This window comes from Leuciscus leuciscus (genome assembly GCF_965113295.1).
Source record: "Leuciscus leuciscus genome assembly, chromosome: 14".
NCBI lineage: Eukaryota > Metazoa > Chordata > Actinopteri > Cypriniformes > Leuciscidae > Leuciscus > Leuciscus leuciscus.
Window position 1 is genome coordinate 6,370,279 of NC_138738.1, and position 144,179 is coordinate 6,514,457.

Here is a 144,179-nt window from a genome sequence, read left to right on the forward strand (position 1 = left end):
ATTGCAGTGATGCAAAATCTATTTTACAGTGATTTTATTTATCACTGTAAAAAATCCAACTTACGTTTTGTATGACAAATTCAGTTTTTAAAGTTTATTCAACTATTTAACATGAAAAAAGTTGAGAAAACTCAAACACGTAAGTTGAGAAAACTCAAAAATGTCCTGCAGCTGGTTGCCTTAAACTTTTGAGTTTTCTCAACTTTTTTTTTTTTACAGTGCATAGTCAGCCATGATTAACTTATTTCACATGCAAAAGTGAACCCGGTGTAAAATAAAACATATTTTTATTAGACTACTGATATGACTCTTCATCTCATTAGAGCGAACTGTCTATTTCTTTCTTTATTATAATAAGGAAAAAATAAACTTTATAAATGGGATGATTCTGCACTATAACAAATGCTTGGGAACCCAATCAGTGTGCATCTGCGTTTAAAGTAAGTGCATTTGCAGTCACCCAGCTGCCCGATAGCAAACCGGGATGCGAATGTGTGATGATTAGAGCGTGGATCTTATCTTATGCACAGGGGCACGATTCTGCTTTTGTTCCGCGCCAGACCCCCTTCTCACCCACCTGGGCTAGGCTGGACCTCCTGCTGCTTGGACGACCGCCACGTGTTAGCCTTCACTGGTTTGGAACCGCTGCGGCATCTCTGGTTTAAACTGAGGAAGCGAGGGTGGGGATATACTTTCTTTCATATCTCAAAGCACTGAGACAGAATTACGCACCAAGCCAGCACACACACTAAAGCCACATCTCCACATGATCAAACAGATGACTGATTGCAGGCCTCGGGGGAAAGAGAGAAAGGGGGGATGAAGAATGAAATGGGTGGTGGTTTTCCAAAGAGCCTCTGCACCTCAATGACATCAAATCTGTGTGTAGAGTGTGTGACAAAGAAGGCAGCGAGACAAAAAAATGGTTTTGATTAGAGAGCTGTTTGTGGTTTTGGGTGCATGGGTGTGTTAGATTGGAACCTGCCGCCATTATAGACAGCAATGTGAAGGGAAAATCCAGAAAGTCAGCAGAAAAAGGAGAGAGAGAGAGAGAGAGAGAGAGAGAGAGAGATTATGTTCATAAATGTGTGTGGAAACCAAACGGATCCTGTGGGGGGCGACGTAACCACGTCTTGGGAATATCATTTAACATTTCTCTTCTTCTTTAATGAATGGTTAAAGCTAAAGGTGTAATTTGGCACCATTAGTGATGCCAAACAAAATTCCTAAAATGATGATTGTTTTTAAACAGGTTTCCCAAACAGTCCGTCTCCCATTGGTTGGACAAACAGATGGTCCTGCCGCAAAATCCGTTCTATTGGTTGAGTCAATGTTGCATTTTTAGGCTGGTCTGTGTGTTTTAACTAAAAGAACAATGTTTTTGAAAGCACCAGAGACACTTCTCAGGGGTTTAAATTTGGTTTGGCATAGTATTGGGATAGAAGAACGTATCCTAATGTATTTTATTACCTGTAACTATTAAGATTTGTTTTGCCTAAGCAGTGAAATAACAATAAACTGTGTATTCATGCCATCTCTCATTACTTGCAAAACCAGTGGTGATCCTTATGAAACATGAACTGTACTGACCGTTACCTTTAATTCTGAAATTCAGCTATTATTTCCTCAAATAAACTTGAAATGTGAAGAACTGAGTTTGTGCAGCTTGCCTGGCAATTAGACACTGGATTTTATCATCACAGCAAACCACAAGTGGTGAAACGCAGCAACATGGTCTGGCGCTCCTCAGGGTTATGTCCGCAGTCCAACTCTGTTCTCACTCATCACTTCTTAACTGCAACAAACACATTACTAAATGAATGATTGAATGACACAACAGTCACAAACAGTTATGAGGCGGCAGCCAAAAATGACATCACAGATGGCTTAACAAAAATGCATATTCAGAATATGGATTTAATTCTTAGTTCTTGCGGCAGATCATATGTGAAAATATTTCAGCTTTTGTAGGTTACAGATTTAAATTACCTAACCTAGTCCACTAAAACACTCTAATCCACCCCATGCACTTCCAAATCCGAACATATAAGTGAACTCTTGAACTTGTTCTCAGGAACATAACACAGAATCCAAATCACGCAACTCATAAACACTTCAGCATGCATTGGCTGCAGCATTGAAACCCAAAGTGCCAGTTTCAAGGGGCATGTTAAACACCATAAGATTTATACACATATTTTACTACTTATAAACCTCACATGCATTAAATAAATGTAATATCTTATAATAGTAGATATATCATTTAAGAGCTGATATTTTATCTAGGGTCATATATAGCATGTCATATATTAACAGATTTATTTTGTTGGATTATACTTCCACTGTGTTATCTCTGCTGTATTGCATTTCAAAACTATAGTGGCTGGCAGAGTCAAGATAGAGTTGCAACATACTGTACACAAAACGGCATATATAAAAAACGTTTCTTCTTGGATGGCACAGTGCCATTGCTTTTTAACACCTACTATACCCATAATATATGTGTGTATGAGGTAAACTGAGAAAAGATTTAAAATGACAGAGTTTATGCAGGAAACCATTGCATCTGTCAAAATTAAATATATAAACATGTGTGTGGGTTTCATTAACACATTTATGTTTAATTTAATGTTGTGGGCAGGTTTCTCAACTTGCTGGCTTTGACTGTGCCCTTTTGCACCTTACCCTGCTCCCCAGAGGGTTAATGCTGGGAGGTTACAAGTTCCCTCCTCTTTTCTCTCTCTCTCTCTCTCTCTCTCCCTCTCAGATTCTCTCTCCGCTCTCTCAACTGAGTAACCCAAAGACAGACTCTTACAAGCACCACACAGGTTTAACATCACCAAAGAGAGCACAGAATCAACAAGGGGACGTATTTTCAAGCACTATCAAGAAAGGAGATATTGCAAACTCAGTCAAGGAGTCCTACCATGAATGGAAAACTTCATGTTTGAAGATGAAACGTATCAAAAGTGGATTAAATTAATCTGCATATCTGGTAATATCTTATCTGAAACGCTCTCATTGACGTGTGACTATACAGGAGAGGAGCATTTCCAGATTTTTGTCCTTTATTTTTAAGTGATTTGGAGCGTATAAGTACCTGATCATGGCTGGGGTGAGAATTATTCACCTGTTGAAGACAATTTGGATGGTATTTCTCATGCAAGGTTAGTTCATTTGTTGTCTTATACTCTCTTTTTCTCTGTCCTTTGATTTGAAGCAAATGGTTTTACCTATTTCAGGACACTATTCAAAATGCCAAAAGGTGCATGATGACACTTCTGATATATGAACTTTTGAATTGTATGCACTCAATATTTTCATCCATCTCTTTTGGTTCCCATAGAACCAAAAATGTTTTTTACATTGTCATGCCACTAAAAAACTTTTTCAAGTAATACAAAGAGCTTTTTATTCTCTAGTTCTTTAGAAAACAATCTGTTGCTTTAAAGCAGTGGTTCTCAATCCTGGTCCATTTTGAATGTCTCCCTTATCTGACACACCCAATTCAGGTATTGGAGCCTCTACTAATGAGCTGATGATATAAATCAGTTAAATAAGTGAGACATCCAAAATGCGCAGCGCTGCAGGACTTCAGGACTGAATGACTGTTGTAAAGAAACCAAATATGATTATCGCAGCCTACAACGCGACGGCATTAATCTAATTAATATTAAAATAACACCACAGAGCAATTTATAGCCAAAACGATTCTGTAACAAAAGTGTTCTTTGCTGAACCTGAAGAACCTTCTTTTTTTTCTTTTTTTGTTGTTATCATAGTACAGCCTATATTTACCATTAATCACAGATCCAAGCAAGCAAAACAGTCATTATAAATCAGAAACATATACCTATGATGAAATAATATGGCACATCTAAATTAATGAATGTTATTATGGTATTAATGTTAGTGCAAATAAATAATAATGCAAATTATGAGAATCTTAAGTATAAGCTTAAAGCTTAAGAATGACTTCTTGTTAATGTGTGAAAGTATGAGAGGTGCCAAGCAAAACACCTTCATTATCGAGACCAACAAGTCTGAGCATTTTCTTACTGTATCAAGAAAGTTTTTTACAGTGTGTTTTTTCCCCCCTCTGGATTTCACAAGTGTAATTAGGATCTAAAGGATGACAAAGAGCTCTCAAGATAAGGTTCGGTTAAAGTTTTGGGGTTTAATTAACCTTAATAAAACCCATGATGAAACTAAACTTGAATTGGCAAACTTAATATACTCATGGAAGAAAAACAAAAGAAGGTTTTTGGGGCTTTTTTAAAAACTCTCTAGTGGTTTAACTTGCCAAGTCTACTGTGTTTATAAAATGCTACTCATGCTTACTGAACTAATGCTGCATTGGTCATTCTTTGCTGTTGATATCATTGCTGATGTTGATAGGACATTTGTGCAAAAGTCTAGAAAATGCTTCTATTTTGCATGCAAAAGTGTTCATTACAAATTATTTCATCAGAATAAGAGTTTCAGCAAAAGGTTAAATTGTAAAATGCTGAATTTCAGACTTTTAAAGGCCACATTCTTAAAAAAAAGTTCTTTGCGGCACCTTCCATTCATCGTTGTGGTCTAGAAGGTTCTTTGGAGATGGAAAAAGTTATTGATGTTACATTTATAGGTTCTTCAGATCATTCTGGTTTCTGGCTTCTTCAAAGCACTGTGATGGTTTTTGAATAAAACTTGTTTCAGGAAATTTAAAAGCTTCTCCAATGGCATAAGGTTATACTTTTCATTTTTAAGAGTGCACAAGTAACAGAAATTTGGCTTGTTTCTCCGGGAAAATGAGTCAGTCAGGTGGAGTTTTAAGAGGTCTTAATATAAATGGCAAAGAGTTTGGCACGGCTCTTTTCACCTGTCAGTCTGCTCCACGGGCCCCGGACCCCCTGTTTTTGATCCAGACTCTTTTAAAGTTAGCAGGGGTGTAGAGGAGGCCATTGTTTCCCGTGAAAGCAGATCACAGCGATGGAACTAATGCCACCATTAAAATAATGATTAGAGTAACAGGCCAACGCCATTAACGACCCCTTCTGTTCGTATGCCATTTAGGAGCTGTTTTTCTTCTACGCTTTCATTCCTTTCAGTCAGGGATGGTTAGGGTGATGAAGAAAGCAATAGGCTTCTGTTCTCACTATCAGGCCGCCTATACAGAACAACAGAGAGAGAGAGAGAGAGAGTGAAAGACTGGCGCAATTACACCCGCCCCCCAGTAACTCATGGCAGTTACCCATGACCTCGGAGCTCAGCATGTGTTCATTTATGTGCCTGTACTTACTTGGCCTTTTTTCATCAAACAGCTGAATTAGATCTGCGGAAATGATTAATATCATGCCCATATGCTTGAATATTCTTCTAAAACAGACACTAAATACAATTCGGTGTATTGTAGTTGGCTGTGACACTGTCTGCTTTGATTTAAAGGGGGACATTATGTAACACAAGGTGATTTTACAAAAACGTATGCCTCAATATTGATAAAGCACGAAGATTTTCCAGTGTTACACGGAATCAACACCATAAATCTTTCAGCTGCTCTGCATCCATTCCACCTTTTTTTTAAATTTTTTTTTTTATATGTCTGCTTTGAAATGCATGAGTAATATTCATAAGCAGAAGACATGAGAGAAAGCCTGTCAGCCATTTAAAAGGAGGCCCAGTACTTGTCAGAGAGAGAAAACCATCAATCAGCTGTAGGAGTGAAAGATCAGACCAGTTACTAACTGACTGTCACGTTAACCGATGTGGAATGTGCTCGGCAGTGGCTTGGATTATATGGTCGATAAAATGCAAAAATATTACATAATATAACCCCATTTGTATATGATATTCAATACCATTCAAAAGCTTGGGGTCATTAAGATTTAGAAAAAATATATTTTTTTATTCCGCAGCGATGCTTTAAATTGCTAAAAAAATAAAAGACAGAGACTGGTGCTGAAAATCCAGCTTTTACATCACAGGAATAAATTGCATTTAAAAAATATATTTAAATAGGACGCAATTATTGTAAATTGTAATAATACTTTTTGTAATTTTACTTGCATTACAAATACATGAAGCCTTTGTGTGCATAAGAGACGTCTTTCAAAAACATTTAAAAATCACGCCAACCCCAAACATTTTAACAGTAGTGTATAAAATCACCTTTATATATTGATAGTTAAAATACATGTCAAAGTGAGTCTTTGCATATATTATTGAAAACGTTTCTTTTTTTTCTTTGAATTAGGATGGGATGTGGCATGACATACTGAAGTCAGTGTAACATAATCCCACTTGTGTTCAGTTAACTACAGCGAAAGTTGTGTTAGGCAGATCAAGTTCAGAATTTAACTCCATTTGTGCCATAGATTAAGTTTAGAATTTAGTATGGTTAGCTGCATTTGTGTCATAATGTGCCTTTAATGCTCAATCACCCTAACTAATAACTAAAACTAGTTGTTTTTGGTTAGGTTAGCAATATGTTAACTAGATCCAAATACTTAAAATACCAAATACCAGTTAGTCACTATCACAGTGATGTTGAGTTAACCTTCGGGTTACTAAGTTTGGTGGAGAACCTTTCTCATAATCCCTTATCTAAATAAAAACAACAGCTGGATTAGGCAGGTTTAATGTTCATGAAAAGACAACAGCGCTGCAGAATTACAAGGAAGTTGAATGATGAGAAGGATTCTGAGTGGGAAAACATGTACACCCACCCACTATAGATGACCTCTGAACTGCTCTGTACACAAATCTTATTCACACTCACATGCACACATCAATAGACACACATATATCCCCCTACCCTTTTCATAAACATATGCACATGAACATAAGCGTGCACACACCTTTGTTGCCCCTAGCACACATATGCATGCACACACATGCAGACTTTACTTTCAATATGAAACTTTACCTTTCTGTAACTGTACAGCATCAGACAAAAATAGTGTGACAGAGGGAGAGAGAGAGAGAGAGGAAGAGAGGAATCTGAGCTCTATCCAAAGTAAATGAGGTGTAAATGGGAGTTTTTTCATCAGGGAGCAGTTATCAAAGCAGGGGTGGCTGGGAGAAAGAGGCGGCGGGCGGCACAAAGGCATTTCATGCATACTAGTACAGTGATGATGGTATCAGATGGTGATACTCTGGTACTCTATGATATATGCAATGGTTCTGAATCGTTACCATATTCATATTGTATACAGTACGATACAAACGTATAAGATCATTTGAACCTGGAAATAAATGAATTTTGAGGATTTTAACAAATGCAAATTAAAGGCCTAGGAATTGTAGTAGATGACAAGAATGGAATTGTAGATGACAATGAAGATCTTCTCGTTAATGTGTGTTCAATGTGCTGTACTGTTTTAAGTCTGTCACTTAGCTCTAGTCTATCTATAGTATAGCTATAGACTTTTTTTGTCCTCTGGAATCACGTGTTTTTTTTGTTTTAAATGTTTTATTGAACTAATGATAACAACTGAAATTGTGTCTCTCGCCTCCCCTGTTTCATGCACAGCATCTTAAATAGGCGACGGCAAATGGCAGGAGGAATAGTGCTAGAGAGGAAGGGTTATTTTATTTTTGGCCACTCTTCAGTAATGACGCATTGGGGTGAGTGAGAGAGAAGCTGCCCAAATTGAAATGACAAATAAAAACAAATACATGAAACCAGTCAGAGGTACTTTTGCTAGCCTCGCTTCTTCTATAAATCAATGTCTCCAGTGTGTGTATGTCCGGGGGTGTTGAATGGTTGGAATATTAGGACAGGTAGTTTACTTTGGCTCACACTAAAGGGAATTGCCTGTGAGCAAAGAGACCACACACATTCTACCACAGCCCCCTCTGCTGGGCAAAATGATGAACTGCCGCTTTGTCTGGGACTGGCTTCTGTGCCATTCACTTGGAGATAGAAAGATAAGAGAGATAAGAGACTGAGAGAGAGTGTGTGTGTGAGATTAAGAGATTAAGATTAAGAGGTTAAAAGATAGGATCTTCTCACACTGAGTCTACACTGAGAGCGCGCTCCCATTTTGATAAAAACAGTATTGCGCAGACAGACAACCAATCATAAACTAAACTGCCTCATTAATATTCATGAGCGTTGAACATGATCTGAGAGAGCAGCAGTTAAAGGGTTACTTGTTCAGACAAAAATGAAAATTCTGTCATTACTTACTCAAACCCATAAGACATTAGTTCATCTTTGGAACACAAATGAAGATATTTCAATTAAATCTGAGAGCTTTCTGTCCCTCCATTGACAGCCTACGCAACTACCACTTTTAAGTCCCAGAAAGACAAAGACATAATTAAAGTAATCCATGTGACTCAAGTGGTTTAACCCCATTTTTATGAACAATGAGTGCTTTGTTTGCGCAATGAATGCTTTGAATGCAATTCTTGCATTAACAACAAGTATGTGTCATGGTGCTCTCATGAACAGGCATGCGTCCTATTGTGAACGCGTGTTGGAGATTCATTTTTTGCCTATTCTAGAAACTTAAAATATGACTACCCGTCCAATAGTAAAGTATTACAATTTGAAATATGCTTTAAAATAGCTTTGGAAATGACCCTGGATAAACAATTTCAAGTGTGAAAAGTCCAGAAGCGATCTAAACTTTCTGTTTGTGATGCCCAAGTGATCTTAATACAGACAGAACCTCAACTTGATTATAGGCTGTTGAACCATCTAAAGAACAGGCGACTGAGAGCACGTTAACTCTAACATTATATCACATTATTGTGTTCATGAGTTAACAAGTCTTCTTTCACATCGGAAAAACCCCCTCAAAACAGCAGAGCCTGGATCCCTCCCAAACAGCATAAGGAAATAATTCCCTCCTTTAGGGAGCAAACAGCCTGACATTCTCAATAAATGCTCTGTAATTATGCAATCAGAGAAATTTTAGGGCCACGGTTAACAAATGGGAATAAAAGCTTTTCTGTTTTGTGCTTTTCAGAGAGCAGACTTTAGCCTATTTGATTAGAAGTTCCATCTGATGGATTAATAAACTAGTATACAAATCTCAAATTTCATATTTTACCTCAACCCCCCATTATTATTGATAATAATAATAAAAAATGTTTCTTAAGCAGCAAATCAGCATATTAGAATAATTTCTGAAGGATCATGTGACACTGAAGACTGGAGTAATGATGCTGAAAACTCAGCTTTGACATCACAGGAATAAATTACATTTGAGTTATTTTAAATTGCAGCAATTAACTCTAATATGATTATTTATAATCAAATAAATGCAGCCTTGGTGAGCATATATTACCGTCTCAAGTGTTTGAACTGTAGTGTTTATTACAATTATAATAATTAATTTAAATTTTAAAGTTTTAAAAGTCTTATACATGGTATTTTTTTTGCAGAGATTTTTAGAATTACAGAATATTCATGTGTAAAACCTCTCATCCCTAATTCATCACAGTATTCCCCCCTAGTTTTTTGGGAAAATGTGCTTAATTTTCATAGAAAAAAAATGTCACAATGCAATAATCTTAATTTGTTCTAAAAACAGGATTCATTTTATGTTGATTTTGGGGTTAAATGTGAATTGGACCTGTAATACTTATTGGACATTTGGCACACAGGAGTAAATGAGGTCCCAAATAAACTGTTTCTCTCCTCCCAGCCTTTCCTCTTTGGATGAAGTTTGATATAACAGCGCACATTTTTGAGTCTGTGTACAGGGAAGCACTTCTCAGCAAGCAACTTCCCAAAGCTCTGCCTCTGCTAATCAGGTTTACTACACCATTTATCTACAGTGTTCTTACTCAAGGACAGCTCTGTGGCGAGGCCTATGGCAAGGAGATTTACAGATCAAACAAAGATGCCCAGTGCCATGTTGACAAATCTCACTCCTCATGAGCTCGAACCATGTTTGCCTTTCTGTCTGTTTAAAAAAATTGTCAAAAATTGTTGTTTGCATTGGCCAGCGTCACATATCCCTTCCCGTTCCCTTGAAGATGGTGTCTGATTGAAGTGACAAGCCAAACCTCTGGCCTCCTGCCCTTCACCACAAATCCTGGTCAGAGCAGGATTGGGATCTATATATGGCTCTAATAGACCTCATCACCGTTTCATTACACGGAAAATTACAGAAATGCAAAATCCTTCAACCACTTCCAGTTCAGCAGAATCCTGTTTATAGGCCGTAAAAGACCATGAAGTGAAAATGCTCCTCTTGGAGATTTTATTTTATTTATTTTTTTATTGCTGGAGGTACCAAAGCTTTTTGAAGTGTCTGAGGTTTTTTTTTACAGGCTTAATTTATTCGGAAATGTGGCTACAGAGTCAAGAAAAGAGATCAGCACATTATTGCAAACTTAGACCTTCTGGAACGATTTCAGTGAAGCCCTTTGGATTTAATACATTGGCAGCTCTTACATGCAATAACAATCCACATAATCTGTTAATTAGGACTAACTTAAAACTTATGACCCAGCAAACATTTTAAAACAATATCTTTTTTATTAAAAAAAACAAATATAGAAACCTTTTAGGATTTAAGAATTTATATATACTTTGCTTTTTGCATGACGGCTAATTCACAACTTCAATAATGATAAGAAAACAAAGAGTTAGCAGGTTGTCAAAACTCGACACTGGCAGATATAACAATGCAATGTGATATTTTCCGTGTCTCCTCAGTTTTGTGTGTGATGGGCAGTAAGTTGTGGGAAGTGCCCACCGCCCCCCTCGTACCCCATGCCAACCTCAGCACGAGACTGTTTTGGGAGCCAGAGTGCCAGGTTCAGCTACGCCATCTACAGAATGAAGCGAGAGTCACAGCCACCATACCACCCAAACTGGAGGGCCACTGGGTGTCAAGCAGGTGAGAGGCCCTTAGAAAGACTTTTCTACTTTTAAAATCAACATGAGTTCAAATTTTACCCAAATTATGTTCTTAATACAGAATCCTGGCATTATTGTGAATGATTCATTAGTGCATGGATATTATCACTGCTGAGAAGTTGAGTAAAGCCAAGCAACTTGTTCAGTAAAATATATAGGTATAGGTATGGCTATACCTTGATATGTTCAATATGTTCCAAATTTAACAAATTGTACACTACCGCACAAAAGTTTGGGGTTGGTAAAATTTCTTAAAAAAGTGTTGATAAAAAAGAAAAGATAAAGTTTTGGTAAAAAAGTTTGATTATTTAATACAAAAAATACAGTAAAAACTGTATTATTGTGAAATATCATTCGATTTTAAAAATAAATGTTTTCTATTTTAATATATTTTAAAATGTAATTTATTCCTGTGATGCAAAGCTGAATTTTCAGCATCATAACTCCAGTCTTCAGTGTCACATGATCCTTCAGAAATCATTCTAATATGATGACTTTCTGCTCAAAAACTTTATTATTATCAATGTTGTTGCACAGCTTATTTTCGTGCAATTTGTGATACATTTCTTTAATTCTTTGATGAATAGAAAGGTTAAATAAACAGCATTAATTTGAAGTAGACATTTTTGTAACAAGGTGAAAGTCTTTACTGTCACTTTTGATGAATAAAAGTATTAATTAAAAAACAAAATCTTACTAACTCTGACTTTTGAATGGCAGTGTAGCACTTTAAGGGGACAATATAATGTATAAATGTGAAACTATCAGATGATTTTGAATGTTGCAATAATCTGGCAAAACAAAGAGTTTTAAATTCTACAATAAATTCCTGAAAATCAAGTCCCATCCAACATTTTGTCTCATTAAATATCCGGTTTCACGTGGAAATGCATCAGATTATGGGAGTAAAATGGTTTGCAATTGCCATATTGACTAACTTCCTGACTATATTTGTTATTTTCTTCTCAGATGTGAAGTGCGACCCGGTCCAGAATTCCTCACTCGATCCTACTCGTTTTACCAAAGCCCCACACGTCTCTTCAGGGCGCTCCAGCACTACTACTCTGACAGTGATTGCCACATCCCAACCTACTCTCTTGTGATCAGGGGTAAACTGCGGCTACGCCAGGCCTCATGGATCACCCGTGGAGCCACAGAAGCAGAGCACAATCTCCATAAAGTAGGGATGGTCATTCACAGCCAGAAAGCCATCCATCATCTCGCGACCCGCCTGCCCTCGTCCTGCCTGGGGCTCAAAGCTAGAGGACACCTGGTTCCTCATCGCTTCTATGAACTCTTTAATGCCAAAGCAGAGAAAGACTGCCTGGGTGCTCTTGGGTTGTCCATGATGGAACTGGAGTTGCTGCGGGTGGAGACCCATCACCATCCTCACAGCCGGCCGGCTCAGGAGCTGTTCCTAGGGGACGTGCACACAGACTGGAACGAAAGGGTGCACCATAGACCGACTGGTTACCAGGAGCCTCTACAGAATGCTATGGTGAGAGTTAAAGAGAAACTGAAAATCCTGTCAACATTTACTCACCCTCATTATGTTCCAAACCCATAAGACTTTGGTTAATCTTTGAAAAACGGGATATTTTTAATAGGAGTGTAACAGTACACAGACGTCACGGTTTGGTACGTACCTCGGTTTAGGGATCATGTCTTCTTCTGCTCTTTTTCCTGTTGTGGCGGTTAGCAAACAGCGTTGTGTTGCATTACTGTGCGCGCCCCCTTCTGGATTGGAGTGTGGATTGCCTGTTACTGACTGTATTCGTCGTCTGACTATATGCACCGAACCGTGACATCCGTACCTTGACGGTTCGGGATAATACATGCACTATTTCAACCCTAATGTTTAATGAAACCTGAGAGGTTTCTGTCCCTCCATTGAATATCCAAGTATTCAAAACTGAAAAGAACCAAAAAGGTTATAAAAGTGGTGTAAAATGAATCCTTGTAAATCGAGCGGTCTTCTAATTTTTGGGTAAACTATCACTTTAAGACTAGAGTATTTTTGCTCAAACTGCTTAGGTCTGCGAAAATGTTTCAAATGACGTTCATATTCAAACTTATAGAATATCATGTTGTGCCACCAGACTAAGGTAAGAGTGCATGTTAAATATATATAACAGGACTGCATATATTCGCTTAGCACTACAGTCAATGTAAAGCAAGCAAAAATAAGGTTAGAAACAATCAAGAATGCAAGGATGCAAATGCTTACATATTTAGTTCATATCCAGTACAAATGTTTAGGGGTTGGTAAGATTTTTTGATGTCTTAAAGAAGTCTCACTAAGGCAGCATTTACTTGACCAAAATACAGCAAAAACAGTAATACTGTACAATATTATTACAATTTAAACTGTTTTCTATTTTTAAATATTTTAGAATCATTACACCAGTCTTCAGTGTCACATGATCCTTCAGAAATCATACTCATATGCAAATTTTCTGATCAAGAAACCTTTTATTATCAATGTTGAAAACGGTTGTGCTGCTTAAGATTTTTGATGAAACCGTTCTACATTTTCTCCTTGATGAATATAAAGTTCAGAAGAGCAGCATTTATTTAGAATAGATAGAAATCGACATTATAAATTACATTATAATTGTTTTTACTCTCACTTTTGATCAATTTAATGCATTCTTGCTCAATAAATGTATTAATTCCTTAAAAAAAAAAATCTCACTGACACCAAACTTTTGAATCCTGTAATAATATAGATATTATAAAATTAACAAAAATCCTTGTTTTCTCTCTCAGCACCACATCCACCCCTGCCCAGTGTGCGCCCTGGTATACCGAGCCTCTGAACAGCATCCACCCATTCTTCCCCCATCCCCCTCCATCCCTCTGGATCTAAACGGAAATTGGGTGAGCCAACGCTGCGAGTCCCGTCCATCCGTCCTCTTCCTTACCCGCCTTTTTGTTTTCAACGAGGAGCAACGCACTTGGGAGGGGACCTACCAACATTACTCTGACCCAATGTGCCACCAACCCATCTTTACATTGTTGGCATCAGGTCATTATGCTAAAGTAGGACAGTCCGTTAAAGTGCGTGGGGCCACTGAGCTCGTCTTCAAGGTGACACGGGCAAAAGCGATTGTGTTTGACCGTGCGTTGTTGCGGGAATTGAATTCAACACAAAATGGAAGATGTGGACAGGTGGGCAGGTGGGAGGTGGGTGTCGAGCAGGACATAACCTGGACGGACGGTTGCGAAGCATTGGGGATACGACTTCCGCACAAAGAGTATGAGCTGTTTAAGATGGGGGTAAATCATAAAGGGCGCCCCCTGTTGTTCAGTGGGGAACGGCCCACCGATGGATCCAGCCCGGATCGACCTGCAAAAAGGCCAACATCCTTTCAGACACCAATGGTGCAATGCAGCACAAGGGTCAGGGTGGAGCCACGCTACAGTTCCTACAGTGATCGTTCAACGGGACCCAAGACCACAAGCTCTGCTAATGCACTGCACTCTTCATTGATTCTGCTGACCGTTCTAAATGCATGGTGCTGGAATATTCATCTTTTCTAAAATGCGACGTGCCATTCACGTTGACTGTTCAAATTCGGACCCATTTATAATGGGCATAGCACAATCTAATAGACTGAAGGAGGATCGGTCAGTTCGGTGCTATAGCGAAATACTAGCTGCAAATGCTCTGAAATATGACTTTTTTATCTAAAGAGATTTTCATAAAGCAAAAATGTACATAGAAACCGTTTAATCATATAGTATATCAACATTAATTTTAATATCTGTTATTTGGGGTGTTGTTTCATATTTTGATAAGAACTACGGATAAACGAATATCTATTAAAAGTAGAAAATGCATTTACCAACATTCCAGCAAGTTAACAAAGATGAACAGTTAAAGGCGAAGTACTTTAAATACTAACCAGTGTACAACCAATGGTGCGATTTTGGAGGACTACCTGTGTGACCGACCAATAGGAGGTGGGGGTGTTTGGGGAACCAGTTTCAAAACAATCATTATTCTGTTTGGTGCAGAAATGACACACCTCAGCTTTAAGACATGGGAGATATAGATGGATATCCAGATCCAATGAAGAAAGAAGATTTCCCAAAATCTGGTAATATGTTTGAATTGAAGTGCGTATTTGGACTAAATTTGGCATTAACTACCCTGTATTATTTCAACATTAGGGCCTTGTGTTGACAAGGCGACGTAGCTCATTTTTGCCATCTTATACATTTTATTTAGAGTTAATCTTCCAATAATGGTGAGGGTGAACATATTTATTGCCACCATTAAAGTAATTTTGATAAGAAACACAATTTTGTTTTATTCTGAACATTGATTTTCTGTTATTTATGTTTACACACATAGTACAAACGTATAATGTGTGACTGTATGCACGTTTAGGGAGCTCTTGCACAATGGTTCAATTCACATCCAATGTTGAATACATGTGCAATGCATTTGAACTGACCTGTCATATGGCTTCCACATTATGCTCACGCTCGCCAATATCTGAAGCGTAAGTTCTCAGAACTCTGCGTACAAATCTTTCCCTCTGTTTATTTGGAAGAACAGGAAGTGTTCTACTCATTCAGTCTTAGCGTAGCAGAGCGTGCGATTTTCTGTTTTTACAGAGTGGAGTGATTCCTTGTTCTGGAGGCAATCTTCAAAAAATCTGAAATTAAACTGTCAAACATTAAAGTGCATGCATGATATTGATTGTTATAGTTTTGACACGACCCTTACAAAAATGCACCATAGTAGCCATTGTTTCCAAAATACCATAGAACCATATAAAGCAATAAATAAATATTATATCTTAAAAAAAGAGATCCTGTATTTATTTATTGGTTTATATGGTTTTACATATAGCTGTAGTTACAATGCTTTTTATTGGCAACCAGTTACCATTATACAATTTTATAATAGAATCCTGAGGTAAGTGCATAAGTATTAATGCATCAGTTTTCCTGGAACAACATTCCTGGAACAACATTCCAATCAACCAATCAGATTTAAGGGACAAGCTTACTGTTTATGTCAAGTTTAGGCTGATATACAACCCGGGTTAGATGCTTCAACATCAGTTTTATTCAACTATAGTTTCCCTCAGATTTTATGGATAAGTTATGGGTAGGGTTAAGTTTTGGGCAAAATTTTCGGACTGGAATTTTGTTCCAGGATCAACAATATATGTCGATATAGGAACATGTCTTACTTGGCAAAAATCACAGTGACCATACACAGTCAATTACTAAATAATCAAAGATTCTAGACACTCAGCTCATGTTCAAATATTATACACAGAAAAATCCCATCTGTTCTTCATTTAGAAACTGATTTTTAGCAATAATGAGAACCTTTCAAGAGCATGTGCTGACTTGATGATATGATATGCTTCTGTAAAAGCCACGGTATTTACAATGATTTGTGAAGAACTACACTACCCATGATCCTGAACAGACCACTAGTCAGAGAAGTCACTGTTACCATGGAAACAGCAAATACCAAGAAATTACAGCAAAAGAACTCCAACTTTCACCCAAGGTCTTTCTACAGTCTCAAACTACTTATCGTTCACTATGTATCCAAATATTTTAAAACACTATATAATTTATATATATTGTACAGTGTTTTTAGTGCTTTATAAACCATATTTCTTCATGGGTTACAAACTTTTTAATTTTTTTTCAATATCCAAATTTTTGGGTCACATTAAAATGTTGCAATTCTTATCAAATTGGTGGTTTGGTTTATAGACTGTAACTCTATTAAAAAAGATTTCAAAATCCCTATGGAAAATGCAGAATACAGAACCAAATTAAGGCACTAAAAATGTTTTGCAGTCACGGTTGCGCCCCGTGAAAAAAAAAAATCTGCTTGTATGCAACAGTGACAATCTTATTAATCAAAGATGTTCTCAACATGTGCACTTGCCAGATAACAGCCAAACCCAGAGTTCAAACCTAGCAGACATGAAGGATTTGGGATAATCCTTAATTTTGCGACGTTCATCTTTGCAAAGCCTTAAAGGGATAGTTCACCCCAAAATGAAAATTCTTTCATTAATTACTCACCCTCATGTTGTTCCAAACCTGTAAGACATTTCTGTCCCTCCATTGACAGCAACACAACTACCACTGTGACGCTTCAAAAAGTTCATAAAGGGATCGTAAAACTAATCCACATGAATTGAGTGGTTTAGTCCACATTTTCTGAATAGACTTGATCGCTTTACAGTATATTATGAACAGATTGAATTTAGGCTTTTATTCACACACTGTAAACATTGATCAGCGAACATAAACAGAAACTAACTGAACCAGCGTAACAAATGAGAATGAACCTCATTGGTTCTTGCTGAAGCTCAAACGTGCTGCGTAACACGAGAATGAACCTCATTGGTTCTTGCTGAAGCTCAAACGTGCTGCGTAACACGAGAATGAACCTCATTGGTTCTTGCTGAAGCTCAAACGTGCTGCGTAACACGAGAATGAACCTCATTGGTTCTTGCTGAAGCTCAAACGTGCTGCGTAACACGAGAATGAACCTCATTGGTTCTTGCTGAAGCTCAAACGTGCTGCGTAACACGAGAATGAACCTCATTGGTTCTTGCTGAAGCTCAAACGTGCTGCGAAACACGAGAATGAACCTCATTGGTTCTTGCTGAAGCTCAAACGTGCTGCGTAACACGAGAATGAACCTCATTGGTTCTTGCTGAAGCTCAAACGTGCTGCGAAACACGAGAATGAACCTCATTGGTTCTTGCTGAAGCTCAAACGTGCTGCGAAACACGAGAATGAACCTCATTGGTTCTTGCTGAAGTTCAAACGTGCTGCGTAACACGAGAATGAACCTCATTGGTTCTTGCTGAAGCTCAAACGTGCTGCGAAACACGAGAATGAACCTCATTGGTTCTTGCTGAAGCTCAAACGTGCTGCGTAACACGAGAATGAACCTCATTGGTTCTCGCACGTCAAGCGAACATGCTTGAGCTTCCATTTACCACATCTGATGTGTGAGTTGATGAATGTTTATATGTGAATAAAAGCCTAAATTCAATCTCTTCATCATATAAAGCGATCAAGTCTCTTCAGAAAATTTTGATTCGTTTTACAATCTCTTTTATGAACGTCAAAGCGGTAGTTGTGTATACAGAAAGCTCTCAGATTTCATCAAAAAGATCTTCATTTGTGTTCCGAAGATGAACGAAAGTCTTAGGGGGTTTGGAACGACATGAGAGTGAGTAATTAATAACAATTTTCATTTTTGGGAGAACTATCCCCCTAATGAGCAATGTCATACCCAACTGCATTTCATATTGCCAACCATTACCCAAAAATACTCCAGCGACTTCCGCTTGCTACTTTATTTCTTTTTACTTATTTCAAGCTATGTCATTAAAACCATCTGCAGGCATATTACTGTTAAACAACTCTTTTGGAATCATAAAATGATTGAGTTTGTGGTTTTTCTGTTAAAAGTTATGAAATAATGGTTGCTGGCCGAGGGACGTAACGGAAGAGAACGCGGAGGGCAAGGCGAGTCAATGAGTCACATCCAAAAGGCAGCAGATTGTTCAAATTAAATCTTGTCGGTGACGGTGGCTCTGGGTGCCATGAGGTAATGCTTTCTGGTTATAAAAAGAGTTCCGAAGGTTGGGAACTTGGAAATAATAAATAGAGAGAGGGAGAACAAGGCACATTTCCATACTGACACTCAAAAGCAGTTGCGTCTGTTAGAGCTTGCCAACAACAACAGATGAGTCCAAGCTAACTCTAGAAGTCCAGCAAAACGGCGACAATTCTTTCTGTGGTTACAGTTAAGTTAATAAAAGCTAACTGTCAGAAGATCATATTGCAAAAAGGCCTTCGGCTTGTAATCACGCTTCTTGCTTGTCAAAAGTATCTATAAAAAGATTTAACACAAGGCCTATTTTACACTGTTCAATGAAAAGTTACGAAGCATAACAGCGTGACTGTGTCCTAGTTACAATGTCTTTGCTCCATGCTCCACTGCTCCAATTATTATTGCTAATGGGATGGGCGTACTTTGATCATTGGCTCTTGTGATCAAAAACAACACACTAGAGCTGCCGTAGTGGGTCAGGATGACAAAATAAACCGGCTTAAGAACTTTTAAAAAGGGAGGAGGACACATTTTCCACGTCTTTTGTTGTTGACATCAAAGGCCGAGCGCATTTCTCACTGGTAGAAGCGAACTAAATGGCGTGACATCCTCAAAAACCACGAACAAAACTACACAAGGTAAACAAAAACATAACCCAAACTGCATTAAATTCACTCCCAAAGCGGATGAACATGGAAAGTGCACTGTGTGGTGAAGAGCGAGTAAAGTAATGCGATTACGATTCAAGAGATGTTTCAAAGTCAGTAAGATTTTTTTTTTTTTTAAGGGAATTAACACTTTCATTCTAAAAGGATGCATTAAATGTATAAAAAATGCATTAAGAATGTTACAAAAGATTCCTATTTCAAATAAACACTGTTCTTTTGAATTTTCTATTTACCAGAGAATCCTGAAAAGAACAATGCATCACAGTTTCCACAGAAATATTAAAACTGTTTTCAACATTGATAATAATAAGAAATGTTTCTTGAGCAGCAAATCAGCATATTAGAATGATTTCTGAAGGATCGTGTGACACTGAAGACTGGAGTAATGATGCTGAAAATTCAGCTTTGCATCACAGGAATAAACTACACTTAAAATTGTTGAATGCTGAATAAGTGTTTAGGTTTCATGAATTGCAAACATAATAGTGCGCTTATGTATCCATGAGAACCTGGATTGCTTATATTTAGACTGGAATCATTGTAAATAAAGTCAAACAATAGTGCTCAATTTGGACATGGACCAAAGGATCAAATCAACTAGACTTGACATGTACAGTCCACTGGGGTGAAGTGGTCCAAATTTGGCGGCAAGTTCGCATTTTGCAATCATGCATCTGCAGGAGAACACGCTCCTGGCTGGCAAACGATAATTAAAAAGAAGTACAACAACACAATGCCAAAGATAAACATTTTCCTTCAGCAAATTGATGCATCCAAACCTCAGAATCTTTGTGGGTTTGTCATAATAATTCCCTTGTAAGGAAACAATGTGAACCAACTTCTTAAACAGATGATGAAATCCAGCCCTTCAACGCAAAAATGACAAAAGTACAAAGACAACATTCCATACTTAACAGCAGCCAAAAAAATCCCCTCGGCCGGCCAGACAACTGACATCGCTTGATGTAGCAGAGATGCTTAAAAAAAAGTGTTATTATATCTCATTACAAAAGTATTCTTAACACATGGTAAGCATTTGCACTATTTATAAGAGTCATTATTTGATGGTAGTCCTTCCAAACCATCATGAAACCGATTTCATCCCACAAAATGATACTACCTCTCGAGACCGATCTGGTACAAGCAAGTTGCTTTATAAAAGTCTTCCAGGGTACAGTAACAGCCTCAAATTCACACAATTCATCTAAAACGAGAATTTCACATTGCTAAAAGTGTTACGTCAGGGCCATATATGCCCTTTTATATTCTCGAATGTACAGACCTCCATTAGAAACATCCATTATAAGGCTGTACAGTTCAGAATATATGAGCTGCAGCTGTCTAATAAAATCTCAACATCAGCAAGACCATCTGGCTAAAGCACTGACAAAAGGAAATATTAAAATACATTACATATCTATACGGTCTCTTCTACAGTATCTGTTTTTAAAGTGTAAGTGTGAGGTCCTGTATTGGCTCAAATAAATCCTTATGAAAACCAGGGCAAATGTCTCTAAGATTGACCTCATTCCTAGTCTTTTGTTACGTTTCACGTTTTCAAACTACGCCTCTTGTTTTATTGTAAGCAGCAGAATATCAACCAAACAATGGAAAGGAACCAAGTTGGATAGACTTATTATGAAAATTTTAAGTGTTTGAACATAAAGGTGTGTCGGCAGTGTGTGTACACAACCATCCTATAATGGTAAATATATCCACCGCAAGTTTTTGAAAACGATACCATTATCGTCATTGTGTAAACTACAAAAACGGTGACGGCATGCACGTGTGCTCTGCATAAGAATGCGCATGTGCGGATCAATTCAAACGGGATAGTTTTGATAATGTTGCCATTAGTAGGCCTACAAAGAAAAAAGTTTTTCATTTTTAGTACATCGTTGTCATGTAAACGTACCCTCAAAATAAGCTGTTTGCAGTTTCTATGCAATATGATGTCACATCGCCCCGTCCACGACTGCTGACGAACCCGTCCTGATGATCTGTACACAGTCCACCATGTATATCTCCTCGCCAGAGCATTTAACAGCAGTATTCAAGAAAGAAATGTATTCTTTTTAAAGCTACTGAAATAATTACATCAAGAGCAGTGAGTGATTTTCTATTTTTCTTTTCTTTGATTCATATTAACAGCATATAGCAGTAGGTAGCCTACTGTGACATGCGATTTCTTTACTTACTGTTTAGGTTCAGACATAACCGACTGTTAAAGTGAACTTTGTGTGTTTTTGACATAACCTTGTGTGTATTTGACAGTATAAGCGCAAGGACGTGAATAAGTTTATTACTCACAGGACACACTGTATCCAGCTTTCTGCGCGACTCGGAAAAACCATATCTCAGAAGTTTATACTGATATGGCTTTAAAACGCATGCAGATATTAAATGTTCGTGATGATGAAGAACTGCATTGTCGCGTGACCGTGACAGATGATAATCAAAACCAAACAGATGTTTTAGTTTTTGGCAGAGTATCGGAGGCACGAGCTGTAAAGGCTCCGCCCTCTTCTGGAAAGCAGGATGGGAGCAGCAGCTCATTTGCATTTAAAGATACATGCACGAAAACAGCATGTTTCTCCATCCACTCAAAATTGGGCATTAACAACATGCTATAATACATTATCTGTGGAGTATTTTGAGCTTAAACTTCACAGACACATTCTGGGGACACCTGAGACTTATATTGCATCTTGTAAAGAGGGGCATAATTGGTCCCCTTTAAAGCTAATATATCAATTTCAACATGTTTTGGCTAAACAACTCAATCACCATTTAAAAAAAATATACATCTATATATCTATATATATCAATTTCAACATGTTTGGCTAAACAACTCAATCACCATTTAGTTTAAAACTCCTTTAAAAAAAAGTAAACTTTGCGAACTGAAAACAACAGCATCTAATGTATAGCAAAATGTGGTTTACTTGCAACAAATAAAAATATATATTTTTAAAATAACGTTATATACTTGAACTTAAAAAAAAAAAAGCAGCATAATATACAGTACCTACTTCTATATGCTGTTGCAATTATGTTTATGTCTCGTCTCTAATTGTTTATGACTGCAGACCAACATCTGCTCTGAATTTCCCCCCCAAATTTATATATAAAAAAGGGGCATAGCCTAATACAGTTTTATAGCAAAGACCAAATCAAGGTCCACATTCCTGTAAGGCCAAATGTCTAAAATCCAAACAAGCTTAGTAAGGTATAGCTGGCCTGGAACAGACTTCCTAACTTTTTTTTTCATACATTATTTTTGCAAGTTATGTATACATTTGTGCAGATGTCCTGTCATTTTCTGTAACTTGAACATGGTGTAGATCTATTTGTGGGTAAAATAACTTTTTAAAGTTAACATTAAAAGCACTGCGGTAGAGCCAATGGTGGAGTTTAATGATGTCACAGGTCTATAATAGAGGTTTACTAGTTTTTCACCTCAACCATAATGTTTGAGACAGTGAAAATTAAAACTCTTAAAAAAAGGTAGACTCTACGTGTGCAATTTCAGTCATATGAAAAGTCACTTACAAGGCAGCTGACATCGAAATATCCCCAAAATTTCATCAGGAAGTCCAATGACATGCAAAATATCCATCATTTTGTTGTCAACTATCAAAAGATTAATAAGCATTAAAATTTATATCAGGCACACAATTCACCATACTTTGAAAATGCATAAAACAGACAATGGAAACTGGACAAAAGAACAAACACCACAAAGTTTTGGTCTGGGGCTTTATTGATTTAATTTATTAAGATGCTACATAGTCCAACAAAGTTGGGGTTTCTTTATATACCATTATAGACTACTTGACTAGGAATATCAACCTTAATTTTCATCTTAGACTCATTATTTATTTATTTATATACATACAAAACGGTCACCTTCATGTTTACATCGTATGTGAAGGTTTGGGGCACTATAATAAGGTTTTCCTTTAATTGAGCCAGCTGATTGGCTGATAGGCCCCCAAATCCCTCCCTCTCCATGGCAATCATACTCCTTGGTGAACTATACATAAGCTGCAGTCCAAAAATCCCTATACCCTGAATGTCTCCTTAAGATACTCACAAAGCAAAGTTTTGCCGTTTTTCAATATCGTAAGCTCCTCTGTTCTTAGAAATCCAATATTTAGCAATAAGATGATTAACTGAAACTAAAGCTTCTCAAGGAGGGGGGGGGGGGTAGAAGAGAAACATTAAAGAAAAAAAACGCCCCCACAACACCAAACTATGACACAAATACACATCAGGTCACAAAATGGTCCCCTGTAGGAAGAGTCTCTCTTCGGGTGTCATTTCGGTGATTTCACAAAGAACAGACCGTTGTGCATGGGAAGATGACATTCTTTATATGTAGTGCATTTTTAATATAAACAGTTCTGTGCAATAAAAGCTTTATTCATAACTTAAATCCAAACAAACGACTAAATTAACATCAGAGGACAGCAAAGAAACAGAGGGCTCAGGAAAACAGTGCAGAAATGTCAGGAGTGTTTTTTAAAGCCTTATGCTGCGAGATAAACCAGTGTTGTGTACATTTCAGACCACCGACAAGGCATATCGAAGCCATGCATTTATCTGGAAATGAGGTGTAGGCTTGGCATGGCTAAAATACAGGTTACAATACTCACATGTGTCAGTTTTTAAAAGAGTAGTTGCCCTCAAGAATAAACATTTCATCACGGTTTACTCCCTCATCATGTTGTTACGACCTCATATTAATTACTTTCTTCTACGAAACCCACAATTAGATGCTATGCAGATTGTCCGAGCTGCTCTTTCCCATAAATGTGGATGGGGATTGATCCTGAAAAGATCCAAAAAGGACAAAAATTTAAGAAAAACACCTTACAATTTGTGTACCATGTTCTAAAGCCATGCAATAGCTTTGTGTGGAACTGGCTAAACCATTTGTCACTCGTAACCGCTTTAAAATATCAATTAATATGCAAAATCTCATTTACATATCAAATTGTATGCCAAACGCCATGAACAAATTCAGTCCATCTCGAACACAAATCTATTCGTATGGCTTCAGAATAGTGTTAAAGATCTTTGGACTAGTTTTATGATTGTTTCATGACTATTTTTTGTCCTTTTTCACAGCAACATACTGTAAATCATGTATGGAAAAGAGCAGCTCTTCCTAACATCTTGTTTCACAGAAGCAAACAATTTGGGGTTGGAACAACGTGAAGATAAGTAAATCATCATAAAATGTTAAAGCCTGGATTTACTATTCCTTTAACTACTTTTTTTTTGTTGTTCTTTTTTGAAAGGGTAAAGTGAGAGGGGGGGGGGTCAGTGTTAATGGACCTGATGGTGAAAACTCCTCATGGCATCTTCAGATAGAAAGTTCATAGGGAGAGAGACCTTCAACCAGTTGCATGTACATGGTGCATCAGATATTACGCTTAGCAGCTGCACTATTATTGTATATAATAATGACTTGATCAATAAATTAACTTAGGTCGACAGGCAGCGAAATGGAAACTGAGGTGTGCTAAAAGGGCCTGAAAAGGATATTTCACCTATGGAGCAGCTTAATAAAATATAAAGTATTTTTTTTGCTCTAAACAGAGCCATGCATTCAAGCATATATCCCTTACCAAAAGAAAACAATAATAAAGAAAGGTGAAAAACCTATTCTGTTCCTGACAGGGAAATCGGTTTGTGCAAAGCATCATCGGAAGTGTTGGTTTCAGAGACATCAGCTCTGCGCCTCACCGACATACAGAGAAATATTGTTTCAAATGGTTTTTGGAGCAAATGAATAGGTGAACGGCCAAAGGGTTTCACCAACACTTCCCCAGTAACAGCAGTTTGAAATATCAGTCACTAACAGTCCATTTCTTCGCTGTTGATTGAAGATGTCTAAACAACTAATAGTCAAACCGTGCTTGCAAGTGAACATTAAATTGGCATGAAACGGTGATGGTCTTTTAACAAAAAAATGTGGGTAATTAGTGACGACATCATATATTCTTGCAAAACTGCATGTTATCTGATTTGTCAAGGAAATATATGTTGAATCATAGTACTTGTTGGTACTCAAACATATGGACTGAACGGAAGTGGATGGAAGATATAAAACACGTTATTTCAACAACAGTGTGACTGGGGAAGATACTAGAAGGCTTGTTTTTATCATTTACCTGGAGAGTGATTGAAAATATACAGGCTAAACTTCAGTGAACTGCTGCTTTAATGCACGATGTTTGGGTATGCACAAATTAAATGCACACGTGACACTTTTCAAAGATGTTTAGCATTTGTATACAGATTCAATTGGCTTCTGACCCATTGAAAAATAACGAAAAAACAAAAAAACAAGTGATAAACAACATTCACTCATTCGCACATCTGGTGTTAGAAAATCCCTACAACATTTTAGTGGTTAAAATCTATGATATATTTGAACTTGCATCAGAAATAATTAAGGAAGAGGGGCCAGAATGATTTCACAATTTTGAGGCAAGAGCTGTGCCAGATTACTATTATTAATTTTTTTTGTCTGAATTTCTTTCTTTGCACATAACATGATGAAATATCTTAATCTCTTTATTAATTTTACACACCTCGCTAATCCAAAACTACCCCAATGATATGGCATTCGGATTAAACGAATTCTGCATTGGTTACTTGTCTGTTTTGTTTTTTGTTTCATCCGCAATGCATGCTTGTAACACTCTCCTCTTGGATTTTACAAGGCCAACTTGCCGACGATGACACCCACAACAAAAAACAGCACAATTAGAGCGATCACCCTGGTGCTCAGCCCCTCCTCCTTCACTCTCATCGCTGAAGAGGAGTGCGGAGCGGACATTACTGTGCTCTTCCTCATCCGCAGACCATCATCTTCCTGCTGGGGAAGTGGAAGAGAGAGATAAAGATAAAGACAGTTAGATGACAGAAATAATCTTGAGAGTTATGAAAAGCTCTTTTGGCCCTGCACGCATCTCATTAAACAAGCAGCAGTAATGGTCCCCAGCTGCAGCTGATGAGTAAGGGCAGGTTATCTTCAGCTCCGACTCTCGATATGCTCAACATCCTGTGGCCGTTACAAATTTGAACAATATGGTGGAAGAGAGCATAAGTAATGCGGTGGACAATCAGTATAGCTCAAAGACAGATATCTATAGGGAGCAGGGTGATGGATATAAATGTAACATTGCTCATTTTAAGTGTTTCTTAAAGGTACAGCAGACGAACACTGAACATTTTTATTCTGAAATTATTTTTTCATGAAAAACTCAAATAGGCACACAAAAAAAATACATTTTAAGTGGACATCAGTGGGAAGAAATTAATATAAATAAATGATATAAATGCTTTAAAGTAATTCAACCTTTCAGTCTACTGGTAATTTGAGCATCTTTTTCATTGCCTCTAAATCAAATGAAGTGACAACACAAGAATTTACCAAAAAATATTTGTAGAAATCCATATATTTTCTATTTCCTCTCATTTACAGTATTAAGTTGTTATACTTCATCTAGAAGTATGAAGGTTTGCCTTTTTCTCCTCACCTCTCCTCATGTCATGCTGTATTTTCCTCAATCCCCTGTCTTCCTGTCCTGTCTACCCCCCTTGTCATATTGTATGCATGTTTGTATGGACAGGTTGATGGCTAATTTCGCTGGTACTTGTGACTAAGTGACAATAAAGGCTACTACTACTACTACTAAATTCAAGAGATTACCGCTTTGAATTATGTACACTACTGTTCAATCTTTTTTTAAAGAAACTTCTCTTCAGCAAGAATGCATTCAATTGAAAACAGTAAAAGTATTAACAGTAAAGATTTGTGTTTTATATATATATATATATATATAGTTTTGAGCAGAGAATCCCTTACGGCACCTTTAAATATATATAGGCCCTATGTGGGGTTAGGGAGTGCCATTGGAAAATGGTTTCAGATTCAGGGCTGAGAAATATGATGACATTGTTCTACATTGCAGAGAAATAATAAACCATAATAATCATTTAAAATTTGAATTAAGCGCTCAAATGTACACATAAAGCTTGCTGCAGCGCACCGACAAAAATAATGATTATGAATGTATCAGAAAAAACTACCTGAACATCTTAATTTATTCATAGATTAGTGAATTCTGAGTCAGCTGCAAAGAGGATAGTGGATGCGACTTTTGAGAGAGTATGCAGTAAGCACGGTACTAATTTAGCTTCCATACTCTTGGAAAAAAACACTTGGATATGTGCCTAATAATAGCGCACATTTATCTAGGTTAGTGGTAGAGCGAGTGGGCATGTAAAGTGGCTAACGTTAGGCTACTACCATGTTTTAAAGGTCGATGAATGTTAGGCGAATGTTTAAATATATATTAGAATGATTTCTAAAGGATCATGTGATACTGAAGACTGGAGAAATGATGCTGAAAATTCAACTTGGTCATGACGGGAATAAAATTATGTATTTAAAAATATTGAAATAGAAAACAATTTAAATTGTTATAATATATGTTTTCATTGTTTTTTGATAAAATAAATGCAGCTTTGGTGAGCAAAAGAGACTTCAAAAATCATTCCGAGGCCAAAATTCTGAACGGTATTGTATATGATGTATTTTTAATGCATAATTTTATATATTTGAATTCTGAAAAGTATCTAATGTTTTAAAATATTCATGACTATTGATACTGACAATGATATTTATGAGAACACTCACCCTGATCTGTTTGTTCTCCTCTCGTAGCCGCTGCACCTCCGTCTGCAGTCTTTTACATTCCTCCATGATCTTCTTGACCTCTCCATCATCCAGACTGGAGGCCATGGACTTCATAGACAATGTGGATGATTCCGACTTTGAGAGACTGGCGGATATCTTATTGCTTTCCATTTCATGCTGTGGCCAAAATCAGGTTCACAAACACACACACACAGACAGACACACACAATCATAAGCAAATGCATCCATAAAAGAGCCAAGAATCTGTTTTGCTTAATAGTTTTAGGAGAGGGAAAAATGAATGTAGTTATGCCTGCTGTCATTTCACACACTGCCTACAGCTCGGAGCGAACATGAGGAAAAACATGAAAACCCATCTACTCACTGTTTTCTCATTTTCAGCGGGCATATCAAAGACACATCTCAGCTTGGAGTCCATCAGATCCTCTGGCTTGGCGTCCTTCCACTGCAGGAGAGAACAACAACATGTGTAAACAAGAGCCTACATTTGATTATACACCAAATAAACACCTCATGAGCCGTTTACAAACCCTAGCGACCTGCTTACATACACAACATTTTTAGGCATCATAGGAAGATTTCCCCAGAGAAATGTAGATGATAAAAAGTACTGCTAGAAAATCTCTGAACAATTAAAAATGCACAATTGACTAAAATATTTGTGTGCTTTGTATTTCACATGCTTGTAACAGCATTGATCCATTAGCCTAGCCACATGCCACCTGAGCCAATTGTGGACGTTATGCATTAATAAGTTGCCCATGAAGAGAGTTTCAAAGCAGTCATCTGCGAGGTCACGGATCTTAAAAAGGTATCCGGCTATGTAGACAGCAGACAGTGAGGCAGCTCCCTCGGTTTTGGAGTCAAGCTATGGAGCCATCAACAAGCAATAGTGGAAATAGTTCAGGACAGTGAATAAGTAGCCAGATCTCTGCTCTACATTTTCTTTCCGCTTCTCCTTCCTGTCATTTTCATAACCTATTTACCATTACATCTGCTCATGCACACAAATGTTCAGTATGATCTATTTCAGAAAGCTCAGAGAGAGTCATGAACAACCAAGAGATTTGGATATTGCTCTTGGACCCTTTCAAACACTGGAGTTATGTGACAACCCCAGTTATATTACTTGAACAGCACACTCACACCGCTTTGTATCATATATTGTTGATCTATGCCAGAGGTTATCACAATATTATTGCTTAATGGCATTGTAGCACACTTTTGATGAAGTCTGTATATTTAAAAACTTTAAAAAATCATGCAAAATACTTTTGTGTTGTTGTTGTTGTTAACTAAAATAATTTTTATTTTTTTATTGAAATAAAGCTGAAATAAAATAAAATATAATTATCAGATGAAAAAAACAACAAGAAATGCTGCCTAGGCAACTAACTGAAGTAAAATTATTTAAATGTAAGTTCTCATTATCAAAACTGAAATGAAAATAAATTAAGGCTTAGTAGAAATACGTAAAAAAAAAAAAAAGCACATACAATTACTTAAAGCTGCAGTCCGTAGTTTTTCCTCTTTGTCGCCATCTCTGTTTGAAATCTGCAATTGCAGTTATTCGCGAAATTATCAACTTTACGTGGGTTGTGCCTCGGCACGGCACAGCGCGGATGAATCCAATGTTTTGAGGAGAATGTGTGGCTGTCAGTCGCCGCGCCGGTGTGGATGCGCATTCGCAATCACAGATTCTACTTTTTGGAAGTATGAACAAAATAAGAATTTTCTCCAGTAAATGTAATCTGAACAAGTAAGTAACATCCACTTTTGCTCTGACCAACTAAGGGGAAAAAAGCATTGCAGTAAATCGCGCTGATTAAATCTTAACGATCGCTTATCATATCACGTCAAACTGTGCAAATTATACTTTGTTCTCAAATTGTTAATGTGAACAACATCAGCATTGCGTGACTACATTAAATGCCCTTCCGATATTATCCTTGTTTTCGCATGGGCCGGTTGCAGTCTCTTTTTTTCTGTAGCCACTCCGAAGTCTGAAGTCTTTTGCATTTTACAACGGGTGAATCTCCAGTTGTCACTGGTGATTGACGTTTGAACCTTTCTGGATCCGCCATCAAATTGATAAGTTTAATTATATCAAGCGCAGTGAGAAAAGGCTATAAATCTCCACCTCCAACATCCTCACACGCAATATAGCCTACTAGCCGAGACTCTTCTTTATGTGTACGGATGTGACGTAATGATGCAAAGACATGCTTGAATTTCCCGCGGAAATCCACCAGTACCGCTGGAATTAAAAACATTATTACAAGCTTACTGTTTTGAATCGAGCTAAGGCAAGCAGATAGTTTTGAACACTGGCTGATTATGTACTTGCTCAAAATTTAATTTTGGATAATTTTTAACCCCCAAAAAAGTTATGGACTGCAGCTTTAAACCCAAAAATTAAAACATAAATAAAAGCTAATTAAAAAAAATATTGATAAATACTATACTACTATATAAATAAAGCCAAACAAATAACACTGTTCAAGGCTGGTAAAAACATATAAATTCACCTGCAATTAGCAGTTATAAAAGTACATTTTGGACCCCACATATAAGACATCAAGAATGGTTATATATATATATATATAGAGAGAGAGAGAGAGAGAGAGAGAGAGAGAGAGAGAGAGAGAGAGAGAGAGAGAGAGAGATGGCATGGATCAGTACTCACCACTCCCTCAGTGTCGGTCATGTCAGGTGGGGCCAGCAGAGACTGTACCATGAACTTGTGTTTGCTTTTCTCATTCGGATCATAATCGAACGGTTGCAGCATCACTGTAAGACAAACACAAGAACATAAATACAGTACACATTAAACAATATCTTTAGCGTTTTCCTCATTTTAGTGGGCAGGATAGTCATAAGACGACAGGCAATGTTGGGGGAGAAGAAAAAGGAACCGGATCGGAAATGATCTGAGCCAGATTTGAACCTGAGATGCCTACTTGAGCCCCAAGTGCTAGACCATGATGGCTCCAACATCATTCATTTTATTTTTAAGGAATAAAAAAACTATACAATATTACAATTTCCAGCAGATAGGTTTCTCAACAGTCCAAGGGCCAGATTTACTAACAGCTTGTGCCAGCGCAAACCCTCTTTTGGCGTTAATAAACTACTGTCAGGATTTACTAAAGACACGCAGTGGAAAAAATAGCGGTGAAAAGGCGTGGACAGTAATTTTTGCAGCTGACCTTATTGAATATCCATTTGTAGGAATTATCTTTTCAGAAGCAAAATTTATGGGAGAAGAGTATCTAAATGAATCATGCAAGGTGATTTTCTAAGGTTTGCGCTAGTCAGTCTACGGTTTTATTGCGGCATTGTTTACCGCCTAAAAAGTGTCTTAAACCAGCAGCTAATTTGCGTTGGTCATTGTGGAAATGATCCGGCTGCGTCTGTGTTCTTTATTTTGCAAGTCTTCAGTAGATCACGCGCAGAACTTTCTACTCCCAGAGTTTTTTTGGAATTGCGCTCTTACGCTAATCTGCCCTGTTTAGTAAATCTGGCCCCAAATGTGATAAAATATTTGGGTGTAAAACACCCATGTTTCACAAAATGACATTACTCAGAAAAACAGAAAGACTTAGCTATTCATTTCATATAATCCCACTACAAACGTTGCTGATAAAACTTCAGTGACCCCAGAAGGGCAATTTATCTTACAGCTCCTAAACAGTGTTTTTCACGTTAATAATAACACATTCAGCCTTTAACTCAAACCAGGTGTTAGTGTGAGGAAGTTCACGTCTACAACCCCATCAGCACCATCCAAAGGCGGCCATGTTATTTGATGTCATTCCAATGAGCAAAAGCTAATTTAGAGTTGTTACCATGATTTACAATGATCACTTTCTTATGCCTGGCGTGCGAGGGCTCTGGCACGGTTGAAATCAGTATTGAAAGCCGATTTCACCCCCATCACCCTTTTTAAAAGACACCATTCGGATTCAAAAGGGTCTTTTTTTACACTGGAGTGAATGTGTGCATGATTTAGGAAAACTGCTGCTAAGTTTCATTAAAAACAAATGATCTCTTAATTTCAAAGGCCCTCTTAGATGTGGCTACTACTGCCGAGTTCACAGAAGATGCACGCCAACTCCCCCGCGAGTTAAAAAAAACCCTCACTTTGGTTTTGTGTGCCATTATGGCAATCAAGCGCCGTCGATATTGCAAACTGAAAACAGACGGCTGAGACAGATTGGGAATGTCCTGTTTTGTCAGTCCCAATCTTTCCGACTGCACTAGACCGGTATTTCACTAGCAGCATCAAGGGAGTATTTTTTAAACGTATCAACAGAGGAAGAGGGATTAAATGAGTCTTGACATGACTTTATTTGTACAGTTCACATTAGTAATATTACTAAAAGAAATGTGCACTGTGCAAATATTCAGATTTCTCACCCATAGCTGTTGCTATCCTTGATACAAGATGTGGAGAAAGTCAAAGTATCAGCTCAAGTTCACACCATTCAGCTTTGCCATTACAGGAATAAATTACATTTTAAAATATATTACAATAGAAATCATTTATTTAAAATTTTAATAACACTTTACAATAATGTCTAATTTATTAACGTTAATTAATGCATTACGTAACGATGAACGATGACGTAACTCATGTTAACAGATACAACTTTTGATTAGTAAATGTTGAGATTAACATTAACTTAGATTAATGAATGCTGTAGAAGTATTGTTCATTGTTAGTTCATGTCAACTAATGTAGTTAACTAATGTCAACAAAAGAAACCTTAATGAAAAATTACCTTAATTAAAAATTTTAATGGTAGTGTATATCAATTGTCACAGTAATGAAAACAGCAATAGTCATACTGCCCACGGTATATGACGTTTATGCACATTGCATCACAAATGAAAAACAACAACTACTTTTTAGACTGAGGGTGTTTACACGACAACGATGTACTGAAAACGAAAAAGGTTTTACTTTGCTTTTTTGAAAATGTTAGCGTACAGACGACAACACTGCCAAACGATCCTCGTTCACATGGATCTACGAAAATGAATAAAAACTCTGTATTATGGTGCCAGGCCGGTAGTTGGCGATGTCGTGTTGTGTAAATGAACGGCCAAAATGCAAAAAAAGTTGTGGTAAACAGTGTTGTGTGAATGTGAATTTAAAAATAGATTTCCTGAGATTTTTTCGATGTTCAAACTGCAATCAAATAAACAGATGTGAGTTGAATGTGCTCTTTTTTTGTGTGTGTTTTTTTTTGTTGCTAAACAAAGCCAGAGACTTTATAGTCTAAGTATTAGGGCTTTGACTTTTGCCCAAAAATCATATTCGAAGTTAGTTTGTTTATTAATATTAATATTTGAATATTTATTAATAATATTTTGACAGATAGCATGGAGTCGAATTCTGGCCTGCCTCGCCCCCGATCCCTCCCCCTCCTCCTCTTCCAGCTTGCCGGGATGTAGTGTTGACAGGTGGGCTCTCATGTGGCTGGTCGTCGTGTGGTATGCGAGTTTGGTCCTACATATTTTACACATCACTTTGTCCTTACTCGTGATTTTTCCCTGTTTCTTTGGGAACCCAAAGTAGCGCCACACGACACACGTTGCTTTTCAAATTGTCAGGAGTGTAGATTTCGAACTCCTCGTCAGCCGTGGTTGTTGTAGCCGTTGGCGCGGCCATTGTTTTGGTATGCAAAATAGGCGCTAATCAGGACGCTAACGTCACCTACAGGAGCCCAGATGACCAATAATAGCCTTGCTAATGAGCTCGCGATTCACAACTTCACCAGGCGTGAAAAAGCCTCGGAATCTGAATTGAAAACAACGTTTACAAGCAAACACATTTACAAAAAATAATGCCCATAACAGGTTCGAATATTAAAGACTGCCTAATATTCGTTAGAATATCATTATTTTTTTTAAAATTCGAATTATATTCGAATAACGAAGTTCGGAGTCAAAGCCCTAATAAGTATTAGGTGTTATTGTCTTGAACAATAAAATGGACGTGTGATTGACCGTTCATTCTCTGGCAGATCACTACTGACACAATCCAACAAGAGCAAGGCAGTGATTTAATCATTATTAAAGCACAAGAGCATGATTTCTTTAACAAAGAACATCTTTATGTGATGCTTAAATTTGCAGAACATGGAAAATGTTAGCCCGAAGATGGTTGGAAATTTACAAGAAACAGAATAGTGAAAATAAATGTGATTATATTTATCCATTTAATGTGATTGACCTGATAATATTACAAAATATTAACTAATTTACGCTCTCAGGTATGCATACTTTTGATCAGATATCTCTAATGTGCAATGTAGAAAGACGAGGATAGTTCATGTACAGAAAGGTCTTTCTGGATCTCCTTTTTTGTTTTGAAAGCAACCGTATTTGGCACAATCTCAGTCTTTTACACAAATTTTATGAGCTGTCTGCACATACTGTTCTTTCTTGTATTCTTAAGAGAACTATTTCTAATCACACAGAGCTTGTGTGGTCATCTTCAAGGCTGTGGCCTGTCTGGGGGCGGGACAACTGCAGAAAACTGTCGCCATGGGCCATGTGCATTCAAACAAAACACCTGACTGCAGACAATCGTTCCTCTGCCTAATTAACTGGATCCCTGAAGATAAAAAGCAGAGCAACTCCATTAATTATGAAACATGACCTCGGAATCCCCTCGGCAAAAACTATGAAGTCTAAATGGAGAGAGGGAGAAAATGTGAGGAAATCCAGACAGCACTAATGGTTTAGAGAGCCATACTTAACTTACTAAGTTCCAAAGCAAAGGTTCTGAGTCATGACAGGGTATTAATAAGTATAATCAACAAGTCATTTGATAGTATCATGACAGGATTATAAACACTAAGTGATTAACCATAATAAACCATATTCAGCATGAAGTTTACTGGTGTCTCCACCTTGCAGTTAAAGAAATATCATGTCAAAAATCCCAATTACTGATCTCTTCATAATGTTTGGATTGATGGAATTATAAAAAAATTAAGACTTAAAGAAGAAAAACAAAAGTCAACCTATTTTCTGTTAAATCGCAGTGTGTCAAAATCACTATTATCAGTAACCACAAATATATCTTTAAATTTGAGTTACTTCACTTGGTGCAGCCAAAGAAATGTTGTTGTTGATCAAATAAAGGCATAGAAGTGTTACATAATGGTGAAATTGATGTGAGTGTGAGTGTTAAATAAGTGTGTAGTCTTCAGACAATGTGGAAGTGGACATATACTGTATAAAGAACTTGACAAAGGTAAAGTTTCTTCAGTCATAACAGATTCATGAGGGATTCAGAGCTTGAAGTTGTTGCTTTTGAACTGTCAACAAAAAAACTTCACAACCCAGACAGACAGTGATGTTTGAGAACGGATGGAGACGTGAGGCTCGTCTCATAGGTCTGGATAAAAGTCAAAAGCCCATTAACCAAAATCCATTGTGCATCCCCTCTGATAAACTCGCCAGGGAAGACTAAAAAACTAGCTTGTCATCGATTCAAATACAGTCAGAGCTATTGTACATATTGACAGGGACCAGGCATCTCACCATGGAGAGAAATCCCAAAACATCGGAATCAACATAGAATAACGAGAGCAATTTAAGAATGTCCGTGAGATTCCAAGAGGCTCTGAGATTTCAAATGAGTTGAGTTATAAGCAAAACTCTCAAAGGTCTCAGAGACCAACACTGCTGTTGGTTATGTAAAGGCTTCTGTCATGCACAGAGAGCAGTTGGGTAATGGATATAAAGGTGCTGTAACATAAATGTCTCCTTCATTTTGCCAACCACAGTATCTCACAGGAGACGGGTCAGGTGTACTGTACTCCAATGACTTCATTAGCTCATTTGCATAAAAGTTACATATTCTCATCTAAGCCGCACTGATGGACATGGCCACAGCACTTCGTCAACAGTCACTCTTGCTCATTAAAGCCCTGCATTTCAGCCCGAGCCCGACGGGCCCCGACTTTTTTACGCCCCTAGGGCCGGGCTTCGGGCCAATTTTCACGTCATAGTTCACATGCGGGCCGGGCCTCGGGCCTTTTTTGGGTTATCCTTCTTTTTATATTTTTAGACATTAATTTAAAAAATATGAGAAGTTGACGTCGACGATAGAAAAACAAACATAGAAAGACATTTAATAACCTCATAACTTTCATAATCGTAAAATTACACTGACATATGATTGACATGACAGTCTCACGCACGCACGCACGCACGCACACACACACAGAAGGTTTCCCGTCAGCGCAACCAACGATTCACCTCATGTGCAAATAATGGAGAATATTAAGAGAAAAATCGCAGAGTGATAGAAGAGAGGACTGGGTTAAAATCTTCCACTGTGGATGCTATTCTTTTTCTCCACGATGCTCTGTAGAGACTGTTCTAACTTTTCGTTTGATTGGACTTTATTTCCGTTTAACTGTTGGAAACTACTGGAAAAAAGAATGGCCATGTGTGGTGCATTTTTTAGGTAAGATAACCTGCAAGTTTGTTATTGATTTATTTAATTTAATTTGTTTAGATTGGCTATTGCTCATTTCGTTTGCGAGCGCTGTTACGAGCAGCCTGAGCCTGCCTCAGTATTTTTTTAAAAATGTACTCACTGTGGTTTAATAAATAAACATTAAACTAACTGTCTGTGTGATATGCTTGAAGTGTTTTATATCTATGGATTTTATTGTAGCCAAGTAAAGTATTAGCGTTGATTTGAGAGGCTAAATTGATCAAACATGTTTTACTCGCTGTTGGCTCGGCTTGCTTGGTCGTCATTTATTTTAATTTTTTTAATGCTCCAAACATTTGTCTAAATTAACTTAATAAAGAAATGAAAAGAAAAGAAACATAACGAACAAAACGGACATATTTTAATGGCTGCAAATAGGGCAGGCTGCCGCTGTAAAAAAAAAAAAAAAACGGGCTCGGGTCGGACTCGGGCTGATAATTCTGATGAGCTGTCGGACACGGGTCGGGCTAGGGCCTGAGCGTCTCGGGCCAGGGCCAGGCTCGGGCCTAGATTTGAGGCCCGTGCAGGGCTCTATTGCTCATTTCACATCATAGTTTCTGGTCGTTTTATCACTAATCACGGTCTGCAAAAGTGCCTTCAAATCAAATATTTTAGCATTACTTATTTACCTTTAAAGTTTCATTTTAATTGTATTTATATATAGGCTTATTTTATTTTTTTCCAGTTTAAGCCATTTTAGTTCTTCATCGTAAGCTTTATTTCTGTTAGTTGCCAAGGCAGCATTTCAAATTTTTTTTTTAAAGATTTTTATATAATATATATTTTTTATTTCATCTTTTTTTTGAATTACTAAAAAAAAATTGTAATAGTTTTAGTGAACCAATTTTTTGGGGGGTGATTTTTTGTTGTTGCCATTTTTCGCTTCCATTCTCACCTTCCGTTCAAAAACAACAAACGGTCTGTGTTTCTGATGAGTTGATTCTCTGTAAATTCACACATACAGAAACCAGGACGTGCACAGAAAAAAAATGTGCTTGCAGAAAGGGCTAACACTTATAAAACAGGGATGGGAATCTGGATCCGCACAGACAGAACTGCCTACGGATACAAGTCAAGCTGTCAAGCTCACACAAACAGATTTCCTGTGACACATCGACAGAAAAGATCAGAAATGACTCACTATTAAACAATCCCTTTCAAAATTGACCTAAATAATCAACATCTCATACTGATCAATTACCTGACAGAGTTAATGATCATTTGATAGCAATGGCAATTTTAAGCACTTGGTTCTTTGAAAGACCGCTAATGGCGTTTTCATTACAAACATCTGTCATATGATACACAATATTGACATCATCATCGTCAAAGTGGTTCCTCCAAAGACTTGGAGCAGATGACTCATAGCACAGTATTTAATGTAATTAAACTATATATGGCTCTGTATCTGCAACAGTGTTATAAAAAAAAATTAAAACAGTTATTAAAGGAAGGCAGTGCATGTGTTCCTGTAAATGGAGAGCATTTCTATTGAGTTTATAACAAAGCAAGCAAAACAATAAATAATATTAATATAAATCAGGCAGATATAAATAATAAATTACAAATGAATATTAATTTTAAATAACTATTATTATTAATTACGACGCAAGCACAACAATAAATAATATTAATATAAATAAGAAAAGAAGAATAAATAAATACAAACATATATAAAAAAATATATGAATAATTAGTAAGAATAAGTAGAGGTAGTAATAACAATAACACTTATATATATATATATATATATATATATGTAAATTAATATTTATTCTTATTTAATATTAACACTTTAATATCTTATTTAATTCAATTCAATTCAATTCAATTCATCACAACCTCTCCATTCAACTTGGTTCATCAACCATAATTCCTTCCAGTAAAGCCAGGAATCTTGGAGTTGTGATTGTTGATCAGTTAAGCTTCACAGACCATTTTGCTATAATGGCCCGGTCCTGCACATTAGGGAGATTAGATCCTTCCTAACGGAGCATGCTATACAACTCCTTGTCGAAGCTCTTGTTCTATCCAACCTGGCCTATTGTAATGCTCTCTTGTCAGGCCTTCCAGTATGTACTGTCAAACCTCTTCAACTGATCCAGAACGCCAGAGCAAGAGTGGAAGAGAGCGCACACACCTCTCTTCACTGGTTTGCACTGGCTGCCAATAGCCACTTGCATCAAATTCAAGGCTTTGTTTGCCTACGGAACAACCACTGGCTCTGCACCACTATACTTAAAGTGAACGGCGCTTGGTGGTGCCATCCCAAAGAGGCATAAAATCACTCTCACGGACCTCTTCCTTCATAAGCATTACTAGTTCTATTCTGTTTCTCTATTTATTTATTCCATCCAAGAATCCAAGACTCAGCTTACTGTATTTATAAAGTATAAATTACCCCAAAATGTAAATTCTGTCATCAGGTACTCACCCTCATGTAGTTTCAAACCTGAAAGATTTTCGTTCATCTTCCAAACATAAATGAAGATAATATGTTTTATGAAATCTGAGAGATTTCGGATCCCTACATTTAAAGTAAATTCCTCTAAAACTTAAAAGATCATCTTATCTGTGTAAGATATTCAACGAATGCCTGCATTGAAAGTGTACTGCGTTAGAAAAAAAAATAGTTTACAGAGTTTCAGTAACAGTACTACATTAAACTACTAATATAATGTATAATAATGCAATGGGGTAATATTTGTGGGTCCTGATAATGCCAAATGTCTGATTTTACCAGTAAAAAAGGGCTTACATTATTTATAGCCTACTATGCATAGTATAATTCTGTATTTTCAGGTTCAGAATCATGAATATTTTTATTCTGGTGTCACAACTGTTTTACTGCTTTACCTGTTCTCTCTTAGATTTCAGCTATCCCAATTAAAATTCAGTTTTATTGTTCAGACACACCTAGTCAATTGGTAATTTACATACAGAAGGTTCAATTAAATCTTGAAATATTGTTAATTCTTTATTAAGTTGTATGTACAACAATGTTATTGAAAATTGTTAATGTTTTGGAAATAAATCTGTTATTTGAATTTCAGGTTAATTTTTTTATTTTGTTCAAAATATTGTGATGCGTATCGTATCGTGTATCGTGATACGTATCGAATCGTGCGCTGAGTTTATCGTTACACCCCTAATAATTATAATAATAACAGCAACAACAAGAACTATGAAGGCAACAACATTCTTGTCGTCATTTGGAAGCTTTGACAGTTTAAATCAAGAGTGATCAATGGTATTTGAAGAAAAATGAGGTGTATTTACCAGAGACGTTGATGGAGGTTCCGGCATCAATCACTCCGCTGTTTGGCCGTACGCAGTACCGGCGCGGTGCAGTCGTCTTTACTTTAAAGCACACATTTCTGTCTGTGGGATTAGCGAGCTTTAGAGTAGTGGTCACCACATCTGTAAAAGGACCTGAGGGGAGAAAGACAGGACATTCAGTTGTTACATACAAAACTCGGGTGTTGCTCTGTGGTTGTTAACGCTTTGCCATGCAGTTGCTAGTGTGTGCTGGGTGATGGCTTGATGCAAAAACATCTCAAACAATATCTGCAGCCAGACTGCTCTAAGTGACCGCATCGATTTACAACCTTGTAACCGATTTCACCCCACCAAGACATAATGATTCGAGACAAATCACATTAGTGGCACATTACAAAATTAGCGGCACATCAAAGGCCAAAAGACCACAGTATTGGTCTCAACCCTGGCACTCGTTTTACACTGCAGCAAAGAATAAGGGTGATTTTCAGGAAAAGGGAACAAAGAGAATTTGTTCTGCCAAAGGCTGATGCTAATCAGTCAATATCACATAATCAATTCATTTTTAATGTTTGTGGTGATGAACAGAGACTTGTATGGTGAACTATATGTTCTTGTATATGACAGGGTTTCTGCAGGGTTTGGTCAGTCAAATTTAAGACTTTTTAAGACCTTTTTATGACCATTATGATTGAAATTTATGACCTACACGAATTACGAAAAATCATTAAAATTCCTTTCAAAAGTTTTTTTTTTTAATTGACTTTCATTGAAAGTAACAAGATGTATTATTTAAATGCCTAAAGACAGCTCCAACGCCTTCTTACCCAGTGTGCAATATGCTTGATACTGATTATTTGCAACAGGCTTGAGCCAACTACTAAACACACCATCTTTGAGCCATGGCTCGTTAAATGTACACTTTCCCATTGTGATAGACCGGGAGATTTCAGTTAGGGCTGTGCAATATGGCCAAAAACAATTATCACGATAATTGTTTTATATTAGTCAATATCGATAATTATCACGATAAATGTCAAATCTTTATTTCTTTCAAGTTTAAAGGCAGACTGTTACTTCTAAGTGAAAGTTGTAGAAACCAGAGCTTTAATTGTGGTTTTAAACTAACTTTACTCTTTATTGTCAGAAAATATAATGACAAACACTTGCTAAAACAGGTGAACATTTCACAAATCTGAGGTAGGACATTCAAACATTTGTCATTTGTCCTTAACAAAATAAATATCTTTATTGGGAAAATAATTACTTAGTTTCTGCATGTGCTAATAGGGGCCAAGTCTTGAAACAGGTTTGTGTTGCCTAACTTTGATGGCACATATCTTCAGGAAATGTATGAAAAATAGTAGCCTAAATACATTATTAAATACTGTAAATATTCCATTAGTCCTTTAATACATTATCAGCACTAATAATATAATAAAATTCAATATGTATATCCCACATGGTGCAGTTAATATTACTAGGCTAACGTTACAGTAAATCCATGATAAATGATGGGAGATTGTAGACGGAAAAGCCTTCAGACTGTATCGTTGTGCAGAGTTTCTCCTGTTGGTCAGCGCTGTTTAATCTGCCTTTAAACTGGTTTAAATCACTGAGACAGTGTGTTCTTCGCTGAATTCAAGCACTTCTCACTGGATCTTGTGACCGAGACTGGATCAGAGTAAACGCATCAGTTCTATTGAGCTCGCGCTGCGCTGCCGTTTGGACTTGGAGCCGAGCGGGTAAATGGTTCGTGTGGCGCGCCGCGCGCGTTTCAAATGAGCGTTCCGCTTTTGGCGCATTTAACCTGTGCATTTAACATTATGCCGCCAGCGCATTTTCAGGGGGAAAAAGCAATGGTAGAACCAACGAATGAACGAGCATATCAATTTAAGACGTGGCTAAATGAAATTTATGACCTTGTATGGAAAATCCGGACGTTTTTATGACTTTTTATGGCCTAAAATTCAGATTATTAAATTTAAGACGTTTTATGACTTTTTATGACTCCGCGGAAACCCTGATATGAACTACATACAAGTCACCACTTGTATGGTAAAACTATATGGTGATAGAGAGAAGATTTATACATGCTTTTCAAAATCTTGGGGTCGGGGGTTGTGTTTTTGAAACAAGTCTCTCATTCTCAATAGGTTTGCATTTTAATGAAATTTATTTCCAACCAATTCCTGATGAAATCAAATCATTTCCAACACCTTTTCAAATATTTCACCCGGAAACAAGGTTGAATCGTTGATATGGAGTAACTGGGATATGTTTTTCCTTGTAACAAGAAATAAAATAAAAATGTAGAAAAACAAATAGGCCTAAATTTAGTAGTACTATAAATATGTTTGTATAAACACTATAAATCCAAGGATAACTTTTTTTCTATCAAAGTCAACATAAAACAGAATAATTTGCAACACATTTTTTATTTCCATAATGTGCCAGTTCCATGTGCAAAAACAAATAAAACGGGACTTTTATCCATCAGGCAGAGCAAGTTATTACATTTTGATGATTGATTACAGAAATAAACAACGAAATTGTGCACAATATAACCATAAATATGTGTTGAGAAAGTAAATCGGGCCAATTTTGATTTCATGTTGACAACCATACATGTTAGCTCTGTCTCAAACATCCTTCACCCTTTGTAATATGGCAGCACCACACATCAAGTATGCAACACCTCATCTAGGTTAATTCTATTAAACCAGTTAAATTATTGAGAGGCTGAGACACTTGAAACCCATGGTGAGCCTTATGTTGTTTGAGGCTTTATGTTGTGTGTTACAGAGGACAAGACGCAGATGAACTAAGCGCCTTGGGCCTTTAAAACCTTAAAAGAGAGACAAACATTACACAAGGCCTAACAATGGACCATTCTGGCCAAAAGCTTCATGTCTATTCCATTCATACAGACCTATCCGGAGACCCTCATAGAATTAGTGCATAAGTAATTGCAAAGCATGAGTCATGCAGAAAGGCATCATTCTCTGTATTAATTTTATTAGGTAAATGACATCACCGATCAATACCAAGAGCCTAAGAAGAACAAAAAACTATTTATGAAAAAACAGCCCTTTTATGGTAGGGCTGGGCATTTGGAGTAATTTTGTAATTAAATACTCAAAAAAAGGTTATTAATTAATCTAAATTATGATATAAATGAAAAATAACAAGTATGACTTACAGTAAAATTATAGTTTTATTCGCAAACGTCACTACACAAATAACGGCTTTTGAATTAAGCTGATATTTTTAAGATCAGATTAAAAAATAGGCTAAAAAACAATAAAATAAAATAAAACACTTGCACCTAAAGCTTAGAATTGTAGTAATGCTGCACCTTTATAGTCACCTATATAGTACTTTATAGTTACCATATAGTAATGTAGTCTCACTTTAATGCATACATATTTTTCATAAAAGATCCTCAGTTTGACCTCTAGAGTCAGACTTCGCTTCAAGAAAGTTCTAGGATATTCTGCAGACACAAATATGTCCCCTGAGCACCTTAAAAAACTCACTGTACACATCATTTAATGTAGAAGAGGTCTTCCTGCCAAACAAGGTACAACGGCGGAAAAGGCCTCGAGCGATTATGCGTGCCTTTCGTATAGCTCAGAAATACCCAACACATCTGTCTGCAGTGATGCAGCGTTCATCTACATGGAGAGATACTTGGCATCCGCACGTGTGCAGATGTGACTCGTCTTTCCAACTCTGCATTTCAACATCTGCCTCTCATTTACACCCTGCTTTATAGCCCTAAAACATATTTATTACAGGACCGTTTCATGAGCAATACAATAATTCAGTTATCCAAGGTCTGAATCAATGAGCACTTATATAATTTCACCACATAGTTCAAGGTATTAGTGATTCTAAACGGATGGAACAGGCCAAAAAGGTGCAGCCCTGCTAAATCAAACAGACGTCACCATATTTTAACAGCTTTGCCCCATTACTACTACACCTGGACCACCTCAAAATCTCAAACTGCCCTTTATACTTCCTAAAATGACATATAATTACTGGCTGGAGGTACTTCCTGAACTCTACAGACGAGTCTCAGCTTCAGACGCTTTAAATATAAAGTGGCATGCCTGGACGGTCGGGTTATTGTTACCTGAAGTCACCTGCTACTTGAGAGCATCACTAACTTTTCAATGAAGTGTATTGTAGGGGGGTGGAGTCTGAGGCAGGAGGTGTGGTGTAACTTTAAGATGATTTTGGCTTCTTTATGGTGTATGACACATGCAGGCAGCCTTCTCTGGGGGGAAGCCTTGTCCAGTGCTGAGAAACAAACGCATTGTACCTCATTTATAAAACATAAGCCTGCAAACTGAGCTTTGGACTACACCTACCAACTCTGCAGTGGATTTGAGATCTCTTTAGCTTTGATATAATGTCAGCTTCATAATGCAATGTCGGCTAAATTAACTCTTGAAAAACAAATATGTCAAACTGTCCTCAATTGTGCAGTACTAACAGCTTTTACATAGAATTTGTTTAAATTATGGCAATATATATGCATTAAATCATGATCCACAAAATGCATGATACTAACAACAGAATATAAAGATGCATAAACTGCACATTTTTCAACTTGACAGCCATGTGTGGCTTATATTTATGTGCAGATTACATTTGATTTGATTTGATTTTTATTTTTCTGGTAAATTTAACAATGAAATAACCAGAAAAAAAGGAGTAGGCTGAAGCCAAGGCTTATATTTGCCTACCCTATTTAACCACATACCTGAAGAATCAGCATTATAAATTATTTAAAAAAACAATATACATAATTATACTACAGGGCCGTTGAATGCTTGAATCTGATTGGTTGACGAACGTTCTAAGGTGTGCATTATTTTCAGGGAAACGCACGGCTAAAGTAGTTCCAGGCAGGTCTTGACCGCATTACAGTTCCATATCACTTCGTGTAGTCAACTGTAATAACGGAAAATAGGATACAATTCATAACAAGAAAAAGCATTTCGCCCCATGCGCTTGATTTGCAATTTTCAATGTCTAGCTTCACAATCAATAGAAACATGCAGTTTAATTTGAATAAATAAACTATAAAGTCCTATCTAATCAATAGAAAATTAAACTGAATAGGCCTATAGGCTAAATAAATGGATAGTCCTGCAGCACGGATTTTTATTGCAGATAATTTAACAAATAAATAATTATTGATAGGCCTACTTGTTAAAAGGGCTTTGGGTTTCATTTATTTGGCTAGTCTATTGTTATTAATTGAATTAATTAATAAATAATAATATTGACGCACATGCTTTTCTGTCTCATTATTGCAACATCTCTCTCTAATAACTGCATTAATAACTGCATAAAGCCGGGAACACACTTTAAGGACGGTTATGAATGTAATTTGATACTTATGACTGATCATGCCCAAAAGCGTGTTCAGCGCGTTCAGTCTGTGTTCAAAGTCGGTGTTTAAAATCCGCTGCAGTCGATGAAACCAGTCAGAGAATGTGTCAGCTAGTCGTGTGTCCCAGCATTAGTCTGCTATCAGCGGCTCAAACCTCCGTTACTAACTCTGAAATTACGTTTTGGAATTAGCAACGGAGGCATGGGATTAGATGCGTAAGAAATTAGTCCTACATACAAGAGCGTTTTAATGACAAAAACTTTACAAACGTCTTGAAATACATAATCTGAACAATGTTTCGAGGTGTGGTAACTGTAGTATAAGCGGAATAATTGACTTCAGGCCGTTGAATTATTAGAAAAACAATGCACACCCGAGGTGAAACGGCCACTCCGCTTCGCGTCGTGACCGCATTACCACCTCGGGTGTGCATTATTTTTCTAATAATTCAACGGCCTGTCGTCAATTATTCCTTACTTATACAATACTGCACATACATTATAATTTTTTTACATAATATTAACAAAATGTACATACTAACTGAATAATCATTAACAATTTTCTTTTACATTTTTTTTTTAAAGCTAAACAAAATTAAGCTAAACATATTAAGTGTTTCCCCACCCCCCAGAGAAAATTAAGTGAGGTTAAAATTCAAGCTTATTTAGAAAGGGGAGAAAAAAAGGAAAGAAAAAATATGTTAATGGATAAGCTTGCTCTCTATTGAAAATGTTTCTTAACCCAATAAAATTTTCCCCCTTGTTTTGTGCATAAACCTCACTAAATTTAGTTCACGGGCATTGAAGATTTCATATCTTATGTCATTTTGCTTTATAAGGTAATTTTATCTTCTTTTAAGGATACTGAAAATCAAGCCAAAAAATACTGAGTAAGAAAAGGATTTCTGCAACGCAGCCCATAAGGCTTTTGTATATTTTTTATTATTCTAGAGTTGCATATTAATTGTCTGATAGATAGATAGTTTAATTTAATGCCATGTCAGCATCTAACGCTATTTTCATGGCAAAAATTAAATTACAAAAATACAAATATCATATAAATACAATAAAACCAAGCAAACAAACACAAGTCATATAATACATAAATTAACATATACCTTTTCAGGTATAATCTTACTGAATAAGTCCTTAAGTGAAATAACTTCATAAAATAGCATTCTACTTTAATAAGTTTAATCATTAAACACAGGACAGTCCAATAAAATATGTTTAACAGAGAGGGGAATCTTACAAAACATAGAGTTACATGCATAGACAATGCATAGAGTTGGGTCTTCACCTTTAAGCAAAAAGGCACGAGTCAAACTTGTATGACCTATACGACGTCTGGTGAATACCACTTGATCATATCTAGTTTTAAGAGTGATTAAAAGTCTGTTTTAAATTCCCGGATGATTTTCATATAGCTTATTATTCTTGCATGTGTTCCACTCCTCTTGCCACCTATTCAATATACCGATTAATAATAGGTCTGACATGTGAGGGAGGAATTTGACATTCTTCTTCATTGTCTGAAAAGAACTCAAACTAAAAATGTATACATAGTAGACCTAAAAGCCTGTCGGAAACAAAAAACGTTTGGACAATCACATCAGGCAACAATTTTACTGTAACTATGCACTACCCTTTGAATCAGGACAATTTTGGAGAAGCATTTTAGAACTGACACCGTTCCACAGTGGAACCAACTGAGACTAATCTTCCTCAATTTTAGTAATTGATTAACAACCAAAAAAATGAAACCTGGAAGAGAATAACCTTATTCCCGGCATAGACTTGACTTAATGTCAACAAATGAGCATTTACACGATTACTAAGCAACCCTTTAAAACAGCAGCACACACACTTTTGAAGACATTAGCATTAACCAATAGCCCTCATGGCCTAGGTGACACCAGTTGAAAAAATCATTTCAGAAGAATTGTGCACAAGAACAGTATTGCTCAACAAGCAAGATCACCAAAGGAAAACTAAGCAATAAAACGGTGCAATGGTTACACACTCATTAGCTTTGAATAGCAATGCTTATCAAAGGTTTGGCTGTTGATAAGCAAAGATCAGATATGGCTTGTTGTAAAAAACAATGTGTCAGGCACTTTGTGAGTGAGCAGTTCATTTCAGAGTTTATTCATAAATTAAAAAAAACCCACAAAACTGCAGGTTACCATGAAACTAACAAAAGACGAGACAGGAACCATTAGATTAAACAGCTTGAAGATAATTATACTGACAACATACTATTACGTTGGGGAAACCAAATGACATTCAGCATTAGACTAACTCCTACAACTAAGAGCATGTCTAATGCAGGGTTCAGACTACACAATATCAGCCCGATCCATTAGACGTGGGGTGTCGTGCTGATTTATAAATGACAATCAGGCATCAGGACGCAAGAATTTATCGTTTTATCTTGTATAGTGTTAGTGTGTCACAGTGGACGACAACCGTCGCCACATCTGCAACGCTTCGACGTCCCAACAGAACTAGCATGTTTAATATTTTACGGTGCTCCACGACGGGTTCCGTCACATCTGTGACACTGACCAATAGGAGCACAGAAGCTCTTCCATACACAGCTTTCAATCATGGCGAAACAAAAGAGAGACAATGTCATTGGTGCTGCTAGGTGGAATTATGCAATGGAGAGAAGGTTTGTGGAGCCATGGTAACAATCCTCCTGCCTGATGTTTCGACGAAGGACTACCACAATGATACGATAAATGTTGGCGAATGATAATGGAGGTGCTTCAGCAACCCGGTGAGCACTGGAATTAGCATTAAGGCTGATTAAGTTTGCTTGGGTGCACGTGGCAAAAATGACGTCATTGTGCCGTTGACAGAAGTGCGTGTGACCCCATTTCGTGTGGCGGTGTGCACGGCATTTTTTGTGACTTTCAGCGTGGCTTTGCTTCCGAAGATGCACGATTTGGAGGCGAATCTGGCCGAGCAGGTACGTTTGTACCGACACCCAGTTTGCGCGTGTCTAGATTAATTGCTTACATTTACAAAATGAGCCTACTATAGCAGAAATAAAGGTCCATGCTTAATAAAAATTTTTTTGAAAATGTTTAGTAAAATTTCAACATATTTAAGAGATCATTGTTTAATTTAGTTTTAGACATGTTCTCATATCCATATATTTTGTTCTAATGTCACAAGCAATAATCTCAAGGTTAACTGGATTTTACATGATTCTTTTGTAGTGTGGTTTTGGTGAAGTGACCTAAAACAAACGGTCACATGTGTACCTTACTTCTCACTACTGATTCCTGACTCCGAGTCGCCCCGTCGTTTCAAAGAATAGTACAACGGCGAGCGCATTAAGTATGAACGGCTTGTCCGTTTGGAGAGGTGTGCATTCAGTCAGAGGAGCCAGGCGAATAAATCAGTAAATCAGGCTTAAAAAGCTAACATGCCGCTTCACATTGTTTGTTTACGCTGTAGGATTACAAATTTAAGAATATGTTTAAGATCTGCTGATCCTACATCCTTACATAACATCACATGAAAAACTAAGGTGAACTAAACTGTATTGGGCATTCAAGGTGAACATGATGGCATCAATTTACTGATTAGATTCAATATAGTTTCCATTGAAGGGGTTTTGTCAGTCTTTGATCTTCCTGCTGAGAGTCAAACTATGTGTAAATGATTACATAGTCTTAGTTCTTGTGACCATGTGATGTTTATACAATTTGGGGGGTACCATTATCTTCAGAAGGGGGAAATTGCCTCTATTGTCTTTAGATGATTCGATTTAGTGGTCATCTCTAAGGCTGTGTGTAAGGTCAACACTTTTAAGGGCTGTCAGCACCTTTAAGGACTGCCCACTGAATGCCTATAAGATACCATGTAAAGTTCCCTTAGTCAGACTTGATGACTGCAGCAACCGACAGCTCGTGTTCTCAATAAAGATTCCAGCTGAAGATACAACCAAGTCTCCTGGTCTTCGCTTCTGAGTTTCCTACAACGCTCTTGTTTCCAGTTGCTAGTTCAGCCTTTTTGATGACGTTACGCACATCACTAAAGACAGCAAGCAACGTGTAGTCCAGTGTTTCCGCTACATTCATTCTGTCGTGGTGGTCCGCCACACCAAAAATCATCCCGCCACGGCTGCAGCTTCTCAGTGAGGTCCGATATTGTGCATACTATTGTGTTATTGTTAAGCCCCACTAAAGGCATAAAAAACATTGTAAAGCACCATAAAGTTTTCGTGCACTATATTCCAAGACTTCTAAAGTCATTCAATAGCATAATTTATATTTAAGTCGTTAAGTTAAAGTTAACGGAAACTCATCTCTCCTCAGTCATTCTCCATTCAGCATTCAAACAGCGCGTCGCGTTCGGTTACGACAGTAGCACGATGACACTCTCTCCAAAATCAATGTTCCCATTATTATACTTTATTTGTAGATAAAGGTCTATGGTTTGCATAAAATGACTATCTTGCTGGAGTTTATTGCGCGTTCTAAATCATATTCCTTTCTCTCGGGTGTCTGTTAGATTACAGCACTGGAGTAGAGAGCACTATGAATTGTTCTTCATGTGCACTGTAACTGTAATTTTAAACTATTAAAAGAAAAGGCTTAATAAACTGTTGCATAGATATAATACACTAAACTTTTCAATGCGAAGCGCTGCATGCTGTGACTTCACGTTGCTTCAAGTGCATCATTCTGCGCACGGGATGCGCATATTCGCTTTGCCGCTCTAAATTGGAGCCATTCAATTCATATTATAATACTATGGGGAGGTTTAAACACCTGGGGCAAGGGGGCGTGGCCCGTGGGGATATTACTCATTGGTGACGCCCCCTCCCCCTGGGGAAATGGTCCTGCCACCACAGCTGGAAAAAATCCTAGAGGAAACACTGTAGTCTGATGTGTTTATGGTCTAAAATCTTATACTAACAGACGAAATTATTGTGTGAGAAATACATGACATATCATGAAAATCTGACTTTTCCCGTGTTTAAGTGCTATAATAGGGTCTCCTCCTGTGCATCTATCAACCCTGACAACGTGAAAAGTGACAACTAGTGATGCTCCGATCAGCATTTTTGGGGCCGATCACCGATTACCGATCACCAAAATCATGATCTGCCGATTGCCGATCACAGAATGGAAATATGATAGAGTCAAGAAAATCTTGAAGAACCACCAATATTTATTTAATTGTAGTTAGAAAACAAGATAACATAAGGCTACTGTAGGCCACCTTTTCCAAATAAGGCACAGTATAATTTTTCAAAACAAAGAGGGGTCAGGCAGACTACAATGGATGTAGTTGAGGAACTAACTACATCAGATCCAAAAAATAAAATAATGACAATGACATTTGAGGTTATTAAAACAGTAAGTCCCGCCCCTCGACTGCCAAAAATAAAAGTGTTCGAGCGAGCAAAATCATCAGGCGAGAGGAGATCAAGCGCGAGAGTGTGGGGAATGATCATGCGCGCGCGCGAGGGCAGAGATGTCATGCGCCCGCGCAGGGTTTGAATGAGCTCACGAGTTCCCGTTTCCTCGCGCGTAGATCTGTCATCCTCTCGCGAATGTCATTTACCGCGCGCGCCAGCATCAGTTGTGCGCTCGTTTATAATTGCCATTGAATTGCCGTCATAGGAGAACTAATTTTGCCACTGTTAAGCAAGCTCTGCTCTACTGTTGTGTTGCCGCGCATGCGGAAAAGTTGCGCGAGTTATTTACGTCACGTGATCGGCTTTTTTGATCGGCGCTTTTGGGGGTTGCCGATCAAGCTATTTTTTGCCAATATCGGCCGATCATGATCGGCGGCCGATCAATCGGAGCATCACTAGTGACAACCCAGTAACTTTATTTCGGTAAGCCTTTCTCTGCAAGCATGTCAAAAATTAGGCCGATCAGATTTCGCTGCCCTTCTGAAGTAGGAAGGGGATCTTATTATAATATTTCCGCCCCTTAATCTGCACGTTTCCACCCACGGCGCCGCCGTTTGGTTTTCTCAAGCGACAACAGTGTAACCAGTTCTAACGCAATGGCAAACGTTCGAGCAAAGCATGCAAACTGTTCTGTCGTTGCTGGACAGACGAGCACTGAACACTATTGGATCAAAAGATGTCACAGCTGTCTTATGAAGACCTCAGGGAACTGTCAACTTGTGTAAAAGTTAAACATGACAGTACATGCAAGTCGATGAGATTGATCAATGTAACTCCACAACAACTACATACATGTATCCACTAGGGGTGGCACGGTACATGAAAAAACATCCGAACCGTTCGGTTCGCTTGTCTCGGTTCGGTGCGTGTGTGCGTCGCGCGGTTCGCACGGTTCGACGCATGCGCAATGTAGCCTTGTGCCCGTGCTACTGCTAATACAATGCTAAATCATAAATCAGACAAATGTAGAATAACATTACAATGTCCAGCAATCGATTTAAATAGTACACTGGGTTTACTTAGACATTTAATGAGATCAACTCCACTAGGCTATATGTTGTTTTTTTCACGTGAATAAATAGGCTACATAGATCGACTGTTCCACGTACCGGTATGTACTTTAATGGTCCAGTGGCAGAACTTGCCAAGCGTGTCAAAGGTTCTGAGTTCTAATCTGCACTCGTTTATATTTTTCTTTTTCATCAAAACCGATTATGTTTATCAGCGGTTGTATATCAAGCAGGGACAGATTTGTATGAATTTTGTTTTGTGATTTCATCGGAACGAATAGAGTAGCCTAGAGTCTCCTCAACGGACTGAAGCGCGCGTCTGAGTGAAGAATGTGCGGCCGCTGCGGTGTGTGCGCGAGCCACGAGAACACTGTATCAGCGCCACTGATCGCAACGGCAACGAGCACTTTGATCACTTGATTAAAAAAAACACATTTCAGCGCTAGATTGCTTCTTATTTAACAAACGAACGAAACGAATACTTTGCTAGTTAACTGGAAATGTTTTATTTATTTGTATTGGTACATCCGTGCTGGGACATAATATCAACCCTGGCAAAAAGTGGTGACAAATAACTGTCCGACACAGCCCACGGGAAATGAGAAGCTGCGTTTTGCAAACACACCCCATTTATGAAATAAATTAATTAATAATTAGATAATTCAGCTATATATCATATGCTGAAGTAAATTTTTGGAGTGTTAAAGATTAAAAGAAAAAACAACAACAAGAACCGTACAGAACCGAAAACCGTGACCCTAAAACCGTGATACGAACCGAACCGTGGGTTTTGTGAACCGTGCCACCCCTAGTATCCACTAACCGATACATACATGTATCCACTAAAAGTTACAATCTCTTACTGAGTCTCTCTCTAAGGCTGCACTCCGCTACGGGTTATTTCTGAGATTTGACTGAAATTCTTTGTTATTCCCGGAGTATCTGAAGATCGTGTAAAGGATCGGCCCTCTTCTGAACGGGGAGGGGAGCAGCAGCTCATTTGCATTTAAAGGGACACACACAAAACCGGCGCGATTTTGGTCACACCCAAAAATGACACACCCAGACACATTCTGGGGACACCAGATTTATAATACATCTTGTGAAAAGGGGTATAATATGTCACCTTTAAAGCACTTACTAAACAATGAACTAAAGACATGACATCACAAGCAATAACAACATTAAATAGGTTTACAAAATGTCCCTGGTTAACTCCAGACAATTCAAAAGGTGTGTCCTGACAGTTTACAAAAAATTTAAATATGCCTGAGGTAGGGTGACTAAAGAAGGAATGCGGTTTCACTGATATTGCAAGTTGATTTGCCAAAACTTTAACATTAGAGAATCTTTTAGGAAATCAGTCGGTGTGATATTATTTTGAAATATCACTTTTTAGCAAATAACGTTTCAGAGGGAGGCAAACGCTCTTTTGCCCATTCCCAGCAAATGCATTAACTGATATGTATAGCTTGATTCCAATACCAGCTGCTTTGGATTAAAGTGACAGCCAAATGCATAAATGTAAATGTTAAAGTTGAGCTCAATGCACTTTCATTGAGCTCCTTAAAGGGATAGTAGTCCACCAATGATAATCCTGTCATCATTCACTCACCCTTACACCATTCCAATCCAAACCTGTATGACTTTTACTAGTATGGAACACAAAAGAAGATTTTAGGAACAAAACAAGATTGGAGCCTGTTGACTAAGGGTGGTCACATGGGAGGTGTCAGTGCCTCCACAGCATTCTTATTGGTTTTAATAAATAGTATGCTAATGTAAACATACAACAATATAGCATTGGTCTCCTGTCGACAGTAATTAGTGTTTCCAGTCCATGAAATGAACCCTGAAATTCTGTAAACATCAAATTTATAAACTTACATTAGACTAAAAGCCCCAAACCTTAAAAGTCTACAACATGGCAACCTATCATCACAAAAATACCTAAATAAGTTTGTTTACGACATAATTATTATCCACTGTATATCCATGTCAGGTGGAGTAATAGTACAGGTGTCTTTTCAATGGTGCCATTGACTTCCTGACTGGAAGCAGCATCAAGGTAGGTTGTTGTCAGTGTTGCCAGATTTCGCTAGGAAAATATGCGACTTGTTCTGAAAAAATAAGCCAAAAATAATCGACTTGCCATATCGAAAGAAGTCAAAATAAGCGGCCCAGTTCTTCATGCTTACGAAAGGCACCATTTCTCCTTCTGATCATCTGAACACGAGGAGAAATGAGCGCTCGCCTTGACAGCTCACTCACAGCGGTCATTCAATCAGAGAAATATAACACTAAATAACGACATACACACTTTGTATGCAAGTAGGCGAAACATTAACAAGCAAATATACCCTGCTGTAAATAAGACTATAATAAAAGCAACAGCCCATTTTTTTGAAGAAAAGAAAAAAACGCAACGTCGTTAATAATAAGCGAACATGGCAACACTGAACTGCTTCATACTAACCGAATTAACCAGCCCACCAGTAGAGCCTGTATTTTAAGGCCTAAACAGGCTAGCACGAGCTAACGTGCTAGTCAGTCTTCTGGTAAACCTCGTCAGCACTTAATCTACTCCCTGTGAAAGACGTTTGATGTCATTCTAATCAGTTTGGAGCGATTTATCATTACGGCGCTGCGCCATATTATCATTATTACTACAAGGATTGAGGCCTGTCAGAAACGCCATCTCACCGCCTCTTTCTGCCCTTAACCCCCTAAAAAATGACCCTCCCTCTTCGTGTTGGGCGTTATACAGGCGCTCGTCCACGGCTGTGTCAGTCTCTCCACTCACCTCGGAACCTCAGTTCGTGCTGCGGTTCTAGAAGCAGGACCTGCTCTGGCCTGGCCATCTCCCACTGCGCTTGAAACGCGTTCAGACTGGCTGCGCTGACGTCCGCTCGGACTGACGGTGACGGGCTTGACGGTTGAGGCTGTTAGTCGATGAGGACTTCTGTTACATTTATTTGAAATAAAAACTCCACAAGGCAGTGGAAATAGCTCAGTTACCCGATCCACTAGCGACTGTTGTGATGCAGCAGGAAGGGACTGTGTGTGGGAGAGAGAGAGAGAGAGAGAGAGAGAGAGAGAGAGGCTGGCCGTGACGTCACTGCCCCTGCAGTACTCAGTAGTGGCGACTCACTGATGTGATTGTGAGGAGAAGGGTGTAGTAGAATGAGGGAGGGGGTGGGCTGTCTTTATGGGTCATCTGTCATGAACCATCTTATGAAAATGTTACGGTAACTTTGCACTGTTATATGAACAGTAAGTGCATTTGTTATATTAACATGCAATGACCACTGAAGAAAATGCTAGCATTTTTATAACTAAAAAGTTTTTTATTATAATATATTAGGCCTATATATAATTTAAAACTGTTTTTAATATATACCCTAATATATATATATAGTATTTCATACATTTTTGTATAATTATATATTCAATGAGCCTTATGACATGGCTCATTGACATGGAATGTTTGTAGGCTACCTAAACAAATGGCACTGCAAGAATAGAAATACTTTTTATAATTAAAAAGATTGTAATTATATATTAATAATATTATTTAACAAACTACCAAATTTTTATATATATATTTCTGTAAGAAGAGTATTTGGGCTGTGTAGATTTGAGAAAGATTTTTTTTAAATGGTTAAACATTGTAAGGATTGTATGAAAAAAAAAAATTATGTTAGAGGAGAAAATCTAAATCTGTTCTTCAAAAGCAGTATATAGTAGTAATCCAACTGAATATCTAAGAATGAACATGAATTACTTTATCCTCAGCCAAGATTCTAGAATTGTCGTACTTGCATGTGGTTGAGCTAATTTATGCTCAGTTTGGCAGTTGAATACAAGCTCTTGGAGGACCGTTTTACTTTCCTCAGCACAATTAAAAGATCAGCAGGGACCCCCTGCCAAAGGAGACACATACCACAGGTGTCATATGTATATATATAGCCCATGGGAGTGCAGGAGAAACTAGCACTGCTGCGAACAGATTCTCAATCCCTCTCTGAACTGATTCCTAACTAAAAATAAGAATTAGGAGTAACTTGTCTCAGCTACAAACCAAACAAACTCAATGTGTAGGCCTATGTTGATTAAGCATAAAAATCAAAATGGATTTTGTATAATTTTATTACTAATAAAGAGCTAAACATTTCCCTTTTGCACATTCACAAATGAACAAACAAATGTTATTTTCAAGCCTTCTTTGCATGACAAAACAATAAAAGAGACAAGCTAAATGGCAAAAACAATTAATGATTAGGTTAAATTACTTTTGTAAATACTGAATTACAATGGTAAGTGGTAAAGTAACATTGCCTATATCAATTAATTTACAGAATTCATCCAATGTGTGGTATATACAAGGACGTAAAGTACATAACGAGAATTTCACAACTTTCTTAGGGCCAGCCCAAGACTGTTGGCTCGGTTCTTCCACCTAAACACCACTGCAAACCACACCAGACGGCATATTATCCGGTCCGACCGACTCAGGCATGTAGTTCCATTCAAAGGCATTAATGCAAAGCCTGTGCTCCCCAGCAAGAGGGACAAGCAATTCAGAAAGTCCTTTCCAATTGGCCAGGAATTCAAGAACTTCAAGAGGACTAAATTAGACATTTGGTCTCACTGTGGATCACAGGCTTTGTACAAGACAAACAAACAGCTGCTCTACAACATTTAGAGCGAGCAATGCATTTCCATACATTGTAAAGGCCCTTCAGTGAGTTTAATAATGTGACATTAGTTGAGCTGTTTCCTTCTTCAATTAAGTTTGACATGAGAGAAAGAAAATAAAAGAATCAATTTGAATGATTTTTTCTGTGTAAACATCAATAGTGAATGCTTAGGACTGTCATTTTTCAAGTTGTTTCAACTAGGACGAAAGACACACAGGAATTTCGAAAAAGTGCATTTTTTCCCCTTAAGAATTGTTCCAAATGTGCCCTTTTTTAATTTAACAAGTCTTCTAAAGGAAAATATTGTTGCGCTAAAATTCATGGATTAACTACAATTACTGTAATAAGTCTATAAATCTCTCTGCTATTATTACTGACAGCACATATTTTGGAGGGGAAAAGTATTATTATTGCACTTGTGAATTCCTGAAAACATCATAGCGCGTTGGCAGCACTGCATATAGGATCACAGGATAAAGGACGGGAACTGGAACTCAAGATTGCCCATAATATCCATTCTGATCCACTAAACACATTCTATGACTCCAATATGCCAATAATGTCAAAAGCACATGTAATAATATCCATGACTTTTTTTTTTTTAAAGTACCATCAAAAGCCACATACTAACTTCTAAAAACAACAGATGGTGTCACGTGTTATACTGATGTGTACATTTAGATGAATCCCATTTTAAGTACATAAAACTTTGTCATTGTGGGTATTCAGTTGATAAATCATAACATATTTATTCTATATTCACAAATGCAAAATTATAACAGATAATCTTACATTTTGGCTGAATAAACTTAAATGGTAAATGTGTAGAAAAAGAGCCACTCAACCACATTGCTCTTGAACGAATAGTGTTCATTAATCCAAATCTTTTAAAGGTAAGTTTCTCAGATTGTCAAAAAATAAGACTTTTTGTTTCTTCAATGAAACTGACGCCAGATCTCTTGAAAAAATATTTAGGCTGAAAAATTGAGTGACAGCAAAGAAGAGTTATTTCATTTGGGGTCAATTCAAAGAAGAATATGTGGTATAATTACTTCCCTTTGCTTGTGTTTTTTTTTTTTTTTTTTTTTTTAAAGATGAAGAGATTAGACATCTTGCTCTTTCTAAAACAAGATTAGTTTCCAGATACGCTCCTTTTTTATCCCTGTCCAGATGGTAAAAGCATGTTGGATGAGCAGGCCAAAAAGTTATTCAGTGAAAGAATGAGAAAGATGAAAAATGTTTACGAGACAATTAGGGCATTTGGCAAGACCTCTCAAAATCACTCAATCCAGTAAAAAAAAAATAAAAAAAATAATGAAAAAGACCAGCAAGGGAGCTGAGGAGACCAACTGCCAACTAACACAAATGGTTAAAATGCAATTTCAGAAACTATTTGGACATACTGCACACTTCACAAAGTCCTGGACAAAAGCCTAAAGCGCACCGTATACAAAATTCCTGCATTTGGCTCCTTCCCACTAACGTTAAAGTTCTGATATGGAAAACATGCGAACAGATGGAATAGTTATCACATCTAACACTTTGAAACGGCTATTCTTGTTGGCATTCTAGAAGACTGGCCAACTTTCTCTCAAAGCGTGAGGGTTGAACTTCACTAATGCCCTGATTATGCACTGCAAGCAGTAACAATGGTCAGACACTGTAAAACATAAAAGTCTATTCCAACTGCTTATTAGTCCAAGAACAGACTGGATCTGAAGCTAGAAATCTGGCAACAGATGATGTGGCAAATTGGAGCAAAAAACGTGTTACTATTGTTATCTCGACTTGCAAATGGATAAAATATGCAGATGGTTGTGTTGAACTCATGCATCAACATCACTGACCAAGCTGCTACTACAGGATCGCTACTATGTCACACATTTTTTTTTACAGGATTACAAAAATTGCAAAGATTTGGCACATTCTTCATATATAACTTCAAATATAACTTCATTAACTCATCTCAAAATGGCCAAGGCTCAGAAATCTCTTGTCAATGCTTATTATCATTGAACCATAAAATCCCAGAGTTATATGTATTTTTAGTACTACCACTGAATTCAATTAGATTTTTTTCCAATTCGAAATATAGGAAAGACAGAAGCGCATACAGCTTTATATCCTATGCAACAGGAATACAACACTGATATTTATATAATAGTCAATATGAAATATGGGTTTGAGTAAATCTCATGTCACATTTTACCCCCAAAATCACAAGAAAAATATAATGAGGTCTATTTTTAGGAGCATTAAAAAATAGTCCTAACAACAGACTTTAAATTGACTTGCAAAATATGATTTCAGGTTTTCTTTTTCATTTGATTTGAGTGAAATGTGACCTGGATATGTTTATGACAGGTTTCATGAGATTCGCCCATTTATATATATATATTTTTTAGCATATATATCAAAGATGTGCAAAAATAGTGAGACAAGAAAGCTGTGTTGCTTGCATTTGGAGTGCTGAAACTCTTCAAATGTACAGACGGACAGAGAATAGCTTTACTTGAAAACTTCAGAGTTTGGCAGAGGTTTTTGCAAGAATGAACGAGAGAGAAAGTGAGAGAGTGTGAGAGAGAGAGAGAGAGAGAGCAAGACAGGACAGTATCTGATCTGTTGATCTGTTTCTTTGCTGTCTGATTTTGGCCAGTAATCTAGAACAGAAATGGATCCCAAAGGACATTTGAACGGGGGCTGAAGAGCGTCTTTTTTCAAAGAAGTGACCATTGCATTGGGATTCAGACTATTAATCTCATTCCATTACTAACAGAACTTCTTATTTGGCTCCAAAAGGAAGTTCCGTAACTTCCCCTGTAATATCACATTCTTCATTTGCTATTCTCCTTGTTTACTAATAGAAAGAAACTGAGGCTGGAGAGGGTCTGGCCAAACTGTTTACGACTGCGTCAGCAGCAAGTACGTTCCCTGGTCGACTCTGATGGTTGACGACGAAGTTTGAAGCCCTTTACTGCAGACCCATCTGCATCTATAACCGGGATCCTTTGACCTATAAAGGAAATGAAATAAAAATGAAAAGGAGCATAATGACATTAGTTACGTTTACATGGACACCTTTTGTTTCAATCGGAATTAATTCATTCTGATTGATAAATCCGATCTTAGTGTTTACATGAACGCTAAATGAAATGATTGTGTTAATGTGGGCGATAATATGTCACAAGCTTTAAATCGGAATTGATTTTTTGACATGCTCACACTGCACAAATATAGTTTCCCGCTGTTTGGTCATACTAACAATTCTTCTATATTGCATCTTTTCTTTGTTTTAAAGAGAAGACTTAGTATTTATCTATTTCGGGTCCTAATTAGGAGACGTGAGCACATGAACCGTTGTGCCGTGCTGCTTATTAAGCAGTAAAAACTCCCCTTTCCCCGCCCAAAACAAGGCGCCTGTGGATGAGAGTCTGAAACAAGGACTGGTGGGACGTTGTCCTGCTCCACTTCAAAGACGATGAGTGGAAGAAGAATTTTAGAATGACACAACAGTCACTATTATGACACTTTATTCAACAACAACAGCTCATTCCGCGCATCATACGTCATTACGCCATTTCTACATCATTGACCATGTGCAGTACTTTCCAGTTTCAGGTTTCAATCCGATTAAGTGTTTACATGTCATCTCAATCGGATCACAAAATGTTTAAACCACCACATTCAATCTGAATGAAATTTTAATCGGATTGGCCAATTTATTCTGATGTGGTTACATGTGACTTTTTTATTCTGACTGTGCTACTAGTCCGGGTTATTAGGGTCCATGTAAACGCAGCAATTGACAATAAAATGCATGAGAAAAAAAAAGCAAAAATGATTTGCCATTTCAGTGCCTCTACAAAAGTCACAAGCATGGTGTCACGCGTGTTCCTTGACGGGGCAACTGCCAAGATCCATGGTAAAAGATCTGTATCCACTGTAACCCATCCACTGCCCTGGGTCCAAGTGGCGAGAACAAGTATCCACAGAAGCACTATTCTCACCACCATCAGGATCAATTATAGATCATGCATTCATTATCATTTTAATAATAAATGGTGTTGCAATAAACAGCATTTATTAAAACCAAAGCTGCCTGTGATCAAGCTCAATCTAGAGAAGATGATAACATTGAAAATCACAGGGCTCTGAATGAGTGCTTCTAGATTGTTTGTTAAATTGGCCTTAATAATGACACAATGCACTGATAATGACTAGTTAATATTATACTCACTTATTTGAATGAAGACTTCATTGATGTTAATTGCATTTTTGGCACTGGTTTCAACAAATATGGCATGAATGGAGTCAGCATAGTCCTTGGCATCTTTCTCTGAAACCTCTCTGGAAAACAAAAGGACAAAGCAACAGAAAATGGGTGAAATAAGAGAGTGGAGTAACAAATGTGAGTAATAAAGAGCAGTAGCAATAGCAGAAATACCACACTAATAGGTAATCAGTTTCATAAATGAAGAATTCTGATATTTTCAAAACTCTCAAAAAGTGTAGCATGTTATTACGATTATTATTGATATTTGAGACTAGGAGGATTTAAACAGATACCGTGGTTGAGTGAGAGATTATCTGAGTGGGATGAACCTTGTAAAGCTCATGTATTTATTTTTGTGTGATGGTGGTGTATAACTAGCACAGGGCAGCATGTTGGAGGTAAACTTTTGTGTGCTGGTTCTCTGTGCACCTGTCACCTGATCACAGGTGCTGATCAGATTGCACCCGTGCTACACATATCAGGCCGGTCACACTGACAATGGATAAATTTTCCATTGACGCTTTGCTCTCTTAGATTAACCGCCAAGGCAGTGATGTTTTCTTTAAACATTTCGATCAACTAGATTTTTGTTGGTTGTGGGTGGTTGCTAGGGTGTTCTGAGTGGTCGCATACTAGCCCTATAAATATATGTGGTGAAAGTGAAAGACTATGGGATTTTTGCCCGCTTTCTCCACCAAATAAAAAAATCGCACATCCAATAAAATATCTAACCCCAAGTATGAGTAAAAGTAATGCTTTTAGTTTATGCTTTTAATTAATATAATTTAAAATACTATTAAGATCTACAAGTAGGGGTAATGTTATCAGTAAGTACATTTCCAAGATGACAGTGTTTGAAAGCAAGTTTTTTTCTGCATTTGGAGCAAACCTCTTAAACTTGAAACAAAAAATATATAAAAGAAACAATAACGGCTGTGGATCACCGAGAACAGCACCAGTTGTGCTAGAAAAAGAAATATCTAAGCTTTATGTGCCAGACAGAACAATTGCAAGAATTTTCCCTGATATTTATTGCCTGAATGGCTTGCGGTGCGAACGCTGTTCCTCAGATTCAATGTCTCGGTCTTTATGGTTTCGAGAAGTAAAATACAACCACAATGACAGCTGACTAACACTGCCAAAGAAAGCAATGGTGAACCAAGACATATCATTGGACCTGTGGGAAGAGTGAAGCAATTTAAAGTGGAAAGATAAATTACAGACCGCTGAAGAGTGGATTTCTTTTTCATCACAAGTTATGCTTATGGTAACGGTACGTGTGCGATCTTGTTTTCAATGAGTCGAGACAAGTTGACAGCAAATATGTGGGTCTTTTCCCGACGTCAAATTGAGTTGACAGCCATTGCGGGTGCATCCCTTCAAGTTGAATAGAGATGACAGGATGTGAAGTCTTTTGTGGCAAGGACGCTGGAATTCACCTGGCATCAGATAGATCGCATTTGTTGCCAGCGATAGCCACCACTATGTTGGGTGGTCCGTGCTGGCGAAGCTCCTTCACCCAGTTCTTCAACGTCTGGAATGATTCCTAAGTGAGAGATGAAGAGATCTTCAAGACAAGCAATGACAAGCAAACTTTTATGTCATCTACTGCCCCTCATGTTGCTCGAAACCTGTGTGGTCACATTTATTCAGTTGAAAACAAAAAGAGTCACCTAGCAGACTGTCTTCCATTCATTGAAAATGAATGGAAGCGCAAAAAAAAAAACACACAATAAAAGTAGTCTATATGACTTGTGCACTAAGTCTTCTAAAGCCATACGATAGCTTTGTGTGAGGAACAGACTGACATTTAACCCGCTACTCACTGAAAGTCTTACCTCAGCCCATAACTCCTTTAATGTTCCATGGAAAAAAAAGATCTTACGTAGTTCGAGTGACATGAATTTGAGTAGATGATGACAGAACTTTCATTTTGGGGTGAACTATGCCTTTAATAGCTTTACCAGCAGAGAGATTTGTGTAGTAATAATGAAGAAATGTTTCATTACCTCTTTAGTGATGTCATACACAATGATAGCTGCAGCAGAGCCCCTGTAGTACATGGGAGCCAGGGCACGAAACTAAGAGCGAAACAGATAACATGCAGATGTTAGAGAAAAATAATGGCCGAAACTTTTTTTTTTAAATGGAGCAAGACTGATAACAACCCAACATCCCTTCTTAGGGGCCGAGCGGCCGCTCTCAACCTGCATATGCTTATTTTCAGAGCTTTAAAAGAATTTGTACGCTTTGGCGGAGGTCTCCTTCGAGTTTCATGCTGAATTAAAAGGATTGCTCTAACACACACACACACACACACACACAAAACGCATGTTATTCCAACTTGTTCCTTTCAAACAGAACAAACAGACAGCGGTTAGGGAAACCCATGGTGAAAAACCCTAGAAGTGAGCCACCGTTAAAACCTAAAGGAAAATTGTGTTTCAGACGGACAAGCCAAGGGAGCTTGAGTACAGGAACTGCAAAGAAAGGCATATCAACACATGTGGGAGCCATCAGGGGAAAGATGAGCGCAACGTGTCAGAAGTTGTTAGCGTTTAATCATTATAAAATAGCATAGTTGGTTTGTTTGACCCCGGTTGATTTGATTAATAAAAACAAGCTGGATCCAGTATGCCATTCCACTGAAAAAAAGACCTAAAAGAGGGGAAAAGTGCATTATAAAAATGAATGATTAAGACAGAGGGTAGAGAGAGAAGACATGATGAGAAACCCTGCCAGGTTTTTTTTTTTAAAAACATACTTTCTAAAGTTTAGGCGTGAGTTAGATTGTGAAATAATCTTAAAATCAAATATACAGTTTAGAAAGTAAAGTATTTTTAGGCAAATTTACAGTTTTGGTTAAAGGTTATGAGCTGCAAACATGTTTGTGCTCATTAACAGCATGAGCTGCTAACAGTTTACCATCAATAAAAGTCAATACAGCAAAATGCATAATTGTACATAAATTGTAAATAATATACAGAGGACCCAAAACCACTTGGACCCTAAAGCTTAAGGTGCTCAACTGGTTTTGCTGATCAATGAATCAGTACTCAGTGAGATTCATTATTTAACAATTATTTATAACTATACTCTACACATTAATTGATACAAAGTTTATTATTTAATTTATAAAAATGCTGAATACAAATTGGATTTTAGTTAAGTCAACAGGTCAGAGCAATGCTTCATTTTTTAAGGCTTTTTTTGCCAATAAAAGTAGTAAATCAAGTTTGACTGACACGGTTTCTCACATTTATAGCTGTTTTTGGCTGAGTTTGCAGCACAAGGAAGAGGAAACGCTTCAGTTTAGCTTTTGACTAAAATTGCAGGATGTCTCCTTAGACATATCCCAGGATTCCAGACTGTGTGGTCCCTCTCCAACTCTCCTCCTGCATTTTCTCTCATCCAACTTCCTCCAGTCACTCACTACCTCTTCAAACGTATCTTGCCGTTAAGTCGACTATTCAATTTTACAGACCTCGTGAAATCACTTTCCTAGCTATAATATGGAATTTCTTTTCGGCCATTTTAAATTCAACTGTTCAAAGTTTGGGGTCGATAAGATTCTTAAAATAAGTTTCTTATGCTTACCAAGGCTGCATTTATTTGATCAAAAATACAGTACTTTTAATGTGTTTTAAAATGTAATTTATTCCTGTAATGGCAAAGCTGAATTTTCAGCATCTTTACATCAGTCTTTAGTCACATGATCCATCAGAAATCATTCTAATATCCTGATTTGGTGCTCAAGGAACATTTATTATAATTATTTATTTGAAATACATTTTTTGCAATAATGTAAAAGTCTTTACGATAACCTTTGATCAATTGAATGCACCTCCAAAGCCACTAAATCAAAACAAGTACAAAACAAGCCATGTTTCTACAATGCTGTTCTAAAAAGCAATGTGCCGGATAATTATCTAATCAAGAGCTTGACAGCCAGTGAAAAGCCCGATCACAGCTCCCGGCGGAGTAAGGAAACTGTGGACAGAACTGTCTTCTCTTCACAAAAATCACAATAGAGCTTGAAGTTAGAAAAGAAAAAAGAAAGAGCCCTTCCAATAAGAGGGAGGAAGGAAGAGAGACGGATTCTGGCTTCAGTTGTTTTTCTCAAACTCTTATCTCTGACAAGGCCTAACATTTCATCCCATCAGGCTCTGGAGCATCCCGAACAAAGAGAAGCAAAGAAAACTTGACCTCTTTAACCACTCATAGGCCACGATGATGAACTTGCACCATCTTTACCGGTGGGAATACATCAAAGCGCTAAACAAGTCCAGATGAGGGTAAAGAGGCTTTCCCATATGCTCTCAGACCTTCATATGCAATGGGAGCCAAATATCTAAGACAGATTTAGTTTTTTGTTATAAATTATAATATCGGCAAAACAATATGAGTGAAGATTGGAAATATGTGGCCTTGTCTATATTTTGAACAAAGAACTGAACGTGACAAACCCCACACATTTGTAACATTTAACCAAGAAAGTAGTGCAGAATATATAGCGCAAACCTCAGTAAATAACCTTGCATGATTCATTTAAAAACTCTTCTCCATAAATGTTGCATCAGAAAGGGAAACTCGAACAAAATGCATATGCAATAAGTTCAGCTTGCAAAAAATAACCCTGTATACGCCTTTTCAGCACAATTTTTTCACTGCGTGTCTTTAGTAAATCCTGACAGTAGTTTTTTAACCGCAAAAGTGGGTGTGCACTTGCGCAAGCTGTTAGTAAATCTGGCCTATGGTATGATACTATTTGTCTAACAGCTTGTGTGGGCCGCTTGGCATTCTGCATTTAGCTTCACATAACATCACAGACAAACATGAGAGGAGATCATATTCCAAACAGCCTCAAGACTGCCGTTAAATTGTGAGCGGTGATAAACATCTCAAAATATGAGATGTCATCCGTACTCTTCAGCTGTCTCTCCTAACGTAGAACGTTTTGGGAGAGAAGAGTGTATCAAGCTGTACGTAGAAAACCAGCCCCTTTCAAACGACATTAAACTCTCTCTCGCTCAAATGTATGCCTGCATAATAGTAAGAGAATGCATGCAATACTGCCCTCTGCCTGAACTATAAAGACACTGCAAAAACAAAAAGTGAAACAGCTTGTTTGTCATCCAAGTGTGTGTGTGTGTAGTGATTGTTGCTGTGTTTACCCTTTCTTGTCCTGCTGTGTCCCATATCAGGAATTTGTGAAGCTCATTTTGGTACTGCACAGTCTTTGTCATAAATGATGCCCTGAAAATAAAACGCACATGATCAATAATAATTTTAAGCACACACTATACAAATAGGTCTGCATGGAATCCGAGACATCTGCAGATCTCATGTATTAAATATTTTTGGCAAATTTTACAATGCATTTAGCTGCCAATAAGACTTTCAATTATTAATTTTTTTAACAATATAAGAAAATGTGTGTCATGTGGACCTACTTATAGACATCTTTAGAAAGTTTACAAGTGTCTTGCCAGGTGCAGATACACACAAATTGTTTAATGTTCTTTATATGTGTTGTTATGCCCCTATCTACTTAAAAATCTGGTTTTCTGTTATGCATTGAAACATCAATTAGAATTGGTTAAAATAACAATATGCAACCATATTCTTTAGGGCTGGGAATTGACACAAATTTCATGATTTGATTCTATTGATTTACAAGCTTGAAATTCAATAAGATTTAATATTGATTAATTGGAGCCTATCAGGTACAAACTTCCTCAAGAATAAAATATCTCTCAACTAATGCAGTAAACTATACAGGGAACCCTAGTTGGTGTATCACTTTATTAAAGGCTGAAATAAAATGATTTGAAGGCTAAATTACACATACATTGAAATTACACATAGCCTAAAGAAGCTTTTATAATAATAACATTATAATACATTTCTAATGATGTTAAAAAATATTTAAATGGTGGCTGTCATAAAAACATGACATTCATTGAATATTACATTATAACATTCATTAAATATTGAAGAACAAGTTAAGTAAAAATACAATGAATATGCAATATGGTGCATATTTAACAAAATGCTCCTCTCAAGAGTTATTTTTCTAGCTTGCCATAATGAGTTTTTGGACACTGAATGGCTTCGCTTTAACTGAAGGCGCTAGCAATCTGTCATGCCACATTAAAGAGCGCCAAAACGGTATTTATTGTTTAAAATTCCATAATAAATTTGACAGAATTAGAAAGCTGAGACTTTGTTTCCTATCAGAAGTAACGAAGCACAAAGCTAATTATAATTTATTGGATGGAAAGCGCACTACAAAACTCATTTGAAAACAACATCGGTTCTTCAAAATGATAATGCATTAAAATCGAGAAATCAGTATTTTTAACCCAGCCCTATTTTTTGTCTATTAAAACTGTGTGTTTTGGATTCACAGTAGTTGAATTATAGCTGCATAATGTCCAGCTATTATTGAATTTGGAAAACTAAAGTTTAGGAACTTTAGAAAAGCATGATCTCCCTTTTAGCAATATTACCATTGTCTGACTAGCCCAGAAATGACTGGCCTGACTGGGACAGCAGAAAAATCTTTATTGTTGAGCCCTGAAATGTGTGTCAATTGAATTTAGACTTATGTAACTGAATTAAAAGGGGTCACATGTTAAATCTTTAACACACTGTGATGCAACTTGCATTACACAATCAATGCTGAATATTAAATCACTTGAAGGAAAGAGAATCTGTATTAAATTCAGACTTCTCAGCACCAACAGGGAAGTCCCAGATGCTGGTTAACAGATCTTGTTTTCTTATTTAAGAGATTGAATTATTATCGTAACATTGTTAAAGCAAATAATCCATCAAGTTTTTTTTGTTTTGTTTTTTTATACAATGCTTTCTGACTCTAATCCAGACCACATTTCAACACACAAAGTATCAATTTGTTTTGCCAGAAACATCTTCCATTTCAGTGCATGTCACGGCTTGCTGCGTTTGCTATGTGGAAATCCTTCAAAACATGCAGGGTTTTTTCTTATTTTACAGTGCATCACAGTCAGCTTGACCTCCCAGTAAGCATGTTTTGCAGTAAGCTTACCCAATTGTGGGATTAATGTTGGGATCAAAACTATCCTCCACAAACCTCCACACGATACTTGACTTTCCAACTCCTGTATCCTAGGACACAAGATAAAAATCACATTTATATATTATTAAACACATAATTCACTTTTGATGCAGTTTTCCATAATAAAAAATAAAATGTATATATTTGTTTTTTGTCAAATGTTCTGATAATATTACATGGGTTGAATATAATAAAAACAAATTTTTTTACTTTTATATGAAGTGTAGAATGTCACACTGCCAGACTCTGCTTGGCATGTCATGTTAACTACCCGTTTACAAATCACATGACTAAAAGGACACATTTATTGTCAATATATGTGTAAATATGGGTAATAGTACAAACATTGTCAAATGAAATCCTTGAGCAGTAAATACACCCTATATGTATATCTACTGAACAATTTTTTAAAAACTCTCTAGACATTTATTATCCACTTATGAATGGGTGGTTAAATACGTCATCATTCCACAAATGTTACTGTAATACTTAAGAAATCCCCAAAGCTTGTACAACAGGTAAAACCACTGACACACTTTATTGCAAGTTATTGCATACAATAACACAGTTATGATCGATCATCAAAAGATAAATAAAAACATAAAATATTGCACCAAAACTGCAATCCATAATAGCAACGTCGAGTCGTAAAAAGTGAATATAAATCTTACCCCAAGAAGGCATACTTTCAACTCTCTTAGCGACATGATGACCTCCAAACTAATGAAAACTTCCCAATCATTCCAAATAGTTTCATAAACCTGATCAGCAACTATTTCTTTTTGACGTAAGAAAAAAAAACACACACAGTCTCTATCTATACACTAGTGTCGGATATCCACTGCTTTATGATGGTATAAAAAGGCGACGTGGAATACTGACATAACGCGTAAAGCTTCTTATAATATGAGGCCTGAAATGGTATATTAATGATCGATTAGTTGCGATAATAGCTGCTCGCTGATCGCCATCTTGAACTCCGGTTGACGAGTCTAGTTATGAGAAGTCATTCCCGCGAATCGGTTCTTTCGAACGGTTCGTTTCAATGAACCGTTCAAAAACTGTTTTTGCACGGTTCGTTTCATTGAACCGTTTAAAAACTGTTTTTGCAACGTAGTTACGTCATAGCGTGGAAAAACATATATTACAAGCTTAAATAATAATTAAAAAACGCTTAAATAAAACCCTATTGGCCAAATAAAGGTATAAATGGCTGCTTTTACATGTTCTATTGTGTTTAAATTTATCGTTATTTCATGAGTAGGCTACCCAAGTTCATGATTATTTGGATGACTGTGCGTTTACACTTCAGCAAATTTACAGATTAACACCTCCATCAATGTGGCTGGGTGAATCTTAATAACATATATTTAATATTAAATAAAATGTAAATATACATTTAAATTAATTATATACGTCATAGTAATACTTGTACTGCTTTCATGATCATTTGAATAAAAAACTGAGTGCCAAACGAGAATTGCCAATGAGAAAAATTTTGTGGAAAATTATGTTGTAATCCTAATTCAACGTTTTATAAACGAAACAGTCCAGTTTTGTGAACCGGTACAACAGATTCAATCAAAAGATCCGACTCATCCGAACAGTTCATTGACGAATCGGACGTCGCTAGACTAGTCACGTGATCGACATTGTCTTATTTTTTTTCTCATCGAGCGTTCGGTTGAGCGATACAAATATTTACGATATTTTCGCGCGTAAAAGAGTTTTGTTTCGATGAGTTTATCCCTGTTTTTTAAGTATTTGATCTTCATATAAATGCCGGGATTGAAATAAGAGCAGGAAATCTTTTGAGGAAGTGGAGTGACAGCCCCGCTGTAAATCAAGATGGCAGGTAACGTGCTTTAGTACATTTATTTAAAGCTTTATGGGGCGGTTTAAAGAGAATCGGCCCTGTTATCGCTGTTGACTGTGATGAGGCGTAATGCCTTTTTAACATTTCTGGTGTATTTTAGAACAAAGGCCATGAGCCTAGTGAAATTTTAAGTGGATTAACACTAGTTGCGAGTTGTGGAGCTAGCAGGACATACTGGGATATTATAAAAGTACTGTGATTAAGAACTTTTGGCCAACAAGACGATATATGTTGTATTAAATACATGATGATGGAAAATATACTGTACTTTTAAGTAAATAAGTGTGAAGATAGCATAGCTGAGTTGACAGGAGCTTGACTGTCAGTTTGTTAGCCAGCCTGACCGGGGTCGTTTCCCGGATAACACGTTTTGTTAGCTGGTCACCTTTTGAAATGCATTAATAATGTGTCATAACATAAGACATGTTTGTATTTTATTGCAGACTACAGTATAACAAGTGTTTGACAGACATAGTCTCCTGGTAAACGGGTATTTTGTTGTTGAGTTGATATTTGAGTGAGATAAGCTAACACTACGATAAATGCCTAGGCTGTGTGTCAAAACCTAGTGAGGTGTCTAGTACCTAAACAGCTTTTTTGGGGTATTATGGGGACGTTTCTGGACTGAAAAGCCCCAAAATGCGAGTCAAGTTAGATGGCTGACTAGGTTGTGTGAGGCACAGCCCGACTTCATGTGTAACAGTAGCATGGCTAGAAACTGTCAGTTTATCTACTGTACACTTGTCAGTCTTTAAACATATTGTTGTTTGTGTTTCCACAGGTCTGTCTTTATATTTCGAAGACGGTCATGATGATTTGGATGACTGTGAGTATACAGAACTCGTCCGCAACTTTACAGATCAGCATCTCTCTATCAATGTGGCTGGGTGAATCTTGGAAAACCTCTCAAGAACATGTCTGGGTCATGTGTCACCCCACAACCAAAATAAGAGTTTTTTCCCCCTTAATCAAGTCCATTTTAGAATCATTACAATTGTGCAATTATGATGTTATTTTCAGTTAAAATTAAGCACATTTCCCCCTCAAAATCTTATTATAATGCCATATATATTAGTGCTGTCAAATCAATTAATCGCATCTAACAATATTTCCTTATATAATATATGTGTGTATATATTATTATATTTATATATTATGTCTGTGTACATGTCTCTGCGTGTGTGATATATGAAGAGTTCAGATGCAAAAGCCTCTAAGCCTCCATATATATGTATGTATGTGTGTGTGTATATGTATAATGTAAACACACACATATATATATAGATTATATAAACACAAACTTTTATATTAGATTCAATTAATTGCGATTAATCGATTTGACAGCACTGAAATATAAAAAATTTATGTACTTTCTTAATTCTGATTTGAATAGAAAATGTAGTGCACAGTAAGAGAATTGTCATTAAAAGTAATAGGAATTAAACAAATAAAACCTTCATATTTTAATTTAAAAAAATTGCTTAATTGTCATGAAAATGTCAACAGCAAAACAAAAATCAACAACAAAAATCTTAATTAACCAAATATACATTTTCTATGTAATTTTTAATTCACCCCATTCATGCTTTTGAGATCTTTCCTGGTTGTTGTATGTACACTATATAGTTGAAGTGTAGTCTGTGTGATCTTTGCTGGCAGAAACAGACTGCATGTAATGAAATCCCTTTAACTGTTATTGCTGTAAAATAAATAATTTCTCAATAAACAAATTCCCCTTTTTAATTAGATCTGCTTTCACTCTGAATTTCTCTCTATATTTTAAAGGGATTCCTGGTTTGAATGTAAAAGATCTCACATTTGATGCCACCATGAGGCTGTACCAATAAACTGGACATTAAATTATACTTGGTCATTAACTGTCTGTATGAATCTTGTCTTGCAGTTGGATTCGATGACTATGGTTCAGAGTGTGATGGGATTCGGATAACAGCATTCCTGGATTCAGGCCAGGATAATCTCACCCCTCTGGGTCGGCTGGAGAAATATGCTTTCAGTGAAAACGTCTTCAACAGGTGAGATGTCTTCAACTTCTTGTCATGCCATATTAAATGTTTATTTAGGAGTAGTATAAAATGTCCCTCTTGTACCTATCACTTGAATTTAAGTGAGATTTGATACCAAAAATACAACTTTTTATGGTACAATGGTGGAAAATAACATTTTCAATACACAATAAAAAAAATTCTATATATCTTAATCATTTGTTTACAAACATGTGTTCATTACTTTAATGAGCTCATTGTTTCTGCCTTAAAATGATACATAATTAGCTAACTGTGTGATTTGTAAATGTACATTTCTGAAAGGCATTACTTTGACACTGTCACCTCTGATAACAGATCACTCTTAATTGTAACGTAGACATGCATTTTCTGTAAAGCTGCTTTGAAACAATAAGTATTGTGAAAATCGCTAAACAAATAAATGTGAATTGAAAATAACTAAAAAAATGTATGACAGAATTTACATTTTTGGGTGGACTATCCCTTTAAGTGCTTAAAGCGAACCTGACATGACGTTGGGCCCGAAATACTTGTAAGGCATGTCATTGTAAAAGAACTTGGCTTAGACTTGGAAATGCTATAAACATTATTCTTGGATTAAAAATTGAGCTGTCATTTTTTTTCCAAATAGTTTTGTGCTTATAAATTGTGAAGGCTCATGTCATGTGGCCTATTATGGTGTACTTGATAGCGTGATGTTTATTTTCAGGCAAATTGTGGCTCGTGGATTGCTGGATGTGCTCCGGGAGTTCAGTGATAATGAAAATGACTTCATCAGCGTCATGGAAACGGTTGCCAGGATGTCTGAGGATGGAGGTTTGTATGGCTTTTACCTGTATTTGACTTGTCTAGTGTGGTAGTACGTAATATCATAAATATATTGTGATGTTACAGAACCGACAGTGCGAGCAGAATTGATGGAGCAGGTACCAAACATTGCCATGTTCCTCCATGAAAATCGCCCCAATTTCCCAGAAGCCTTCTCACGGTACCTTGTTCCCATTGTGGTCCGGTATCTCACAGACCCTAATAACCAGGTAAGTTCCACTCGAAAAACTGGCTGTTCTTTGAGTTGTTCTTTTGAATAGAAGTAAGGTTGACAAACATCATGGCTTTTGAGTAGGAGTGGGTGACTAGTCTGGCAACAACTGACTAGTAAGCAATGTTCCCATTATTATGCTTAATTTGTAGGGTTCTGTTTTTTTAATGAAGACTTTGATAATTGTGTGTAGTATTTATTTGTTAAATATTTGTTATTTTCATATTAAAGGGTGGTGTTTGGCATCTATATATCCTTAAGGAATGCATCTGATTAGTATTGGAAAAAAGCCTAAAGCCTTATTATTCAGGGTTTCCTTAACATTAGTCATTCAGACAACCCATTGAGCCGGTTTTGTCTGTGCTTTTCCCTTAGGTGCGAAAGACGAGCCAGGCCGCTTTGCTGGTGCTACTTGAACAGGGACTGATGAGTAAGGCAGATATGGAGGGAAAAGTCTGCCCTGTGCTTCTCGAGCTCACTGAACCCAGTAGTGACGACGATTATAAGATCGAGGCTGTAGCGGTGAGTCCTTTGTGTTAAAGAGAATGCAACACTGATTACTGGTAGTGGATAATACTCATCATAAAAATATGTAAACCATAGGACTGAAGAGATTATATTTCCTGTCGTAACTTCATTCCATCTGTGATGGAATGCTTATCTGTATACTGTCTGAATCATACTGTTACTGTGCTAATTGTTTTATGGGGTTGGGATGAACTTTCATGTTTTGATCTTAATGGTGGATAATGTTTTATTGCAGATAATGTGCAAGTTGGTGACCATGTTGACTAAAGACACGGTGGAACACCTTTTATTGCTGCGCTTTTGTGAACTCTGCTGTGACGTCAGACTATTTCAAGTCCGCAAGGTAATACTCTCAAAATGTTCCATAATTCTTTGAAGAACTGTTTGAGTTGTCTTTGCAATCATTTAGTTAAATTGAACAAAATATAAACAATAGATATGCAGTTCAAAATGAAGTCTGTGTAAGTATTTGTCATTCTGTGATTTGTTAAATGTTAGTGGAACAGGTTTATAGTTGGTGTGTGTCTGTGATCTTCTTATGTCACACATATGAGTAATCACCTTGGGATCAAAAGTAAATGTATACATTTAGTTTAAAAAAAACACGCTTTTGCTGCATTTGTTTAGAGATGCCACTTTTTTATAATTTGTTCCTAAAATACACTATCATTGAAAGGTGTGTGGTCTCTTATGCTCGATGAGGCTGCATATATTTGATCTACAGTAAATTTGTGAAATATTGTTGTGTTTTCTATTTTAATATATTTTAAAATACAATTTTGATGCAAAGCTGAATTTTCAGCAGCATTACTCCAGTCTTCAGTCACATGATCCTTCAGAAATCTTTCTAATATGCTGATTTGGTGCTCAAGAAACACTTTTACTTTTACTTTCACTTTTACTTTTTTACACTTTTTAAAAATACTTTTTATTATCAATTTAATGCATCATTGCTGAACGAAAGTGTTAATTTCTTAAAAAAAAAAAAAGAAGTCTTACTGACCCAATCTTTTGAACGGTAGTGTATTTCAGTGTATTTCTCTTTTACGAAAGTGTGGAAATTCCAAGTCCATGCATGATTATATGAGTATCATGAGACAAATAAGTAACAATCCTGAGAACACAATGGATAGAAATGGCTTCTATGAACAAAGAGCCTTGACACGATAAAGTTGTACTCTGGACAAAACAAGCTGATTAAAACAGTGCTGCTTAATGTTGACCTTGTTTGTGACTTCTGTCTTTCAGATAACTGCAGTTATGAAACTTAGGCCTATATTGTGTAGAAAAGGTTGTGAAAAATGTTAATCTACTTTTGAAACTCGTGCTGGGTTGGCAGAAAGCAATGCTGCTTGAGTTGCAGCAGGCTTCTGCTTACAACATAACAGAAGACTGAATTTGACCTCATTGCAAATGTCTAAACCCTGTATTTTTTCTTTTTCTTCTCACTATCAGGTCTGTGCAGCAAACTTCGGCGAGTTCTGTTCTATTGTTGGCCAGGAAGCCACAGAGAAACTACTGGTGAGACCTCTGCAGCTATCCTTTTGTGCTTGTATTTATGACAATCACAGTGGGCCAAAATGAATATGTTAATTATATCTGAGTGCTAGACCCCAAAAATATCCTTAATCTTATGAAGCCTAACACGACCAATGTGTTAACCAGCACCATCTCTTTGTTCTGACTTCAGATGCCGAAGTTTTTTGACCTGTGCTCGGACAGTCTGTGGGGTATTCGGAAAGCCTGTGCCGAGTGCTTCATGGTTGTTTCAAATTGCACTTCTCCAGAAGTGCGACGTACTAAATTGTCCCCCTTGTTCATCAACCTCATTAGTGATCAGTCACGCTGGGTAAGAGCAAAGATATACACACACTAACACTGTGTTCTAACATGCTGTAATTTCTGTCCTCTCTGAAAGTGAACATGGTTATTTGATGTTTAGTATGCAGCTATGCGGAGTAGGACTTTGTTTGGACCTGTGAGATTTCTGATTTTCTGTTTTCTACTTATGTTTGACGATCTTTATTACATTTTAGAAATTAGATCTGGACAAAGAGGTATGGAGAATGGATGGATCTGTTTTTTAAAAGGAAGGGAACTTCTCTCTTTTTTTCCTTTTCAGGTACGCCAGGCTGCGTTCCAGTCTCTAGGTCGTTTCATCTCCACGTTTGCCAACCCTTCTATCACAGGATTGCACTTCTGTGAGGATGGAACCCTCTGCGAGATACCGAAGATCTCCTCAGAGAGGTAAGCGCACATGGTTTCTTCACTATGGTGTGTGTAGGAAAACTACATAGGTTTGTTATTAACTAGTTGTTGTAGTTGATTATCAATCCACTTTGCTGGAAGGTCTGTATAATTATGCTTGTTTTTGGTTCACCTGACCCCTATTTGACTGTTTCCTAGTTACTTTTTTAAATAGTTACATAATGTTCAAAAGGTAAAGGTCAGTGTGATTTATTTTTGAAGAAAAATGTATACTTTTATTTAGCAATGTTGCATTAAATCAATCAAAAGTGACAGTAAAGATTTACATTGTTACAAACAAAATCAAAAATCCAATCATCAATCATGGTTTCCACAAAAATACTAAGCAGCACGACAATTTAAATATTGGTAAAAATCTGAAATGTTTCTTGAGCAGCAAATCAGCATATTAGAATAATTTCTGAAGGATCATGTGACAAATTCAGCTTTGCATCACAGGAATAAATGACATTTTAAAATATATTAAAATAGAAAAAAGTTATTTTAAATTGTAATAATATTTCACAATATTACAGTTTTTACTGTATTTTTCATCATATAAATGCAGCCTAGATGAGCATAAGACACTTAAAAAAAAAAAAATTATCGACCCCAAACTTTTGAACAGTAGTGTAGAGATCTTAGTCACTTTTTTTATATTGAAATGTGTTTACAAAACAAAATGACTGAATCAATTCTAAATGAACCCCTCTTGTCTTTGTAGCCACAGACAGGAAGTGACCACCAGCAATTCGAGTAACATCCGCAATGCCTCCATTGATGGTTGTTCAGACAGTCTCATTCAGCCCCGTTCAGAGCAGCTACAATCCACCACAGACACAGCGGTTCCACCATCACGTCCTCCAGAAGGCCACTCTTATAGCACCAGCCAGAACCAGCCCGAATGCTTAACCCCTTCGTCCAACCAGAAGATGGACGACTGCACAATGTTCAACTCATTCAACTTCTGGAGATCCCCACTACCTGACATTACCCAAGACCTGTGGCTACTGCAAGGAGAGAAAAGAGATGTGGTGAAAGAAAAAGAAGAGACCATGAGAGGGGGGAAAGAAAACTTGCCAAGTTTAGATGCACAAGGCCCAGCCACCAGCTCCCAGATCCAGAAAGTGTTGGACTGTCTTCAGCCCCACCTAGATGATCCTGATGTTCAAGGTGATTGTGAAAAGAGCTCATGTTCTTTTGCTCTTTTCCCCGAGTAGGGAATTGTAGTTATTCATTCCCCCGTTTGCTTTCCACTCGCAGCTCAAGTGAAGGTGTTGTCCGCTGCGCTGAAAGCTGCTCAATTAGAGAGTCAAACAGAAGACGCTGACGAGTCTGTGTCAGAGAGTAACGGTTCCACAGGCTCCCCGACGTCTGATGAGCTCAGTGCCATGAGTGAACTCTCACTGACAGACACACAGATCTCAGACTCGCCCTCCACTTCACCTGTGCTGGTAGATGACTCTGAACACAGCAGTGAGGTGAGAGGACAACTTCATGGTTCATAAATGTCAAATAAAATAAAATTTATTTTAGCCATTTAACAATTATAACATTTTAAAAAGTGATCTATTACATTTTTACATTTAAAGTGTTATTACATTTAATTAATGTTATAATACTTTACATTTTTTTAAATGTTGGCATAATAATTTATAAATTTTGTAATAATAATAATAATAATAATAATAAGATTTGTTATTGTAATTTCTTTATTCATGTTACACTTTATTGTAAGGTGTTCTTGTTTCAGTGAAATTATACTTAATATTAATTAACTTCAGTTACTTTAGGGCTAGGATTAGGGTTTTGTTTAGAGTTAGTTGCATGTAACTATGCATAATTTATAGTTATTACTATAGTAACTACATTTAACAAGGACACTTTAAAATAAAGTGACCAAATATTTAATCTTCAGACAGTCATATTATTAATAATAAATAAATTATTATTACTACATTCTTTAAAAATGTAATGGATTTTTTTTAAATGTTAACAATTATAATTTTAATTTTATAATAATATGAATACAAATTATTAATATTGTTAGAACTGTCCATAAATGCATTTTAATTCAATTCATTTTATATAAATTTTCCTGGGTAAAGCCTTCAAATGAAGAATCTACATTTAGGCAGGAAAAAAACAATATTCCATGTAATCTATCAATTAATATGAGATCATAACAATTATCAAAGAAGAATAATGTTTTTTTAAATGATTTTGATGCTGCTTCCACTGTTTGACATGGCAAATCCCTTTCTACAGTTTTATGTAAATCTGTTTATGCAAATGTCATTAGAAGGAAGTGCTGGCACAGTAACTACAGTAGAGAGTTCATTATACATGCATTTGTGTGTGTGTGTGTGTGTGTGTGTGTGTGTGTGCCTGCATACAGGAATCAGACCTAATAGAAAATGTGGAGGAAGAAAAAGACACCAACTCACAAGTTAAAACATGCGAAGAGGAGAAGTCTAAAGTCCAGGTAATGCACTATATATTTACTTCTTATTAATTAAACAATATTTTCACTGTACCATACTCTGATGGAAACACTTGCATGTTTTACCATATAAAAATCTCATGGCTTTACATTGGCCTTCATTTTTTTTCATATTGCAATCATTGATGAAAAGCTCATCAAATGTACAAAGAAACTCTTTTTGTAAATAAACAATCACAATCTGACTGACCTAACACTCATTGTTTCTGTCGTCACAGAATGTAATTCCACAGCAGTTGCTGGATCAGTATCTGTCCATGACAGACCCCGCTCGAGCTCAGACCGTAGACACTGAGATCGCCAAACACTGTGCGTTCAGCTTGCCAGGTGTCGCCCTAACGCTGGGCAGACAGAACTGGCACTGCCTCAAAGACACGTACGAGACCCTCGCTACAGACGTACAGGTAAAACTTCCTCTTTATGCATTACTTGGAAAATCAAGGTTTAACAAAACTGTCAAAATGTTAGTAGTACAGTACTGTTGCTTAACCTTATATATTTAAAAGATAATTCATATATATGTTATATTATATACTATATATTTACTTATTATTAATTAAACTATTTTCACTGTACCATACTCTGATGGATTATAATTGTCTTTGTTTTGTAAATATGTAATGTATGAGGTTATATACGCAGTAGCTTCGGTTTTGCATTTTTCAAATGAATTAACTTTGTATGTGTTGCAGTGGAAGGTGCGACGGACACTTGCGTTCTCTATCCACGAGTTGGCAGTGATTCTGGGGGATCAGCTGACCGCGGCTGACCTGGTGCCCATATTTAATGGTTTCCTCAAAGATCTTGATGAGGTGCGGATAGGAGTCCTCAAACATCTGTATGATTTCTTGAAGGTGAGAATATGACATTTCATTAACTGAGAAAATGTGTGGTTTATGCAAAGAGCTTTGAATTGTCCATACTGAAAAAAATTCTTGTTTGAGAATTATAAAATGAGAGAATTTGTGCATTTCCTTCCCCCTTTTTTTTTTCAAGTTATAAGTTTTGTAAGAGTTTGCTGATTTGTTAAATGCATTTCAAAAAGTTGAATTTTACAAGCATGTCATGGCTGTCCCAACCAGTGTTATTTTAGTATTGTTTAGTTAATTTTTATTAATATTTTCAATTTACTTTTATTTATTTCTATTTCTTTATGGATTTAATTCTTACTTTTTTTGTTGTTATTTGCCAAGGCAATATTTTTCATCTTTATGTTTACATTTTGTCATCCAATATTTATATTTAATTTTATTTTAGCTTTATATTTCAGCAACATTCAATAGTTTTTGTTTTAGTCAATGCCCCTAACAACACTGGCATCAGCAGATCGTTCTGTTTTCTCTTTTGTAGCTTCTTCATGCAGAGAAGCGTCGGGAGTATCTGTATCAGCTGCAGGAGTTCATGGTGACGGACAACAGCCGAAATTGGAGATTCCGCTATGAGCTAGCTGAGTACGTACTCCTTTGTTACACAAAGGCTTTTTTGAAGCTCTCAATTGTGATCTCACTCTTGTGGCATTTGTCTGTCTGTATTTAGGCAGCTTATCCTGATCATTGAGTTGTACAGTCACAACGACATCTATGACTACCTCAGACAAATTGCACTTAACCTTTGCTCTGACAAAGTGTCTGAAGTGCGGTGGATCTCCTATAAACTGGTGAGTCAAGTTTCCATCAGCTTGTTTCCAAAAATAGTGCAACATTGCAATACCTTACACTAGCTTTATTGTTTGAATTTGTGTTCTGCTTTTAGCAACTCTACTGGACTGTTTTAAACCTCATCTTATAGGCTTTTTAGACCTGGTATTAACAACTGTCTCAGGTGATCTGCACATGTATTTAGTGTTTAAAATGTTTTAAAGAGGACCTTTTATGCTTTTTTTCATTTTCAACTTTCTTTAGTGTGTAATGTTGCTGTTTCAGCATGAAAAAGGTCTGCAAAGTTGCAAAGCACAAAGTCACTCCAAAGGAAGTTACAGTATTCTCTATATCACTGTTTCTGAACTCCCTGAAACGCCTTGATTGTAGTCTTGAGTTTCCTTCTGGGAATGTACACATCGCAATATCCCTCATTTAAATAATTCCCACCCAAGGCATGCGCAGGCCTGGTTGAGTTGCGATAGTAGTATAAACTTGCTGTTATGGTAAAGGCAGTGACATTTCCGAAACAAGTGCGAAGTGGTTGACCAATCACAACCCACTGGTCCAGCGACCAATTAGAGCACAGTGCTTTTCAGAAGGAGGGGCTTCATAGAAACTGGAACTAAACAGAGCATTACTGACAGACTGGGAAGAAAGGTGCTGCAACAATCTCAAATATGTAAAAAATAATGGGTTTTTTTTTTTCAAGCATGAAAACCTATTCTAGTATTTTTTAAAGATTTGTCTTGTGAATGTGTTTAGGTGGTGGTGATCCTGCAGAAGTTGTATTCCTGTGAAGCTCATGACCTGGGTCTGAATTACATTAATGAGCTCATTATGAGATTCTGCCACTGTCCCAAATGGGTCGGACGTCAGGCATTTGCATTCATTTGCCAGGTAAATTTTACATCAAATTGTAGTTTCATGCAGTATTACCCAAAGGATTTACAGTCCCAACATCTTTATATAAATTCATGTGGTCCTGCAATATTTATTAGCTTCTTTTATTGTCATATTATTGCTGCTGTTAATTTCAACTTTCAGTAAATATTTTGCATAGAATAAGTTGTTTCATGACATTGTGGAATACATTTGAAATCAAGATACCACAATAATAGACTAGTGTGCAATTAAGTGTTAGTCAACCAATCAGAACGAAGCTAATGACAATTTTTTATTTATTTATTTATTTTATTTGTATAAAACCTGCTCTCTTTTTTTTTTGGTATAATATGCATCAGGAAAAATCTAAACCTCTAACAATGTGGGAGAGACCAATTGAGACATTTCCTTTGTTTCCATTCAGGCAATAGTGGAGGAGGACTGCATGCCCATGGACCAGTTTGCACAGCACCTTCTTCCCAGTCTGCTCAGCCTCTCATCAGATCCTGTGCCCAACGTACGCGTGCTGGTGGCCAAGGCGTTACGGCAGAGCGTGTTAGAAAAACGTAAGACACAAACGCACAGACAAGTTAGAAGATGCGTGCATCACAGGATGTTTACATAGACGTATGTCTCCTTTATTAGGCCCTCCAAGGGTTACAATTAAATTCAAAGTTACTCTCTTTTGTCTGCCTGGAAAATGGAACAAAAATATTAACGAGTAATATCCTGTATGAAGTGTATACTTATTTTTGTCCAATGAAATGCTTTCTAGAATTATAATGTCCAAAGTACAAGATGTCAAGTGTACTTTTTCCAGGCAGTGATGTAAAAACCATTGACTTTGTTTTTATTTTATTTTATTTGGTTTGGTTTTTATATTGTTTTATATTTTTTATTTATTTGAACCTTAAAGGCTAGTGACCATTTAACTCAAAAGTGATCTATTATTAGCACAAAAGATAAAATATTTTGCTAAGTAACTGTTCAGTGTAAGTGTACACAAGCTGCGTTTCCATTACACATCAAATTGCGCAAATTGCTAATTGAGAATACGCCCAATGGAAACACGTCAGTTTCGCAAAAACTCGCATATGTCGTAAAAAAAGTTTCCGACAAAAAGAATATTTAGCAAAACTGCAATGGAAAGTTTTTTTGTGCATTTACAGGTCACCTGGTGTACATAAACGTCAATCATTCTTCAAAGATGGTGCGGTATGTTTGGACAGAAGACGAAACAGAGTTCTTTATTAAACTCATAAAATTCTAAACCACAAAGAAATGCCACAATTTATCAAGACCTCGAAGCAGATATGAGGGAGAAACACCCCATACAGTATGTGGCCGCTCCCAAGTATAAGGGGCTTTCCTTGCATAACATGCTTTCGTCTCCTTCGATTAAAAATAATGGCTATTACGGTGGCTGCGATATATGTAAACCTTCCAACATCCGTTGCCATGATTTTTATAATAACTTATCGCGAAAGGAAAAAATTATATTTTAGTCACATAACATCGGTTAATGGGAACGCCGTCATGTCATAATCGTTTTTCATCGACATTTAGAAAATATCGCAAAATTGTGCAAATCTGTAATGGAAACCCGGCTACAGTTTAGGCATCAGTTCTGATCACCATCTATGTGTGTGCTCTGATCTCAGCGTACTTCAAGGACCCAGGCAGCGCTTATTCGGATGAGCTGGAAGAGGCTCTGTCCGAACTGAGGATGGACAAGGACAGGGACGTGCGGTTCTTTGCCACACTGGATGCCAACAGGAACGTCATGGACACAGCAGCGCTCATTTAGCACCTTTAGCTCAATCCACACATGTGAACAAGCACCAGCAGGAACAACACTAAACGGATTTGCAGACAAGTGTTTACAAATAGGAACTACTGACCAAGACCTTCACACACACACAATGTATCCTTATCCTCTCCTAAAATGCTCCACATTTGACAGTATATGCATATATTACGCATTTTCTGATTTATACACAAAATGGGCCTCATTTATCCATAAAAGAAATCAACTTATGTGTAGCTAAATTTAAAATTGGATACTTAAAATATGCAAATGTATGCATATTTATGGTAATACAGCCGTGCAAAAATATTTTCCACAGTGGTTTTTGCCATTTAGATGGTTAAATTGGGAGATTGCCTTGTCAAGCAATTAAAAATGAATGCAAAACTTTTCATACACGAGGCCCTGGCAATCTCTCACTTACACAACCTCACTTTAAGCCCAGCACACACACACACACACACACACACCTTCAAACACCGAACAACCATCTCACCTCTCTGAATGGTGCAAGATTTCTTTTGCACCTTTGTGGCAGCAGAAAGTATTTGGAGACACAAGACGCATCTTAAAGGCGGATCGTGTCGTTTCCTCTCAAACCCGTTCAGATGCTACCAGCTGCCCCTCCAAAGCTAACTGTACATTTGTAAGACTTCTTTTTTTTTTTTTCTCATTTCCTTTTCTTGTGGATTTCTTAATACAAAAAGGACTAAGAAGGACATAAGCAGGCTGACAGTGAAGTGCTACTAACTCAGGGAGACCTGATATTCAGATGTTTTTAAAGCTGCAATGCCGCAAAATGGTATCGAGCTGAGGCTAAGTGAAATTGTGCTGCATTTACCAACCACCTGTTTACCTGACCCTCAGAATGCACCTGCATCATTGTGGGAAACAGCAAACAAGCGTCTTCTCGAGTTACTGCAGCTCGGGAGACGAAAACCTCCCTCTTTTTGCTCAACCCTTTTGTAGCTCACAAGGATTTGCTTTTGTCTTTCAGTACTGATATTTTAATGTACACGTTTTCCTGTGTGTTTTGAGTGAGATCCAGTTGTATGTAACCTATTTGTCTTCCCTGATTGGTGAAGAGCGGTTTTATACCTCGCCGTTTTATAAATGAAAGGGGCCAGTATTTTAGAGGGGCGTCAGGAGTAAAGCAATGCTTTCCAAGCAACCTTTACAGCCACTAGATGACATTTAGACACTGTACAAGCAAAATTGTTAGACATGCCCAGTCTTTAGAATTATATGATCATTATTGGTTAATTATGAGCTGACCTGCAGGGGGCGCTGCTTGGTTGTCTGTGGAAAACAATGAAGCAAGCACACTGTTTAGTCGCATTTGCACGAGTTAATCAAAGCACTCCACAATTCCTCTGACAATTCCCAAATTTGCTTTCAAAGTGAACTACGTGCTTGAAGTTGATGTGACGGACCATCCGTTTCATGGTTGTGCTGCTCTTGGCATGGGCGTACTTGCTTCTGGCTGCTGATCGGTCATCGCTATGCCTGTTTTAATGGTTTATATATTTAAATTGGGGGACCGGACCCACATCAGCACGTAAGGGCAAACTTTGCCAAGAGCACTTTACTAATCATTAAGGGGTTCAATGGAAAGTAAATTGCAGGCCCTTTTTTAATATATAAATAATAATAATAATAAATCTGCTGGACTGGATGAATCATGACGTATCAGTTGTTCAGATTTTTTTTTAATAAGGCAACTTTCTTGACCAAACAAGTGGTGCTCGGATCCAGTGCATTTATTCTCACAGATGTGTATATGGAATATGTTTATGGATTGTGTATATGGAATTGTTTAAAAAAAAAAAAAAAGTTTAGTCTAGTTCAGAAATACAGCCTGTGATTAAATTGATATGATTTTATTGACGATATCTACAGGATTCAAGGCCAGTCTTTTTTTTTTTGTTCTTTTTTTTTTTTTTTTGGCGATACTTGGTTTGGAATTGTATAATGGGCGAAGTTGTTTTCCTTGTGTTCCCTTGTGTGTTTGTGTGCATGCATCTGTGTGTCCTCTTTGTTTGTTTGTTTCTTTTTTTTTCATATGCATCATGTTGATAGATTTCTATTTTGTTAGATTGTTATATTTTCCCCAATAAATTCTCCTGTTTGATTTACTGAGGCACTGACATCACTGATATGTCAACGAAACCACTTCATATGTCTGCATATGTATTGATCCACTAGTTTTCTCATATTGTTACAATATTAAGATACAATATTTGATTTGATCTCCCCCCCATTGTATACTTCTCAATGTATCATGTTCAAAGATTTTATATCCTAACCTTTCAGGTTACAACATTTGTAATTTTTCTGTGCATCTCTTTTAAAAACAGTTTATGTATTGTTATTTTTAGTATTGGTTAATTAAAATAATATAAATTTGAAATCATTTCTCAGTTGTGCCCTTTATTTTGAAGACGTTTCAGTTAAAACTCAATGAGGAGCCTGTGTGCACAAGTCAACATATTTCCAATGCAATTACAAAAGTCTTATAATTAAATTACATTTAATAGAGCAAAGAAAATCATAACACAACTCTACCCCTGCTGGACTTTTGCGTAATACACCGATTAGTGTGATTATATTATAATAATAGTATTTTTATATTGTGTATACATAATTAAGGCTGATTAGTCAGTCTCGTTTATCCTTCTGGGACCCAGGAATAGACTTTTTCCGCTGTAGAAGACATTATATTTTGGTCAATATTTCTGACACCATGTCTCAGTTTTAAGTCTGGATGTCCTGTAAAGTGCACATTTAGATACCAGATGTCTGGAGGTTTCACCATGACAACAGCTTCTCCTTGGTCTTTAAAAATGGCTGACATTAATTTAGTGAAAAGATGATACATTTTTGTAATTATCATTTAAATCAGACTCATTTTCAAATAGTTCATCATGAATCAACATCTCAGGAAAGTGATATGGGTTTATTGCCTACTAATCAATATATGACTTTCTGTTACAAAAGTCCACTGTAGTGGACACCAGTACTTAAATCATGTTTATCAGGTATTTTGGGAGACACAGGAAGTGAATAGGGAAATAAATTATACTTCAATATTCCTATGAAATATTAGATGATTTATGAAAATGTTGAAAAATTATTACTCGCATATTATATAATATTATTATTATTATAATAATTATTATAACACATTATTAATTTCTTTTTTTTTATTACATGTTGCCCCTAGAACACATTAATATGCAAATTACATAAAGTGTATAGATACATTGTATTGAATGGGAATGGCATTTATGGCCAAGTAAAATGGTATATCAATTAATTCTGTTAAATCTTTCATAACATAGTAGAGAATCACATCATTACACAAAGTTTGGTTTGAAAAATCCTAAAACTTAAAAACTGATTGGTGAATATTGAATAAAACAAATCTCATTGTTTTTGCCAATTCATGTAATTTCTTGCCATTTTATTTTTTAAGCAACTGAGTCCTGGTGTCCACTACAGTGGACATTGCATAACATATGAATAAAATATAATCTTTGTATTCCCCCCCTTTCATTCATATATAATATATTTTTTATTTTAAGTATATATTTAAGTTGTATACCTCAATTAAACGTTTATATTTCTAGCCTTGCATCACATCAAAGCAGTATTTTCGTTCAGAAGACTTTTGTTGTGTAGCAGAGAAATGTTTTACTTCCGGTTAGCCTTTTCCGGCCCTCTTTCCTGCCTCCCGTTCAAGATGGTGAGACTTTAGTGTTCACGATTGATCCGTGAATATGTTTTAGTATATGAAATCTTCTTTATATAGTCAAGAAAACTACGTGATCACCGAGTATAGTTAGTAACGTATCTGATTTGATTAAATACTGGCCACTATATCGGGATTATTAGACGGTTTAAGTCAGAAGTTTCTGATGATGTTTAGCATGTGCCTTCCTCTTCAGTAGCACGCGGCATCGACAGGCCGGGTATTGTGTGTATATATGTATATAAAGCAAAATACTGGCATTTAATTTAAACGGCATTATTGCCATTAAGACTTCGATGTATCGATTCTAATTGTGTTATTGTCGATACGTTGCGTCTATATAGCAATACGCTGCAGCCTGTCAGTACTTGGGTGTAAACTGAAGATTGAAGCAGCATCTACTGATGAATTCAGGACAGGATTTCTAGGCTAACATAAAATAAAGAGTAGATTGACACTTGGATAATTGAATAATTTGTTTACAATAATTAATTCTGATTGTTGCATAAAGATCTCCGCTGTTCTTTGGAAATATACAGATCATAAACCATAATGGAAAATCATCAGGAAATCGCGATTTTCACATTTACAAAATTTGAGTTTAAAAGTAATATATATATATATATATATATAAAAAAATGTAGGTCTGTTTGTGGTTCCTGTAGTAATGGAAATCCTGAGAATAAATTTTTTGGAAATTTAAAATGGGACATTTCCTGATGTTTCATACAGATCTCAAATGTTGAGTTGGGTATCGTTTTAATTTTAGAGATTCCGGCGCTTATCGATTACTTTTCTTATCGATTCCCAGTTTCAATTCCATTTTGGTATTAAAAAATAAAAGTCAAAACATGTTTATTCTGTGTTTTTGCAAAACATTCTTTTGCAACTGAACACCATGAACAAAACAGAAACCTAAAGAACAACTAATAAACTAGACTAAATATATCAATGTCTTATTTAAGATAAGTACACGGCTAGTAATAGAATAACAAATAAGCAATAGCACTGATAAATACAACTGAAGAACAAAATTCAGAAATTGAAGTCAAATATAAAATAACACTGCATAGTTTTCTTTTTATAAATAAAATATAGATTAATCCTTATTCAAGTTACAAAAAGTATTCAGTCAAGATCAGTGAGTGATTTTTCTTTGTTCTTTGATTAGTGTTAACACAGACAGCAGCAGGTTTATTAGGCTGCTGTCACTTTAAGACTGAATGCGTTTTCTTTCTTCGTCTGTTGACATTTACTTCTGGCAGTGTTGGATACTGGTACACAATTATGTGTGTATTAAAGCACAAGAAGACACTCAATTCAGTATTTGCGCACTATATGAGAGGCGGCTTCTGTGTACACGCTCTGAATGTGCCCGGCACAGAAAACAGTGTACGAGTGCCGAATTTCGCATCATCTTTCACTTGATTTATTTAAAGCCCCATTAAAATGCGCACACAGGAATCGATAAGCAGAATCAAAATTTTATAACAAGTATCAGATCCCAGAATTGGACCTGACCCTACTCGTGTATGTGTGTGTGTGTGTGTGTGTGTGTATATATGTATGTATGTATATATATTTATTTATTTATTTATATATGTGTGTGTGTAGAGAGAGAGAGGGCAAAGTAGAATTTTTATAAAATAAATTTTAAATAGCTTGAGCCTAAAATACATGGTAATTCATTGGTCAGAAAATGTAGGATGTTTAATTGAATTATGTTCTATACTATTTTAATTATCGATTATTTCCATTTTCAAATGCTAGACTAAGAAGAGAAGGAACAACGGACGTGCCAAGAAGGGCCGTGGCCATGTCCAGCCCATCCGCTGCACCAACTGTGCCCGCTGTGTTCCCAAGGACAAGGCCATCAAGAAGTTTGTCATCAGGAACATTGTGGAGGCTGCTGCTGTGAGGGACATCTCAGAAGCTAGTGTGTTTGACTGTAAGTGACTGCTTTAACAACCAAAACATTGACCAATTCTCATTAGTATGCCTTCCCAGACTAAAATAGTGGTTTTCTGTTTTCCGCTCTTCCTTTTGTAGCATATGTATTGCCCAAGCTCTACGTGAAGCTGCATTACTGTGTTAGCTGTGCCATCCACAGCAAGGTGGTGAGAAACAGATCCCGGGAGGCCCGCAAGGACCGAACACCACCTCCCCGCTTCAGGCCTGGCGTAAGTGCCTTGAAATTCTGTAACTGACTAATCTTAATTACTCCTTTTAAAGGTAGGGTAGGCAATTCCAGAGAGGCTAGCAATAGCAAGCTAGCTTTGAAAACATGAGACTCCCACCCTCCCTTTAGAACGCCTCCAAAGCCACACCTCCTTCAAAACACATGAACACACACAACAGAATCTGCAAAGTGTCACGAGACGAGAGCAGGCGTTAAATTACCTCATTACGATATGGCATGAACGCAGCATAAGCTCGTTGTTTTGGTTCAAGAGGAACTGTAAAGTAAGGTGAAGTAAAGTATGTAAGGTGCCTGCTGTTTCTTTGTGGCACTCGGTGACGCTGGACCATATGCAATGATTGGACGAACATTTGTGGTCCTGAGACTCCCACAGAAGACAATATGAATATCTTTTAAAATGTGACCCTGGACCACAAAACCTGTCACAAGTCGCACGGGTATATTTGTAGCAATAGCCAACAAAACATTGTATGGGTCAAAATTATCGATTTTTCACTTTTCTTTTTTGCCAAAAATCATTAGGATATTAAGTAAAGATCATGATCCATGAAGATATTTTGTAAATTTCCTACCTTAAATATATATAAAGAATATTTTAATGAGTGGATGCAGCAAAATCGCGAACAGAAATGGACAACTTTAAAAGTGATTTTCTCAATATTTAGATTTTTTTGCACCCTCAGATTCCAGATTTTCAAATAGTTGTATGTCGGCCAAATTGCCTACCCTACCTTTAAGTTAAAGCAACAGCTGCAGTATGTTAGAAAAGTTACAATGCTTGTATTATTGTTACTTTAATGTGGATCTCAGCATGTTCTTTTGTCCTTTTTTCCTGCAGGGTGCTCCTCCCAGAGCTCCTCCGAAGCCCATGTGAAGCAAATCAACTGTCACATTCTGTGCAATGTTTTGCAGAAAAATAAAAAATATCTGAGACCGGTCCTGGGGTTTCTTTGTTTTGATTGTTGCTGCGTAGTTTGTTTGGAGCTCTAAATCCGTCATTTTTCTCTCATATTCAATCTTAATTTTTTCTTTTCTTTTATTATATACATATAATTATGTATTATGGTTAACATATCCCCAATATTATTTTACATTAAAAGAATCTGAGCGTTTTGATATTGCTAGTTACCTGATTTTTGAACATCACCCACTAGCTCGTAGACTGCTAGCATAAATAGTTTTAAATGTATGTCAATGTTAAGGATCAAAATTTGTGATGCGTCTTTTGGTCTAAGAAAAACTGATCATATTATTGATTTAATTAATATTCGCAGTCAGTGGTACAACCTCGATTTACAGATTTTTATAAGCGCATTAATAATCCATTGTTTCTCGAATAGCACACCTCAAAGGAATAATGTCAATGTTTTAATTCTTACATTTCCTCTGTTATTATAGCTGAATAATAAAAGCAAACATATTTGGTGATACCTACATTATAGTTATTAAAAAATAAAAAAATGATATATTAAAACATAAATAAAATATGATCTTCACTGTTCACATGTCTTTCTAGATTGTTGCTAGTTTGAATCATGTTAATACAAGTACTGGACAGACATGCTTTGACTTTAAACTACGCTTATGCACCTTATAAACGCAGATGTACGAAGTTCAGGTTTTTGGGGTGCTGCTCAAACTTTGTTGGCGCAGTCAGGCAGCATGTCTCAATCTTGGCTTTTTTTGCATATTACTAATAATACACCCATCTTTACATTATAATAGTTATATTATTTGTATAATTATAATGTGTAAGTATGCATAGTTGCATCCAAACTATTATGCCACTCTTAGGCAGAAAGAAGAAAGTCATGAAATTCCAGTAATGTGTTTAAAAAATCAATAATGTGTCCCTAAATACAGTTAAAATGGGTATAGAAAAGTAATGTGCAATAAATGGTGTTTGAATGACAGAATTTGACTCAATTTACGCAATTTCTTTCTACATAAATGTTCTTAAAAGACCTTTTGTTGGCATCTATTCCACTTGCCATCTGTTACTGTAGGATTTTGAAAAGTGCTGAGTGTCACTAAGTCTCAGTGATCTCCTTAGTGAGGTGCGAGTTCATAATCAGCCTGCGATATTCAGCCAGACACGCACAGCAGCCTTGACGAGGACTGTGGAAATTAACCAACAAAATTAAAATGGCTACAGCTATTTAGTTTCATTCAGTTCATTGGTTCATCCTTTGTATTTTCTCAAACTTCAGGTATTAAAGAAAGACTGAAAACGAATTAAGCTGCTGCCAATTCAATAACTTCAGGCTCGATTTTTCGACTGTTGCTCAGGGAAGACCAACAAAAGAGCACGCGCTGAGAAGAGGCCTGTCTCCACAAGTTGAACATTTCATTAAAAAAGCCATTTTCAAAGGCCTGAATTTTGGAGAGCATTGAACACGATGGCAGAAAGTGACGGAGCTATGGAGGAGCAGGAGATGGAGACACAGGAGATCAACAGTGACGAGGAAGCCCTTATGCATTTTGGCAAATTTAGTGAGGCTCGGGCCGCAGTGCCATGGGAACAACGCACATTCAAAGAGAAGGTGCTCCACCACGCTGATCGGATCTTTCTCATTTTTCTTGTACTCTTCCTAATCGTACACTGTGGAGATTTCCTGTATAAGATCTGGTATGTGACCAGCTGGAGAAAAATCTTGGAGTTTATCCTGGAAATTGTGTCATATCTCTTTACACAAGAGAAGGATGAAGAGCTTATAGAACTGTAGACATTCCTGAAATTCATTCATTTTCCCTGATCAGAGTTCCACTGCTTTATACATCAAGATCGAACTGGAACTGAATCCAATTTTAGGGCTCTTTCAGTAAAGCTTGTGTTAATTACCAGTACAGCTGTGAAACTTGTTTTATTATGTAAATGGTTTGTGATTGATGTGTTTGCCATTGTGAGGTTTTCATTCCTGCCAATAAAAAGCTTCTGTCTATTCGATTTTGTTCACTTTTAATGTGGTTATATCTGGAGCTGTTTGTTTTACTTTAAATACGTGCTATTCTATATTTTGGCTATGATATAGTGTCTACATACTTTTAATACATACTCTACATACTCTAATAAAAGATAGCGAAGAGCTGATGCAATTAATGAAACATCAGAAAGCTTTGCATCTAGGTCAGAACTTAAAAGGGATAGTTCACCCAAAATGTTTAATTCTGTCATGATTTAATCACCCTCAAGTTGTTCCAAACCTGTTTGAATTTCTTTCTTCTGCTAAACACAAAAGAAGACATTTTGAAGAATGCCGGAAACCAAACAGTTGATGGACCTCATTGACTTCCATAATATATATTTTTTAAACTATAGTGTAGTCTTTGGGCTATGGGCCCACAGTGGGCTGCCCGCAAAGGCCCCATTCGGGCCCCAAAGGTGCATGTTTGCTGGGTATGTTCTCTGACATTCTTCAAAATTTCTTCTTTTGTTTTCAGCAGAAGAAAGAAATTCATACAGGTTTTGAGCAACTTTAAGGTAAGTAAATGATGACAGAGTTTTCATTTTTGGATGACTATCCCTTTAATGACGGGTTTAAATGCCACGAAAAGGATAAAAGCCCAAGTTATACAAATTCTACTACTTTTTAGTTACATATTGAAACTTTTTTAGATTTAGAAGATTTAGCAGTTCATAAAATATTAAAAAATCTCTGTATTCACCATATGAGGTGTTGTTGAATGTGTTGTTAGCTATACTGGAGGGGATTTTGATTCGAAAAAAATTAAAATAAAAAGCACAACTGTCAAGACAATTCATATTTAATTTTATTTGTAGAATAAACAAGTTCAAGACTATTCATGTAAACTATTAATATTTTTAATGGAAAACTCCTCACAGAGGTAGGGTAAAACTGCCAAACATTCGCAAATATTGCCCTTAAAAGTCTTGATAGAATCATTGCTAAGACGCCATGATCGAGGAAAAAATAGCATCCAATCATCGTCTCCCATTTTGACAGGATGCATCGTGCAGCCAATCAGATCATCGCATACTGCTTCATTCTTCAGCTATTTTCCTCCACTCGTCCTCTCTTTTCCGGAAATTGCAGCGTGACCGACGTTTCGTGTCTTTCGCAGACTTAAAGTATGTTTTCATTGACATTTCACTTATAAGCTGAAAGTATTAAAGTGTGTTTAGGTACAGTTTTGTTAACCTAGTATTCATGATTAAAATTCAACTGTATTTCCACTCGGTAAGCACGTGCTTATCAAGTTATATAGGCATACTCCATTTTGTTTCCTTGCGCTAGACATTCTCTGGCTCTAGTCAGAGTAGAATTGAAATATGGCAGAATGTCATTATAGTTAATAACACAAATAAGACGTGAAGGGTTGAAAAATGTTCTGATTATTTGAATTATGTTTTAAAATATAAATATGTCATTAACCCTAAACAAAGCATATGTATAACACACTTGCTAAACCTAGTCAACGCTTAGCAAGGCAGAGTGAACATCAGACTTTCAATCTATGCATTACATTATACTATAACGTTATACTTAACTGTATTATACTATATTTCTTATATACTTAACTGATAAATTGTGAAATTAATAACTATAATGATTATAGTAATTCCATTTCATAATTTATCAGTTAAGTAAGTTATATAAGAAATATTTAATTTAAACCATGTTTCCAATCTTATAGCACCCTTCGTGAGACCAAAGATTTCTTTGAAATTTCAGATTTTTGTCTATATGGTTGTTCTATATAGATCAGTGATTAGGAGCTGTATTTAACTTGGTTGTTTTTTTAGTCAATATTTTCATGTTTGGTCAAATCTTCTTAAGATCATATGAATCAAAAATGCATATGAACCATGCATCATTTATAATAAATAATAAAATAAATGATAATAAAATAATATTATTCTACAAAAAAAGAATTGTGAATTTTGATTTCATGGTGATTTAAATTTATTTTTTGTTAATCCATATATTTGATCAAATGCTTCTTAAAATCATATGAATAGAGGATACATATACTCAAATCCATTTATCAGTTATAAAATAAGTGTAACCTCTCTTCTAGAATGCGTTACGTGGCCGCTTACCTGTTGGCTGTACTGGGTGGCAACACCAACCCATCCTCCAAAGACATCAAGAACATTCTGGGGAGTGTCGGAATCGAGGCCGATGATGAGCGTCTTAACAAGGTGGATCCTGGATCTAATAAACCTGTTTTTAATTCATCCTAATACAATTTAAGTGTTTTATAATTAAATATCTTAACATTCATCATAACATACATTTTTTATTCTCCACTCCTTGCCATAAATAAATCTCTTGGGTACATTCTGTTATTATTAGTAAAAAAATAAAAAGGATTTCCATACAGTCCTGTGTTGTTGCACATTGAACTCTGGTGCACTTTCCTTGTTCTTACTCAATAACACGTATGCTCATGGACAGCAACTAAATCCCCCGATGAGTCAATCCTTATGTTTTTTGTTGTTACTCAACAGGTCATCAGTGAACTGAATGGCAAAGACATCAATGAAGTCATGAATGCCGGTAAGGCTGCATTGCTTTTACTGTTTGACCTACACAAGATTAAAATCATGTGAGCATAACACATGTTCCTCATAACACTAACTTTTTTGTCGTTTCACTTGTATGCTTCCACAGGCCTCTCTAAGTTAGCCTCCGTTCCAGCGGGTGGTGCAGTTGCGGTGTCTGCTGCCGCCGCTGGTGGCGCTGGAGCCGCTCCTGCTGGGGAAGCACCTGCAGGTGGGTACTTTAATAAACCTGCCAATTCGGTTGTTAAGTCGTGACGTAACCACTCTCCGATAATACTCTTTCCGGGTCCAAAGTCCAGGTCCTCTCTACCTACCTACCTACCGCTTTCGCTAGTGTTTTGGTTATTATTGAGTGTTTTTACAATGCCGCAGTGCTGTGTCTCGTGTCCCGAGCTAACTCACTTCAACCTCGTAAATCTTCTTTTTCATTGATGCCTGGACTCTACCCTTAATTATGCCACCTGAGTGATGAGCTACACTAACCACTCTGTTGGTGTTAAAGGAATTTAAACCGCCAAGGGTGCCTCACTAAGAAGGACGTGATCGTAAATACATTTACAGGTTCCATCATTGTTATTTCTGGACGAGAGGAGCGCTAGGACCCGGAAAAGGCTAAACGTGACGTGTGACGTCAGACTTAACAATCGGATAGGGTTATTATAGTTAACTAAAACAAAAACCACAGAAAAACTTTTCGTACTTACTTGAAATAAACTAAACTTGACTATAATAAACTATAATAAAATATTTAAAAAATGTAAACTTATTTTATTTCAGCTATTTTCATATAGTTTAAATTGTACTAAAAACTGAAACTAATATATATATATATATATATATATATATATATATATATATATATAGAGAGAGAGAGAGAGAGAGAGAGAGAGAGAGAAAAGCACAACAAAATTATTAGAAATAAATTAACTATAACAAAAAAATAGGTCAAATTAAAATGAAAGCAGAAAATGTAAAAAAATATAATAATAATAATGCAAAATATTAATAACTTTAATTCTATCTCAGTAATACTGACAGCAGACACAACAATTTATTTCAGTCCAGTTAGTTTTTTTGAATAGTGAAGATAATTTTAATGTTATAGGCTCTCTTGAATAAAACTGCTCAGGATACTTTTATTCACTGTCATTATTTACAGTTTTCCAGATGCATTACGTTTCAAATTTTAGCAAAATATTCTCTTTCACAATTTTCCAACCCTTTTGCTGGTGTTTTTCGTTAGCAGTTTGAACGTCACCTGCTAGGCATTGTGTTGTTACGGATATGATTATAGCATTTCTTCCTCATTCCCTTTTACTAAATCGCTGAAGTCGGCTGATTTGCTCGAGTGATAAAATACTTTGTCTGAAGTCAAAAATAACCTGGAAAGTTTGTGAATTATGTGTGATTTGACATTTGCATGTTTGCCTTTCAGCGGAAGAGAAAAAGGAAGAGAAGAAGGAAGAATCTGAGGAGTCTGATGAAGACATGGGCTTTGGCCTCTTTGATTAATCTTTCTTTTGTACCTGTAAAAATACAATAAAAAAAGGAAAACATTTATGTTTAAAGATGCTTTATGATTATTTGTCTGCAAAATGGTAAACCATTTTTGTTGTCTAAGTTGAATAGGACTTGCCAAAACTTGTTGCATACAACCTTTTGTGTGAGCAATACACAGAATTTATTCATCTTGGTTAATATTAGTTAATGAAAATACAACTGTTTATTGTTAATGTTAGCTCAGGTCCATTAAATAATAACAGACATGACTTTTAATTTGAATAATGGTCTTCTAGTAAATGCTGAAATTAACTGACATTAATTAATAAATGCGTAGAAGTATTTTTCAACCTTATTGTAAAGGTTCACTGCTAAAGTTTAAAATAATAGTCACATTTGTTAGATATAAATCTTTGATCATGAAAAATGAAGGCTCGTTTCAAGTTATAAATGCCAAAACCTAGGAATTAGTCTTCATTAATAATGTAATATTGAAAAATAATCATTGTTTCCTAAACATTCCTACTGCACCTTCTCCATCTCCAGTTGTTCAACAAACAGGCTACTTTGGCTCCAAACTAATGTCATTGGTAGACTCAATAGTTGGCATGTCAGAGCACTCAAAACTAAACATGATCATTTACAGTTGTCTCTGCACATTAAACTGAGATCAGATCAAATACATTAACACTAAAAATCACCCTTTGGAGGAAGGTGACTTCTAAAATAACAAGTGTCTGGCAAAAGGCTCCGAGCATGTGTTGGTCAGATGTCAATTGCAGTATTACAGCCATCAATCACTTGGCTCTGGTGTATAAAAATAGGACCAGGTGGCAGAATAACATAAATTGGCAAAACCCTGTCATGCTGACTGGCCACTGCCTCTCTCTCTCTCTAAAATAAGAGTTTAATTCACTGCTCAACGTAAATCAGGGTTGCAGTATAATGAAAAAGCTTCTGCTGCTCTCCTTTCCACTCCAGGACTTTAAAGATGATATGATCTATCATGTAAGTAGCCTAAAATTGTACACATGTAAGATTAAAGGTGAACTGAGATTAACTGGTGGGTTATATGGGAAATCTGTGCCATTTAAAAAACATTTATTCTTTAGAAAACACATGAAATTTGTAATTATCTGGGTTTCCGGGGAAAACAACATATAGTCCCAGACTAAAATGGAAGTTTGAGCTGTTTTAACTGAAAGCAACTTGCACTGGTGTATCTTAAAATATGACAGTGCCACTGTTTTGTCTCAAGAAGCACATCCGTAATGTTTTTTCTAAGGCATGTTTATAAAAGATACTTAAATGTCCTAATTGAACTAAGGCTTAATCTAAGCCCTGTCTGTGACACCAGGCCTACATGTTTTACATTAGGTTTTAAATATTAGAATTTGTTTGTCCAAATCTTTTAAAAGACAACACGCTTTCAATCCATTAGCAACAATGACATAAACCAAGCCAATCTGTATGTGAGGAGGACGTGAACATGAAGAGAACAAAAGAAGTCAGAGAAAGTGACATAAATGAGGAAGAGGAGCAAATGTGGAGCAAAGGGGAGCATTCTGAAGAGATAAGAACAGATACTGAGTTACCGGAGGAGCTCCATCATGGTCTTGAAGATCTACCCTGGAACCTGAACTCACTGGAGCAGTTACTATATATCAGCCTACCAGCATGGATACAAAGAGGTGAGGAGCCGAATACACATTATAGTTCCAGATTCAATGCACTTCCAACTTTATTACTGACACTCTCAGCTGTCACTGGTGATTCCGGAGTTGGGAAAACATTAGCTGTGCAGTTGAAGAGCAAAGCTTTATGAAGGAAAGTGGGCAGCCCTCCATCACGCTTTCCCTCATTACACCCATCCCACCTGCTCTACAGAACGAGAGGCAAATGTCAGGCACATGCTTTTGTGGTACAAATTGTTTGTGACTAATGTCGGGGACACACTTAACGACTAGCTGAAATATTCTAAGACTGAACCGAACACACTTACAGACTGTTTCCAACGACTGGAGCAGATTTTAAACACTGAATGAACGCAACTGTCTCTGACTCAGCGTGGATCAGTCGTAAGGATCAAATTACATTCATAATCGACCTTACGGTCGTTAAGTGTGTTCCCGGCTTTAGTGAAATAGATGACAAACACTACCTCTTACCTAACTAAAAAAACATACTCTAAGAACATTATGCATTATGCTCTCTCTTCAGCTTTGCTTTGTAACCTAGCAGAACAGTTTGGCATCTGGACCTTTCACAACATCTTGCCGTTTCGTCTCATATCCTACGCCTTACTGCCGTACACTCTGCCCACTACAGCAGTCATCTCGTTCTTCTATAGGTAAGATCTTTAGTCTAATCAGTTGCTCATATTCTTGTTTGAGGATCTTATTAGTGGAATAACATTCCTTGTGTTGTTTTGCATGTGTATGTAAATAGATTTTTGCGCAGGGCGAGGAAACTTCCCCACCAGGCTCTGAATGCAGTCAGGGAATTCAAACAGGAAGTGATCAAACACCTGCGGTTCCCCCTCACACACTTGAGAAGACTGTTGCCGAACAGGTAAAACTAGCAACGCTTTCATACACGATTGAACTAGTAATCAACATGAAATTACACATTTTACTTCCTGTTTTCCCATTTTGCATTATTTCTAATGTCACATTACGGACATAATTAGATGTTCCTGAATTTTTCCAGATTCCTGCTTTTGCAAATTCCACCTTTGGTCCCCATGCCTGCTCTATTTCTTGCACCCTGGTCCTGTCTCCCCCCTCTTTCTTTGACTTTCCTTCCCTGTTCCTCTTTTCCTTTACTTTCTATTGCTTTGCGTTTTCTGTCATGCCGTCTTCCTACTTCAACCTGGAAGAAGCATCCGGAGCGCAGGAGCCAAACCCAGCCTCTTAGACAACGATCCTTCCTCTGTTTCCAGCTCGCTGGATCCGGCGATTTCTGCAGAAAGACAGATAACATCATTACAGATGCAAAGCCACTATCTTCAACCTTCCTCTTGCAGCTCAACTTGGAGTTAGAAATGGACAGCCATTCTGAAACACCACAGCTTCAGAAGAACACGCTAGATTATGACAGAAGCTTATTACTAGACTTGACTAGACTAGACTCTTCTCCTTGTATCTCCTACATGGATGTGCAAGAGGAAGACTGAAGGACAGTGCGTTATTTATTGCAGATAAAAGTCTCTTAAAGATCTCTCTAATGGCTGATTAAAAACAACGACACTGACTACGTGTTTGTTGTTTCAACTTAAAACAGTGTTCATGCTGCCTTAAAATTTTAAGTTTAGTCAACTCAAATATCCAACTTAGTACAACTTCACATTTCAAGTTGTCTAAACTTAAAATTTTAAGGCAGCACAAACACTTACTTTTTTTTCCAAGTTGAAACAAAAAAAAAAATGTTCAGTGCATGTGTAGAATATTTGGTTGATATGCTGAATATGGAAATTGTTATTATTAACTAGAGCTAAAACTATTAAATATTGTTTCCGGGAATTTATATAAAGCTAAAATAAAATATAATATAAATATTAGGTGAAAAACTTAAACTTAAAAAAACTTAAACAAAATTGAACTAACTGAAATAAAATAATTACTAAAATTAATGCTAAAACTATATAGGATTTTTCTTTAAAAAACAAAGACTAATACAAATGGCAAAAGTACATAATATTACTAAATGATTATTTCAAATTTAGTAGTAAGAATAAAGTAAACATGTAATAGTAAACATGCCAAAGTCATATTCTGTTTTATGTATGCAAGATTGTTCAAATCTAATAAATGCATTATCAAGTTGGATTTGGACAGCCTGATTTATTGAAACTGCTTATTGCATTTATAAAATGTAAAAAAAATACACAAATTAAGGATGGATCAAATGAAAATAATTTTTTTATTGCACACATCAGCATAAAACTATAGCTGTCAGTAGTTGGCTGTAATCATATTACTGACATAAACTTTTTTTGTCATTCATTAACTAAATTTACTATGCTTATTAACAGTTTTTTTTATCTTGAATAATTTAAATATGGTTTTAGAAGAAAATAAATCAAACCATGAACAACACTTTACAAAACATATTTATTCAATATATTTGAATTAGCAATATATGAAACTTCTGCATATGCCCGCATATACATTTACAACATATATATATTTTAAATAAGTATAGTTTACAAATTTGAGGTATAATATACAGATTACATTTATGCATTTACATTTATGCATTTTGGCAGACGCTTCTATCCAAAGCGACTTACATTGAATTTCAAGGTACACATTCACATTCTTATCAGTTCTTGCCTTCCCTGGGAATTGAACCCATGACCTTGGCGTTGCAAGCGCCAACACTCTACTGTTTGAGCTACAGAAAAGTCATTAAAATAAAAAAAATTGTGCAAAAAAACAAAATGCCTATTTTAAAATCCTTCATCCTTTTTTTTGTGTTGCTACAGTTCAAAGGTATATCCAGTAAAACTCTGACAACTAGGCCCAGTTTACACCTGGTATTGAGATGTGTTTTGGTCGATTGGATCTCAGACGAGGGAGACACATTCCCGTTCACACCTGGTGTATAAATCCGTCTCTTTTGTCCACTTTCAACCACTTCTGTCCTGATTTCTTAAAGGGGAGGGTCTATGGGTGGGTAAATGTATGGGCTTTTTCAGATCTTTTGATCTAATGGATGAAATAAGCTCATGCAATTTATATATGAATGCGCCTGGAGACAAACTTCAGTTTCTGCCAGACAATGCCAAACGCGGTGAGTGCATGTTAGAAATCAGGAATGGTGAGAGAGCATTGTGTTTGGTACGTTTTTCTTTTACGTTTACGTTTACGTCTTCAAACCAAATTTGTGTCAGAACCAAAATCCCGCCTGGCTAGTGCGTTTACCATAATGGCGGTCTTTTGTAGCTTTTATTTTTTTACAGTCTACAGTCCGAACGAAAGCAATCTGGTTGAATGGTCGAAAGTGGACAAGCTCAAAGCGTTTTAGACCCCGTTTACACCTGTAGCGTCGTCCACTTGTGATCCGATCGACCACATTGTATCTTAATAGCATAAGCTTCTACAAGCTTATGAATTCTTGCTCAGAGTTCTGCGTGTTCTGATCCTCTGCTTTAATGTCAGGGAGATGCGGATGGCTCTCGCTCATGTGAGTGAAGCGATCTTGGAGATACTGGTTCCCAAAGCCCATGATGTGGCCTGTGGCCTGGCGATGTAGATTAGCAACTTGGGCTGTGAAGTCCAGAGTGAAGGCGAACTTCACAAGCTCTGGTGCCACGACGGACGGGCAGGTTTTCTTATTTGGAACTTCTGACTGAACATATTGATCAGCCATTTGCTGGAAGGATCTATAGGTGAACCCATCCAGATAAGTGCTCACGGTGACGTTCTCTTTCAGCTGAAGGGACAGGAGATGAGAAAACGTTAGTGGGAAAATGGAAATGGGTGGACCTCCTTTAAATACCACATTACATGGAACAGGTTAACATTTCATATATGTTTGAAACTGAAATAAACATCTGCAAAACTAAAACAAAATGTCTCAGTAATGTTTAGTGATTTCAGAAGGAATGCGATACACTTACCCTGTTATCTATTATGTCCCCTTGATGTTTTATCAGTTCTGTGATTCTCCTGACAACCTCTTCTTGTGAGACTATAGTTGCAGAAATATGATAGAAAATGTAAGACATTTTATAAAAGATACTGTGCACTTTGAACATCAAGAAAAACAACAACCTGAGACTAATGCCTATTCGCTCATTATTCACTCTTCACATGTCTTTCAAAACCTGTATAGTGGGTTTCTTTTTCGCTGAACACAAATTATTTTTCACCCAGCTTTTCCATACATTAACAGGTTAAGGTGGCAACATCTGTCAAACTCCAAAGGACAAAAACACCATAGAAGTAGTTAAAAGACTTCTGGAGCCTTTGTGTGAGAATTTGCAGAATGGAGAATAAGATTTAATAATGCGGAGCAGAAGTTCTTAATTAAATGATCATTAGTATTACTTCAGAAGTCATGGACTCCTTTTATGGCACTTTATAGAGTTTTTGTCCTTCATAGTCACTATGAATTGTTGAAAATGTAAAATTCTTTTTTTGCTTTCCACTAAAAAAATAACAGCACATGGTTTTGGAACAACACAAGAATAAGCAAATAATTATTTAAATGATTAATGAAACACTTTCAAATTGCTTAAGTTATAACTTGCCATTTTTAGCCACAAATTTAAATTCTGTTAAATTCAGTTGTCCAAACCTGTATGATTTTGGTGGATCGCAAAAGAACAATTTTGAAGAATGTTGGTAACCAAACAGTGTTGCAATGGAGACATTTCTCAAAATATCTTCTTTTGTGTTCCACAAAAGAAAGAAAGTGTTTTAAAACAACATGATGGTGAACTATCCGTTCTTCAGTCTCATCCTTCTTCAGTTGTCTTGAGTAATTGGGAAACTGTGACACAACTAGCTGAAACCTATAATGGTTTGTGGTGTCCTTTCTGCCTAATATTTAACCCATCTCATTTGCATCATTCAAATAGAGTCTATTATAATAACACTCACCCTTTACACCACTCTGGTCTGTTGGCTGAAAAGTGGCATTGTCATCGGCTGGATTGTCTTTCACTTCATGCACAATTTTCTCCAGTTCTTCTGACATTTTCTCATAGTATGAGGTGGTGGGTTCCACCATCTTAACAGCTGTGAAAAAAAAAAAACGTATTTAGAATTTTCTTCCCATATATATGTGAACTTCAGACTAATGCAAAGAACATACATAATACAGCTGAACATACATTGAGAAAATTTTAGATACATACATTTTGCAGTGGACATATCTCCACTTCGCCTCCATTTTGACGATCTCCTGTGGAACGATTTCTTTTTCAAAGACTTTGAGCGCCGCAGGTTGATGTCACCATTTGATTTGCCATCAGCTAAAGGCAAACAAGACATTTGGGGTGTTGAGGGTTTGGAAGTTGGGAGCTGTTCTTCAGTTCTCTGATGATCTTGTTCCTTTTCAATGTTTCCTTTGGAAAACCAGCTCAAGAAAGTCTTCCATACAGTGGGTTTCTTTGTCTTCTTGCCTTCTTTGTCCTTCCTTTCCACTGTGGAAGACTTTGGCGTCTTTGAATGAATTTCTCCAACAGTAACTGTACTTGTTTGGGGGGGAGCATCATTGCTTTGCCCTCCTTCTTCCTTGCCCTTATCCAAATTTTTAAACCACTTCTTGGGTTTGCCATTGGACTTCTGAGACCCATTAGATCCATCGTTGCGACGCAGACTGCCTTTAACTTTCCACTTTTTGGATTTCTTCTCATAAGACATCTCCTTTTTGTCCAGTTGTGGTTCAGGGACAGACTCATATCTAATGTTCTCATCTGAGATGGAGGCTTGTGAAGTCAAGATAAGAGATGTATGTTTGTGATCTCTTGTCTTCTGCTCTGTTATGGGGACCCATTTGCGTTCTCTGTCCTCCTGTCTCCGAGGACACTGAGATCCATCGTTAAGGCTGAGACTTCGCTTAACATACACCTCTAGCAACCGTTTCTTATCCTTTTCTCCAACTGACAACAGCTGAGGGGTGTGATGGGAATCAGCTGAAATGGATGCCATGCTGTCATACTGTAAAAAACAACAATGCAAATGAACATTTATTTTTTATTAAATATTTAATCAAAATTAACAAAAAGAAAAGACCTTAAAACAGAAAAAGTGCATTATACACTGACAAGTTAATCGTTCAATACTAATAACTGGCCAAATATCGTCCGATTAATCGCTGCGTATTATGCTATACCTCAGTCACATTCACTTTTCTTTTAATTCCCCTTTCAGCGTTCCTCAGATCTCGGAATTGTAAGGGTTGTTTACATTATTTTCTCAACATACGGATGAGTAAAATAAGACAAAATGTACATTTTTGAGTGAACTGTCCTTTCAAGAACTGTCGCTATTAAAAATGGGCTACGTTTAAATAGCGTAACGGCACCCGTATATTCAGCTATAGCAACGAAAACACATTACGATATTACCATGAGAACATTACTGGCATGCATTGAAATGTTCGAATAAACCATTGATTATCTGACTTACAATTTCTCGCACTTTTTGATGTTCTTCCTATCTCCTGTGGTGTGAGTCGTGTGACAGGCTGTTTGTGTCTTTAAGATACCTTCGACATCTAGGCAACGTTTAAAGACGCCCTTTTTATTTTTTATTTTTTAGATCCACCAATCAGCAGGCGCGTCTACAGGGTGACATCACTCAGGTAAGCTAGCACGTCATGTGATGTTTACAGTTTCGACGCAGTCTATTTTCTTTATTACGACGCACATCAGGGAAATGCCACCAGAATTTGTTTTATAAATGAAACCTAACCTATATAATTCCAAGTGGATTTGAAGAGGAGCTATAGTTGTGCAATAATAGCGAATACAATAAAATAACTATTCATTTCCCCCCAAATTTGGCATACATGGATTTATGCCTAAACCGTGACACAAAAAAAAGATAGCATCATTCTGTAGTCAGTAGGCCATTTACTGTAAGTTTTGTTAGATGGCATGTAGCCTAGCTAAACTGTTTATGAGGTAAATCAATTCCTGAATCATAGCCTATTATGTAGAGTCGCTTTGGATAAAAGTGTCTGCTAAATGATTTAATGTAAGTGTAAATTTAGAGACTTAAGATAAGACATGGAAAATCTGACTCTTGCGCATGACAAAAATGAAACCAAGAAAATACAAGTGGGTATGAGAAAATTCAGGAGTTGCAATATAAATACATTTTTCAGGGAATCGCATTTCTGATTTTATGAAAAGTAATATAAAATAATGTTACCAGACACATTTTTTTATTTAAAGTTAAGAGTCATCCTTTAGGTATGGAGATTAAAACTGAGACAATGAAACAACACCAGAAACAATTTGGTCTTCACTTGGAAAAGAATTTGCTAATTTGACCATTCACTTGACTGAACTTAATACATTATGTCACATGTTGTTGCATAAAAATGAAAGAGAGGGAAAATTCAGTCGAACCAGTTTGTCTTCTGTGTGCTTGTTTACAGGTTTCTTTTCACCAAAAAAGGACATTAGATCTTTTTCATACTTTAACAATTCATCCTTTGATTAAAACAGATGTAGCCTAATAGAAATATATTTATATAGTCAGGTACTATTTGTTCATATTGTATTCATAGCAGTTTACTGAATTGGAAAATACATAAATGCATAGATAGGCTACATAATTGCGTACATTTATGTCCTTACTTTCAAAACATATGTCTATATTGAGTTAGTGATGATAACAAGAATACAAGTGTACCCAGGTGATTTCTTTTACTTTGTATACAGTACCAATAGGTGTGCATTACAGTGGTATCCAGTAAATGATGACAGATGCACTTCACATTATATACATTACTTCCTGTATGGCTTACATATGCCATATCCTGTAAAGATACAGTTCCATTCTGTCTTGATTTATAATTCTGCATATCACATACATTTATTTCCATATGTGTTTTCTTTTTGGTCGACTTCCACTAAACAGTTCAATACGATGGCCACTAGAGGTCGTCTGAAGGATGTGTGGGCAGACCGTGGCTGATTTACTGAAATCATGACAGTTTCCTGGAAGGCATTTGACTTGTCACCTTGTTTTCACTCAATACCTTTTGCATTATTGCACGCACATGCAAAGCCTATCAGTCTGGGAAATGATGCTTACTCATACACATAATTCAGTTTTATTAGAGTCATTTGCGAGCGACACAGTAATCAGCAAGCCATACCTGTCTGTCAAATGATGTGGTTTGTGGGAAATGCAGCATGCAGACAACTTTAAGGAAGTATCTGTTCATATGATTTGGACAGATGGGATTTTGACGCCATAGGCTGAACATGACCTTTGTTGTCAATTTGGCATTCAAGTGTGAGTGAGTGCAAACAGAGACACACCTCTATTCTCATTATTTTAAACTGAGTAAATGTATGATTTGGAGGTTCCACTGTCCAGGCAAGGACTTGTAGGTACATGCAAAAAGATAAAGTATTTCCTTCTTTTTTAACAATGCATAGCTGGCAGTGCACTGTCCAAACACACATATGTTCTCAGACAGAAGATTAATGTTTGCTGCATAATATGGCTTCTAAAAATACAAATGCTTTCTAATGTTTTTCAGTATTTATGTAGGCTAGGTTATTATAACTAAAGTCGCTACTGAATGAAGGGAATCTGTTTCTTTGATACGCCTTAATGATGCAAACATTACAAACCACTGTATTCAACATATTTGTTTGCGGTCTTTGCGTATGTGGGTATAGCTTGCAAATTATGTGGGTAATTGTTATGAATGTATAAGGGAAAATGTATTTTTGATGTTGGGACTGATTCCCATTTCTTTTATGTAGTTTAACTACCCATGAGAGTGTGCTCATAATATATAAAAAAAATATATTTATTTTACTCTGAACTTTACTCCAGTTATTAGACCATCATGTGACTATTTTGAATTATTGAGTGAGACCAAAACATCACGTAAATAATGAATGAACTGGGTGTAACAAAGCTGGGTAATTGAGTCAGAGCAACAGACGTGAAGCAACAGGGGAAATCCCTCATGGGATGAGTAACGTTCATTAGTAGATTTTACAGCTTCATTGAGATGAGAGGAAGGGAGAACCAGCACGTTCAGCATGTGAACAGATATTCATGGTAGTAATGCTACATAATTGTTTTTTTCACAACATAACAGATCATAACTGCTTGATACCCGTATTGCCTGAGAAAATTAACTTCTTTCTTATTACATTGGAGCACATGACAAACATGAAATGTTAATTAAAAAAAATATTAAAATGAGTGCATGTATGTGTGTAAATAAAATAATATGTTTTTAATAATGTCTAAGTTAATACTTGCTCAAAACAATCACTTTAGCAAAGTTTGTACTTTTCAGTTCATTTTGATAAAATAATAAATTTTTGTTCAATAAATATATATATATACTGTCATTAAAATATGTTCATTTTAAAAATACAGAAATAAAATTATTTTAAAAAAGTAAAGATTCTGAAAGCATTGAGCGTGATCCCATAATAATTTAATAAAGATTTACAGTTGTATCAAATAAATAGCCTATATTTTATTAGGATTAATATTATATTTTTTAATATGATGGTTTCATTATAAATATGGTGATTATCTCTAAGGTCGACACCCAATTTGATATATGATATTTCCCATCTGAATCTAACATGTCATGTCAACAAAAGGAAAAGTCAGCCAGCTGTTTATTATCATGTTAATTTTTGTGCCTTTCACCCCAAATACTACCAGCCTTTTACATACTATTCCGTTATTGAATTAAACTGTTAATTACCTTGAACAAAACTGTAAAATATTAACAAGACCCTTGTCTCAAAATATAAACAATAACTTGATCGATTCTCATTTGCTTCATAAATCTACAACATAAAAATAAAACATTACATTTTAGATCAAATTAGCGCAGAATCAAGGAGAAGCCATCCATATTTCCACGTGCTTCGTGAAAAGCGGTTGTTAAAGTCGCCATGAAATCCAATTTTACAATTCGTATTATTGCATTCAATATTCCGTTTTACTTGCTACAGTGCTGAGCTGTGCCATCTAGTGGTTTAAAGCCTTGTGAAATGTAGCCTAATAATTATTTTTACAATGTTTTTTATTATTCATTATATTTTTGATAATTGTTAGTGTGTATGAGTTATTGTAAATGTGTCATTTTGGAGGCTAATAAAAGTAGAATGGGTAAAAAAATAAAAAAAATAAAAAAATAAAAAAATAAATAAATAAATAAAAGTAGAATGGGTGTGGCTTAACTTTATTTAGGCTACTTTGCGGTAGTTCTCGAGTAGGCAAGTGTGTAAGCGTTGCGCATGAGCACATGATGTAGAGCCCACGCGAGCAAGACTGTATTACACTCAATGGTGCAAGAGGTAAGTTAGTTTTTGCAGAATCTCTTCTGATAGTGACGCATTTGTGGGGTGTTAAGAGACATTTTATACTCTGTTGGACATCACATTTAATCAAGTTGGCCTACACTAAACATTCTATCCGACCTGAGTTTTTGACTGAACAAATAAACAGTGTTGATGTAAACTGTATGTCATTTATGTCAGAAAACACGTATTGAGTGTTTTAAAAAATGATTTTACGAACCTTTGTACACAAAACTCACTAATTTTAAGACTGACATCACTGGAAATAATGATGAATTGCAGTTCCAAGAGAGAATCAAATGTTGATTCAGTAACCACTCTTAACTGATTCAGTGAGTTCATTCAGTGAAGGACTCACCAGACTGATTCAAACAGAGTATAATAACGGAGTACATGGGTGCATCCAAAATAGCATGCTTCCCTATAGTAGGGAAAAAACAGTATGTGATAAGAAGTATGTCCGAATTCACTGTACTCCGAAAAGTAGTCAAAAATGACCCGGAGATTCTGGGCCTGTCCAAATACCCAAACTTGCGGTCTATGCATTTGACTTGACTTGCATGACATGGTATTTCCTGTATTTGGCCCAAGTGTTCAAGTGGGCATGAAGGCTGTAATTGTGTTTTATTATAGTGTTTAAAAAAAAAAAAGCAAGTGTTTACAGACCGTTATTTTGATTTTCAATACTTTGCATTTTAAAATAAACTTCTAAATGTCTGTTCAGTAGTCCCTATGTAGCAATAGACACTATTAAAAAATGTATGAATACAAAAGAGCTATAAAGATGTGATCTTGAGTGATAAAGAGCAATTGCAAATGTTGTACAAAATATATAGCCTACTCATTTTTGCATTAATAACATGTGCAACACTTTATGTTTTACTACCACATTATATGTAATATCTATATAATTTAACTCGCAGTGGAATGTTTTCTTCGACATCTTGCGATTTGGAAGCACATGAGTTCCCGAATATAAGGCATGATGGGATACGCTTAGTGTGGGTTTAGTGTGCGTCAGGGTACAGCGCTCTGGCATTTTTAAGACATGGGACAGTCTTGCGCGCTTACTTCCTGTGGCGTGCAGTGCACACGCTCTCGAGTGGACAAGATCGCAAGTGTGAGTATTTGGACAGGCCTTCTGAAGTGTGCATAATGGAAGGACACTTTACTATCCCATGAGGCCACAGGAGAGAATTTGTGAATTGCAGTGAAGCAATGCAACTAACGCCGGAAGGTCACATGCATGACAATGATAACATGGCGAATGTAGTATGTCCAGATTACATACTACGCACATTCATATACATAGAACATACTTTTTTAGCGGTTGTTAAGTAATTACTTATTCAAAATTAGTACCTACTCAAAGGAGTATGCGATTCCGGACGCGGCCCATGACTCTTTTTGATCAATTCTTTAATGGCCTAAACTAGTATATAGTTTATATACTAATTGATAGGCAATCATGATCTTCTGTAAACGTTGTAGGTTTCACGATGACTCTTTTTGTGGAGTAATTTGGATTATGAGCTTGATTATGAATCAGACGTGAAAGTATTGATATCTGAGTGAGTGAGTTGTTTACTGTGGTTACTCATTGAACATGAAAGGCTGGCATTATGCAAATGACTGGGTTATCACTGATCAGCCGATAGTAATGTGGAGGCAATGCCTCCTCTCATCCGAATGAGTTTTTTGCCTGTATATTACCATTGAGCTGAAACTGTTGTCCTCCTTACAGATATAAAAAATGTTGTCCCCCTTAGTCATTGTTGGATCGTGTTACTTTAGAAGATTTAGTGGTTTACACCCTGTACACACAATCAATTCCTGAAGGACGAGATCAAGTCCTACCCTACATTTTTCTCATTCAAAAAGCCATTTCACTCAGATATACTTCACAATAGGGAAGAAAAGACAATCACAACTTCCGTTTCATGCACTCTTGCAGTTCAAACAATGAAGCATGATGCGTGCAATGCCAAGCTTGTGGGTTAATTTTCAGGAAATGCATTATTAAAATGTATTCCTTTAGAGGAATTTAAGTTGGCATTTGGATAGAAATGCCAAATTCATGATTCAGATTAAGTTAATGTTACTGCAGACTTTTATATTTTAGGCACTTGCAATGCAGTTTTATCCAAAGCGACTTAAAGTGCGTTCAAAATAGACATATTATCCCTGGGAATTAAACCCATGACTTTCTGGCATTGCAGGGCACAACCACAAATATCGTCTGGTCTGCATACTAAAGTTACCGCAGTAATCAGGACTGCGTGAAACTACAAATTGAACCACGCTCAGGTTATAGGGGTCAGTTTCTTTCACTTTCTGCCTGTTGTAGATGTAATCAGTCTTACCCAGCCTTAAATTGCTATAGTAACTTGTTCCAGCCACAGAGCTAGAGAGACCTGAACGGTCTTAACCGTTCAAGACTAGAACAAAATGGCCGGCCATTAATTGTTTATAACCACATCTCTCTCAATACACTTCTTGACCTTACCTTGCACCTGACCGGTTAAGTATATATGAGACTGAGGGTATCTCCAGGGTATTAAGGCGATTGCAGCCTTTGTGTGATTTTTCTTTCCTCAATCTCCTAATTGGTCCTATCAGGGGTTATCAGTCTAGTGTCGGGTTTTAGAGATAAAAGCAGATAAAATGAAGGACACATCGTTTAAGGCACCTAGTCTGGCCTGTGGTGTGACCGGTGTGACTGCTGTATTGTATTTTGACAATTTGCATAAACTGTTCGCTGAAATTAAAGGGATAGTTCACCCAAAAATGAAAATGTTGTCATCATTTACTCACCCTCATGTTGTTCTGAACCTGTATGTTTCTTTCCTATGTTGAACACAAAAGAAAATAGTTTAAAGAATGTTGGTCACCAGACAGTTGACGGTAGCAACTGACTTCCATTGTATTATTTTCCTATTATGGAAGTCAATGGCTACCATCAACTTGTCTGGTTAGTGGTTAAAATACTCTTCAAAATATCTTATTTTGTGTTCAGCAGAAGAAACAAACTCATACAGGTTCAGAACAACATGAGTGTGAGTAAATTATGACAGAATTTTGATTTGTGGGTGAACTTTAACAAGACTAAACGATACTTACAAACGTTTTAATTGCTTTGCTTGGGGACTATCTGTTTGCTGATCTCTAAAAACACGGGGGGAACTAAATTTTTATGACAAACAAATATTGCGATATCATACTTCAGAAATGACACCGCTCAGATGACGGTTATATAATACCTAGGATTCGTCTTACATAACCACAAAACATTACCAGCATTCTCTTACATACTATATACATAGTTTGGTATTTGGTTACTTTGCTGTCTCACTGCTCAATATTTTAGTGTCTCAACTGGACTCTTACCTCCAGACAAGAGTGCTTCTTATGACTCCCTGTCAAATTACTGAAATCAATCATGTCTTGAAATAACCACTATGAAGCAAAACTGATTCAATAATTAAAACAGTGAATATATATTAATTTAGAGGTTGCTTTGAAATATTTTAAGATATTAAAAAAAATTTTTTTGCAATAAATGTGTAAATATTTTGACTTGTGTTTTGATTCACAGCTCAGCTGAATAACCGGATAAATATAAGGCATTTACATGCAAAGCAAAATTGGTATCAGGTCAAAAATCTTGGTGTGTCGTTTGGGTTTTGCTTAAATTATGATTTTTCTGCAATAAAATAATGCCATTTAGAGTGTTTACATGCCAATAATCGTGTAAGATCATGCATGCAAACATGCATTGTATTCTTTCAACTTTGTTTTCTTATAAAACAAGAAAATACTTTGTCCATATACGCAGGTGAAATCATAAGAGGGGAAATACTGTAGCTTGATGGGCAAATTTTGGTCTAGTGAACATTAAACTGAATCAAAATTTTGATTTTATATCGATTTGAAGTTGGTAATTTAGAGCAGCCAAAATAAATGAAAATGCCCATTACGTCTACATAGACAGTGAGCTTTGAAACATTAATGGGTGCACACATACACAAACAAAATGCCCTTAAAGATTAATGTGCTCTCATTGTGGGATCTTGCACTGTTTAATCTCCGTCCCCGAAAAACTCCACAGGTCATGCCAACAAATCATGGTCACTCTGTCTGAGTGAACTGGACAACATTTTGTACCTCTCCAATACTGTATAAAAACCTTATGAACTCTCAAATGCTTGGACTTGATCTTGTGGTCTATGAATAATACTTCAAAAAACACACATAAGAAAATTTTTTGTTTGAATGTTCATTTTATTTTAATTTTATTTTTTATGTTCTTTAAAAGTGAAAAAAGAGCTATGATGAATAAATACGGGAGAATGTTGTCAGCTTTTTATAAGAAACTTTATTCAGTGTGCCGGCGGTAATCCAGATTTTCTTAATAATTTTTGTTTTACTTAAGTGGTGTATGTGTAGATGAGGGCACCAATTTTTCACTCTTTAATGTTATTTTTTGTTTAGTTTTGTATGATAAACATATTTGATTTTGTGTTGGGGCGACACATAATCATAGAATGAGAATCACACAATGAGTCCTTGTTAAATCACACAAAGATGGAGCCATTAAATTTAATATATATTTAATAAAAGGCACTCAGAATATCATGAATAAAATATAGTGCTTAAACAATCAAAATATATCATACAGCCATAGCATACATTCACGAGATGCTAAATGCCATAATCACATAACACTGGCATTATCACCTTAGTCAGTGGGAATATTGTATAAAATCAAAATAGAACTCTCAGGAATGATTGAACAATGACTTTCAATATTGCTATTAATATTTTGCCATAATATGACATAAAATGCATGCCTAAGGGAATATACTTACGATTTTTCCATTGACACAATGGAGGGTTGATTTAAATGTCATATTTCTACCTCTAGTCAAAGCATGATAATTTTTTATCAAATTCATAGATCTCAGTGTTTCCATGCATCTTTTACATTCTACAACAGCATAATAAAAAGCATTTCAAGTTCTATATTGCAATTATACGCTAAGTGTCTCAAAAATGCAATGTTAACTGCTGGCATAAGTTTAATTTTCAAGCTTCCCTGAAAAGTGCTGTATTGCTTTGCTTTAGTCAGTGCTGAAATGCTACAATCAAAATATGCTTTGGAAACAAATATTTGTCCTCTCTATTTTTTTCAACTTTGCTTTTTACAAAAACATGCAAATGTGCAATATGTTTTATGTGAATAAAGCAGGAAATATTCTCTCTCCTGCAATAAAGAAACTTCAAGTTATGGAGCACAGATTTCTATGGGCATAGTTTAATCACTAAAAAAATTAAAACTGTTGTCGTGATGAGCGTAACAGATCTTATTCTTACTCCAAAGACAGAAATTGTACTCTTATGAAAGACAATAATATCTCATAAGTGAAAATCTATTGCAATCATGGGTAAAGACAGACATATGCTTATCTGCATGATTGCATGACAAAAACTTTGTGTAAGTGTTTTCACGTAGCTATGAATGTTACTAATATGCTTATAAAATAATGATTCTTCTTGTTCTGTTCCTGTTACGTTGTGTAAGTCCTAATGTTGATATTTCACGGCAATCTTTTCCATCTTTCAATAGTGGCTGATCGTTCATTGGTTTTGTTTCACTATGCAGTACATGCAGTGTGCGATCATGCTCTCTGCCTTAATGGCTTGTCAAGTCAGCTTAAATTAGGGTGATGCATGGAAATGCATTCTTAAATAACACTTGTTGCCTCCATCATCAGAACCAACATAAATTAAAGCTTCTTTTATGTGTACTCTGTTTGACCGACAAGTATTGTTTTGAGTGGCTAACCCAACCCATATTAATTCATGCTTAAATTCTTGTGCGTTTTTCAGCCATACATATCGATGTGCATAACAAGTAAGGCTGATAGTAGGCTAATGAAGCCTTCAGTTAAAGAAATAAGTGCTGTTTATCCCACTGGCTATCATCACTGTTGTCATTTACATTCGGCCAAACAGGGGACAAGATATGTGAAATTGTCTGAAATGACCAAGCAAAGGTGTGTACAAAAACTTTAAGCGAGCATAGAAAGAATTAAAAAAAACATCTCACCCTAAAGATAGAGTTCTAGTGTCTCGTTCTGTGTGTATGCTGACAAAAATAGAAACACCAGAGGAAATGTGGGACGAGCAGCAAGCAGATGCTGCCACAGTACGGTGGGTCATCCAAATATAACATACTTGCATGCGTAAGATACTGTATTTAAATTTAAAACAGGCCTGATTATGTTTGACAACTACCAGGGCTGTTAGAGGAGACATTTGGTGACATTGAAAGATGGATAACAGTTTGGCATACGCTTTTCTCTCACAAGCAGCAGGGACAAAAGGTGATGTCAGTGCAAAACTCCAAAGGAACGACAACATCAGCAAAAGGTGGTGCTGGGTGGATGCTCAGAGTGCAGATTCATGATTCCTCGGCTTTAATTTGAGGGACTCGGCAACACAGGCACTTAATCGCGATTAATTAAATGCTTGTTTTGACCCCAGTCAAATGCAGCCGTTTGCCTCGCAAATGATGACGAGTACTTTTTTGTCTTCTGTGATTCATGTTCCTTTTCCAGTTCAGTGCATTTCAGTTTTTATTACTGTAAGCCTTAAAGGGATGTTCCTTACAATATTTTTTGCTTCCTTTTTGTAGATAGTTCTTCTGAGGTTTTATAGTCATCCAGCTGTGTTTTAGCAGCCTTTGGCTAAAACAGCATCGAGTTCTCCCATTGAAACAGCACATTCTGCAAAGGTACTGTTGGTATATGCATAGCATTAGGTATATATGTAGAGCTCTTAAATAAACAGTTGTCAAACCATAAAACGGAGAGTTTCTAAGTGCATTGTTGTACAGTCATTATTGCTAGTCATGTGAAATATACCAATCCTTATGGAATGCCATTTTTTCCCGTCTGCCAATTCCCATTGCTCTTGTCTAGCGAATAATTGCTTTCATATTTCTCCTCAGCGCTGGTTTTCTGATTTGCAGCAGCCTCAGCAGCAGCGTCAATCACGATTTTGTCCGCCTGCTCCGTTTCACGATGGTAGAAGTAGTTGAAGTTGGAGACGATGACGGGAACGGGAAGTGCAATGGTCAGCACACCAGCAATGGCACAGAGAATCCCAACCATCTTCCCCCCCAGTGTGATAGGGCACATGTCACCGTAGCCGACCGTCGTCATGGTGACTACAGCCCACCAGAATCCTTCCGGGATGCTCACAAACTGAGTATCAGGTTCGTCAACCTCAGCAAAGTAAATGGCACTGGAGAAGAGGATGACGCCAATGAAGAGGAAGAAAATAAGCAAGCCCAGCTCCCTCAAGCTGGCCTTTAGGGTTTGGCCTAGAATCTGCAGGCCCTTGGAATGGCGGGACAGCTTGAAGATCCTGAAGACGCGCACTAATCGGATGACACGTAGTGTGGCCAGAGACATGTTCTGGCCGGCGGTGGGGTCTTCTCCATCATGGGTGGCCATCAGTTCTGTTATGACGGTAATGAAGTAGGGCAAAATGGACACAATGTCAATGAAGTTCATGATATTACCGAAAAATTCCCTTTTGCTGGGGCACACCACAAAACGTACTCCAAGCTCAAAACAGAACCAAACGATACAGATGCTCTCCACCACAAAGAAGGGGTCAGTAAAGACAGAGGCCATGGCCTTAGGATGAGGAGTAGGGGACAGGAGCGTGCCGTTGGCGTCACGGGTTAAGTTGACGAACGCAGGTATAAATTCACGTTCATCACGGAATTCCGGGAGCGTCTCCAGGCAGAAGATACAAATAGATATAGTGATGACAAAAACAGACACTAAGGCTACTGACCTGGCAGCGCTGGAGCTCTCTGGGTACTCAAAGAGCAGCCAAAACTGACGGTGAATCTCACTGGTTGGGAGTTGAGGCTCAGGGTCTTTGATGAAACCTTCATCTTCCCTGAACTGTTCCATGACCTCATGCCCCAGTCGATAGAAGACTATCTCATCCGCAAACACATCCAATGGCACGTTCACTGGCCTCCGAATCTTACCTCCGGACTGATAGAAATACAAGATTCCATCGAAGCTGGGGCGGTTGCGATCAAAGAAATATTCGTTCTTCATGGGGTCAAAGTAGTCAATCCTTCTTAAGGGGTCTCCCAACAAGGTGTCTGGGAACTGATTCAAAGTTTTAAGTGTTGTCTCGTACATCATCCCTGAGACGTTGATAACAACTTTTTGTTCGCCCTCTTCGAGTTTCTCCTTTTCTGTAAAATAGTCCTCGCAACAATCCTTGGCTACTTTTCCTAAGAGAGCCTCATTGGGACTGCCCTCGGTGCTCATCAGTACCTTCCAGTTGGAGATCAGACTGTTGCAGCTTGAAGTTCCTTTCTTGCTGAGTGTTGGTGGAGAGGCTAGAGAGCGCCTTGGACGTCTTCCTCTCAGAGGTGAGTGTGTGGGTGAATTTATGCCACAGGTCCCCTGGTTTGGTTCTGGGACATCCGAGGTTGGTGAGGTTGGATATCCTGAGTCGCTCGGGTCTCCCAGGTTGATTCCGATGTCGTCCAGGTTCTCAAAGTTGACCAGAGGAACCTCCATGGCCTCCCTCCCCTCCCTGGGGCTGAGCTCAGGGTCCTAACCCAGGATGAGATGACAGACAAGCAGCCAAAAGCACAGGCCAGCCAGCCCACTGTGCACCTCAAAGTGCGAAGAGATCAGGGAAGATTCAAGCTGATTCTGCAGTAGAGAGCTGAATCCCAAGATACTGTCACCTGATCTGCAGATAAAGACAAAGGGAACAAATCAGTTGTGTTATTGTAAGGAAGGTAAGGTTGCACCTTAGTCAGGCAAAGAAAAACAAAGCAATCTAAAGTAATATAAACTACAACAAAACAATGAAAAAGAGACAAATAGAGATTTTAGTTTTTCGCACAATTATTTTAAGCAAAGTATAAAATCTTACCTAACATGGTACACACAACTGCAGTCCATTCAAAATTAAACATGCACATTATAGGTTAAAGGATTAATTCTCAAAAATTAAGATTTTTAAGATTAATAATTAGAAAAAAGTCAAATCTTTAAATGACCTTCTTTTCGAGGCGTTCAAAACTACCATGAAAGTATAATGAAAGTCTTGAGTACGATATTCCACATCTTCTGAAGCTTTGTATGAGGAACAGACTGAAATTTAATAGTGACTTTAACAGTCATCGGATCAGACTGATGTGTTAACAAATCATTCAAACCTGTCTTGCAAGCTAAAAAATCAACCAATTAACTGAAAAGATTTAACCCAAAGGAACAATTCAACAGAGATGTGAATGATTCCAACACTTCTACTAAATTAATCAGCTTTACTTTTCTCACAAACTCTCGTTTGCACCAACAAGAAAAAGAAAAAGAAAAAAGTTAAAGCACATGTCATGATTTTATTGACTTAATTGAACAACTATTGTGATACTTTTATGGCACTTTTTAAGTTATACCAGTGTGGTACTATATCATTAGGGTGAGAAAATGCTGATAGAATTTTCATTTTTGGATGAACTAATCCTGAAAAGATATACAATAACAGATAGCATTTTAGTCCCTCCCTGAAAACTCCTTGAATGTGCCTAAACAAACATAAATAATGCATCCAAACTGTCCATATTTGTGTGCTTGAGAGCTGAGAACTGCACTTTTTTGTAATTTCTCCCTTATGGCCTCCTGTGGCAACACACACACAGACACTTTAATTCACATCTTCAGTATTGTAGTAGAGGCATTTAAAACAGCAGTAGACCTGTAGTTACACTGCTGCGTTGCATATGGAATTATTAATGCTCAACAAAAAGAACCTTTGTTAGATTTAGAAATTGTAAGCAGAAACAAATCTGTGGTTACAGACATCACACATCCTTACATCTGAGAGATTTCTGGCCCTCCACTGACAGTCCACACAACTACCACTTATTGATCAGCGAACATAAACAGAAGCTCAGTCATACTTGCTTGACGCGTGAGAACAAACCTCATTGGTTCTTGCTGAAGCTCAATCATGCTGCGTAACACGAGAATGAACCTCATTGATTCTTGCTGAAGCTCTATCGTGCTGCGCAACACGAGATTGAACCTCATTGGTTCTTGCTGAAGTTCAACCGAACCTGCTTGACACACGAGAATGAACCTCATTGGTTCTTGCTGAAGTTCAACCGAACCTGCTTGACACACGAGAATGAACCTCATTGGTTCTTGCTGAAGCTCTATCGTGCTGCGTAACACAAGAATGAACCTCATTGGTTCTTGCTGAAGCTCAACCGAACCTGCTTGACACACTAGAATGAACCTCATTGGTTCTTGTTGTAGCTCTATCGTGCTGCGTAACACGAGATTGAACCTCATTGGTTCTTGCTGAAGTTCAACCGAACCTGCTTGACACACGAGAATGAACCTCATTGGTTCTTGCTGAAGCTCTATCGTGCTGCGTAACACGAGAATGAACCTCATTGGTTCTTGCTGAAGCTCCAACGTGCTGCGTAACACGAGAATGAACCTCATTGGTTCTTGCTGAAGCTCTACGCGTAACACGAGAATGAACCTCATTGGTTCTTGCTGAAGCTCAAACGTGCTGCGTAACACGAGAATGAACCTCATTGGTTTTCGCACATCAAGCAAACATGCTTGAGCTTCCGTTGACATCTGATGTGTGAGTTGATAAATAAATCTGTTCATCATATAAAGCGATCAAGTCTCTTCAGGAAAATTGGACTAAACCGCTCAATTCATATGGATTCGTTTTACAATCTCTTTATGAACTTTTTTAAGCGTCACAGAGATCACAAGATTAAGCGTCACAAGATCTCGGGAACACATCGGAAGGAATTACTCTTCAAAATCTTACAAAAATCTCAAAAGCTTACAATGACTTCAGTCAATATTACGTCGTTATGTTTTTCACTTTAGAATACCGATCCAAATGAATGATGCATTATTCATGATAATTATGAACCTGTATATAGTAGTTCACTGGGAGGTATGAAAAAAATTTTAGTTACTGATTAGCTAATAGTGAACTACCACATTCAACTGAGCGCTATAACTTACTAATTTGTTAATCAGAGTTTCTTGATAGTTAATAGTAGTTACTAGAATGTTAATAGTGCGTTACTCATTTGTTCCTGTGTAGGTATTCATTAATGAAGGAACAGTTTTCTAAAGTGTTACCAAAATATGTTCATTTGTGTTTTGAAGATGAATGAAAGTATTACGGGTTTGGAACGACATGAGGGTGAGTTAGACATGAGACAGAATTAAAAAAGCCCTTTAATGTTTCATGTTTGATATAAATATTCATGTTAGTGTTTTTGATAGCTTCTGTTCCATCAGTTCCCAGAAACGGTCAAAGTAGCTAATTAAGTGCATCTGGGCCAAAAAAATGGGTGCTTTTTGGAATTGTTAACTTGTTTATAATTAACGTGTTATATTTTAATTTCTGTTAACTTACTGTGTTTAAGTTTTTATTCATACCAATTAAGTACAACATCAAGAGTGATCTTCTATGCACCAGTGCCCTTCATTACAATATTATTTAAAGTAATTATTATTGTTGTTAATGTACACTCTGATAAGTGTGTTGAAATAATTTTCTGTGGTAATCGACAGCATCTATGACATTTTTATTATGTTTAACACAGAACATTCCATTAATATACATGTTCAACATTCCAAATCTGACTAAAGCTTCTTTTGGATTCCAGTGCTCTTCCTCGATCTCAGGGTCTGCCACCTGCCAGGGTCAAAGGTTGCAGGTCAAGGGTCTAGTTCAGGCCTCTTATCTACAGCGTTCTATTTTCCAGAGAGTTTAATAGAGACAGGTAACCATAACCTGAACAGAGGATTTAAACAGCTACCCCTAGTACCACTTGACACCATAGAACCCACAGCCGCCAAAGAGAAAAGCTTCTGGCTCCATGACAGCTTGTGTGGCTACACTGGAAGGTAACGCACACCTCTCACCTTCGCTCCGCATTATATTCCATTGACCCTATTGGTATACAGCAGGGCCTATCTTTTCCATTGTCAGAGGAGTATTGTTGGATGGGTGAGTTACTTGGGCATTCTGTTTCATGTGGCCACATTTTTTTAGAGCATTGGCAAGATGCTTCTAGTATGTATGGGAACTGCAGTGCTGGTGTTTAGTTTTGCAGGAAAAGTTTCAAACGGTGCCCAAGGATGAATAACCGCATCACACTGCTTAAATTGTTATAGTTATATTCTCAGCTATAGTGGTCAAATATCTATACAGTATCTGTATCTACCTTAAAGGGATAGTTCATGCAAAAATGATTTACTCATTCTCATTTTTTTCCCAAACCTTTATGCATTTCATCCTTATGCAGAACACAAAGGAAGATTTTTTTGTCTATACAAATGAAAGTCATTGGGGTTCAATATTGTTTACCTACAATCCCAACATTTTTAAAAATATATTCGGTAACACTTTACAATAAGGTTCATTAGGTAACATTAATTAATGTATTAACTAACATGAACTAACAATGAGCAATACATTTGTTACAGTATTTATTAATCTTTGTTGTTGTAAGTTAATTAAAATACAGCTGTTCATTGTTTGTTCATGTTAGTTCACAGTGCATTTACTAATGTTAACAAATACATACTTTGATTTTAATAACGTATTACTAAATGTTTAAAATAATATTATTAACTAAGATTAATAAATGCTGAAGAAGTATTGTTCATTCTTAGTTCATGTTAACTAATGTAGTTAACTAATGTTAACTTATGAACCTTATTGTAAAGTGTTACCATATATTCTTTTGTGTTCCATAGAAGAAATAAAAAAGAGTTTGGACCAACTTGAGGGTGATTAAATGATCACAGAATTTCTATTTTTAAACTATCACTCTACACACATTCTATTCTATAAACTTTGCTTTTTGCTCATTTTGCATCTTAAATGTTCTCTACTGTTATTTTCTTAGTATTCTTCTCAGACAGATTTATGTTACACAATCGTAATATTTTGCGCTGTCACTGTTAACCATATCCCATGCACTCTGCACCTTTTGTTTATTTATTATTTATTGTACTACTTTATATTTATTTATTTCCTACATTATTCAACTGTACTGCAATGATCTTGTGAAAGGAAACTAATCTCATTATACCTGTTCAATGGCAATAAGGAATTCACTGAGACTTGACTGATATATATATATATATATATATATATATATATATATATATATATATATATATATATATATATATATATATATATATATATATAGACACACACACACACTATGATATCAGCACAACTGCAGGGTTTACAGTTCTTTTTAGAGATTCACATATATATAACGGTACAGTTGTGTAACGAGGTTGGACAAAGGTTACAACTGACAGAAGCTTCTGTCCTTATCCTGCAGTGCCTAGTCTGGGGAAAATGCTGAAGATGTGAAAATGCATCACGGACAGAGATGACATCTATATCCTTCAACTGTGCATGTGTGTGTGTGTGTGCTCGTGTGTGTCTAGAAGATTGATCACCAACGTGTGGGAAAGTTTCCCCCGCATGCATCACAGGTACAAACCCATTGTTTTGTTCTAAACACCTCTGGGGCTGGTCACTACCATGTGCACGAGTACAGGCACATGATACAAGTATTGTACTGTATGTGCTAGATTTTATGCATAATTCTGTGAAAATACGGCGTCATATATCCGAATCATCACAAATCGGTCTCCTGGCTCGAGTCACAGAAATATAATTAGACAATATGCTATAGCTGTCTTAGTTCTCAAGTTGGACAGATATTCCCTGATTCGTAGCAGCACAGAAGCTCTAACATTCATTTTCAACTTAAAAGGATAGTTAACCTGTCGTCGTTTACTCGCCCTCATGCCGTTCCAAGCTGTAGAATTTTCTTCCTTTATGGTAACACTTTACAACACTTTAATCTTTGTTACGTAATAAAAATACAGCTATTCATTGTTTGTTCATGATACTTCACAGTGCATTAACTAATGTTAACAAATACAACTTGTGATTTTAATTATGTAGTAGTAAATGTTGAAATTAACAAAGATTAATAAATGCTGTAAAAGTGATGTTCATTGTTAGTTCATGTTAACTAATGTAGTTAACTAATGTTAACCTTATTGTCAACCTTATTGTAAAGTGTCACCGAAATCATTTTAAAGAATGTTTTGGTGACCATTGCCTTCCATTGTATGGACAAAACAAAACCGACATTTCTCAAAATATCGTATTTTCTGTTCCACAGAAGAAAGCAAGTCATACGGCTTGGAAAGACTTGAGGATGAGTAAATGATGACATCATTGTTTTTGTTTTTTTGGACGAACTCTACATTGAAAATGTATATGTTAGACCTGTACGGCTATGGATCAGGTAATATCTATCTGATAAAGGGACATTATCCCTTTAAAGTATTTGATTAATTGAAATTGAGTATATAGTGGTTATAATGAACCACATAATTCAAAGATTTACTGACACAGATATTTCAATTTACATATAAACATTTGAGTCATAAACTTCCTAATAAAATTTTCATTCCAAACCTCCCTCATCTTCTTGCTCAAATCCAACATCAAACCAAACAACAAACTATTTCTAATTCTAATCATTATCTCTCTCCTCAATTCATAAAACTCGATCACAGCACGTACTGTACAAATGAATGTGGCTTGACGGAGAGAACACAAGATCAGCATCTTATTTTATCTTTCTAAACTTCTGTAACAGCTCTACTCACATCCGTTGAATTCTTCAAAATTTGATTGAAAGTCCATTATCCTTTCTATAACAGCATCCAAAGGACATAAATCACATGCTTAAGCCAATCTATAAAAACAAACACGGAAATACCCACCAGGGAGAACCTCTGGGGTAGGACGGTCCCTCTGTGCGCACTCTGATCCAGGATGAGTGGGGCTCCTCTTTTTGCCTCTGTCCCTCTCTAGCCTTGCTCCTCTTCTCAGCCTGCATTGCAACCAGATTTCTGCACACCCTTGTGTTCTGCTTAAGCTCTCTCTCTTTCAGTAATCTTATGCCTCCTGAGTAACTTGAGACCCACGGTAGCCATCAGGGAGATGCACGCACTCACACACGCACACACCTTACCTTTCGCATCTGGCTTGGCTTTAAACCTTAGACCAGGTTCTCCTTTCTGTGTGCGTCTCTCTCGCATTCTGTTTGCTGTACTCGGGGTGCCGAAGTGTTGGGGTGTCAGAGGAGGACCCCACAGTGCTGGAGCCGGCAAGAGCTCTGCGGGGCAAACAGCGCTGAGTAAAGGACGGCGGGTCTTGTGCTGCTGCAGAGTAAGCAAACAGAGCAACATCTCCAGGGCGCGAGAGCACGCACACACATACACGCACTCGCAGACTCACAATTACTCACTCGCACTCGTAAGTTACATAGACGTATTGTACGCAGTTACACAGACACCAGCAAAGTACAGTACTAATACTATTATTGTACTGCATATGTACATATGCATAAATGCCTTTGTGCATAGGATACTTGGAAAGACAACTTGGAATTTTGAAATTTTCAAGTTTATTCTTAAAAAAAGTGGAAAGGAACAGCACTCAACATTGAAATTACAACTCTGAAACTGTTAATGGTAAACATTGACTTTAAAGAAAATTAATTACGTTAATGAGTTAAAATTCTTGCATTACATGATATTTGTAGAGACAGGTAACATTAAGTACGATTATCCCATCAAGCTTTGAGTGGAACATCAATCATTGAATATTTTATTTCACAATGCTTTGACTTTACTTTTAATTTCCAGTGTGATGAATATAAAATCATAAGTTAATATCCATTTCTTTCTCTATCTTGATTCATTTGATTGGCAAAAGCCACTTTTACACACACTGCTGTTCAAATGTTTGGGGTCAGTCATTTAAAAAAAAATTTTGTGAACAAAATGCTCACACAAGCCTCTGTGATCAAAATAACAGTGAATTTATGAAATGTTATTACAATTTAAAATGACGGTTTTCTATTTTAGGTAATTTATTCTAAATAAGTCAAAGGAAAAGCTGTATTTTTAGCATTATTCCTCCAGTCTTTAGTGTCACATGATCCTTCAGAAATCAGAAATTCAGAAATCTAATATGCTGATTTTCAGCTCAAGAAACATTTCTTATCACTTTTGAAAACAGCTTATTTTTTTTATGGGAACCCTGATACACTGATACTTTTTTTCTGCATTGTTTGATGAATAGAAAGTAAAAAAAAAAGCATTTTTTTTTAACATTATAAATGTTACATGTTATATCACTTTTGATCAATTTTATGCATTTTTGCTAAATAAAAGTATTTATTTCTTTAAAAATATCTTACCCCAAATTTAAAAATTATGATAGCTGGACGTCACTTGCTGAATTAAAGGTAGGGTAGGGAATTCCAGAGAGGCTAGTAATAGCGAGCTAGCTTTGAAAGCATAAGATCCCATCCTCCCTTCAGAGCGTCTACATAGACCCTCCTCCTCCTCCTCCTCCAAAACACAACAGAGTCTGCAAAGTGTCAGGAGAGACAGCGTTAAATTACCTCATGTCTCAAAGCACATAACGTTTCAATAATAATGAACGTAAACATCGTACACAGCTCTTGTACCACCTGACTGCTGCAGATTCATTTTGCCGTTGATAGTGTTGACATAGAAACGCATAAATCCGAGTCTGAGGACGTGAACATCTCTAGGTAGAATGTCACGGGATGCCATCTCGTAATTACGGTTACAACATGGCGTAAATAAGCTCTGTGTTTTGGTTCAGGAGGAACTGGAAAAGGTGGCTGCTGTTTGCTTTTGTTTTTTATTGACTGTCTGTGTACAACTAGTATTCTATTCTGAACATTGCCACACCTTTTAATGTGAAGAACCACCCATCCCCCCACCCCCACCACACACACATACACACACAAGTTTGTATAATGCACACATCACATATGTTTCAGCCTCTTTCCATTATATCAGCTCAGGGGGGCTGAATTGGCATCACTGTCAAACACATAAGCACACATATTTGCACACACTTTAACTTGCATCGAAACACACACAAATCACATCACATACATCTCGTGCTCCGTCCTCCCCCATCAGCTCAGGGGACCTGACTCGGCACCCAGTATCGCTGTCAAACACACACAAGCGCGTACGCTCTCACACACAAACATCTGCAGCAGTGCTCGGCAGCGACTCAGCCACTCAACGCTGTCCAACTTTAAACTGCTTATACAGGAGATCCAGTGCAATTCTGTGTAGGGTCCAGAGGCAGAAGTGAAAGGGGCCATTCATCAAGTCTTCTTTTAGCTTCTTGCTGATGTCTGGCAACTGCAAATGAGACATACAAAAGGTAACAATGTATCTAAGTGCTGCAGGACACCGATTTGGTTCCAGACAATCTGCATGTCTCTACAAATGTTCAGCAGAGCCTGAGTAAGGGTTTTGAGTAGGTCGCAAAAGTGCTGAATGATCCACTGTGAAAAAGGTGAGGAGAAGTTGAATGTCACCCAATTATTGATTGACGGAGGGCCATGAGACATTGGTGGTTTAAGTGTTCACTGTATCAGTTGATTGGATATGTGCTAACCCATCATACTCTGAACAACATGAATTCATGTCATGCTTTAGTTTCAGGGACGACACAACCATGGATCATTCATGGGCCGCCTGATGCATGCTGAACACAACAGTGGATGGCGTTTCGCAGTTTCCCATAGTTTGGCTGCACAGGTTTTTGACCACTTTATCTTGTCATGTTTACAAAGGTACGTAACAGGCTACTACTGTGACGGTCAGTTAGTCGTTCAACTCGTGTTTTGCGCATGAGTTTTGACATTTTAAGATGCCGTGTGAAAAATTATGATTGTGATTGTTGTTATATTTCTAGCTGACACAGCAAGCACTTCGGGAAGATTGGAAGTGGCATATTTAAAAGAGTTTTCTTTGGGGCACTTGAAATAAATGGGGTCCTTAAGCACATTTCCGCTTTGTTTTTAAAGTTAAAACAGTCTCTCCTTCTTCTCGCATTGTATATTTTAAATGCTGCATTGAACGTTGGTTTAGTCGTTCAAAATTTGCGGCATAAGTTTTGTATTTTTATGAAGGCATGAGTAGTTGACAATTTTTTTTTTTTTACAAAACATTCTGTTGCGCTTATAAACTTTGCGTTTGTCAAAACTATGTTAATAAGATGGGCTATTCCTTTATATTTGGATGTCTTTGTGCCAGAATAAGCTGCACAATTTACCATGTTGATAGTAAAAAGTCTCGCTCTGCGAAACTACATCCCTCAAACTTTGGGAAAAAATCATTTTAAAAGAAAATGTCCTATGTGTTGCCCCTTGCATTTGATGGACCACCCAGGCCTACATGTGTACTCAAAGCTAGAGAACTGATCCTTCTGCCTTCCACTCATTTTGTTACATAACACCTGAATTGATTCAGTAGTCTTGTTCTCATTCACTATGTACATCATTCATTTTAAAGCTGAGGTTTCTACCTCTTGTTGTCGTTTTCAACCACACATGCTTTCAAACAACACGTGACTTTTGTTTGACGCACAATAACCCCACCTGGGAAAAACAGTCACAAGTCAAATTTCATCTAAGCTGATATAAACACAGTTGGCAGTTTACTAAAGTAGCTACTGAGAATCAATTTGAGCTTATCTATGCATATGATAATGCCATATAGAGGACTGTGAGGGGCAATTAGTGCAGTGTCATATTCCAAATAAGAGCAAAATCCCTCATTCTACATCCCAAGGTTCCTGTGCGCCAGAAGGCTGACTGTAATTCATTCTTGACGTCCTTGCCAACTTAAGCAGAACTGGTGCCAGGAGGCGAGGGTTCGCAAGATTAACAGAATGAACGCCCAGTCATGAATTTGAAACGGGAGACAGAAAGAGATAAAAATGAGAAAGAATGTAATCTACTGCAATCTTGCCAGACGAAAACTGTATAGAGGGAAAACTCCTCCAGTCATAAGTGAATTTTTTTTTAATCGTAATGGAAAGGGAGGTGGACTGATGTTTTGCAAGGGTTAGTATTTTCCTGTCTTGAGATAAGTAAATTATTTTGGCTATAGTTTATTAATATTATTATTAATTAAATTTCATCTAAGTAATGTGTTTTATGTATATATATTATTATTATATATATACAGTATATATTAGGGATGCTGAACGATATGAACATTTTGGCCGATACCTATAAATCTTTATATTTGAAAGCTGATAACCGATATATTGGCCGATAAATCTAAATCCAAAGTTTTATATCATTTTTGAGAGCCTGATTACAAAAACAAAAGTCTTACCTGAAAAGCGATGTCCCAAACACACAATTATAATGTTCTCATTATAATTTTACGTAGCCGATATGACAGACTTGTTTCACTTTACTGTATTTTCCTTTTTTAGTGATTCCAATCATATTTCAAGCAATTCAAAACCATCATGAAGTGTCTCAGCTGAAGGTAATAATCCATTATTTATCGGCTATTATTTATTCTATATTATTTATTAGACAAATTTTCTTATCGGGTCGATAACATTAAAAATGAACCGATATCTGCCGATACCGATATGGTGGCCGATATATTGTGCATTCCTAATTTATTTATTTATTAATTTTATTTATTTATATATATATATATATATATATATATATATATATATATATATATATAATCATAGGTTTAGAGGATTGCACAGAAAATAAATTTCAGTTCCTGTAGGAAGTTTTACATTATGTACTGGTTACACTTATTTTAAGGTGATGTAGTTAACTTAAGTTATTGTACTTTCTCAAATAAGTACTATTAACTGCATTACTATAGAGTTACGGTTAGGGTTAGTTTGTAATTATGCATAATGTATTGTTATTACTATAGCAGGTACATGCAGTTAACGTGTAACTACGTCACCTTAAAATAAAGTGTTACCAACCAACATTTATACTAATATACTACTGCAGAAGTAATACAGGTTATTTAATAGGAACTTTAATTTTTCACCACATTATTCTGTTATATTTCTTTTGATCATTTTTTAACAGTTTTGTTTTAGTGTTCTGGTTCTGATGAGCAAACACCCTTTTTCTTTTTAATTGTCTTAAGTTAAGTGAAGCCGGCTACATTTGCTTCATTTGCATTGCTGCATCACACCCATTAAAGGATTGAGCTGCAGCTTCCCGATGAGGCCAGAAATGATCCACTCGCCCAGAGGGATCGGGCCTATAAAGGGTTCTGGATGTAGTCCAGAGCATCACTCAGATGGTATAAATCAGCAAAATCCCCTATAAATAGAGATAGAGGCTGCAGTGTAGAGAATTTATAATTTTTTGAGAGACCACTCGCTTGTTACTGAAGCGTCATTCCATCATCTAAAGAAACAGACCAAGATACACTTAAGGTTCCCACCTATTTTGGAAGCGATCTATATGTACCTGCCAGTTTTGGAAGCAGCCTGTTAGCGCAGCCAACCCTCTTAATTAGTTCTGCAGCGGCTCTCACAGGTGCGCGCCAGCTCTCCAGAGGCCTTTACTCTTGTATCAGTCTCACTCTGTGGAGCCATCTGGCCAGCCTATTGTACAGAAGCAGAGTAGTCCCACAACACCGGTGTTTGCGTTTGTTAAGCAGAAGCAATCTGGAATGCAAAAACAGCGTATTAGAGAATCAAGGTAAACTGAGTTACATCTGAAAATAATGGTGCCTGAAGGTAGCCGTGCCCCTCCTGATTATTCATAGCTGGAAAGCACGGGTTGATATATTTTTGGGCAAATTTCCCAGAACAAGCTGTTTCACTCTAACTTGCATATATTGCAATATTCCTTTAGACCTTTTTCCATTTATAAACTTCTAACATTCATGCTTGTGTACTCATTGTGACCCTTGGAGACGCTGTGCGCAGAAAGAATGATTACAAATATTTGCTTTTTTTTTTTTTTTTACAGTGACCACAAAAGTTAGTTGCACACGGACAAATGTATGAATTGCATTGCATAGTAATATAAACTAAGTGTAAGGCAATGCCAAATGATTATAGACCTTCTAACTGGACAACCAGAGAGTGTATACACTTTTTAAAATTAAATTAATACGTTCATTCAGCATTACACTGATCAAAAGTGACATTAAAGACATTTATAATGCTACCAAAGATTTTCATCTTAAAATTAAATACTGAATTTTCTATTCATCAAAGAATTCTGAAAATAAAATGTAACTTTTCCACAAATATATGATGCAGCACAACTATTTTCATCATTGATAATGATAATGAATTTTCTTGAGCTCTAAATCAGCATATTAGAATGATTTCTGAAGGATCATGTGACACTGAAGACTGGAGTAGCGATGCTGAAAATCCAGCTTTGCTTGGATTAAATTACATTTTAAAATACATTAAAATATACAAAAAGTTCTGTAAATTGCAATAATATTTCTTTCTTTTTTTTTTACTGTAGTTGATCAAATAAATGCAGCCTTATAAGAGACTTCTTTCAAGAACATTAAATAATCTTACTAACCCCAAACATTTGAGCACTGCAATTTTTTTTTTACAAATATATGTAAGTACATTTTTTTTTTTTGTATCATCTTTATCATTTAAAACTATCATTTGTGAAATGTTTTACTTGGAATTTTTGCTTCTGCTATCTCTCTTTAAAATAAAATTCACCACGCTGGATATTTATTGACATTCATACATTTTTAAGTGCGGCTTTAGTGTCCAAATGCTTTTTTGCGGCCACTGTAATATGGCTATTTTCTGGCGTGTCAAGAGTTAAATGTCTCTCACCTGTGTAGTCTTACATGTGAAATGAGACTTAGGCTATTAAGGTCTACAGTTTGTCTATAGTATTTCACAGACCTGCCCATACCGAAGCAGACTGTCTATCACCTTAGCAACACTCTCACGGACTCTCACAGTCGAAGGGACTCTGCTTTTAACACAGACCAGGCTGTGCTTCTCTGCTGTATGCGATCAATAGGTCTGAGAGTAATGGAATGGCTCCATTGATTTTATGCAGTCCAATTCACTTACAACGAAATTATGCTATCTATAAACAAATGGGTTTTAACATTTACACCTCTTAGGTCTTTAGTTTTACCCGCATTGATTCTTTAAATACTAGTTTGTTTATGGCCTGGTTATGAAAATGGGTCAGGCGGTAATTTTAACATTGAAACTAATGCATGTTGGGGGGCATTTATTGTATTGCTTCATTATTTTGTTTTGCAGAGACTAGCTGTACATCTCGTAACTAGAGGGCAACCACCTGAGGGGGATAGTTCACCCAAAAATGTAAATGGCCATCATTTATTCACCCTCATGTTGTTCCAACCCTGTATGAGTTATTTCTTCTATGTTGAACACAAAGGAAGATGTTTTAAAGAATTACCAACATTCTTTAAAATATCTTCTTTGGTACTATAAACACATACAGGTTTGTGATGATAATTTTCATTTTTAGGGGAACTATCTCTTTAAGCACATTGATCAAGGGAACAGTGGTGGTAGCTTATAAATCACCTTTCTGGGGTTTGAATGTACAATCTTCATTGTACAAACTTTTCGAGTTATGCGTCTAGGTAATTAACAGGAGAAAACGCTCATCTTCTTTTGATGATTATTGAGAAAAGTAATCTAATACTCTCAGAAGTATATAAAGACAACCTCTGGCTATTGGTTCAAGCATGGTCAGGCTCAAATAGAATCTCCGCCCACTGAACTGTCTGTCATTCACAAAGTTCCAAACATTCCGCAGACTTATAAATAAATATTTTGGCTAATTTGATTATGCTTTTAGCCACCAAGATGAATGTAGTACTTTCATTTTTCTGTTTGACACTTGTTTGCCCAAAAATACAATATACATTTTTTTTTATAGGATTTTATTCACAAAATTGGCCAAAATATAACAGTTTTGATAGATATTTTCTGAAACCTGAATACAAAACCATTGCAAGAGCTTTTATGAAGTTGGACTTTGATTCAAAACCTTATATATCCCTTGGGACAACAATCCCCTGTAGACTGCAATGACTCCAGGCGACTAGAGAGCGCTGTCTGCCCTCTCCTGCAATGACTCTCCTAGCCACTAGGTGGCACCACCTGCTGCTCTCTTTAGGGAAACTGTTAGGCTGCAATTGGAAAGCAAGAGCACACCGTGTAATAAATCATCGACACATCTCTGGGTTCCAGTGATTCCTCTCAGGGGCTGGAAGTCTAGGCTCGAGTAGGAGAGGTGCTGGTGGAGACTGAGACTAGGCTGGTAGGACTGGAGCAGCTTGAGATATGGACTTGGTTGCTGGGACTTGAGAGGCTTGATGAGCAGTCTTAACTAAAGAGTTCACAGCAGGTGGTGCAAGCTAGTGGCTGGGAGAGTCATTGCAGGAGGGAGCAGACAGCGCTCCCTAGTGGCCAGGAGAGTCATTGCAGGAGGAGTCTTACACCCCTATGTAAGGAATTTAGTGTACAATTATTTACTTATGGAAGCATTTTCCATGTTTAAAAATTTGTGAGAACAAAAGTGTTATTTCAATTTGTCCTTTAGCATTTCTGTCATTTTCTCTCTAGAGACGTTCTCTCTGTAGTAGACATGCACAGATACTGTGTGGTACTGAAACTTGATCTAAGGAGCCCTTGTGTTGTTGCACACTGCCCCTAGTGGACAAGAGCAAAAAATCATGTGCTTAAAGGAAAAGTGTTTAGAATAAGCCACTGATGCACTTTTATTGGATGCTTTTAGATCACATGCACGTTTGAAACAAAAAAACATAAAAATAAAACTGTCCTCATTTATGCATTTAAGTAAAAATAAATCCCTTTAATATTAGGGAGTCAAGAGAGAATTAAACCTCTTACCCTTGATTTTAAACTATCTATAGTCTTTGGGTATGATGTCTTTTTTTGTTGCATTATTTAAATTCATGTTACCTTAACCAAATTGAATTATTATCTATGACATTTCTGTTGCTTTCCATAGGAAAGATTCCCTGTTGGAGAGAGACTATGCTGAGCTTGCAGTTGGTGATGAAATATTAACTCATGGTGGATATTTTAAGACTTCTCATATCTCTGGTAGGTTACAAGAATCATGCTGTACCCAACATCAATACAGCTTACATCACTAGACTCAGCAGGAGACACGGTCATATAGATTTGTGATGGAGGTTATAGAGGTTTATGATTACAGAATGAGTTGGAGTTTCAACTCAGTCGGCCTCTGGGAAATCCCATTTCTTTGTTTTTGTATTTGTTAATATAACTTCCCCCATGGATTTATTCTTTATTCTTAGTTGATAAAATCCAGATTTTTTTTTAAACTGAAAATAACTGACATACGCAGCTAAATCCAACAGTATGTGGCATCTCTGTGGTAAACAAACACAGCCGGTTAGGGCAGTGTGAGTGAAGTATGACTCGACCTCCCTCTGGTTCACCAGTTTTCCATCTCTCAGGGTGGAGGGTGTGGCTCAGGAGCCCGTGTTCTTGGATCTGAGTCCAGGCCATATGGCAACTGAACACTTGGGAGCTGAAAGGAGATTTGAGGAGATTTGAATATTGTCATTAGTGAAGTGTTGCATTATAAAATAAAACAGTTTTTCTTTTTCTAAACAAGATTACAAGCAGCTATACCAGTATGTTATGTCCAGGTTAGGGCATAATTATACCGTATACATTGTAGAAACTGTCAGAGTATATGTTTTGCAGATAATAATAATAATAATCATACAGTATGATGTAGCTTGTGGTTTTGCAAAGCAATGCTTAGAAGCATTCTGAATTGGCCAGTTAAAATTTCGCCCCCAATTCAAAAGAATAAAAATGACTACTATTATTTTTTATTTTTTTTATTATTATTTATATATACTGCATTTATATATTTTTTGCATTGTGACTTTTTGTCATAGCAATTAAGGACAGCAGCAGATTCATATTTAAATTGTTTATAAATCGTTCAAGTACGATTTTAAGTATAAATCATAGTAATATTCGTTGTACTAAATTTTATTTAATTTGAAATGCAATTTTATTAAAAACAAAGAAACAAACAAACATTACGACCGAACCAGATGATTTTAGCTATTGTAATGACAGTTTGTAAGTAAGTAAATAAATAAATAATAAAAAAGTTCTTAAAATAGTCTGTTTTCTATATGACCCAGGCATTTATTTGTGAGATTCACCTATACAGCCAAATATATGATCTTGCTGATCAGTGAAAATATATGAGCATTATATTTCATGGCACTGCCTTTAGAGGGCATCTATTCTCTCCTCTCTTCAATGAAACATTACCTCATTATATTTCAGGGCACTGCCTTTAGAGGGCATCTATGCTCTCCTTTTCAATGAAACATTACCTCGGGCAGCACCAGCACACAGAGGGATTGAGATTTCCAGAATTTAAATTCTCTATTTGCCTTATAGCAATGCTTAAGTAAAATGAGCTAGAATATCTTTTTATAGCATATGCAAATAGATTCCTGACGGGGGTGTCAGTCCACATTCATATAAATGATCAAACTGAAACATATTCAGCCCAAAAAAAAAAAGTAGTATCGCAGTATAGCGACTGATATGAGAGCGACACAAACATAATCAATATTCTATGAATAGGGCGAATTAGGAATGATTTGCTGGCGAACAAAATCTTTCACATAACCTAACCGTAGGTGTCATATTTGATCCCGCACCTCCCGCTCCCTGTCATCTATTCTCGTCTCCCCTGAACATTCTGTCCTCCTCCTATTGTCACTTAGACACACAAATTCTCTCTTTCTCAGCTTCCGCGCCCAACTCTCTAGAGCTTATGCCAATATACATTGACAGTCTTTATACACCAGCCTTGTCTATATCGTCCTCTTAGACACGCATACAGTTTCCCATGATTTTTGCTTCCAAAGAAATGGCTATTTTTATCACTGGCTATCACTGTGGAAAGTGCAGAGGACTATACGCTGAGCACTTAAAGCGGAACGAAATCAAAGATGCCACCAGGCACCTTTCCCTGAATGGTTTCAAGCTACCAACCTTCTCCTCTGGATGAGCTAATAATATCGACATCAAAAAGCTCCTAGTGTTCTGAAACAGTGCATTGCTGTCATTATGTCCTTTTCTAAAATTATCTGCAAAATAGTAGCTCTGAGCAACTCAATGACATTTAGACAATGCACGACAACATTGAGATCCATTGAAAGGAACAAGCAACACAGCTTTCGGGTTTCATATATCATCTTCATTGTTGTATTTGCTTTAAGACAGTATTGATCATTTGGAAGGGTTATATATGCATGTCTCTGTTCATAGATTGTCCACTGGTGGTGCTTGTAAAGTGCATCTTTACATCAAGTAACACTGAAGACATTTTGTTTTTCAGTGCTTTACATCCTAAAAAGTCATGGTTGCGTTATAGTGAATATTATAGACCGGATCACACTTACAGGAATGTAAAACATTCAGTGTGTTTTGGGGGTTGTCCTTTACAGCCAGAATGGGTTGAAATAGACTACATTCAGCTTTCTGCCAATTGAGGTGTTTGTATAACTCTAGACTCCCTCTGTCTGGCTGTTGAGCACAGGCTATAGGGTCTGAAGAGCTTTACAGATATACACACATGCCATACACACACACACACACACACACACACACACACACACACACACACACACACACACACACACACACACACACACACACACACACACACACACACACACACACACACACACACACACACACACACACACACACACACACACACACACACACACACACACACACACACACACACACACACACACACACACACACACACACACACAAACATATAACACTGTATTGCATAACTAAGCAATAGGAGAGACTTTCTTTCTTTCTTTCTTTGCAGTCTCAACAACATTTGATGGACAGATGCAGGGCTTGTCTCAATCACAGCAGCCTACTCATATACTCAAGGCCAAAGGCAATCAAAGCATGGTACAACATGTTCTTGCAACTTCACTGTATTTTAAACCTCTATCAAAATCTCACTTTATTTTGTTTATTCACTCTATTTAGTTTATGCTTCAAGTCAACATGGAATCGAAATATTTACTTTCGTAATAAAGTTCCTGGATTTATTGTGTATGATTAAACAAAGAGAAAAAAATTGGCCTTTGAAATTATATTCCTTTTCTGCAACGTACATTGGATAACATTAACCAATAGGCAAATAGGTATTTAGGCATTGTTTTGGCAAATTCACAATCAGGTTTGGATCTTTTCATATCAAGTGCCAGCCTACATTTCCCCCCATTGAAAATACTATTTCACCAGAAAATGCATCACATTACTAAAGTAAAATGGGTTGTGAATATTGTTTCTTGTTGACTTAACCTTAAACATTGCTTAAAAGTTTTAAATTATGTTATTAGTATTTAATTTTATTTAAACCAAATTCAATTAAATTGGTGATAAATGTAATATAATTAATAATAGTAATACAGCTTTATTGAAAGGTGGTTCTTTGGTTATATAGTTTTGATTGAATTTGGCCTTTAAAGGGATAGTTCACCCAAAAATTTAAATTAGCCCATGATTTACTCACCCTGAAGCCATCCTAGGTGTAAAGGACATTCTTGTCCTGGCTCTTCCAAGCGTTATAATGGGAGACAGGGTATATTTTTTTGGAAGTCCATCAAAATGCTTCCATCCGTGATAAAAGTGCTCGGCTTGCGTACAACCATCTGCCCAAAGCTAGTTATTTTAGTCGATAACATTTTAAATATGGATATTTTTCTTACACGAACACATCGCTTCACTTTAGAAGACCTTTATTAACCCGCCAGAGCCGTTTCGAGCACTTTTATCATGGATGGATGCGCTTTGATGGACTTCCAAAAAAATATACCCATTGACTCCCATTATAACGCTTGGAAGAGCCAGGACATTTTTTAACATAACTCTGATTGTATTCGTCTGAAAGAAGAATGTCATTTACACCTAGGATGGCTTCAGGGTGAGTAAATCATGGGCTAATTTACATTTTTGGGTGAACTATGGCTTTTTTTCTCCCCCTGTCATTTTTTTAAACGAAAACACTGTGGAGACAAAAAAATTGATTGCATAAGTTGATGTACATCCTTCTAAACCGTGGCAATGCATGGACTGATTATAAGATGCTTACAAATATGATTTTGTGACATTCAATGCTGTCCTTTAGCCTTTCAAATGACATTTAGGAAATCAACACACAATGCAAACGTAATGCGAGAAGCTAGTGCACCTGCAAGCTAAGCAATGACTGCGGTTTCCCAGTGTTTCACAAATGTGGAAAAAAAGAAGGCTTCAAAGAGGTACTGTTATAGCCCTGACATTCGACACAGCCAGGTCTAGCACCAAAATCACAATATATGTTATTGCCACACATTAAATATGAAGTTACAATGACAATGTGTATTAGGATGATACATCTGATTCACCAACAGCATACTGTCCAATGTCATGCATAGAAAACTTGCTGTTTGCCTGCATTAAAGCTGAAGTGTGTAATTTCTGCTCTCCTAATGGAATCACCAAAATTATATTTTCAAAACAGACCTTCCAATCTGCCATTGCTCAGACAGACAGATAGTTTCACACTAATATCACACCATTGGTTGAGTCCATTTTGTGGTGTTGGGCTGCTTAAACAGAGCAAAGATTTGAAAGCACCACACTGCTTTGGGGAAATCAGTCCATGAACGGATTAATTACAGCTTAGATCAAATTAATTATTTGAACATAAAAAAATACACACTTCAGCTTTAAAGCATCCAAACAAGTTTAGTACATATATTAGGCATTGACTATGCACCGTATGGTGAAATTGAGTTTCATACACTTTGTTAAACCTACCCCAACTGTGCGCATTGCAGTGATGTCTATACTCTGAATTAAAACAAGATAACATTACATAACATATTAGCAGCAGCTGTGAACGCAGTATCTGCTTCTAAATGAGCAGCATCAGCACATACAGTTTGCAAAAAAATATACATTAGAGAGACGAAGACAAAGGCACCTGCAGCCCAGGTGAGATACTGAAATAGATGTGGTTGAGAAACCTTCTAAGGGTGCACAGTCATGTGCCACATCAAATAATAGAGCCAAATCTTCAATCCATCCATAAAAAGTCAAATTTGGTGTCTAAAGAGAAGCATGAAAACAATAAGATGCTCGAGATAATGGCTATACTTGATACAATAATAGTGGCTATACTGCCTTGATAATGGCTATACTTGATAATATAAGTTTGAGGAGAGGATGCAGCAACTGTGAGTGGAGCCGGAACTTTTGTAGAAGGTCAATCAAAAGAAGACAGTATTGACTTACATAGTTTCCAAAGCTCTCTGCTGATTCATTGTTAGCGATAAAACAGTCTTTAATGCAAGAGACAAGAGACCTGTGTAAGCCTGTATATCTAGATTTCAAGGTCACCTGAAACTAAGACAATCAATGTCCCAGCAATCAATGCCCTAATGCTGCACTGTCTGTCCAAATGCAATGCTGAGTGTCTTTTTATAGATTCACTTGCAAAACAAAACCTGAAAAAAGCACCTTTGGATCACAATAAAACAGATAAAAATAGATGATCCTGTATATATGTATTATTTACAGAGCAAGATACATATTGTCGCAATATCTAGCTAAGTTTCTGTATATCACTTTCTCTTGAGCTGAAAATCCATGCCATTAAGATTGAGGATTGGGGCCATGCAACACTATAATACCAGTGTTTTTTCTCGATCCAAGCCAATAAAAGAAAAGACAAAACATCTAACACACTCTTATCAACACCTGAAAATTATTTCAAGACGATAGACAAGCCAGTGATTAAAAATAATTTGACATCATTGCTACAAAATGTGCTTGGGGACATTAAAGTGTGAACTACAATATGGCTCATTAAGTGGCAAAGTTATTTGAATATCAACTACATTTTGGACTATCTCTGCAGCTCGCAGAATATATACACTGAACAGTATCCTCTTACACACAATACATCAAGCATTTTATTTTTTTTCTTCTGTGGCACTAGGGTGTTATTTTGCTTATTTTTCATTTAGCATTTTCTGTATGCTCTTTATCCTGAAGAACTGCAAATAAAAATGGTTAAAATGTGATATGAGATGAGAAAAGAAAAGAAAAGCCGTTGAACAACAGTGGACACAGACACTGTAGACTAAAAATAACATAAAATATGACACGTAGAGACATTCATCTTGTCTTCAAAAGCTTTGCAGAAGGATAATCAAGGAGTAGATACAAGTGTTGTCCATACATATGTATTTTGGATCCACACACAACTGTCGACACAGAAGCAGGCCGCTTCAATGACATTCCCAGCTGATCACTATAGTAACACTAAAATAATAGACAACCGTCTTGACTCTATGTGAATATTGGTGTTCTTAACAAGCAGCATCAGAGTGGATGAAACTTCTGTGAGTATTCTTTGTATCATATACGTGAACTGCGTGTGACGGCAAACCTTTTTAACAGCAGATGAAGCACACAAATGACGTTTCTTTGGCGAAGCTTGGCTTTGAGAGTAAGATGTTGACTGAAATATGACACTCATGTGCTGTTTATTTGTTTTCCACAGTTCCATATAAATACTTGGCTCCTGCTCCGGATAAGGTATTGGATGATGTAGATGACTCCATGCGAACACTGATGAATACTTGGATTGTGGATGAATCTGGATGTACGGTTTCAATGAGGTATTGGAGATCAGAAATCTCATGTTAATAACAATCCTCCTTTGAATACTGTTTACTAGTCCTTTTTAAATTTCAAATGAAGTTGGACCTGCTCCCCAAATGACTAGACATCTGTCAGCATTTTTTTGATATTAACATAATTTGTATTGGCTAAAGTGCAATTGGCTGTCTTGAGGTTCTCGTCCTGAATGTCCTCGTTGCTGTTGTTGACACCTTCTTGGATCTCGATGTAGTCGGACTTGCTGATGGTGGATCCACTTCGACTTCCCTTCAGCTCTTCTTGGGAATCGACTTTGCTAACCTGGAGATACTGTGCTTGCTCTTCACCTTCTGTTTCTCTATGGTAGAAGTAGTTAAAGTTTGAGACGATGACGGGCACTGGAAGGGCAATGGTCAAGACGCCAGCGATGGCACAGAGAGATCCTACAATTTTTCCTCCAATGGTGGTGGGCACCATATCTCCATAACCAACGGTTGTCATTGTAACCACAGCCCACCAGAAGGCATCCGGGATGCTGTAGAACTGCGACTCTGGTTCGTCAGCTTCTGCGAAGTAGACGGCGCTAGAAAAGAGGATAACTCCGATGAAGAGGAAGAAGATGAGTAAACCTAATTCTCTCATGCTGGCTTTGAGGGTTTGGCCAAGAATCTGAAGTCCCTTTGAGTGACGGGAAAGTTTGAAGATTCTGAAGACTCGTACGAGTCTTATAACCCTCAGAATGGCAAGAGACATGGCTTGTTGCCCTTGCGGCACCTCTTCCACTCCCTTCTCCGCCAGCTCCGTTCCCAGTGTAATGAAGTAAGGAATGATGGCCACCACATCAATCATGTTCATTATGTTCACAAAGAAGCTGGCTTTACTAGGGCAGGCAAAAAAGCGCACCAAGAACTCGAAGGAGAACCAGATGATGCATAGCGTCTCTAGAATGAAGAAAGGGTCTGTGAAGTAGTTGGATGTGTAAATGGTTGTAATGTTACTACCGGCAATGGGGACTTTGTTCATCTCCTCCTCATCGCTGTGGAAGATGGGCAAGGTTTCCAGGCAGAAGCTGACAATGGAGATAAGGATGACCATGACTGATATGATCGCTATAATCCTGGCTGGCCCAGAACTTTCTGGATACTCGAACAGCAACCAGACCTGCTTCTGAAACTCATTTTCAGGCAACGGCCTCTCCTCCTCCTTGATAAAACCCTCGTCCTCCCTGAATATCTCAATCGCTTCATCTCCGAGCTCATAAAAACGGATCTCTTCCGAGAACACGTCCAAAGTGACATTGGCGGGTCTCCGCAACCTTCCGCCCGATTGATAATAATAGAGGATGGCGTCAAAGCTAGGTCGGTTTCTATCAAAAAAATACTCGTTTCTTAGAGGGTCAAAGTACCTCATGCGCTTCTTGGGGTCCCCCAGTAATGTTTCGGGGAATTGCAAAAGGGTCTTGAGCTGCGTCTCAAAACGCAGACCCGAGATGTTGATGACCACTCGCTCACAGCAGTCCTGCTCCGTTCCGGGGTCATAGTCCTGAGGAAGACCAGGGTGTGCTGCCGCCTCATCTGAGGGGTCGCCCGTGGCCACAGTCATAATGCAGGAGGGTGAGGCCTGCACTTTTCACCGAGGCAGGGCACCACAGGATGGGAAAATGCAGGGTGGGAATCCACACAGAAGGGGGCTTGACACCGTAGAGCACTAAGGGCCACAGCGTGCTACTGGATGGGTCGACTGAAAGAAAACAAGACAACATGCGGATATCTTTAATATTGTGTCCCTGTAAAAAAATTATAGGATAAATAAGTAATGACAACATATGTTTTTATAGTGCTTTAATTAAAATAAGTTAAGCAATAAGTTATACAAGATTCAACTAATTTTTTAAGTCAGTTTAATGTAATTTAAGTTGAAATGACTTAAACATCCAAATTAATTGTACTTAAAAATGTAAGGCAGTAACTTTTTCCCCCCACAGTGTATAAAGGCTTTCTGCAACAAAAGAAGGGTGAATGCAGGTAAAGTGATACACTTTCTGATAATGTGTCATGCGCCAGTGTTTAAAAAAGGGTGCAAAACATTACAATTCTAAATCATTTTAATTTTAAAATAAGTGTTTTTATAGATTTAATATTTAGTCGTTTTTTTCTCTCTATATACTGCATTGGACTTTGCCTACTTCCACTCTAAAGAAAAAAGGAAATAAGAGAAGTAAGGGATAAAATGTTTATGATGACGTTTTTTTGTACTGAAACGAGTAAATCATCTGCATTTTTTTATGAATTATGTTTATCATAATACAAGTATGTCCCTAGTATAGTAATCATGAGAGATACCACACACGCCATAACAAATTGCAAAGCGTAGGCAAAAGAAGATCTAAAAATATAGCGCACAATTTATATAGAACAGCATGTTCTACATAGTTATACATTCACATGCGAAGCAGTTCCTTGGTCTTCTTAAAGAACCACAATATAATGAAACTCTGCGTCAAGCCGTGTCAGTTCTGTCTGGTGTTCGGCAATGGACAAATATCCATTGACATAAAACTGCATCTCTCCCATGCAGTGCTGTCACATAAAAGAGGCCCTTCTCTATGAGATATGCACATCCTACATAACTATGCTGCATCCAAACAGCGTGTGCAAGCGTGTGTCCCCCATCCCTTTCTCCTCCTTTTCCATGAAATACCCGAACATTCAAAGAACCGCATATGCCATGCTGTTCGTACATATTTGCTGGAATGTTGCTTGTCCCAAACGGTGCCAGCATGCTTTAAAATATTCAGCAGAAGCAGCCCATGAAATATTAAACTGCAAGAAAATACATTTTAGGTTAAATAAGACTTGGTGGTCCCTCTTTCTTTTTACTCTGATAATGAAACAGACATAGCAAATAAAAGAATAATAAAGCTTCCATATATTCAATAGTCCAGAGTACATAATCAGAACTGAGACATTTTACCTGCTTGAATAAACTTCTAAATCACCCCTGTGGTTCCTCAGGTTCCCAGAAGTCACGACAGCCTTCTCGAAGTGAGGATAGCAATCCGGCGCCTGTGTGACCGATGAAAACGACAAACTCATCTGATTCCTTAAATCCTGACTGCTACTGTCCGCTGTAGCTCTCGGCACACCGGCGTATTGTGCATAACGGGGCAGGCAGGGAGGAGGGGCAGAGAGGTACAGTATGCGGTTGTGTCCTCATCTACCCCAAAGCTTCCTCACCGCAGGTTGTTTGAGAAGGACACGGAGGAAAGAACAGGAAAAAAGCATATGATGCAAAGGAAGGGCGGTCTCTTCATTCCACATTAAGGAGGCATTAAGCAGGTCGCCACAGTCTTTGCTAGACAGGTTGCAACAAACGACAGTAGAGGTGAATGTGAAACATTTGCAGAAGGCACAGGTCAGGCTTGTCCTGTAAGTAAGTAATGGTCTTTCAGTGATCACATCCATTAATTAGGCAGGCAATGCATTACATTAATGGGAATGCTCTTTGAGAGTGACTGATAAACTACTGATAATTGCGCAACTTATGAGGGTCAGTGACAAAGCATGTCTGAGATAATACATTTTTTCTTGAATACGTGAGTTACAAAAAAGGTTTCAAACCTATTTCAGTACAAATATATAGATAGACAGATAACCTTAACACCATATATAATAAGTACATGTAGTTAATTAATATTAATAGTAAGTACAATGCAACTACGTCCCCAATAAAGTGTAACCATATATATATACTGTATATATATGAATAGTCAAGAAGTTTTCTTAGTGTTATTCTATTTGATCTGAACAAAATGTTATTTATTTACTTTTGTCACATGACAAAGTTGGTTAGACCCCACTGACTTTGATTTGGGAGACAAAAGTTTTTCCAAGTAATATTAGAACACATTTCCCCCAAATTACAAATAATTATAAAAGAATATGACAATATTTTCAGCCTTAATGAGCAAACCCCCCATCCCCTCCCCCCCCCACCCCCACCCCCTCTGGACAGTTTTTTTATTTTTTTATTCTTCTTTAAACTGCATAATAATCTCTAAATGACCATAAACTAAGAGACTGAATGTTCATAAAAGAGGCGTGTTTTAAGTAATTGTCTGTATGAATTGTGTTTTTACATCACTGAACCATGAACCAATCTAAAATAAATTAGGCTATTAATATTGCAGCATCATCTCTTAATGACAAGTGATGACACAATCACTGTCAAACGTCTTGTCTGGTATCCTTAATTGTATATATTAATAGTTTTATTCAAGCCAATTTTGTTTTTCATTTGACTAAATCAATCATTAGGTTGAATCAAGGGTTAGATATAGTAGAAAAATGACCCTAAATGAACCAGCTGCACCTGACCACTTTTAAAAATGATTGTAATACAGGAAAAACGCAAATTCTATCACGTTGTCATGTTGACATGGGAACAGATGCAAAACATTAAACATAAGAAGTCTGCAGCGACAGACATCTCGAATCTCTTCCTACCTGTCCGTCTACCTCGCTTGCCGACGTCTCAGTAGTTGTGTCATTATGTTCACGCAACAAGCCATTAGTCAGCTAGTTAAAGCGTTAAATGGAATCTGCAGTCAATCGTTGCTGTGCATACCAAAAGACTCTTGGATTACAGTCCGCGCTACCACTCCTCACTTTATCCGCAGAGTGGGCAGTTTAAAGGGGACGCGTCACGCATGGTGCTTCCACAACCCGCACTGTCAAAATGCTATTAATTTTTTACGGAATAAGAACGTAAAATGTATATTGATATTCTATAAGACAATACGTGCTCTTTGTTTTGTTACTGTCTCTCACAGTTGCTAGTGACCAAATATGATGCTTTTAAAAAATTGTAACACCTTTGTCTCCATTTGTGTTTTTCCCTAGATAGTAGCCTATGCAGTGTATCAGATAAGTAGGACGTCCAATTGTATACATAGTGTATAGCTACCTTATGTACCATTTTTTTGATGTCAGTGAAATAACTAAATGGAATAGTGTACTGTTTACTGCATACTTCAAACTAGTATGCCTGCCCAATTGTGGAATTGTTTACAGTATATGCAATTATGCACAGATGTGATATACTGTAGGTATCCGTGTATTCCATGAATGTTGTAAATCTTTATAGGCTATATGCACAATATGCATACTTATATTATGCAGAAATTGTATTCCGAACAGCTGTTGGGTATTATTTTCTGTCTATCCATGAAGCAGAGGCATTTTTACACTGATCGAATATGAAGGTTGAGGCATGGAAACCACTGACAGAAAACAATACATACAAATTGTCTTACTGCTAACAAAAGGAACAGATTTGGCCATTTGCTGCAGTGGTAAATCAGTAAGGGACCTTTTTCTTCCCTTGAGTGGTTACAGCTCATGCAGCAAAACTGGATTCATTTCACTGTGAAATTTGATTAATTATTTTAAATTGGTTGCATTCCATATTTGATTTACAAATGATCAACCTATAGATTGCATTGCAAATTAATGATTTGTTATTTGATATCAGTTTAATTTCCTTTACCGCATTGGTTGAGTTCTCTGTGCTTTCAAGGGATGATTTTGCATACAAATTGTGCTGAGGGGTTTGTGACAGGCTCATCGCTGTTTGTTTTATAGCCAGAGCCTGCATGTCAATCATGCACACATGTTCAGGAAATCTCTCTGACGGCGGAGCCATTATTCATGAGAGAGCCAATACAAAGGAGTGTACATGCACTTCGCCTTGAATTAGCTCACATGTTTTAATTAAAACTGAGAGGTTTGTGTAATTCTGTGCTTGGGTGAGATGTGTTTAAGACTGGCCAAAGAGAGGAGACGCAAGCGTGAGCCCCCCCGGGCCATTGATCCTGGGTCAATCTAGAAGCCCTTTCACGGTCACACAAATATACAAGTTCAGTCACAAGGGACAATGCAGTCGATCTTATAGGCTATAGTAGTTGAGTTAAGAATGGTGGTAAGGAAAAGATTTTAAGGCTATTAAAAAATGTTTGCTCTGTCCTGTCTGCATGTGGTGCTTTGAGCTGAGGAACAGGACCAGGGGTGAAGACAGATTTGCTGCGTTTATCAAATTTCCCTTTGTCTTATATTCCCTTTCTCTTTATCTTTAAATGGAGTGATGCAAAGAAAAAAAGATTTTGCCAGTGCAGATGTTA

The 144,179-nt window shown here is 36.9% G+C and overlaps 10 protein-coding genes across 16 annotated transcripts; 5 read left to right on the forward strand and 5 right to left on the reverse strand.

Moving 5' to 3' along the window:
• The first annotated feature begins 2,770 nt into the window (after positions 1–2,770).
• Positions 2,771–15,175, forward strand: apcdd1l (adenomatosis polyposis coli down-regulated 1-like). The gene is made up of 5 exons (XM_082190239.1): positions 2,771–2,995; positions 3,080–3,167; positions 10,664–10,847; positions 11,837–12,365; positions 13,637–15,175. The coding sequence occupies exons 2-5, from the start codon at positions 3,107–3,109 to the stop codon at positions 14,408–14,410; spliced, it is 1,548 nt and encodes a 515-aa protein (XP_082046365.1). The 5' UTR covers positions 2,771–2,995; positions 3,080–3,106; the 3' UTR covers positions 14,411–15,175.
• Positions 15,176–22,901: 7,726 nt separating this feature from the next.
• Positions 22,902–54,652, reverse strand: vapb (VAMP (vesicle-associated membrane protein)-associated protein B and C). Of its 2 annotated transcripts, none has more exons than XM_082190303.1 (6): positions 54,362–54,652; positions 39,700–39,852; positions 30,583–30,686; positions 28,261–28,341; positions 27,876–28,052; positions 22,902–26,045 (listed from the first exon to the last, which is right to left on the reverse strand). In XM_082190303.1, exons 1-6 carry the CDS (start codon positions 54,417–54,419, stop codon positions 25,887–25,889), a joined length of 732 nt encoding a protein of 243 aa, XP_082046429.1. In that variant the 5' UTR covers positions 54,420–54,652; the 3' UTR covers positions 22,902–25,886. The 2 variants fall into 2 exon arrangements, with proteins under 2 accessions (XP_082046429.1, XP_082046428.1); XM_082190302.1 differs by having other exon boundaries at positions 22,902–26,048; positions 54,362–54,651.
• A 1,037-nt stretch (positions 54,653–55,689) lies between these two features.
• Positions 55,690–68,632, reverse strand: rab22a (RAB22A, member RAS oncogene family). The gene is made up of 7 exons (XM_082136602.1): positions 68,305–68,632; positions 67,604–67,683; positions 65,706–65,787; positions 62,541–62,612; positions 61,971–62,077; positions 60,496–60,605; positions 55,690–59,271 (listed from the first exon to the last, which is right to left on the reverse strand). The coding sequence occupies exons 1-7, from the start codon at positions 68,338–68,340 to the stop codon at positions 59,171–59,173; spliced, it is 588 nt and encodes a 195-aa protein (XP_081992728.1). The 5' UTR covers positions 68,341–68,632; the 3' UTR covers positions 55,690–59,170.
• A 620-nt stretch (positions 68,633–69,252) lies between these two features.
• ppp4r1l (protein phosphatase 4, regulatory subunit 1-like) lies at positions 69,253–84,589 on the forward strand. The gene is made up of 20 exons (XM_082137094.1): positions 69,253–69,488; positions 70,291–70,335; positions 71,413–71,542; positions 72,243–72,349; positions 72,428–72,570; positions 72,948–73,094; positions 73,336–73,443; positions 74,556–74,621; positions 74,791–74,949; positions 75,223–75,347; positions 76,072–76,520; positions 76,611–76,828; positions 77,746–77,832; positions 78,069–78,254; positions 78,543–78,704; positions 79,201–79,301; positions 79,387–79,507; positions 80,253–80,387; positions 80,797–80,938; positions 82,034–84,589. Exons 1-20 carry the CDS (start codon positions 69,482–69,484, stop codon positions 82,177–82,179), a joined length of 2,784 nt encoding a protein of 927 aa, XP_081993220.1. The 5' UTR covers positions 69,253–69,481; the 3' UTR covers positions 82,180–84,589.
• Positions 84,590–85,870: 1,281 nt separating this feature from the next.
• rps26l (ribosomal protein S26, like) lies at positions 85,871–89,068 on the forward strand. Its single transcript, XM_082189502.1, has 4 exons — positions 85,871–85,924; positions 87,701–87,878; positions 87,980–88,110; positions 88,969–89,068. Exons 1-4 carry the CDS (start codon positions 85,922–85,924, stop codon positions 89,002–89,004), a joined length of 348 nt encoding a protein of 115 aa, XP_082045628.1. The 5' UTR covers positions 85,871–85,921; the 3' UTR covers positions 89,005–89,068.
• Positions 89,069–91,449: 2,381 nt separating this feature from the next.
• On the forward strand, positions 91,450–95,213 carry rplp2 (ribosomal protein, large P2). 2 transcript variants are annotated; one of them, XM_082189723.1, is made up of 6 exons: positions 91,450–91,611; positions 92,096–92,220; positions 93,171–93,294; positions 93,604–93,652; positions 93,767–93,868; positions 95,093–95,213. In XM_082189723.1, exons 1-6 carry the CDS (start codon positions 91,465–91,467, stop codon positions 95,167–95,169), a joined length of 624 nt encoding a protein of 207 aa, XP_082045849.1. In that variant the 5' UTR covers positions 91,450–91,464; the 3' UTR covers positions 95,170–95,213. The 2 variants fall into 2 exon arrangements, with proteins under 2 accessions (XP_082045849.1, XP_082045850.1); XM_082189724.1 differs by having other exon boundaries at positions 93,767–93,892; positions 94,306–95,169.
• Positions 95,214–95,222: 9 nt separating this feature from the next.
• LOC309513737 (uncharacterized protein) lies at positions 95,223–98,442 on the forward strand. Of its 2 annotated transcripts, none has more exons than XM_082189721.1 (5): positions 95,223–96,165; positions 96,599–96,848; positions 97,378–97,507; positions 97,606–97,728; positions 97,867–98,442. In XM_082189721.1, exons 2-5 carry the CDS (start codon positions 96,647–96,649, stop codon positions 98,330–98,332), a joined length of 921 nt encoding a protein of 306 aa, XP_082045847.1. In that variant the 5' UTR covers positions 95,223–96,165; positions 96,599–96,646; the 3' UTR covers positions 98,333–98,442. The 2 variants fall into 2 exon arrangements, with proteins under 2 accessions (XP_082045847.1, XP_082045848.1); XM_082189722.1 differs by having other exon boundaries at positions 97,399–97,507.
• A 142-nt stretch (positions 98,443–98,584) lies between these two features.
• On the reverse strand, positions 98,585–103,403 carry LOC309513736 (uncharacterized protein). Its single transcript, XM_082189720.1, has 5 exons — positions 103,299–103,403; positions 102,023–102,827; positions 101,766–101,903; positions 100,781–100,851; positions 98,585–100,593 (listed from the first exon to the last, which is right to left on the reverse strand). Exons 2-5 carry the CDS (start codon positions 102,816–102,818, stop codon positions 100,258–100,260), a joined length of 1,341 nt encoding a protein of 446 aa, XP_082045846.1. The 5' UTR covers positions 102,819–102,827; positions 103,299–103,403; the 3' UTR covers positions 98,585–100,257.
• Positions 103,404–113,325: 9,922 nt separating this feature from the next.
• LOC309514109 (potassium voltage-gated channel subfamily A member 10) lies at positions 113,326–115,938 on the reverse strand. The gene has a single exon (XM_082190240.1). The coding sequence runs from the start codon at positions 115,807–115,809 to the stop codon at positions 114,124–114,126; it is 1,686 nt and encodes a 561-aa protein (XP_082046366.1). The 5' UTR covers positions 115,810–115,938; the 3' UTR covers positions 113,326–114,123.
• Positions 115,939–131,374: 15,436 nt separating this feature from the next.
• Positions 131,375–142,659, reverse strand: LOC309514110 (potassium voltage-gated channel subfamily A member 2). 4 transcript variants are annotated; one of them, XR_014211608.1, is made up of 3 exons: positions 142,507–142,659; positions 140,975–141,427; positions 131,375–131,807 (listed from the first exon to the last, which is right to left on the reverse strand). XR_014211608.1 is itself a non-coding variant. In XM_082190243.1 (3 exons), the coding sequence occupies exon 3, from the start codon at positions 139,601–139,603 to the stop codon at positions 138,125–138,127; it is 1,479 nt and encodes a 492-aa protein (XP_082046369.1). In that variant the 5' UTR covers positions 139,604–139,741; positions 140,975–141,228; positions 142,507–142,659; the 3' UTR covers positions 133,010–138,124. The 4 variants fall into 4 exon arrangements, 3 of the variants coding, with proteins under 3 accessions (XP_082046369.1, XP_082046368.1, XP_082046367.1); XM_082190243.1 differs by lacking the exon at positions 131,375–131,807 and adding an exon at positions 133,010–139,741 and having other exon boundaries at positions 140,975–141,228; XM_082190242.1 differs by lacking the exon at positions 131,375–131,807 and adding an exon at positions 133,010–139,741 and having other exon boundaries at positions 140,975–141,355.
• Between the last annotated feature and the right edge of the window lie 1,520 nt (positions 142,660–144,179).

What these genes read in the sequence shown, in the direction of transcription:
- LOC309513737 (XM_082189721.1), top strand. Translation starts at nt 96,647, where the DNA reads ATGAAGAGAACAAAAGAAGTCAGAGAAAGTGACATAAATGAGGAAGAG. An exon ending in ACCAGCATGGATACAAAGAG is followed by an intron (nt 96,849 to 97,377) that starts GTGAGGAGCCGA and finishes CTCTCTCTTCAG; the next exon opens with CTTTGCTTTGTAACCTAGCA. An exon ending in GTCATCTCGTTCTTCTATAG is followed by an intron (nt 97,508 to 97,605) that starts GTAAGATCTTTA and finishes GTATGTAAATAG; the next exon opens with ATTTTTGCGCAGGGCGAGGA.
- rps26l (XM_082189502.1), top strand. An exon ending in AGAAGCTAGTGTGTTTGACT is followed by an intron (nt 87,879 to 87,979) that starts GTAAGTGACTGC and finishes TTCCTTTTGTAG; the next exon opens with CATATGTATTGCCCAAGCTC. An exon ending in CTCCCCGCTTCAGGCCTGGC is followed by an intron (nt 88,111 to 88,968) that starts GTAAGTGCCTTG and finishes TTTTTCCTGCAG; the next exon opens with GGTGCTCCTCCCAGAGCTCC.
- rab22a (XM_082136602.1), bottom strand. Translation starts at nt 68,340, where the DNA reads ATGTCGCTAAGAGAGTTGAAAGTATGCCTTCTTGGG. An exon ending in TGAAAGTATGCCTTCTTGGG is followed by an intron (nt 67,684 to 68,304) that starts GTAAGATTTATA and finishes CTTGTGTCCTAG; the next exon opens with GATACAGGAGTTGGAAAGTC. An exon ending in ACACAGCAGGACAAGAAAGG is followed by an intron (nt 62,613 to 65,705) that starts GTAAACACAGCA and finishes TTTCGCTCTTAG; the next exon opens with TTTCGTGCCCTGGCTCCCAT.
- rplp2 (XM_082189723.1), top strand. Translation starts at nt 91,465, where the DNA reads ATGGGCCCACAGTGGGCTGCCCGCAAAGGCCCCATTCGGGCCCCAAAG. An exon ending in ATGATGAGCGTCTTAACAAG is followed by an intron (nt 93,295 to 93,603) that starts GTGGATCCTGGA and finishes GTTACTCAACAG; the next exon opens with GTCATCAGTGAACTGAATGG. An exon ending in CAATGAAGTCATGAATGCCG is followed by an intron (nt 93,653 to 93,766) that starts GTAAGGCTGCAT and finishes ATGCTTCCACAG; the next exon opens with GCCTCTCTAAGTTAGCCTCC.
- LOC309514109 (XM_082190240.1), bottom strand. Translation starts at nt 115,809, where the DNA reads ATGGAGGTTCCTCTGGTCAACTTTGAGAACCTGGACGACATCGGAATC.
- apcdd1l (XM_082190239.1), top strand. Translation starts at nt 3,107, where the DNA reads ATGGCTGGGGTGAGAATTATTCACCTGTTGAAGACAATTTGGATGGTA. An exon ending in GGCCACTGGGTGTCAAGCAG is followed by an intron (nt 10,848 to 11,836) that starts GTGAGAGGCCCT and finishes TTTTCTTCTCAG; the next exon opens with ATGTGAAGTGCGACCCGGTC. An exon ending in AGCCTCTACAGAATGCTATG is followed by an intron (nt 12,366 to 13,636) that starts GTGAGAGTTAAA and finishes TTTCTCTCTCAG; the next exon opens with CACCACATCCACCCCTGCCC.
- LOC309514110 (XM_082190243.1), bottom strand. Translation starts at nt 139,603, where the DNA reads ATGACTGTGGCCACGGGCGACCCCTCAGATGAGGCGGCAGCACACCCT.
- LOC309513736 (XM_082189720.1), bottom strand. Translation starts at nt 102,818, where the DNA reads ATGGCATCCATTTCAGCTGATTCCCATCACACCCCTCAGCTGTTGTCA. An exon ending in AGATATGTCCACTGCAAAAT is followed by an intron (nt 101,904 to 102,022) that starts GTATGTATCTAA and finishes TTTTTTTCACAG; the next exon opens with CTGTTAAGATGGTGGAACCC. An exon ending in GGGACATAATAGATAACAGG is followed by an intron (nt 100,594 to 100,780) that starts GTAAGTGTATCG and finishes CTGTCCCTTCAG; the next exon opens with CTGAAAGAGAACGTCACCGT.
- ppp4r1l (XM_082137094.1), top strand. An exon ending in CAGGATGTCTGAGGATGGAG is followed by an intron (nt 72,350 to 72,427) that starts GTTTGTATGGCT and finishes GTGATGTTACAG; the next exon opens with AACCGACAGTGCGAGCAGAA. An exon ending in ATAAGATCGAGGCTGTAGCG is followed by an intron (nt 73,095 to 73,335) that starts GTGAGTCCTTTG and finishes GTTTTATTGCAG; the next exon opens with ATAATGTGCAAGTTGGTGAC.
- vapb (XM_082190302.1), bottom strand. Translation starts at nt 54,419, where the DNA reads ATGGCCAGGCCAGAGCAGGTCCTGCTTCTAGAACCGCAGCACGAACTG. An exon ending in CCGCTGAAAATGAGAAAACA is followed by an intron (nt 28,053 to 28,260) that starts GTGAGTAGATGG and finishes TTTTGGCCACAG; the next exon opens with CATGAAATGGAAAGCAATAA. An exon ending in AGGAGAACAAACAGATCAGG is followed by an intron (nt 26,049 to 27,875) that starts GTGAGTGTTCTC and finishes CCACTTCCCCAG; the next exon opens with CAGGAAGATGATGGTCTGCG.